Source organism: Solanum lycopersicum, chromosome 5 (genome assembly GCF_036512215.1).
Source record: "Solanum lycopersicum chromosome 5, SLM_r2.1".
In the NCBI taxonomy this organism is placed as follows: Eukaryota; Viridiplantae; Streptophyta; class Magnoliopsida; order Solanales; family Solanaceae; genus Solanum; species Solanum lycopersicum.
In genome coordinates this window covers 454981-576876 of record NC_090804.1, presented here as the reverse complement: position 1 = coordinate 576876, position 121896 = coordinate 454981, and the positions used below count along the sequence as shown (strand labels likewise).

The window sequence follows — 121896 nt, the reverse complement described above, 5'->3', positions numbered from 1 at the left end:
AAAGTCCATGGACAAAAGCACACGAAAATTGATATAATCTGTCTTTGTCTACTTTGGGCTCGTCTGAACTTGAAAATGCACCATGTTTTCCCTGCGGGACAAACTCGTTCCATTTCTAAGGTCTTAACGGATGTCCATGAAATATTTCGGCCATTTTGTTTTGGGATTTCTAGATTAAAAAATTACATGGACTATGGTACGCGAAAAATCGATAAAATCTGCCTTTGTCTGCTTTGGGGCTCGTTTGAACATGAAAATGCATCATTTTATCGTGCGGGACGAACTGGTTTCATTTCTAAGGTCTTAACAGACGTCCATTAAAAATTTCAGCCATTTTGTAACTGAATTTCAGGATTAAAAAAAATCATGGGTTATAGCACAGGAAAATCTATAAAATATGTCTTTACCTGCTTTGGGACTCATTTGAACATGAAAATGCAAAATTTTTCCTACAGACGAACTAGTTCCATTTCTAAAGTCTTAACGGACGTCCATGAAATTTTTTGGCAATTTTGTGTCGGAATTTCTGGAAAAAAAAATATTTCATGGTCTATTGCACACAAAAATTAGTAAAATCTGGCTTTGCCTACTTTAGGGCTCGTTTGCACTTGAAAATACACCATGATTTCCCCCTGGACGAATTGGTTCCATTTCTAACGTCTTAACGGACGTCCATGAAAAATATCGGTAATTTTATTTTGGGATTTTCCGGAACAAAATTTCATGGGTTATAGCACATGAAAATTGATAAATCTGCTTTTGCCTGCTTTGGGGTTCGTTTGAACTAGAAAATGCACCATTTTTTCCCGCGGGACGAACTATTTTCATTTCTAAGGTCTTAACGGACGTCCATGGAAGATTGCGGCCATTTTGTTTTAGGATTTATGGATAAAAAAATCTATGGTCTATAGCACATGAAAATCAGTAAAATTTGTCTTTACCTTATTTGGAGCTCGTTTGAACTTGAAAATGCACCGTCTTCCCCCGCGGGGACGAACTTGTTCCATTTGTATGGTCTTGACGGACGTACATGAAAAATTTCGATCATTTTGTTTTTGGATTTCCGGATAAAAAATCATTTGGCTATATCACACGAAAATTGGTAAAATCTGCCTTTGCCTGCTTTAGAGCTCGTTTGAACTTGAAAATGCAACATTGTTTCACGCTCGATGAATTGGTTTCTTTTTTAATGTCTTAATGGACGTCCATGAAAAATTTAGGCCATTTTGTTTTTGAATTTTCAGATAAAAAAATTCTATGGGCTATTGGACATGAAAATCGGTGAAATTTGTCTTTGCCTGCTATATGGAAAAATTGATCAGGTTCTTAACCGTCTATTTTTTTTATTGTTCTTATTTAATTTAGTGGCTTTCTTGTTTTGTACTTTTTAGTTTACAAGCTCACTAGATGGATTCTATTTTTTGAATTTTTTTTAGGTCAGTCAATATGACGAGGATTGTCCAGCTCTGCCATGTCTTGAAATGGAAGGTTTCTCAGGTGTGATGATTTAGTGTCACCTCAAGGAAGTTAAGTTAAAAGGTTTTCTAGTCACAAAGGTCGGGATGCAGCTTATCAAGTTGTTTTTTAGGCAAGTCACCTGTTTTGGTTCGAATGCTGATTAAGGCTTATATATATAATGATAATCTAGGGCAATTATCTAAGTCTCATTCCAAAACAAACAGTTTCCTTGCTTTAGTAAATGCATTTTGCCGTTCATCACCTAAAGCACAAGTAGTATTTGATATTACGCAGAATTCAAATTGTCGCTTATCTTTGTACGAATGATAATTAAGGCCTATATAAATAGTTTGGTTGCTGCAGTAAATGATTTCTGCGTGCATCACCTAAAGTAGAAGTAGTCTTTGAGATCGAGTATGGTATTACTACTAGCTCTATGTTATTTACTTGAATAACAATTTTCTTTTGTTATTCATTCTGTTTTTCATTCCATAATGTGTTGCAGTATACTGATGCAAATTTCTGTTTCAATTGAACTTTTGTTACTCATTCTCTTTTTATAAATTCCTTATTTATGGGCAGTGGAAAACACTTTCATATGAGGCGATACGTCTCAATTAGAAGAATCAACATTCATTACAGAGCTGGCGTTTCTCTTTGTATGGAAATGGAGAAACTGCTTGAATGCCTAGTCTTATCCATCACTTGTTATTTCTTATTTGTTGTTTGTCTTTCAACGTGTCATGAGTTTGAATCGGTGTATCTTTTAGAAAGGCCAACTACAGTAACAGACCACAATGATAGTAAATTCCCTTATAATATGAACTGCAATACATTGTTGTATGCATAGAGTAGTGTTTGCTGAGTGTCAAAGGACGTAATCTATGGCTGCAGTTATTCGTTTCAAATTTATCGTCACGAAAAGGATTCCAAGAAAAGCACATACCAGTAACAATACAGCGTATGACTGAAGCAGCAATACTACAATCTGTAGCTGCAGTTATTTGTTTTCAACTTTTCTTAGTCAAGTTTCCTTGTTCAGCTAAAATCAAGGTCAGGATAAAAAATGTCACGATGAATTGTAGCCAAAATCCAAGAACCCAATCTCCTTTTGCATTCCTGAAGACTCCAACAATATCTCCCAGTGCAATGTTTAAGTTGACTGCTCTATCAATATTCAACATGTAGTACTAGTTATTTGCAAGAGGCTTCCATTTTACATAACTTGGGCACAAGGTCCATTTCTTTTTGCGTCACACTGCTAGATATCTAAAATTCATGGCATGTTGGTAGATAAATAATTTCTAAATCAACATGAATAAGCTTATTTTAAAAAATAAAATAAAATATGGTTCAAGCTTTCCAGATTAAGCAGAGAGCATAGGAAACTATTATGTAAATAGGAACATGATTGTTAGCATGAATGGAGTTGTTACTCGTACTATTGAGCCTTCTAGGCTACTAAACGTACCGTTGGATCATCGGATGATTGACTTAAACTGTTAATGAGAGAAGCAATGCTCAATTCAGACCATATATCATGCAATAAAAAGGATATATTTGACAGATCTCAATTAGTAGTTTGAAATCAATAATATGAGAGGGTGTACATATCAGGTTGAATACATGGATCATTCCAAAAAGTTGATTGTATACACCTTCTGTACACATTTATTTTCAGATAACTGATCATTGATTTTGCAATGTGAATGCATTTATTGGGGAACAAACAGGATTGGGAAATTCAACAAAAAAGTCTTTTCAAGAACTCAAATACAGTGCCCATTGGCTTTCTTTCAACTTTAAAACTGTTCGCTGCTACTAGCAAGACAACTATTTATAGACCCCACAATTCATGTTGAAGCAAATAACAAATTTTGTAAGTAAAATATTTCAGAGAAAAATTAAGTATGAGTCCACGTACTAGAAGCAAGTCAGCTAGAGATCTGACCAAGTCTATTATTTCTGAATTACCGATTGGTGCACTACATAGAATACTAGAACTTATGCCCATCAAATATGCTGCAAGATCTAGCATCTTATCAAAACATTGGAGACAGTTATGGTCTACACAGCCTAATCTTGTGTTCGATCCTATGTTTTTTCAGCATGTATCTAATACTGAGGATTCTGCTGCAAGCATAATTCATAAAATTCTCATGAAACATACTGGAGATATTCTGGGATTCCATCTCATCTCCGATGCAGACACTTTAACACAGTCCGATGTGGATAAATTCATCATTTTTGCCTCGAATCATGGTATCCAAAAGCTCACTCTAGAAATGGCCAATGATGAAAAATATGTGTTACCTGATAGCATATTTACTTGTGCAACGTTGACACATTTGAAGCTCTCAATGTGCACCTTTAATCTTCCGGATGGTACCCGATTTCCCAATCTTATTAGCCTTCAGTTAGAACATTCTAAAATTGCCGGTCATCGAGGATTCGAAAACAAACTTAATTTGCCAATTCTCGAGACTTTGGAGTTGAGATTTTGTGTTGATGTTCATTCTGTTTCTTTGGTTTGTCCAAAACTTGAGAACTTGTCTATCATTAGCAGCTATACAATTACATTTCGATGTTTTTTTCTGAACCCAATCTTTAGTATCATTAAGCACCTCTGCTTGAATGGAACTTCCCTGGAGGTAAGATAATAACGATACTTTGTTTTTTATTCATAGATGCTCTTACTAACACTCAATTAACATCTACTTTTTTTTGTCATTGGTTGTTTCAGAAACTTCGCTCGGCGTATGTGGAAGACAAGCTTCGCCAACCACTAAAATTGCAAAGCCTGAAAATATGTAACTTTAAGATTTCAGTTGAAAGTATTGCTTGTGCAGTTTGCCTGCTTAGGAGTTCTCCCAACCTTTACAAAATCGAAATAGACAAAGTTGCTAAGGTAAAACATATCATGCCTAATAAGGACAGTTCTATGTATACACATCTTTGTATATATATTTGAAATCTTAAGAACTTCTGGTAATGTATATTGACTATCATGACACTTTTTCTTCAGGTTGATGAGACATTGAATCAGAAAAGGGAACTGTTATCTTACTTATCAATGAAAAAAAAATGTGTGGATGAAGCTCTGAGATTGATTCAAACATTGAGGTTGCGGAAATTCAAGGGATCAAGAATTGAAATGTGCTTAATAAGAGTCATATTTTCTCATTCTCCAAACCTAGAGAGGATGATCATTGAACAGTGCGGGGAATTAGGAAATACTACAAACTATAAGGAAAAATTGAGGGAACAGTTACGCTCCATTACTCGAGCATCACCAAAAGCGATAGTCGTATTTGCTTTGTCATAGTTAAACTGAATTGGAAGTTGATCATTTGTTCTACAAAATGTACTTAATTTTTATATGTTTGATATTGTCCCTTTAATAGTTGTATTTGCTTTGTCATATGTAAGATGTTCCATTGTGGATGATAAAAGTTTGTATTCAATATTGCTAAATTGCGCAAATGTTGGAAGCCATAAAGTTAAAAGTTGAAATACCATTTTACATCCACACCAAATTAAAATATTAAAAATATATACTTAATTAATTTGTATGTTTTGAATGGTGCTTACATGATTAACAGAATGAGGAGGTGTGCTTCTTTGAATTTGCTAAACAAGCCTGAAGTGGTACATTCTTTTATTCTTTTCATCAATTTCTTAAAGAGGTGAAGGGACTATTTCTACTAGATAAGTGGCAACTTCCTAGCATAAGGAGAAAAGATATGACAACTGTAAATTTTTTTTGTTAGTTGAACCAGTGTATTTTGCTTATAGTATGAAAGTCTATGTCATCTTAGTTTTTCTATAGATTGTTTAGTTTATCCTCGTTGTTCTCTATAAGAGTTTAGGTCCATGTACCCCTCTGCTTTTGTAACTCTGTGGATATTATAGACATGGTAGGGGTCAAGCCTAACCCCCCACACCGTTAAAGTGATGACTTAAAAATAAAAAAAAAACAATCAACAACTGTAGTATACTAAATATAGACAGGCAGCAAAGTGTACAAATTAAACAGCCAATTAAGAGGGCCACCATTTGGCTCGCTTAGTTCGAAGGAACATTCCTAAACTTCACAAAGAACTATACTTGATTGTCAATAGTTCTCAAATTATGTAACAGAGAAAGATAGTCTACTTTTTTCACTAATCTTGAAGTTTCAGGTAAGGCTCAATTCCTTCGGCAGATCAGAAACTGATCACTCCTCACTCTTTTCCGCAGGAGACTTAACGTCACCATCCACAGCAGCCACTGCACACGCATGAGAAGTGCTTCCACTTGATGCATCCCCCTGCCTATAACTGTTGTCTATTGGTGGTGGATACACATAATAACCATTGTGATTAGCCATTGAAAAATTAGGAGGCAGGTGATTGGGCATGAGGCTGTAGCCTGAAGATGGATTAACCGTTGGGCGCTTCAACGGAAAATGATCTACTCTCAGGGATCCACGCTCACCACCATCAAGCTCACGATAACGCTGCAAGTACAAAGTCAAGGGTTCAACGTAATCATCAAAACCAAGTGAGTTCATGGCCCAAAGCAAGTCTTCAGCGGTGATTGTCTTGCGCTTCTCAAGCTTGCAACGATCGTTAGCTTCGCCTGTTACAAAGCTTATGAACTCAGAGACACATTCTTGGATGACCAGTTTGGATTCATCAGCTATCTTGGCATTGGGAGGAAGGATCTTGCGCATGTTTCTGACCACGTTGGCTATTGGCATAAATCGGTCTTGCTCCCGGATGGTGCATTCAGAATCTTCTTCACTGGCAGCAATTTCCTGGTTGAGATGAGAAGGCAGTTCCACGCTTCTCTCCATATCTTAATTTCACACAAGAACAAAGCATCAGAGTGAAATGGAAAAGAATAGTAGTATATATATAATCAAAATATTCATCTAACTTCATCACAACTAGCTATGCTTTTGTAGTCCAAATGTCCAATTAAACATTATTAAATCACATTTACTACTACTTAACTTTTCAAGTACTGAAGCATTACAGAACTAATGGAGCGCGTATATATATTTTTCACTAATTATTAGCTGGATACGAGAGTAGTACTACTGAAAGACGGCACTATGAATTGTGGATAATGTTCATGTGAACACCAAAAGCACATTATTTCAACAAAAGAGATGGCTGGTGTGAATACAGACTAATTAAAGTAACACAAAATGCTTCATGTATAATTTTAGTCATCTATCTTATTTTGTCTGATCTTCAACTAACTCTGGCATTTATCAAACCATCCAAAATTCTCTTCTGTACAAAAGACTTTTTATTTTACCATCAATGTGATATAGGAATAAGACAAAATTGTATTGTAACGGACACTACACTACCCACTGTTTTTTTATAAACCATATTTGTATTCTTAGTTGTTCTTAAAGTTATATACACCGCTTCTTGATCTTTGGATGAAGAAATGACAGCTAGATTTTAATTAACTTCTTAAAATGCCTATTTGTTCTGATGATAAATTTGTTGTGTATTTTAATTTTATGGCAGAAATAGAGAGCAATAAAAATAAAACTTGTCTAATTTATGGAATACAACTTGCTGGTTTTCAAACTTGCTAGCTTTAGACAATTTCTTTCTCACTCTCTTGTTATCAATTGCTTTCCACTTGTTCCCCTATTGCCTTAAAAGTTCCAAAATGAAAACAAAAATGGCTGTGTCGATCACCATTACCATGAATTGATCTATTGATCTTTGATATACAAACAACTAGCTTTGAAAATACATAAATGGAAAAACAAATGCATATAACTTCCCTAGATAATTAAAGACGGATGTTTTGTAGATGAAAATACAACAAGCTAAGAAATGTATACAAGTTGCAGCTCTCCATTTAAAGAAGATAATGAAAAATTTAGAAGAATAAATGAAAATTATTACCTCTCCTGAAAAAAAAAATGGATCCTTTTTGCTATCTTTTTGGGGGCTAGTACTGTGTGTGCTTCAACATTTATAAAGCTTCACAAATTTTTGATATATAATTTCACAGGTGGTGTGTGAAAGAGTTATGTGTATGCAATTTGTAGCTCTACCTTGTGAAGGCAGAGAAGAGAGACTTTTCTTAATAGAGGCTCGGCTCGAGTAAGCATTCAAAACCAAATATACAAAAACAGATGCAAAGTTTCATGAATGTTCCATGGAAAAGGAGAATGCATTTGTAAAAGTAAAAGAGAAGTTAGGTAGCATACCAGAGGAAGGGGAACGAGCAAGGGTTGGTTGCGGGGATCTGCGATAGTTATAAAATCCTCCATTTCCTGAACCAACATTATTATTATTAGCCATCTCTCTTTATCTCTCTATACAGATATGTATCTCTCACTAAATATATAAAGGAAGTGTCACTTGGCAAGTGATATTTATAGCTACTTTAAGAGAATTGGGGGGTAGGGGGGGGGGGGAGACATAGCAGTAGGGTGTAATGAATGAGGTGAAGGTATTCGCCCTGATATATAGGCTTTCACAGTTGGACAAATGAGCAATGACCAAAACGACATAGGCATATACTACTACTTCCTCCACCCTAAAATAAGTATAAGTTTAGCTCATTTAGCATCCATTAAGGAAAATAATAAATAGAAGGTATAGTTTATTATGTTACCATTATTTATTAGATGATTTTTTAGAATTGAATACTATTAAGGAGTAGTTCTTTAATACGAGAGTGTATACAATTTTTTTTTTGAATTCCTACGATATCTTGGGAAAAAATATTTTTGGCTAAGCGATACTTATTTTGGGATAGAGGGAGTATATATGTGTTACTTAGCGTTTAATTTTCAGCCATTCGGCTATTCAAAACCCCAAAACAATTAAAACCCCGAATATGTCAGAATAGCAACTTTGTAACCATTTGTGAAATTTACCAACATAATGCAAACTTTTTCACCCACAACAGAACATCTACATATGACAAAGAAGATCTTCCTATAAATGGGACAACATCAAACACATAAATAAGTAAATTTTGTGGCAACCTCCAATTCAGTTTAAATATGACATCAGCACACTTGAAAAAGAAGTCGTATGTAATACGCAACTGCGAAAACAGGTTGTAAATGCAGCTTAGCAGTTCCCTCAAATTTTCCTTAATTTGTCGCGCTGTTCAATAATCATCCTCACAAGTTTTGGAGAATGAGAAAAGAGGACTCTTATTAAGTACATTCCAGTACTTGGTCCCTTGAATTTCCGCAACCTCACAAATCTCATAGCTTCATTCACACGGTCCTTTTCCATTGTTAAGTAAGATAACAGTTCCGTTCTCTGACTCAATGTCTCATCAATCTGAAGACAAAGTCTCTTAATAGTCGACCTGCATTACCAAAGTTAAAGATATTAAGTGTAACAATAGAACTGTCCTTATTAGGTATGGTATGTCTTACCTTTGCAACCTCATCTATTTCATTTTCGTTAAAATTAGGAGAAGTCATTAGCAGGCAAACTACGCAAGAAAATAATTTTAACAGAAATCATAAATTCACAAATTTTAAGGCAGTTTTAGTGACTGGTGAGACCTGTCTGGCACATCAACCGACCAATGTTTCTGAAAAAAAAGATGTCAAAAAAAATGAAATTATGGAGTGTTGGTTACAACAGCTACGAAAATAAAACAAGGCAACCTAATTTTCTTGCCTCTAGAGATGTTCCCTTCAAGCAAAGATGCTTAATGATTCTAAAGATTGGGTTGACATTAAAACACTCAAATGTAATTCTACAGCAGCCAAGGATAGACAAGTTCTCAATTATTGGAGAAACCAAATAATGGAATCAATATCAACACAAAAATCTCAACTCCAAAGTCTCGAGCATTAACTGATTAACTGTTCTTTTAATCCTACAGTACAGACTATTACAGAATCCTCTAACTGAAGACTAACATGATTGGGGAATCGAGTACCAAAAGACAACTTAAATATACACCTCGATAGCTTCAAATACGTCAATGTTTCACGAGTAAATGTTCTACCAGGCAATACATATTTTTCATCATTGTCCATATCTAGATTAAGCTTCTAGATACCATGATTGGAGACGAAACTGTCTATTCCAGAGAGAATTTTATGAGTTATGCTAGCAGCAGAATCCTCGGTATAAGATACGTACTAAAAAAATGGGGGATCAAACACAAGATTAGGTTGTGCAGACCATAATAGCCTCCAATGTTTTGATAGGATTCTAGCTCTTGCAGCGTATTTGATAGGCATTAGCTCTAGAGCTCTATGTAGTATGTCAGTTGGTAATTCAGAAACAATAGATAAGGGTCAACTATATGATCCGTCACTAAATCTTTTTTCTTTGATCTTCGAAATTTGGGGATCGTCACTACATTTCACTGACTATGAAAAGTTGAAAACAAATAATTGCAGCCATAAGATTGTAGTAAATCTGCTTTCGTCATATCCTACATTGTTACAGTGATGTGCTTTTTAAACGTCAATAAGTTTGAATAAATAAAGGGTATAATGTTACTGGACTTATGTAGAAGTTGGTAATAGACCCTCTAATATAGTTATTAACAGTAAGCCTGTGTGCACCTGCGTTAATTCTTTAAAAGAGTTGATCGGGATGAAGGACCAGTCGTATATGCTCTTCACTCGTGGAAGATCAAGAAATAGGATCCATCTCTATTACCAACATTTTAGAATTCATATTCATAAGTTGACAATGGATAGGAGAAGCACTAACTCAACTCTACAGGTCAAAGCAATATCATACATCTTGGTGCTATACCGACCTTTTAATAATTCATATTCTCAAGTTGACAACAAATATGAGCAACAAAAACTCAAGTCTGCAGGTCAAAGCAATAACATCCATCTCGGAGATATAACGACTTTTCAGAATTCATATTTTCATGATATAGCAACTCTTGAAAAACTCGCTCCATCAGGGCCGGTCACATAAACAACGTTAGTACAACCATCACTACCAGACTCAACCTCAAACTCAGCTATATGTCGCCATCAAATAGGCTACGGAAACACTTAGATCAGATACCAGACTAGTGAATGAAGAGATTGCCACTAAGCCACTTGACAGTTTCCTTAGCCCTTTGTCCACTCTCACCCGCTATTCTCATCACTAACAAACAGAAACCCTAAAACCCCATTGTGTGTTCCCTTTGGAAAGTCACCGTCACAAGAAACTAATTTGTTATAGCCATTGCTCATTTTACTTATATTAGATTGTTTTCTTGTAACGATGATTATTCCAAAGGAAACACACAAAGGGTCTTTAGAGTTTCCATTTTTAATGAGAATGGCGGGTGAGATTGGACAGAGGCTAAGGGAACCATCAAGTGGCTTAGTGACAATCTCTTCCTTCACTAGTCTGGTATCAGATCTAAGTGTTTCCGCTGCCATTTTGATGGTGACATATAGTTGAGTTTGAGGTTGAGTCTGGTAGCGATGGCCGTACTAAGGTTGTTGATGTGACCGGCCCTGATGGAGTGAGTTTCTTAGGAGTTGCTACAACATGAGAATGTGAATTTTAGTAGGTCGGTATATCACCAAGATTCATGTTATTCCCTTACCTGCAGACTTGAGTTGCTGCTACTCATATCTCCAGTCAACTTGAGAATATGAATTATGAAAGCCCGCTATATCACGAATTATGATGGAATATAATAGCTTTGACCTGCAGACTTGAGTCAGAGTTGCTCCTATATATTGTCAACTTAAGAATATGAAGGTTGGTACCGAGATGGATGATTTTCTTGATTTTACACTGGTGGAGAGTTATATGATTGATTCCTCACCCCAATCAATTCTTCAAACGAATTGATTCTGGTGCATATATGCTAAATGTTAATATCTATATTATAGCATCTGCTACAAACTGCCACATTAGTCCAGTGACCAATATACTCTATTTAAATGCACATATATGACAGGATTCTTATCTACTCCAGTATCAATAGATCGTAACTAATCCTCATTCCCCAGCCTTGTGTATTTCTTGAAGGAGTGCACTTACCTTCAATTGTGTGTACACTCTGAAACAACACTTACTAGTAGGCATCACCGTCCTCGGCTATCAAAGATCATCATCTTCCTTAGCTATGGAACATTACTGAATTTCTATCACCAGACTATGCCAAGTGGAATAGCTAGTGTAGTATCAGTACAAACAACACATACTAGTAGGCATCATTGGTCGACCCGAACCTACTACATAATAGAAGTAGACATTCAAAAGGGAACATACAATATGAAAGTCACAACATCCCAAGTCCCTATCCACATGCTCTCACCATCCTAGGTATAATACCCATAAACTAGTACACTTTGAACTCAACCTTCTACCTCATACCACTGTCAACTCTAATATTTAAGCGTTCGACCCTCTTGTCATTCTATGGCTTCCCAAGTCTACATATTAGGTCACTATAATGTCAAATCATAGTCTAACCCTTCTATCACAAGTATTTAAATATTATATCAGCCAATACATATTTTTAATCATTGGCCATATCTAGATTGAGCTCTAAATACCATGATTTGAGACGAAAAATGTCTATCCCAGAGAGAATTTTATGAACAATGCTAGTAGTAGAATCCTCAGTATAAGATACGTACTTAAAAAAACAGGGGATCAAACACAAGATTAGGTTCTGTAGACCATAACAACCTCCAATGTTATGATAAGATTCTAGCTCTTGCAGCATATTTGATGGGCATTAGCTCTCGGACTCTATGTAGTATGTCAGTTGGTAATTCAGAAACAATAGATAAGGGTCAACTATATGATCCGTCACTAAATTTTTTTCTTTGATCTTCAAAATTTGGGGATCGTCACTACATTTCACTGACTATGAAAAGTTGAAAACAAATAATTGCAGCCATAAGATTGTAGTAAATCTGCTTTCGTCATATCCTACATTATTACAGTGATGTGCTTTTTAAACGTCAATGAGTTTGAATAAATAAAGGGTATAATGTTACTGGACTTATGTAGAAGTTGGTAATAGACCCTCTAATATAGTTATTAACAGTAAGCCTGTGTGCACCTGCGTTAATTCTTTAAAAGAGTTGATCGGGATGAAGGACCAGTCGTATATGCTCTTCACTGGTGGAAGATCAAGAAATAGGATCCATCTCTATTACCAACATTTTAGAATTCATATTCATAAGTTGACAATGGATAGGAGAAGCACTAACTCAACTCTACAGGTCAAAGCAATATCATACATCTTGGTGCTATACCGACCTTTTAATAATTCATATTCTCAAGTTGACAACAAATATGAGCAGCAAAAACTCAAGTCTGCAGGTCAAAGCAATAACATCCATCCTCGTGATATAACAACTTTTCAGAATTCATATTTTCATGATATAGCAACTCTTGAAAAACTCGCTCCATCAGGGCCGGTCACATAAATAACCTTAGTACAACCATCACTACCAGACTCAACCTCAAACTCAGCTATATGTCGCCATCAAATAGGCTATGGAAACACTTAGATCTGATACCAGACTAGTGAATGAAGAGATTGCCACTAAGACACTTGATAGTTTCCTTAGCTTGTCCACTCTCACCCGCCATTCTCATCACTAACAAACAGAAACCCTAAAACCCCATTGTGTGTTCTCTTTGGAAAGTCACCGTCACAAGAAACTAATTTGATATAGCCATTGCTCATTTTACTTATATTAGATTGTTTACTTGTAACGATGATTATTCCAAAGGAAACACACAAAGGGTCTTTAGAGTTTCCATTTTTAATGAGAATGGCGGGTGAGACTGGACAGAGGCTAAGGGAACCGTCAAGTGGCTTAGTGACAATCTCTTCCTTCACTATTCTGGTATCAGATCTAAGTGTTTCCGTTGCCATTTTGATGGTGACATATAGTTGAGTTTGAGGTTGAGTCTGGTAGCGATGGCCGTACTAAGGTTGTTGATGTGACCGGCCCTGATGGAGCGAGTTTCTTAGGAGTTGCCACAACATGACAATGTGAATTCTAGAAGGTCGGTATATCACCGAGATGGATATTATTGCCTTACCTGCAGACTTGAGTTGTTGCTGCTGTCAACTTGAGAATATGAATTATGAAAGCCTGCTGTATCACGAATTACGATGGATGATAATTGCTTTGACCTGCAGACTTGAGTCAGAGTTGCTCCTATCTATTGTCAACTTTAGAATATGGATTATTAAAGGTCGATACGGGATAGATGCTTTTCTTGATCTTACACAGGCGGAGAGAATATATGACTGATTCCTCATCCCAATCAATTCTTCTAACAAATTAATTCTGGTGCAAATATGTTTAATGTTAATATCTATATTAGAGCATCTGTTACAAACTGCTACATCAGTCTAGTGACCAATATACTCTTTATTTAAATGCACTTATGTGACAGGATTCTTAACTACTCCGGTATCACTAGCTCACAACTACTCCTCATTCTCCAGCCTTGTGTAGTTCTTGAAGGAGTGCACTTACCTTCAATTGTATGTACACTCTGAAACAACACTTACTAGTTGACATCATCCTTCTCAGCCATCAAAGATCATTATCTTCCTTAGCTATGGAACATAACTGAATTCCTATCACCAGACTATGCCAAGTGACATAACAAGAGTAGTATCAGTACAAACAATGCATACTAGTAGGCATTAACGGTCGACCCGAACCTACTACATAATAGAAGTACACATTCCGAAGGGAACAGTTCATGAAACTAGCACCTTAGACAAACTCATCCATCTCGACTCACATCCCCATTATTATATAAGTTCTAAAAATACTAGGCAACCATAACCAGTCCCAACACTTAAACCATGCATTAGACCCTTGTCATTTGCCTAACTTAACAACCACCACATTTTAATAAACCGACAACATCATGATAAATATAACCACAATTTACAAACACCTAAATAATTCAGTCCCCATAAACTCAATCCAGTGGTTAAAACAATTATAATCACAAGTATAACATAGTTCAGACTCCTATTCCACACCTTGAATTCATATGCACGATCTGCAATACCATAAACGCATGCCAATCACATGTAACAACAATCACAAATACATAGACTCTCAGTCACAACATCTTGAAATCGACCAATACCTGGAATCATTTAATGCATGAAACATGTCACATTTGAGCACAAATGCAAATACATGGTCCTCCCATGGAACCATAACACATATTTGGTCGTCTCTGTGATAACCCATTTTAACTTGCGTTAAATAGTGTACAACATATTGGTGATTCCTAAATTAATTAACTTAAGGAAGTACCACCTAATTATTTTTAAGGTAAATTAGGACAACTAAATATTTAGCTAACGTAATGCTAAAATTGAATCCAACTAAATGGTCTACTTAATTTATGTGATTCTAGGTAAGGGTTCTTGTTATCATAAAGAAGAAATTAAGCATCCTTTAAGATTCGTTAAAAATGATTACTGACCAAACTAAGGTTAATTATTAAAACTATAAATTGAGTTCTAGGAAATTAATCAAAGAATTACGTTGGAAAAACACGTCAATCTTAAAAAATAAAGACTTAAAAGAAGATCTGTTGCAACTAAAAATAAAGAATCATTGCTATAGAACTCTTATTTTTGTTTCGAAAGAAATCCAAGTAGCAAAAACATGAGTACGACCAACTCCTAGATAATTTAACTTGGACATTGCCATATCTGAAGAAAATTTCAAATGATCTTCGCATGAAAGAGATAAAAGCGACCTTTTAAGAAAATGATTTCAAACTCTATTTAAAATGTTCACAAGTCAAGTTATATACAATTAGATTTAAAAACGACTCAAAAAGAAACTAAGACAGATAAGCTAATATAATCTTCAAAAATATTCACTGAAATAATACTAATTACCCCCCTCTAAAGGCCAGTGTCTTAGATGGATAAGATAATATAAGGTAAACAAAAATCACGTGAGAAAAAAATGATTAATTTACCTTAAAGCGAGCTAACAATGATCAGGTCGCTCCTTCTTCTCCCTTATTTTTTATTGCTTCATCAACTCAGATGCTTTTCAAGAGGGGATGAACTGAATGAGGAGATAGACGCGGATTCCAAATGTAGCAACAATATAGATTCTCACAAAGAGACTTCTCGTGGCAGCAACAGTCTTTTATAAAGACTATTTTCTCCTGTTCATGCAAATAAAGAGAGTAAGAAGAGATAACTAATACAATTTAACTTTATACAATGTCAAGTAAATAAAAAATAGAGACAAATAAAATCATTCGACGAATACACTTTCCAAAACATTAAATGCTGAACGAGAGACACGTCTTGCAACTGACTACTTTGAACAGAACTCAAAATTGATTTAGATTATAACATCTTTCTTAAGCATACGACAAACTCAAATCTCATCATATTTAAGGTATAACTTCCTAAAGGTTAAAGTGAAAACTTAAGCATGATCCTTCAAATTTTATATATGCCATTACTTCAAACATAGAAGAAACTTATACATATAACTCCAATACACTGAGGAAAGGAAACCCTTTTATTTTCAAGCTTTATTTCTATATTAATTTTTTTCCATCTGAGCGCCTATTTATTCTTTTTTTAGGGTGTATAAAACCTCTCTGATTGAGGCATCTATCTTATTCCGTTGACGCAATTGGAAGATCAAGATTTCTTCCTGCCGCTCAATTGAGATCAAATCTGGCTTTAGCAAGAACAACTGTAATTAAATAAAAAATGGAAAGACTTCACTTCAACTCAATAAATGACGTCAACTCCGTAAGTGGTTAGGCAAAATATATCACCGAAAGGAGAGGTGATAAGGAAGCCTAGCCATTTCACCTACCTGAGTAATAAAGTGGAAACTCCCCTCATAATCGATTAAAAGGAAAGCCACATAGTCCACATCTTTCAGTACTGCATCACATTTATCGGGGTTGAATCCCATTTCTTGAGCAATCGTCTTCGCTCGTTGGTAAAACGCCTTGATGCATGTGGCTAGTTTGTTGGGGGTGTTCACCTTTCACATTCCCAAGTCGTTGGAGAAGGTGGGGTTGCGGCTGCATTGGATCTTGAATAGCCTAAAAGAGGAGAAGGTAGGGTTGCGGCTGCGTTGGATCTTGAATAGCCTAAAAGAGGAGAAGGTAGGGTTGCGGCTGCATTGGATCTTGAATAGCCTGAAAGAGGAGAAGGTAGGGTTGCAGCAGCATTGGATCTTGAATAGCCTGAAAGAGGAGAAGGTAGGGTTGCGGCTGCATTGGATCTTGAATAGCCTGAAAGAGGAGAAGGTAGGGTTGCGGCTGCATTGGATCTTGAATAGCCTGAAAGAGGAGAAGGTAGGGTTGCGGCTGCATTGGATCTTGAATAGCCTGAAAGAGGAGAAGGTAGGGTTGCGGCTGCATTGGATCTTGAATAGCCTAAAAGAGGAGAAGGTAGGGTTGCGGCTGCATTGGATCTTGAATAGCCTAAAAGAGGAGAAGATAGGGTTGCGGCTACATTGGGTCTTGAAACCCTATAGATATAAAATGGGGGGGGGGGGTATTTAAGGTATTTTCACGAAGTTATGTGAATTAAAGTTTTGGGCTTGAGTTAGTTGATTTGGGCTCATTTTGAGAGTATAATAATGGATTGTTGATGTGTTAAGAGATTCAATTGGACGTAAGATATGAGCTAGTTTTTTTATTGATAGTCTTTTACTTCTTTAAACTATTTTTTTGATCTTCTAATTTAATAACTAGAGTAATATATGACTAATACATAAAAATAAAGTACTAACATTTCAATTTTTTGTTAATGATATAAAAAAAAATATATATTGATGTATATCTAATTTGATAATACAGTAAAAAGTTTAAAAGATAGCTTTGTTATTATTATTTATGCAAAAAAATGTAGCGACGATAACAACAATAACACCAACAACAACAACGGCAACGACAACAACGATGACAACAATAAAATGACAACAACAACAAAAACAACACAACTACCAACAATAGAAGCAGCAGCAACAACATCACTACCATCACCAACAACAAGTGGTAAAGTGTATGTGTTGATAAATTTGCAAGGACTCAGACTTTTCAACTTTTCCAAGGTTCTTCTATGACTGCCCTCCTATGAACCATGAAACGCTCGTACAACATGCACCAACAACTCTTCCGTATTTTTCCTTTCCAACTCAACTTACCAACTTTCGAGGTGTTAAAATAACTCATTTGAAAAGAATTTTTAATTTGGCCCTATTTAATCTTAATTTCAACTCAAACTCTTTATTTATATTGGGTTAATATATATTCCCATATTAAGTATGAATTATAATCTATTTTATATGGATTTATCTATGCATATGTATCTTATTTTTTAATAACTTGAGTTGAAATTCAAATACTGGTTATAAAAATAAATAGCAATATGTTAAAAATATTGAGATTAAGCGGGTCAAATTAGATGGTCATTACCTAATTAATTTTTTAGCCCATTTGAGCTTAAAGTAAATTTGGGCAGGTCATGACCCAATCCAATTTCTAGCACTCATTTGTGTGTATCCCGCTGTTGCGGTTGCGCTATAGCGATCTGTTTCCTGCTATAACGGCCTCAACTTTTCAGCACAGATAGTCTTTGGTAAAACGGTCACAACTTTTTTGTCTGGACACCAAATGAAGCACAGTTGACGACGGTGAAAAAAAGACTCATAGACCAGACCTTTAATTTGACAGTTGATGGAACATCTTATTCATTATAGACTGAGAGATATATATGGTCTTTTGAAGTTTACCTTAGTTTAAACTTAAGCATGAAACTAAACACTTTCAACTTAACTTTGTGATAGGGGCATTGTACGGCCTTAATTCATAACTAATGCACTCCCATATTAAGGAATTGTTTCCAACATTGTGACGAATCAGATTCGTATATCTTCATCGTAGATATTTTCAGTAACGACAGAATAGGTAATTACATTAACAAAACAATATATATATATATATATATATATATAGGTCAGGAAATAGTATGTACTTAAAGGTTTGTTTTACTTCATGAATATTGAGTAGGCGTTTTGTCCAAATGGGAAATTCTATGCAATTATTTCTTACCTATTGTGAAAACAACACAAAAACTCGTTAAAAATGAAACAACACCTACAATGCTCAAAGAAAACTAGGAAAATAAGAAGTATAATTTTGCGAGATAAACCACTCACGTGTCACTGTCACACAAAATGAAAAGACAATAAAATGTATTTTTGGGGAAAAATCATATAATCGATGGATAAGGCGTAGCTTTTACAAAGAAGACCACTGATAAACTGTAGTAGTCTACTTACGATCTATTCTACAACTTATAAAGGTTACAAGGCATATGAAAAGGCTGAAAACTATAGTTTTACTGAAAGTTTTTAAAAGGGATCATAATTAAAGCTCAATTAATTTTGTGGAAGATGAAAATGATCCAACTTAGTAGAACATATTTTTGGAAGGAGGGTAAAAAAGTCAATAAACTTTTGATGTGAATAATTATATTTTAACTTTTGATTTTGTGGCTTCTTATAATATGACATTTACTATTATATAAAATTTATATAGATCTAACTACTCTACTTGATAATAAGGTACGTAGTACCTTTATTTTGTTGCGTCCTACCAAGTTTGTCTCTTGAGTCCATGTAACTTAAAGAAATTAGGCAAGAATAAAGTAATATTAAATAGTTTTAAAAAATTCACAAGTGAAAAGTTTCATTACACTTTTATTTCAAATATAAATAACCAAAAAAAAATAAAATAATGAGTAATGAATTGGTACTATAAATATAAGCTTTATTGTGAATGGTTTTTTATGTTTTTGTACATTGAAATTTTATGAAACTCTCTTGTTTGGTTAGCATGAGGGCCATGACAAAACAATGCAAACTATATATTTAAAAATTCAATGTCATTTCCACAATATTGTGTGATCCCTTTTGTCTATTTTACCTTTTAAAGAAAATAAAACAAACCTAAATTCATGTATTGAAGCTTATTCAAATTGACTTGGAGAAACAAATGAACTTTCCTTCCTTTTGTAACCACAAATGTTTCCTCAAGTGATATAACTATCAATTAAAGTATCTTTCCAATTAACTACTTTGTGATACAAGCATAAAATAAAGAGTGAAGATCAATGTGCAACACACGTTTCACGAAAATTAATTCAATATTAGAAGTGAAACGCCCCAAGTAAAATGTTGAAAAGGATGATTTTGCTGTGTTCTGTTTTTGCAAACTTGAGATGGCAAAATAGTCTGTCCTAGCAAAGCGTTCATCTTGCTAACAGTTGCGCTGTGTAATATAATGTAATATAGATTAGGCTTGTTGCAACTCTATTAGTCCATTTGATGCTTGAGTCCTTTTTCACTACATATACACAAGAATGGAAAACTTGGTGTTTGATTGCTTTCAAGGATTTTGCATCACAATTTACATGCAATCATCAACTGAATATTCAAAATAGACAGGTAGAGAAATATTCAAACAGCCAATTGGAGGGGCCACCGTTTGGCTCATTTAGTTCGAAAGATGCATTACTAAACTTGGCAAATTTAAAACTATCCTAGATTGCCAATAGGTCGCAAATTAGAAAACAGAGAAAAGATAGTCTAATTACTTAATACAAAAGACACATTTTTCACTTAGATAGTCTAATTACTTAATACAAAAGACACATTTTTCACTTAGATAGTCTAATTACTTAATACAAAAGACACATTTTTCACTTAGTTCCTTCAGCAGAGTAACTGATCACTCCTTACCCTCCTCCGCAGGAGACTCAATGTCACTATCCACTGAAGCCACTGCACACTGAGAAGTGCTTCCATTTGATGCATCCCCCTGCATATCATTGTTATCCATTGGCGGTGGAGACACAAAGTAACCATGGTCATGAGCCATTTGTTGCTTCACCAACAAAGTCTCCCCTCTCAGGGATTCACTCTCACCACCATCAAACTCACGATATTGATTCAAGTACAAAGTCAAGGGTTCAATGTAGTCATCAAAACCAACCTTGCTCATGGCCCAAAGAATGTCTTCAGGGGTGACGGTCTTGCGCTGCTCACTCTGGCAACGATCGTTAGCTTCCAATGTTGTGAAGCTTATGAACTCAGAGACACATTCTTGTATGGTCTGTTTGGAGCCATCGGATATTTTGGCATGGGAAGGAAGGATCCTGCGCATGATTCTGACCACGTTTGCTATTGGCATGAATTGGTCTTGCTCTCGAGTGATGCATTCAGTAATTGCCTGGTTGAGATGAGCAGGCATTCCCATGCTTCTCTCCATATCTTAGTTCCACACAACAAGATCAGAGTGAAATGAAAAAGAAGTGTAGAATATATACATGTATCATCAAATATTGGTCTAATTTCATCACAACTAGCTAGGCTTTTGTAGTCTAATTAAACATTATTAAATCACATTTGCTATCGACTAACTTTTCAAGTGTTGAAGCAATTACAGAACAAATGGCATGCGTATACACATGTTTCACTAATATTTAGCTGGATATGAGAGTAATACTACTGTAAGACGGCACTATGAAATGTGGACAATATTTACATAAACACCAAAAGCATATATTATTTCGACAAAAGAGTTACATACTAATTAAAGTAATATAAAACGCTTTATATATAGTTTTCAGCATCTATCTTATGTTGTCTGATCTTCAACTAACTCTGGCATTTATCGAACCATCCAAATTCGCCCCTGATCAAAAGCCTTTTTACTGTACCATCAATGTGATATAGGAATTCGACAAAATTGCATCGTAACGGACACTACACTACCTACTGTTTTCATATAATCTATATAGAACTAGCTGTTCTTAAAGTTATATCCAATGCCGCTTAATCTTTGGATAAAGAAATTCTTGTTAGATTTTAATTAACTTCTTAAAATGCCTATATGTTCTGATGATAAATTGTGTTCTGTATTTTAATTTTATGGCAAAAGCAGAGAGTAATAAAAATTAAATTTGTCTAATTTGTGTAATACAACTTGCTGGTTTTCAAACTTGCTAGCTTTAGTCGGTTACTTTCAAATAAAACCTGGTTTTCTCTTAAAAGTTCCAAAAGAAAACAAGAAACGTGTCGATCACCATTACCATGAATTGATCTATTGATCTTTGATAAATAACTAGCTCTGTAGATTTATATATGGAAAAAATTATGCATATATAGTCCCTAGATAATTAAAGTCGGGTGTATAGTAGATGAAGATACACCAAGCTAAGAAACGTACAAAAGTTGGAGCTCTTCATCTAAAGAAAATAACGAAAAATTCAGAAGAATGACTGAAGATTATAAGATCTCCTAAAATTTCACAAGTGTTGTCGGAAAGAGTGATTTAGAAAATAATGAAAAGTTCAGAAGAATGACTGAAAATTATAAGATCTCCTAAAATTTCACAAGTGTTGTCGAAAAGAGTGATCTGTATGAACTGTGCCCCTACCTTGTGAAGGTAGAGAAACTGATGCTAGGCTCGAGTAAGTAAATCAAAATTAAATATATTAAACAAAAACAAAGTTTCATGAATGTTCCATGGAGAAGGAAAATGCATTTGCAAAAGTAAAAGAGAAGCTAGGTAGCATACCAGAGGAAGGGGAACGGGCAGGGGTTGGTTGTGGGGATCTGCGATAGCTATGAAATCCTCCATTTCCTGAACCAACATGATTACCATTAGTCATCTCTCTTTCTCTCTCTCTACAAATATGTATCTCTCTCTAAATATATGAAGTAAGTGGCTCTTGGCAAGTGATATTTATAGCCGACTTTAAGAGAAAGGGGGGACACATAGCAGCAGGAAGTAGTGAACGAGGTGTTGGTATTCGCCCGGATAAATAGGCTTTCAAGATGGACAGATGAGCATTAACCAAAAACGACATTACTATATACCACTACTTCTTCCATCCCAAGTGTTACTTTAGCTCATTTGACGTCAATTAAGGAAAATAATAAATTGAAGTATAATTTATTACGTTACCTTTAATTATTTGATGTTTTTTGATGAGCAATATTAAAAAGTACTTCTTTAATACAAGAGTATACTTGGAAAAACATACTAGTTTTAGTCCTGAATTCCTACAATATTTTGGGAAAATTTATTTTGGTTAAAGTGCCACTTATTTTCGGGCAGAAGGAGTATACGTTACTTATTATTTAATTTTCAACCATTTGGCCATTACCCTTTTACGTTTCTTATTTCTCAACAATTTATAGTTCCAATCCTATTCAAACCGGCCCCATTCATTCAAATTCAAAAAAAAGTTATTTCGAGTGACACGTTATCCAGAGTATGTAGATTTACCCACGTCAGTTGTGGATAGTGATGACAAATGGGCGAATTGGTTCTAGTTTGGGAGGATTGAAGATAGATTGGATCGAGACTTGGATATCTTTGTATGAGGGGAAAAGGGTCTGATATACCCCTCAACTTTGTCATTTGGAGCTGATATATCCCTCGTTATAAAAGTGGCTCATATATGCCCTTACCGTTATACAAACGGCTCACATATACCCCTGCCGTTATAAAATGGCTCACATATACCCTTCATTTAACGGAAGTTAAAAAATTAGTTTTAAATTTATATTTATTATTTCTAATTTTTTTAAAAAAATTATTTAGGGGTATATATGATTCTTCTATCAAAGTACAAGGTATATTTTAATTTTTTTCATACATAAATTATTTTTTGACTTCTTTTGTTATAATTATTTGAATTTCTTATTCTTATTTTGTTTTTTCTTTCATTCCTTCATTTAAAGAATAAAAAATTAAACTATTTTTTTTTGTGTGTATTGTAATTTAATTTCGTATTCGAAGAAAAATTTTGGTCATCTACAATAAGTTTTACAAGAATATTAGTGAAACATAAATAAATTTGATTATCAAAATATAATTATAAATTAGTCATTGAAACAAAAAAAATTCAAAAAATATATATTTGACGAGGATTAAATTTACTCATATGAGATTATATTTTTTAGAAAAAAAATAATAAAAATTTAGATTAAAATTATTATTTTTTTCATTTCCGTTAGAGGAAAAGGGTATATGTGAGCCATTTATTTACAAGTAGGGGTATATATGAGCCACTTTCATAACAAGGGTATATCAGCTCTAAATGACAAAGTTGAAGGGTATATCGGACCCTTTTCCCTTGTATGAGCTTGGAGAATCCTTGACTCATCAATTTCCTTTTGAAGTTAAGTTCACCCTTCTTCTTTTTAAAATTACTTTATAATTGTAGGTAATTCGATCACAAGTGCTATTTGATTTCACAAATTATAAGTGAAATTAACTCACTAGTATTAATCAATGTACCAAGTTGATGTAACGAGATTTTAGTTGATTTAAGTATAGTAAGAAAGGAATAGCAACAATATACTGCAGAATCCTTCTTACCAAGAAAAACCACACATTTAAGTGATCATAAAACCCCTGAAAATGTCTGAATAGCAACTTTATAACCATTTATGAAATTTAGCAATATTGAATGCAAACTTTCATCATCCACAATGGAATATCGTACATATGAAAAACCAAATCCATCTATAAATGGAACAAAAACGAACACAACATAATAAATTTTGTATAGCAACTCCGGATCAGTTTAAATATGACATCAACACACTTAGAAAATGAAGTTGCACGTAATACGCCACTGGGAAAACAGGTTGTACATGCAGCTTAGCAGTTCCCTTTTTCCTTAAAGTTTGTGGCATTGCTTAATTTCTCGCACTGTTCAAAGATCATTCTCTAAGGTTTTGGAGAATGAGTAAAGAGGGCTCTTATTTAGTACATTTCAGTACTTGATCCCTTGAATATTTTAACCTCACTGTATCAATCTCAGAGCATCATTCACACGGTCTTTATCCATTGAAAAGTAAGAAAACAGTTCCGTGTTCTGACTCAATGTTTCATCAATCTGAAGAAAAAGTTTCTTAATAGTCGAACTACATATCCAACAGTTTGTATCATTATCAAAACAGAGGTTCAACAACAAGATGTTGAATGGCACTCCAATAGAGGAAATATATCAAGTGTTCATTATTTGGACATGTTTCCATATTAGGAATGTCAAAGGTAAACTTGGTAATTGGTCCTGTAAGAAGAGCAAAGAGGTGACAGAGACTGATATTAATTCCTCTGTTGTTTTCCAAAGTGTTTGATCAAATATGCTCAATTAGAAATATCATAATCAAGACAAGTAGCACTTGTTCATTTTATTTAGCACTTCCACCACACACAAACATACACATAGACATACACTTAAACATACACATACACTTAAACATACACATACACTTACACTTACACTTACACTTACACTTACACATACACACATATAAGTAAACAGCCAATTGAAGGGGACCCAATTGGCTAACTTAGTTCGATTCCTAAACTTTCTTTATTGCTTATAAAGCTTCAACAACAGCTTAATACCTTCAATATATTGAGAAATTGATCACTCCTTATCCTCCTCCATAGGTGACTCAACGTCAGTATCCACTGAAGCCCCTGCACACTGAGAAGTGCTTGCCCTCCCCTGCATGTCACCATTTCCCATTGGTGGTGGATACACAAAGTGGTGATGAGCCATAGGAAAATTAGAGGGAACGTTATAGGATGTGATATTAGAGCTTGAAGCTGTATCAACCATTGGACGCTTCAACAAAGACTCCCTCGTAAGGGATCCACACTCGCCTCCATCATCCTCACTATTTGGAGGAAAGTTGTAAGGCAAGGGTTCAATGTAGTCATCAAACCCAAACTTGTTAATGACCCAATCCATGTCTTCCACAGTGATTGTGTTCCGCTGCTCACGCTGGCAATGCGCGTTGGCTTCATATGTTACAAAGCATATGAACTCAGACATACAATGGTAAATGGTCCGCTTGGCGTCATCGGATATCTTGACATGGGAAGGATGGGTGCTCTGCATGATTCTGGCCACGTTTGGAATGACTTGGTCTTGCTCCTGACTAATGATTTCAACAACTTCCTGGTTGAGATGTGCAGGCAGTTCCAGGCTCATCTCCGTATCTTAATTTCACACAACAAAAAAGCACCAGAGTGAAATTAAAAGAAGTGTGGTCTATATCATCAAAATATTTGTCTAATTTCATCACATATAGCTACGCTTTTATCGTCTAATGAATCATTATTAAGTAACATTTGCTATTACCTACCCAAGTATTGAAGAAATTACAAAATGGCATATACAGAAATATATGTTTCACTAATTATTAGCTGGATATGAGAAGCATACTGTAAGACGGCACTATTAATTTTAGACATTTCTCATGTGAACACCAAAAACATATATCATATATTATTATAAGCATGAAGCTCAAAACTTAAAAGTTGAATTACCATTTTGTCCCTCTAATAAATTAAAACTTATATAATTTATATATAATATTTTGCCCTTTTACTAAATTAAGATTTAATTTATTATTTAATTAAATATAAATATTTTAATTACACAATGATATATATATATCTATTTAATTTTCATAAGTATTTAAAGTTAGGAAGAAAGTTTAAATTTATTCAGTCAATAACTTTTAATTAGAAAAACAATGATAAGATTCCTAAAGTCTTTCTATTACTCCTATTTATTCATGCATCACTTAATTACTGAAGTTGAAAGGTTTTTTCAGTTTTAAATTTTGAAGGCACTACTTAACTTACATTAATTACAATGAATATTGTAAATGAAAAGATCACTCTTTTGAACTTTCGTATGTTACTTCACTCTTTTTAATTAACTTGAATTATTTTCATCTTCCACATATTATTGAAATGTATAAATATTTAACACATAGAGAAAGAAAATAACAACAGAAATCAAGAACACTCAAAAGCACAAGAATTCATATTCTAACCCTTTTTTCGAAAATTTTCTTGGTCTTCTCTATTGCATGAAACTATATGATGACACAGTATGGTTCTAATACATTTGAGAATACAAACTGAGAAAAGTAAACATATAACGCTTCACATTTAGTTTTCATCATTTATCTTACTTTGTCTAATCTTCAACTAACTCTCGCATATATCCAAACTTGCCTCGGATCAGAAGGCTTTTTCTATTATTATAATCGTGATATAGGAATAAGATAAAATTTTCTTGTAACGGACAATTTAGGCAATTTATATGCCATAATTAAAGCCTCTAATTTATGTAATATAGCTAGCTGATTTTCAAACTTGCTAACGTTAGACGGTTTGTTTCTTCCTCTCTCTTTTTAATACTCTTTTTAGAGGAGAGACACGCGTAAAAAACGGTAGAGAGGACATACACAAGATTGCATGCATATTGCCACTTGTTTCCATTTTTTTCTTTTAAGTTCCAAAAGAAAACCAGAAATGCCGTGTCGATCACCACTACCATGAGTTGATCTTCATCTTTGATATACAAATAGCTAGCTTTGAATCTTCATCTTTGATATACAAACAGCTAGCTTTGCAAATATATGTATGGGAAAAAATGCATATATGGTCCCTAGCTAAGTACAGACGAACATAGAGCAAGCCAAGAAATCTACACGAGTGCAGCTCTCCATTTTTATGATCTTCCAAGACTCAACAGAGCTAAAGAAGAAAATGAAAAATTCAGAGGAATTAATAAAATTAACTTTCGTGAAAGAAACTGTGTGCGCTTCAGCATATACAAAGCTTCATGAATATTCAACAACAACGAGGACATGCCTAGTAATCAGTATATATAATTCCATAAATAGAATCTGAAAGTGCGATGTGTACATAGCCTTTCCCCTACTTACCTTGTGAGATTGATTTTAATAGAAACGCTCGGCTTTAGTAAGCCTATCAAATATAAAAAATCATATGAACATTCCAACCATACATATATATAGAGAGAGAGAGAAAGAAATCACTTTTAAATAGTAAAAGAGAAGAGAGGTAGCATACCAGGGGAAGGGGGATCTGCAGGAGTTGGTTGTGGAGATCTGCCATAGCTATGAAATCCTCCATTTCCTGAACCACCAAGATGATTACCATTATCCATCTTACTCTCTCTCTTTCTCTCTACAATTATCTTTCTCTCTCTTTATATAGTAGGTGTTCTTGGATAGTAATGTCCGCATATATATAAGAGAAGGGGGGATATGTGGCTAACTGGACGGAGTGAACCAGAAAAAGGTATTCGCGGAGATAAATATGATTTCACAGTTGGGAAAATGAGTATTGTCTAGAAATGACATAATTATATACTACTACTTCCTCTGTCCCAAAATAAGTGCTATTTTAGCTCATTTCTCATCCATTAAGGAATAAAATAAATTGAAGTTGTAGTTTTCTAAGTTTTCTCTCTATTTATATGATGAATTTGAAATTTGAGCACTATTTAGAAGTAGTGGCTCTTTGAGATAAGAATATATGTAGTTGAATTCTTCCAACGACACTTGTTTTGGGACAATTTTTTGTGCTAAAGTGACATAACTAACAGAATTCACATCAGAAAACTTTGATTTCACTAGAAGAGCTGTAACTACCTCATATGATAGTGAATTGGTCTGATTCTTTTTCGTGAATGTTTATGGACCTACTCGTTTAATCAAGACTCAATTTCGTGCTTATTTGCTTAGTAAAATATTATTTTTGCTCAATAAATAATTATTTCATATTCCGCAATAAAAGTTCAATCTTGACGTAGCTAAAATACACAAAATTTTACTGTTGATCAGTCCTATAATTCATGCTCAAACTTTCAGAAGTTTCGTAATAATATTCCATTTTTAAAACTAATAATCAAACTTTTAGTTAACCCAATTTGCTGAAACAATGTCAAAACATCCAAAAAGCTTAAAAGCTCCCCAGAACTCATCTGGAACCTCCCAAACACAAACCAAATATGCTATTAGTGTGAAAATGATATTTCGAACTAAATGAAATCATCAAAACACCCAAACAAGTTTACCTTAACCCAATGTTTTTTTCTCAAAATTAACCTTAACTTAAGAATTTCCAAATTTCAAATAAGGACATGAAATTCATTCAAGTATAATATATATCACCCACCGGGCTTAGTGGAATCATCAAAACTTAAAAATGACCATTCTAACCTCAAAAAATTGCTAAAGTTTGGCCTTTAACTTTTTCCGCTTCTCGTCTAATGGCTCAAAATCAAACCAAAAGCCTTGGGACCCAAACCAAAAGTACATCTAGACCAAAAAACATATTATGGAGTTAACGGAACTGTCGGAATTTTACTCCGAGCTTGCTATCACCAAAGTTGACTTTCGTCAACTCTCTTATGCTTTCAACTTTCAAAACACAAAACCCATTTCAAAACTCATCTAATACCTCAGAACCTGAAAAATAGTCCTACTAACCCGAAGTCACATACCGGAGCTGATGAAACTGACAAAATTCCATTTTGATACTCCAAATGTTGATTGTAGTCAACCATTTCAAATTTAAAACCTTCAAAACCCATTTCTTTTTTCAAAACTCCCAACTTTTCACTCTGGTTCAAAAAATGACTAATTGCAATTTTCAGGGTAAAATGGTAATTTTCTAGAAATTTTCAAATATGACGTTTAGGGTCATTACACTTGCAACACAATACAAGTGGAAAATCTTCCACAGGTGAAGAAGACAGGGTATATTAGCTTAAAAAAGTTTTCTATGGTCTTAAACAAGCTCCAAAAGCTTAGTACAGTAGGCTGTATTCATTTGACATAATACATAAATATAACCTCTAACTTGACTTCAGCGGACAACTATGCTTAGACAGCCACATAGGACTCAAGGTTTCTGCGAAAGTCTAAATGAGCCTACTATGTTCTTCAAAGCCCAAATTTGATGGGATGTGGATTGTGATATCAGTTTATGTTGATTATCTGATGATAACTCTTGCGGTTCAAGAAGTTAAAAGATTTTGAGATATCTGATCCAGAAGCGAAGAATTTTCTCCTCGGTATGGAGATTTCTCAATTTTGTGAAGGATTTTTCTTGTCCCAAAAGATGTATGCCTCAAATCTGCTTAAAAGAATCAAGCTTGGCAAGTGCGAATCTTTTGCAACACCAATTCTTGTGAATGAAAAATTGATGAAGGATGACGGTGAAGAGCGGAAGATCCAATAGTTTATTGAATCTTATTGGAAACCTATTGTATCTGACAACTTCTAGGATAGACAATGTTTGATGTCAGATTGTTATCGTAATATATGCAAAGTCCAAGCAATAAGCATTTTGGAGCCGCTAAAAGGGTGTTAAGGTACATCAGAGGGAAAATTGAAAATAGAATTAGGTATAGAAGTGTGGAGAATGAAAATCTCTTTGGCTACTTAGATAGTTATTGGGGTGGATGTTTGGATGATTACAAAAGCACATTCCCTTACTTTTTTTTGCTCGGTTCATCATTTTTTCTTAGAGTACAAAGAAGCAAGATATTGTAGCTCAATATACAACAAAAATTGAATATGCTACAAATCTAGGAATTTGGTTGAGAAAGATCTCGTCTGAAAAATAGAAGGCAGTTTGTATTGGTTACCAAACAGAGGTTTAACAAGAAGATGTTGAATGGCACTCCTATAGAGGAAATATATCAAGTGTTAGTTATTTGGACATTTTTCTAGATTATGAATAACAAGAGTAAACTTGGTAATTGGTCCTGTAAGAAGAGCAAAGAGATGGCAGAGACTGGTACCAATTCCTCTGTTGTTTTCTGAAAGTGTTTGATCAAATATGCTCAATTAGAAATATCATAATCGAGACAAGTAGCACTTGTTCATTTTATTTGGCACTTCCACAACACACAAACATACACACAGACATACACATACTCGTACACTTACACATACACTTACACACATAAGTAAACAGTCAATTGAGAGGGCCCCAATTGGCTAGCTTAGTTCGAAACATACATTCCTAAACTTCGCAAATTAAAAACTATTCCTAAACTTTATTTATTGCTTATAAAGCTTCAACAACAGCTTAATACATTCAATATATTGAGAAATTGATCACTCCTTATCCTCCTCCATAGGAGACTCAACGTCAGTATCCACTGAAGCCCCTGCACACTGAGAAGTGCTTGCCTCCCCCTGCATATCACCATTTCCCATTGGTGGTGGATACACAAAGTGGTGATGAGCCATAGGAAAATTAGGGGGAACGTTATAGGGTGTGATATTGGAGCTTGAAGCTGTATCAACCATTGGACGCTTCAACAAAGACTCCCTCATAAGGGATCCACACGCGCCTCCATCATCCTCACTGTTTGGAGGAAAGTAGTAAGGCAAGGGTTCAATGTAGTCATCAAACCCAAACTTGTTAATGACCCAATCCACGTCTTCCACAGTGATTGTGTTCCGCTGCTCACGCTGGCAATGCGCGTTGGCTTCGTATGTTACAAAGCATATGAACTCAGACATACAATGGTACATGGTCCGCTTGGCGTCATCGGATATCTTGACATGGGAAGGATGGGTGCTCTGCATGATTCTGGCCACGTTTGGAATGACTTGGTCTTGCTCCTGACTGATGATTTCAACAACTTCCTGGTTGAGATGTGCAGGCAGTTCCAGGCTCATCTCCGTATCTTAATTTCACACAACAAAAAGGCACCAGAGTGAAATTAAAAGAAGTGTGGTCTATATCATCAAAATATTTGTCTAATTTCATCACATCTAGCTACGCTTTTATCGTCTAATGAATCATTATTAAGTAACATTTGCTATTACCTACCCAAGTATTGAAGAAATTACAAAATGGCATATACAGAAATATATGTTTCACTAATTATTAGCTGGATATGAGAATCGTACTGTAAGACGGCACTATTACTTTTAGACATTTTTCATGTGAACACCAAAAACATGTATTATATAATCAGTGAGAATACAAACTGAGAAAAGTAAACATATAACGCTTCACATTTAGTTTTCATCGTTTATCTTACTTTGTCTAATCTTCAACTAACTCTCGCATATATCCAAACTTGCCTCGGATCAGAAGGATTTTTCTATTATTATAATCGTGATATAGGAATAAGATAAAATTTTCTTGTAACGGACAATTTAGGCAATTTATATGCCATAATTAAAGCCCCTAATTTATGTAATATAGCTAGCTGATTTTCAAACTTGCTAACGTTAGACGGTTTATTTCTTCCTCTCTCTTTTTAATACTCTTTTTAGAGGAGAGACACGCGTAAAAAACGGTAGAGAGGACATACACAAGATTGCATGCATATCGCCACTTGTTTCCATTTTTTTCTTTAAGTTCCAAAAGAAAACCAGAAATGCCGTGTCGATCACCACTACCATGAGTTGATCTTCATCTTTGATATACAAACAGCTAGCTTTGCAAATATATGTATGGGAAAAAATGCATATATGGTCCCTAGCTAATTACAGACGAACATGGAGCAAGCCAAGAAATCTACACGAGTGCAACTCTCCATTTTTATTATCTTCCAAGACTCAACAGAGCTAAAGAAGAAAATGAAAAATTCAGAGGAATTAATAAAATTAACTTTCGTGAAAAAAACTGTGCGCGCTTCAGCATATACAAAGCTTCATGAATATTCAACAACAACGAGGACATGCCCAGTAATCAGTATATATAATTTCATAAATAGAATCTGAAAGTGCGATGTGTATATAGCCTTTCCCCTACTTACCTTGTGAGATTGATTTTAATAGAAACGTTCGGCTTTAGTAAGCATATCAAATATAAAAAATCATATGAACATTCCAACCATACATATATATATAGAGAGAGAAAGAAATCACTTGTAAATAGTAAAAGAGAAGATAGGTAGCATACCAGGGGAAGGGGGATCTGCAGGGGTTGGTTGTGGAGATCTGCCATAGCTATGAAATCCTCCATTTCCTGAACCACCAACATGATTACCATTATCCATCTTACTCTCTCTCTCTATCTCTCTCTACAATTATCTTTCTCTCTCTTTGTATAGTAGGTGGTTCTTGGATAGTGATGTCCCCATATATATAGCAACAAAATATAAGAGAAGAGGGGATATGTGGCTAACAGGACGGAGTGAACCAGAAAAAGATATTCGCTGAGATAAATATGATTTCACAGTTGGGAAAATGAGTATTGTCTAGAAACGACATAATTATATACAACTACTTCCTCTGTTCCAAAATAAGTGCTATTTTCGCTCATCCATTAAGGAAAAAAATAAATTGAAGTTGTAGTTTTCTAAGTTTTCTCTATATTTATTTGATGTTTTTGAAAATTGAGCACTATTTAGAAGTAGTAGCTCTTTGATATAAGAATATATATAGTTGAATTTTTCCGACGACACATGTTATGGGACAATTTTTTGTGCTAAAGTGACATTACTAACAGTAATTAGTTTTGCCTTTAGTTAATACATTCTGCAATTGACAACTATGCCACAGGAATTACTCTATTCTGAGCTCTAGAGTCCCCAATATGCACAAACACCAAATAAAGACAGCATAAAATCTTTAATAGGTTGCATCAGAATTCACATCAGAAAACTTTGATTTCACTAGAAGAGCTGTAACTTCCCCATATGATAGCGAATCGCTCTGATTCTTTTTCGTACATGTTTACGGACCTACTCGTTTAATCAAGACTCAATTTCGTGCTTATTTGCTCAGTAAAATATTATTTTTGCTCAATGAATAATTATTTCATATTCCGCAATAGAAGTCCAATCTTGACGTAGCTAAAATAGACCAAATTTTACTGTTGATCAGTCCTGTAATTCATGCTCAAACTTTCAGAAGTTTCGTAATAATATTCCATTTTTAAAACTAATAATCAAACTTTTAGCTAACCCAATTTGCTGAAACAATGTCGAAGCATCCAAAAAGCTTAAAAGCTCACCAAAACTCATCTGGAACCTCCCAAACACAAACCAAATATGCTTTTAGAGTGAAAATGATATTTCGACCTAAATGAAATCATCAAAACACCCAAACAAGGTCACCTTAACCCGATGTTTGCCCAAAATCAACCTTAAGAATTTCCATATTTCAAATAAGGACATGAAATTCATTCATGTAGACAATATATCACCCACCGGGCTTAGTATAATCATCAAAACTTAAAACTAACCATTCTAACCTCAAAAATTTACTAAAGTTTGGCCTTCAACTTTTTCCACATCTCGTCTAACGGCTCAAAATCAAACCGAAAGCCTTGGGACCCAAACCAAAAGTACATCTAGACCAAAAAACATATTATGGAGTTAAACGGAACTGTCGGAATTTTACTCCGAGCTTGCTATCACCAAAGTTGACTTTCGTCAACTCTCTTATGCTTTCAACTTTCAAAACAAAACCCATTTCAAAACTCATCTAAATACCTCAGAACCTGAGCAATAGTCCTACTAACCCAAAGTCACATTCCAGAGCTGATGAAACTGACAAAATTCCATTTCAATACTCCAAATGTTGATTAAAGTCAACTATTTCAAATTTAAAACCTTCAAAACCCATTTCTTTTTTCAAAACTCCCAACTTTTCACTCTGGTTCAAAAAATGACTAATTGCAATTTTCAGGGTAAAATGGTAATTTTCTAGAAAATTCCAAATATGACGTTTAGGGTCATTACACTTGCAACACAATACAAGTGGAAAATCTTCCACAGGTGAAGAAGACAGGGTATATTAGCTTTAAAAAGTTTTCTATGATCTTAAACAAGCTCCAAAAGCTTGGTATACTAGGTTGTATTCATTTGACATAATACATAAACATGACCTCTAACTTGACTTCAGCGGACAACTATGCTTAGACAGCCACATAGGACTCAAGGTTTCTGCAAAAGTCAAAATGAGCCTACTATGTTCTTCAAAGCGCAAATTTGATGGGATGTGGACTGTGATATCAGTTTATGTTGATTATCTGATGATAACTCTTGCGGTTCAAGAAGTTAAAAGATTTTGAGATATCTGATCCCGAAGAGAAGAAGTTTCTCCTCGGAATGGAGATTTCTCAATTTTGTGAAGAAATTTTCTTGTCCCAAAAGATGTATGCCTCGAATCTGCTTAAAAGAATCAAGCTTGGCAAGTGCGATTCTTTTGCAACACCAGTTTTTGTGAATGAAAAATTGATGAAGGATGACGGTGAAGAGCGGAAGATCCAATAATTTATTGAATCTTATTGGAAACCTATTGTATCTGACAACTTCTAGGATAGACATAATGTTTGATGTCAGTTTGTTATTCTAATATATGCAAAGTCCCAGCAATAAGCATTTCGGAGACGCTAAAAGGGTGTTAAGGTACATCAGAGGGAAAATTGAAAATAGAATTAGGTATAGAAGTGTGGAGAATGAAAATCTCTTTGGCTACTTTGATAGTTATTGGGGTGGATGTTTGGATGATTACAAAAGCACATTCCCTTACTTTTTTTTGCTCGGTTCATCATTTTTTCTTAGAGTACAAAAAAGCAAGATATTGTAGCTCAATATACAGCAAAAACTTAATATGCAACAAATCTAGGAATTTGGTTGAGAAAGATGTAGTCTGAAAAGTAGAAGGCAGTTTGTATTGGAAATCAAACAGAGGTTTAACAAGAAGATGTTGAATGAAAATCCTATAGAGGAAATATATCAAGTGGTCATTATTTGGACATGTTTCCAGATTATGAATAACAAGAGTAAACTTGGTAATTGATCCGGTAAGAAGAGCAAATAGATGGCAGAGACTGGTATCAATTCCTCTGTTGTTTTCCGAAAGTGTTTGATCAAATATGCTCAATTAGAAATATCATAATCAGGACAAGTAGCACTTGTTCATTTTATTTAGCACTTCCACCACACACAAACATACACATACACATACACATACTCATACACTTACACATACACATACACATACACATACACTTACACACATAAGTAAACAGCCAATTGAAGGAGCCCCAATTGGCTAGCTTAGTTCGAAACATACATTCCTTAACTTCGCAAATTAAAAACTATTCCTAAACTTTATTTATTGCTTATAAAGCTTCAACAACAGCTTAATAACTTCAATAGATCGATAAATTGTTCACTCCTTATCCTCCTCCATAGGAGACTCAACGTCAGTATCCACTGAAACCCCTGCATACTGAGAAGTGCTTGCCTCCCCCTGCATATCACCATTTCCCATTGGTGGTGGATACACAAAGTGGTGATGAGCCATAGGAAAATTAGGAGGAACGCTATAGGGTGTGATATTGGAGCTTGAAGCTGTATCAACCATTGGACACTTCAACAAAGACTCCCTTGTAAGAGATCCACACTCGCCACCATCATCCTCACTATTTGGAGGAAAGTAGTAAGGCAAGGGTTCAATGTAGTCATCAAACCCAAACTTGTTAATGACCCAATCCACGTCTTCAACAGTGATTGTGTTCCGCTGCTCACGCTGGCAATGCGTGTTGGCTTCGTATGTTACAAAGCATATGAACTCAGACATACAATGGTACATGGTCCGTTTGGCGTCATCGGATATCTTGACATGGGAAGGATGGGTGCTATGCATGATTCTGGCCACGTTTGGTATGACTTCGTCTTGCTCCTGACTGATGATTTCATCAACTTCCTGGTTGAGATGTGCAGGCAGTTCCAGGCTCATCTCCACATCTTAATTTCATACAACAAAAAAGCACCAGAGTGAAATTAAAAGAAGTGTGGTCTATATCATCAAAATATTTGTCTAATTTCATCACATCTATACCTTTTATCGTCTAATGAATCATTATTAAGTAACATTTGCTATTACCTACCCAAGTATTGAAGAAATTACAAAACGGCACACATAAATATATAGTTCACTAATTATTAGCTGGATATGAGAGTCGTACTGTAAGACGGCACTATGAATTTTGGACATTATTAATGTGAACTCCAAAAACATATATTATATAATCAGTGTGAATAAAGACCGAGAAAAGTAACATATAAAACACTTCATATTTAGTTTTCAGCATCTATCTTACTTTGTCTAATCTTCAACGACTAACTCTCGCATATATCCAAACTTGCCTCGAATCAGAAGGCTTTTTCTTTTACCATAACCGTGAAATCGGAATAAGATACAATTTTCATGTAACTGACAATTTAGGCAATTTTTATGTCATAATTAAAGCCTTTAATTTATGTAATATAGCTAACTGATTTTCAAACTTGCTAGCGTTAGACGGTTTGTTTCTTCCTCTCTCTTTTTAATATTTTTTTTAGAGGTGAGTCACGCGTAAAAAGCGGTGGAGAGGACATAAACAAGATTGCATGCATGCCACTTGTTTCCATTTTTTTCTTTCAAGTTCCAAAAGAAAACCAGAAATGCCGTGTCGATCACCATTACCATGAATTGATCTTCATCTTTGATAGCTTTGCAAATATATGTATGGGAAAAAATGCAAATATGGTCCCTAGCTAATTAAAGACGGACATAGAGCAAGCCAAGAAATGTACATGAGCTGCAGCTCTCCTTTTTTATTATCTTCCAAACTCAACAGAGCTGAAGAAGAAGATGAAAAATTCAGAGGAATTAATAAAAATTATTAACTAGCAGCCCAAATTAACTGTGTGCACAAAGCTTCATGAATATTCAACAACAACGAGGATGTGTCCAGTAATCAGTATATATAATTCCCTAAATAAATCTGGAAGTGCGATATGTACATAGCCTTTCCCCTACTTACCTTGTGAGATTGATTTTAATAGAAACGCTCGGCTTCAGTAAGCATATCAAATATAAAAAATCATATGAACATTCCAACCATACATATATATATAGAGAGAGAGAGAGAAATCACTTGTAAATAGTAAAAGAGAAGATAGGTAACATACCAGAGGAAGGGGGATCTGCAGGGGTTGGTTGTGGAGATCTGCGATAGCTATGAAATCCTCCATTTCCTGAACCACCATCCATCTCTTTCTCTCTCTAATATTTCCTTTCTCTCTCTCTATTTGTATAGTGTGTAGCTATTGGCAATACTAAGTGCTGATATATATAGCTACAAAGTTTAAGAGATAGGGGGACATGTGGCACCAGGGCGGAGTGAACGAGACGAAGGTATTCACTATTTGGAAAACGAGCATTGACCGGAGACGACATACTATATACTATTACTTTCTTTGTTCCAAAATAAGTGTTACTTTAGCTCATTTCTCGCCTATTGAGGAAAATAATAGCTTGAAGGTATAGTTTACTAAGTTACCTCTATTTATTACATGTTTTTTTTATAATTGAGCTCTATTAAGAATTGATAGCTCTTTAATATAAGAGTACAATTGAATTTCTCAAACTTATTTGTTGCTGAAGTGACACATATTTTGGAATGAAGGGAATTCATATCAATTATAGTTTAATTAAGCTTTTGGGTCATCTCCCTTTAAGTTTTCTCGTTTTTCAACAATTTATAGTTCTAATCCTATTTAAAGTATCCCCATTCATTCAAAACCCTGTTAATGTTGTACATTTTGATTAAAAATTCACCTTAAAATACACAATTTATCAAACTTTAACTTTACCTTCGAAAACCCCAAATTTTCAAGCTTATAAGCGATTAATATGATAGAAACTAATTAATAAATCAACAAAATTTATGCCAAAATCAATTTACTCATAACATAAACATCCTAATTATAATTTTTTTCATCAAAATCAATGAAACCCAAATTCTTCTCTAAGAAATTCACAGATGAGGAAAGAAAATAAGATCAAAAAATCATGAAAGAATGCTAAAATGAGGATCGAATACTAACTCTTATATTAGATCGAGAAGAATGCCACAAAAATCACTCCATTCTAAGCTCTAGAACTTTCAATATGCTCAAAATACCAAAAATGAAATGCTAAAAGCTTTTGAGATGTGTGATCTAGGAGAGAATAAGTTTTTCCTAGGAATGGAGATTCCTCAATTTTTTGAAGTAATTTTCTTTTTCCAAAAGAGGTATGCCTTGAACGGTACAAAATTGTTCAAGCTTGACAAGCGCAAACCTGTTGCAACTCTACTTGATGTGAATAAAAGAAAATGATGAAGGATGATGGCGAAGAAAGGGCAGATCCAATACTTCATAGAAGTCTTATTGGAAGGATATTGTATCTGAATGCTTCTAGGCTAGACATAATGTTTGATGTCAATTTGTTATTTAGATATATGAAAAGTTCCAACACTAAGCATTTTGGAGCTGTTAAAAGGGTGTTAAGGTGCAATAGAGGGGGAATTGATTATGGAATTCGGTATAGAAGTGTGGAGAATGGAGACCTTCTTGGATACTCGGATAGTTAATGGAGTGGACTCATTTAGGTTTGGTTCAGAATTTTCTTGGAGCACAAAGAAACAAGGTATTGCAGCTAAATCTTCAGCTGAAGCCAGCTATGTGGCTGCCTGATATGATACAAATCAAGGGATCTTGTTTGAATGACAAATATCAAGTCCTCTGTTGTTTCTTAAAATTGTTTGATCAAGTTTGAAGCGTGGAAGTCTATATCTCCATTCTTTCTATATGATGCTTGTCCTCACAATATCATGTAAAGGCAACTTCGTTAGAATGTCATTGATCTCACTATCGAAAAGGTTGCTATGTACATCTGGGGAGGTTTAGGTTGTGTTTTTTCATTTGAAGGCATAAATTAAATGATTGGCAACAAGAATCTGCACAAAATGAATAATAAAACAGCAAGGAATATAACTACCGGGATATTCAAGAAGTGAAACAGAGGGAAGAGAATAAAAAAAGTGAAACAGAATGTTGATATGACCAATTTTTTCATAGCACAAGGGCAAATATAACATACACATACACAAACACATACAAACATAAGTAAATAGCCACCATTCGCCTCACTTAGTTCGGAAAACACATTCCTAAACTTTGCAAATTAAGAACTATCCTAGATTAGGTAACATAGAAAAGATAGTCTAATTTCTTCATTGCTCATGAAGCTTGAACAACTTAACACCTTCAGTAGAGAAATTGATCACTTCTTACCATCCTCCATAGGAAACTCAACATCATCATCCATTGCACACTGAGAAGTGCTTCCAATTTGATGCATCCCCCTGAATATCACCATTCCCCATTGGTGGTGGATACGCCAAGCGGTGATGAGCCATAGGAAAATTAGGATGCTGGTGATAGGGCGTGATGTTGCAGCTTGAAGTTGAATTAACCATTGGACGCTTCAACAAAGACTCCAGGGATCCACACTCGCCACCATCATCCTCACCATAACGAGGAAAGTACAAAGGCAAGGGTTCAATGTAGTCATCAAAACCAAACTTGTTAATGCACGTCTTTATCAGTGATTGTGTTCCACTGCTCACGCTTGCAATGAGCGTTGGCTTCATATGTTACAAAGCATATGAACTCAGAGATACAATGGTACATGGTCCGTTTGGCATCGTCGGATATCTTGACATGGGGACAATGGGTGCTATGCATGATTCTGGCCACGTTTGGTATGACTTGATCTTGCTCCAGAAAGATGATTTCAACAACTTCCTGGTTGAGATGTGCAGGCAGTTCCAGGCTCATCTCCATATCTTAATTTCACACAACAAAAAAGCATCAGAGTGAAATTAAAAAAAAGTGTGGTCTATATCATCAAAATGTTCGTCTAATTTCATCACAACTAGCTATGTTTTTATTGTCTAATTAAACATTATGAAGTCACATTTTCTATTACTTACCCAAGTATTGAACAAATTACGAAGTTAATAGCACGCAAATATATGTCTCACTAATTATTAGCTGGATATGAGAGTCGTACTGTAAGACGGCACTATGAATTTTGGACAATATTCATGTGAACACCAAAGGCACATATTATTCAATACGATACGTGTGAATACACACTGAGTAAAGTAACATAAAACGCTTCACATTTAGTTTTCAGACTCTATCGTATTTTGTCTACTCTTCAACTAACTCTCGCATATATCCAAACTTTCCTCTGATCAAAAGGCTTTTCTTTTACCATAACCTTGATATAGGAATAAGATGAATTTAATTGTAACGGATACTACCCTGCTCACTGTTTTCATATTCTTTATCTGTAGTACCAGTTGTTCTTAATGTTATATGCTATCCTTCTTCAACTTTGGATAACTAAGTACTTTCTAGATTTTGATTAACTTCTTAAAATGCTTATTTGTTCTGATTTTTAATTTTATGGCTAAAGCAGATAGTAAAATAAATAAATTTACTCAAGTTAATTAGCTGAAACTTCTATATAAATACAGGAAGATCTCCTCAAATTGTAACAGACAATATAGGCAATTTTTATGCCATAATCAAAGCCTTTAATAAATGAAAGGGATCCCTAAATGAAATATAGCTAGCTGATTTTCAAATTTGCTAACGCTAGACTAGACGGCTTGTTTTTTTCGCTCTCTTTTTAATATTCTTTTTAGAGGAGAGACACGCGTAAAAAGCGGTAGAGAGGACATCCACAAGATTGCATGTATGCCACTTGTTTCCATTTTTTCTTTGAAGTTCCAAAAGAGAACCAGAAATGCCGTGTCGATCACTATTACCATGAATTGATCAATTGATCTTCCATCTTTGATATACAAACAGCTAGCTTTGCAAATATATATATGGAAGAAAATGCATATATGGTCCATAGCTAATTAAAGACGGACGTAGAGCAAGCCAACAAATGTACACAAGTTGCAGCTCTCCATTTTTATTTCTTCCAAGGCTCAACAGAGATAAAGAAGAAAATGAAAAATTTCGAGGAATTAATGAAAATTAGTAGCTAGCAGCCCAAACTAACTGTGTGCACAAAGCTTCATGAATATTCAACAACAACAAGGACATGCCCAGTAATCAGTATATATAATTCCATAAATAGAATCTGAAAGTACGATGTGTACATAGCCTTTCCCCTACCTTGTGAGATAGATTTTAATAGAAACGCTCAGCTTTAGCTACGAAATTCTCCATTTCCTGAACCACCAACATGGTTACTATTATCCATCTCTCTCTCTACAAACATCTCCCTCTCTCTCTATGTATATAGTATGTGGCTATTGGCTAGTAACATGTCCCCATATATATAGCCACAAAATTTAAGAGAAAGGGGATACGTGGAACCAAGGCGGAGTGAACGAAAAAAAGGTATTCACTAGGATAAATATGATTTCACTATTGGGAAAATGAGCATTGACCGGAAACGACATAACTATATATTACTACTTCCTTTATCCAAAATAAGTATCTCTTTAGCTCATATTCATACTTATTAAGAAAAAGAACAAAATTGAAGTACAGTTTACTGTGTTAGCTCTATTTATTACATGTTTTTTTATAATTGAAAAAGCATACTAATTTTGGTCTAGAATTCCTACAAAGACACTTGTTTTAAAACAGTTTTTTTTTTGCTCGAGTGGCACTTATTTTGGGGGCGAAAGGAGTATTAATATTTAAAAAATTAGTATGCATGTTTCGACTATACTTTTATATTAAAGAGCTACTACTTTTAAAATAGTGCTCAACTATGAAAAAGAACCATCTACATAAACAACTTAGTGAACTATACCTTCAATTTTTTATTTTCTTTAATGGGCGTGAAATGAGATAAACTGATAGTTATTTTTGGACAGAAGAAGTATTAGGATATAGTTATAATTCGTTTCCGGTCAATACTTCTTTTCCCAATCATATCTACCCCAGTGAACAACTTCTTTTCGCTTACTCCGCCCTGGTGCCACGTGTCCTCCCTTGCTCTTAAATTTTGTAGCAACATACATGGACACTTATTACTTGTCAAGAACCACATACTATATATATATGTGTGTGTATAGAGAGATTAAGAGAGATTTGTAGAGAGAGTGAGATGGATAATTGTAAACATAGGAGGAAATGCACCCAAGAAGCTGGTGAATGCCATGTTATTGTTGCTCAGCTCACTCACCTTGAAGAACTGAAGAAAAAACTTATGTCTGTGCCATCACAGAATTTCTTTTTGTCATTCATATGACATAATAGAAAAGACTTAGACACATATCATTATATATTATTTAAAGTGGAAGCTTCTAACCTCGGTTAGATTATCATTTGTTATACCTCATTTTAACCATGTCAAAATAATGTACAACATATTAGTGATTGCTAAACTAATTAAATGACTAAATGAGTCGCCACCTAATTATTTATGGCAAATTACGACACCTGAAATTGATTAAAGACATTGTCTAAAAGTTAAACTTCATTTTTTAAGGTCTACTAAACATAAAATTCTAAGTAAGAATTCAACTAATCTAAAACAAAGGTATTAAGAATCCTTTAAGATTCATTAAAAATGGTTAACCGGCCAAACTTAATTAATTAAGTGTCAAAAAATGTGAAAGCTAAATGTCAAGTAACTTTAAATTCATTGATTGAAAAACAATTCTTTATGAAAAATTGTCTTATTGAAAAGGTGTGGAAGTAAAATATTTTGTAAACACTAAACTAGTTTATTGGATAACAAATGATGACTTGAATCCATTTGAATGTAATAAGAGACAGGAATATTATCAAAATTTGAAGCATTGGAAGTAGTAAAAGAAGATCTACTGAACTTAACTAAATTTAGAGGGAAAAGTTCAAGACTTGAATAAATTCAAGAACTGACAAGTTAAAGAATAAATTTTATAATAAAATATGTAAAGCTAAACTAAAAAAAAGAGTTGGGAAGTAAACGTTGTGGTTTATTTTTGACAAAAGTATTTGAAAGGAAAGTGAGCAACTACAAGAAAATTTTGACGAGGAACATTTCTAACTTAACTATGTTGATTTCTCAAGTTTAAAATAATAAAGGTCTTCTTTTATGCAATAAAACGAAGTATTCGTGGTTCGTGTATGAGGTCAAAGAAAATTCGTATTTATCAGGGAACACACAACATAGATAAAAACATTAATCACATCAACACAAGTAAAATAAAACAGAGAAAAATGAGGTAATTAATATTTAGGACAAAGTAAGTAGTAGTATATATATAGTTGTGTCGCTTCAGGTCAATACTCACCTATCCCCGTGCATACCTTTATCTTGTTCACTCCGCGCTGGTCCCACATGTCCCCCGCTCTTAAATTTTGTAGCAATATATATGGACACTAATTACTTGACAAGAACCATATACTATACTTAGAAGTGTGATGTGTATAGTATGCGGCTCTTGGAAAGTAATAAGTTCCTAATAAAAAATTTAAGAGAAAGGGGGGACATGTGGCACTAGGACGGAGTGAACAAGAAGAAGGTATTCAACAGGATAAATATATATAATTTCACAAATGGAAAAATGAGCATTGACTGAAAACAACATAACTACATATTACTACTTCTTCCGTTCCAAAATAGTATCATTTTAGCTCATTTCACACTCAATAAGGAAAATAATGAATTGAAGGGATAGTTCACTAAGCGTCCGTTATTTATTAGATTTTTTATATATATATAATTGAGCACTATTAAGAAGTAGCAGTTCTTTAATGCTAGATCTCATAGCCATCAAATATGCTGCAAGAGCTAACATCTTATAAAAAATTGGATGCAGTTACGGTCTACACAACCTAACATGTGCTTGATCCTTGAGTTTTTTTCAGTATGTATCTAACATTGAGGATTCTGCTTCTAACATAATCCGTAAAATTCTCATGAAACAAAGTGGACCTATATATACTGGGATTTCATCTTATCTCCAAGACAGATACTTAAGCACACTCAGATCATTCAACAATTAACAGTTCCGTAGGATCAATTAACACTACTCTTACTATGCCAATACTTGAGACTTTGGAGTTGAAATATTGTGGTGATGTTAATCTTGTTGATATTGTTTCTCCAAGGGTTGTGAACTTTAAGTGCTCTTATGTGAACCCAATATTTGATAGGATTAAGCACCTTTGCTTGTGAACTATCTGGTAGAATTTTTGACTTTAAGATTTCTGCTAGTGCACTTTGCATATTGTGTGGTATGTGTGTGTTGTGTATAGTATATATATCAGAACTTCATTGGGATTTCTGACGTCTTCATAATCTTCAACAAAATATAAAATAGTGAAATTTGACGGGGGAGGGGTCGAGTCTTGGTTTGTGGAAGATTAGAATGAGATTGTCCTTGGTGTTACAAGGGTTATGGAAAGCAATTGAGGAGGCTTGTTTGAGCGGGTAGGGGGTCGGGGTCTAGTCTTAGTTTGTGGAAGATTAGAATGAAATAGTTGTATAACACAAGTGCAATAGTGAGGCATACCGAGATACTTGCACTTGACCTCACCTAAGACTCGAGACCCAAATATTAATAAGAAATTTCACTCCGAATCACAATATAACATTTCTAGTACTTCGATACAATTTAAGTGGTTCCTTATCGGACCTAAACTCCTAGATCTAGGTTCATTTTTAAAGCACATTTCCCCTTTCTTTTCCCATTTCACTTCCATTCCTCTATTTTAGATCAAGCACCCATAATTTATTTGATGAAAAAATTAATCACACACAGTAATAAACAGATATATATATATATATATAAAACCAAAAAAAATAAAAAAAAATGGGATGCTTTTATACAACTTACAAGTGAAACTTTGCAACTCTCTTAAAACACCTTTTTTCTTTTAGGGCTTAAATTTGATGGAAGACCACCCTCCTGCAACTAATATAACAAATAAATTTTTCTTTTAGGGGATTGCACAAAAATTATATAAGAAAAACTCAAATTAGAGTAAAGCTCACCTTGTTAAAGCAATCCAAAGATAAAACTATGTTGATTAATGGAAGTTCACAAGAATGGACGGTTTTATTTTTATAAATAAAGTTTACTACTGACTAGCTTAGGCTTTTCTTACATATTAAGAAAAGAAATTACGTAATTGATGAATTAATTGGTATTTGTTGGAACACAACTACTTTTTTTTACTTAACAAGGTTGTTCAATTTTGTCTATATCACATCAAAAGTTGTCTTATTAAAATTGGCTGATAAATATGATGTGTCATTTTATTTTAGTCCACATGAACTTATCTCCTCAATCCATTAATAATTCAAAAAAATAGGAGTATATAAATTCTTTTTGAACTTGATAGTCAAACTTATTTTAGCACTTTGATCGTACATATATTTATTTTACCCTAAACATTTTTTAAGTGAATTAAATATCATTCTATTTTACACATACTTCATGTCATTGATATATTTTATTTTTTTAATAATTTGTTCATGATTGTTCTAATTTCTTATTTTATGTATTTATATATAATTTTTAACTAGACATACAAAAATTAAAGACTAAAGTGTTCATTTTGAACTTCATAATGCATTGATAGAGATTTATATGAGCAACGTAATAATCTTGAAAGTTGAATATTCATATAATGTTTATGTAGTTGTATTTCGTTAATGAATTAACTTTTATTTGAATTGTCCTTTAATATGTATGTTATATATTATTTTCTTGCAATTTATGTTACTTAAAAATTTAGAATAAAATATAATTTAGAGTAAAAAAATGTTACTGGTAGTTTTATCAAGAACATTATTACATTGACATTTATATGACTTATTAAACATTGCTAAGTATGATCCCAAATTATAGCAATGATCTAATTCATTTACATAAATTTACTGAGTTTTATTTATAAAATGTATGTGGCAACGAGCTAATTTGTGGTGAAGTGGTTTGTTTGTTGCTATTTTTTAGGAGTCAAATTAGTTATTTATTTCCTAGTCTTTAGGCCACAGGAGAATTAGTGGAGTAAGTTTAGATTAGAATAATTAGGAGTAATAAACGGATTATATTAGTAGTTAGTTTTATCTATTTAAGAGAGCACTTCCACTTGTTTCTATCAATGTCACTAGAAGAGAGATGTAATCCTCTGATAGATGAGTGATATTTCATTCATAAATAGCCTCCTACTTTGATTTTTGACTTGCTTCTATTTGGTGCCTATACACATTTTATCATACATTCTTGAGTTTCATATCACAGAGTATGGAAAATGTTAATCAGAACCAAAACAATCTGCGCAGATGTTAATCAGAACCAAAACAATCTGCGCAGTTACTGATTCATCCAGAAGATGAACAAATATTCATTTCTTTTTCTCTTTTCTCAGTAACATATCCATCATATCACAAAGTATCCGAAATGTGAATCAGAACAAAAACAATCACCATGATTATTGCTTCACCCAAAAAGTGAAAAAATATTCATGTCCTTTTCTCTTTTCTCGGCAACATATCCATCGTATCACAAAGTATGTGAAATGTTAATCATAACTAAAAAATCACCGCGGTTACTACTTGATCCAAAAGGTGAACAAATATTCATTTCTTTTTCTCTTTTCTCAGCAACATATCCATCATATCACAAAGTATCCGAAATGTGAATCAGAACAAAACAATCACCATGATTACTGCTTCACCCAAAAAGTGAAAAAATATTCATGTCCTTTTCTCTTTTCTCGGCAACATATACATCGTATCACAAAGTATTTGAAATGTTAATCATAACTAAAAAATCACCGCGGTTACTACTTGATACAAAAGGTGAACAAATATTCATTTCTTTTTCTCTTTTCTCAAATATATCCATCATATCACAAAGTATCCGAAATGTTAATCAGAACAAAAACAATCACCATGATTACTAAAGGTGAAAAAATATTTATGTCCTTTTCTCTTTTCTCAGTAACGTATCCACAGTATCACAAAGTATGTGAAATGTTAAGCAGAACAAAAACAATCACCATGATTACTGCTTCATCCAAAAGGTGAAAAAATATTCATGTCCTTTTCTCTTTTCTCAGTAACATATCCACAGTATCACAAAGTATGTGAAATGTTAAGTAGAACTAAAACAATCACCATGATTATTGCATCATCCAAAAGGTGAAAAAATATTCATGTGCTTTTCTCTTTTCTCAGCAACATATCCACCGTATCACAAAGTATGTGAAATGTTAATCAGCACCAAAACAATTACCATGATTACTGCTTCATCCAAAAGGTGAAAAAATATTCATGTGCTTTTCTCTTTTCTCAGCAACATATCCACCGTATCACAAAGTATGTGAAATGTTAAGCAGAACTAAAACAATCACCATGATTACTGCTTCATCCAAAAGGTGAAAAAATATTCATGTCCTTTTCTCTTTTCTCAGCAACATATCCACCGTATCACAAAGTATGTGAAATGTTAAGCAGAACTAAAACAATCACCATGATTACTGCTTCATCCAAAAGGTGAAAAAATATTCATGTCCTTTTCTCTTTTCTCGACAACATATCCACCGTATCACAAAGTATGTGAAATGTTAATCAGAACTAAAACATCACCGCGGTTACTGCTTGATCCAAAAGGTGAACAAATATTCATGTCCTTATCTCTTTTCTTTGCAATATATCGATGGTATCACAAAGTATGTGAAATGTTAATCAGAACCAAAATAACATTCAACTTGGGTATGATCAAGTGCGAGTTGATGAAGTTGGTAGTAGACCAAAGAGATATGAGCCACAATAGTGGAACTAGAAAGAATACTTGCTTTTCAAAGACATGTGAACAAATATTCAGGTCCTTTTCTCTCTTCTCAACAATATATCTACCATATCACAAAGTATGTGGAATGTTTATCAGACCGAGACCACATTCAACTTGGGTATGATCAAGTGCGAGTTGATGAAGTTGATAGTAGACCAAAGAGATATGAGCCACGACAGTGGAACTAGAAAGAATACCTCTGTTTTTGAAAGACATGTGAACAAATACTCATGTCCTTTTCTCATTTCTCAACAACATATCTACAATATCACAAAGTATGTGGAATGTTTATCAGACCGAGACAACATTCAACTTGGGTATGATCAAGTGTGAGTTGATGAAGTTGATAGTAGACCAAAGAGATATGAGCAACGATAGTGGAACTAGAAAGAATACCTCTATTTTTTATAGACATGTGAACAAATATTCATGTACTTTGCTCTTTTTTCAGCAACATATCTACCATATCACAAAGTATGTGGAATGTTTATCAGACCAAGACAACATTCAACTTGGTTATGATCAAGTGCGATTTGATGAAGTTGATAGTAGGCCAAAGAGATATGAGCCACGACGGTGGAACTAGAAAGAATACCTCTGTTTTTTATAGACATGTGAACAAATATTCATGTTCGTTTCTCTTTTCTCAGCAACATACCTACCATATCACAAAGTATGTGGAATGTTTATCAGACCGAGGCAACATTAAACTTGGGTATGATCAAGTGCGAGTTGATGAAGTTGATAGTAGACCAAAGAGATATGATCCACGACGGTGGAACTAGAAAGAATACCTCTGTTTTTGAAAGACATTTGAACAAATATTCATGTCCTTTTCTCTTTTCTCAGCAACATATCTACCATATCACAAAGTATGTGGAATGTTTATCAGACCGAGACAACATTCAACTTTGGTATGATCAAGTGCGAGTTGATGAAGTTGATAGTAGGACCAAAGAGATATGAGCTACAACGGTAGAACAAGAAAGAATACATCTGTTTTTTATAGACATGTGAACAAATATTCATATCCTTTTCTCTTTTCTCAACAACATATCTACCATATCACAAAGTATGTGGAATATTTATCAGACCGAGACAATATTCAACTTGGGTATGATCAAGTGCGAGTTGATGAAGTTGATAGTAGACCAAAGAGATATGAGCTACAACGGTAGAACAAGAAAGAATACCTCTGTTTTTTATAGACATGTGAACAAATATTCATGTCCTTTTCTCTTTTCTCAACAACATATCTACCATATCACAAAGTATGTGGAATGTTTATCAGACCGAGACAACATTCAACTTGGGTATGATCAAGTGCGAGTTGATGAAGTTGATAGTAGACCAAAGAGATATGAGCCACGATAGTGGAACTAGAAAGAATACCTCTGTTTTTGATAGGCATGTGAACAAATATTAATGTCCTTTGCTCTTTTTTCAGCAACATATCTACCATATCACAAAGTATGTGGAATGTTTATCAGTCCGAGACAACATTCAACTTGGGTATGATCAAGTGCGAGTTTATGAAGTTGATAGTAGACGAAAGAGATATGAGCCACGACGGTGAAACTAGAAAGAATACCATTGTTTTTGATAGACATGTGAACAAATATTCATGTCCTAATCTCTTTTTTCAACAACATATCTACCATATCACAAAGTATGTGGAATGTTTATCAGACCAAGACAACATTCAACTTGGGTATGGTCAAGTGCGAGTTGATGAAGTTGATAGTAGACCAAAGAGATATGAGCCACGACAGTGGAACTAGAAAAAACCTCTGTTTTTTAAAGACATGTCAACAAATATTCATGTCCGTTTCTCTTTTGTCAACAATATATCTACCATATCACAAGGTATGTGGAATGTTTATCAGACCGAGACAACATTCAACTTGGGCATGATCAAGTGCGAGTTGATGAAGTTGATAGTAGACCAAAGAGATATGAGCCACGACAGTGGAACTAGAAAGAATACCTCTGTTTTTGATAGACATGTGAACAAATATTCATGTCCTTTTCTCTTTTCTCAACAACATATCTACCATATCACAAAGTATGTGGAATGTTTATCAGACCGAGACAACATTCAACTTTGGTATGATCAAGTGCGAGTTGATGAAGTTGATAGTAGACCAAAGAGATATGAGCTACAACGGTATAACAAGAAAGAATACCTCTGTTTTTGATAGACATGTGAACAAATATTCATGTCCTTTTCTCTTTTCTCAACAACATATCTACCATATCACAAAGTATGTGGAATGTTTATCAGACCAAGACAACATTCAACTTGGGTATGATCAAGTGCGAGTTGATGAAGTTGATAGTAGACCAAAGAGATATGAGCCACGATAGTGGAACTAGAAAGAATACCTCTGTTTTTTATAGACATGTGAACAAATATTCATGTCCTTTGCTCTTTTTACAGCAACATATCTACCATATCACAAAGTTGTGGAATGTTTATCAGACCGAGACAACACTCAGCTTGGGTTTGATCAAGTGCGAGTTGATGAAGTTTATAGTAGACCAAAGAGATATGAGCCACGATATTGTAACTAGAAAGAGTACCTTTGTTGTTTAAAGATATGTGAATAAATATTCATGTCTTTTTTCTCTTTTCTCAGCAAAATATCGATGGTACCACAAAGTATGTGAATGTTAATCAGAACCAAAACAACATTTAGCTTGGGTATGATCAAGTGCGAGTTGATGAAGTTGATAATAAACCAAATAGGTATGAGCCAAGACTGTGGCAGTTGAAAGGATACCTCTTTTTTTGAAAGACACAATGTGCGACGATAAAAGAGGAACCATAAAAGATCAGTGTCCCAGTTCTGTGTTAGCCTGATGGGATTTGTGTGCTCATAAGTGTGATGGATTGACTGTTCAGAAGAAATCACAGCATATTTGTGAGGTAAACATGCCTCCTTCACCAAGTTTTTGCATGACTTCCATGAATTTGGCATGAAGATCCACCGTCCATTTTGTGCATGCCCCTTCACCTAACGGTCTTATTAATAGCATTGTTGTGCCTTTTTTCTTCGTTAATCTCATTTGTTATTTGTATACCTCTCTACGAACTTACAAAAGCAACAAAATCCATCTCAAATTTCATTCTTATACACAACACATATCCCAACAAACTACTGGAATCCCAAATACAGGCCACAAGCAGTAATTGGAATATTTAGTATCAATCTCAAACTCTCACATGGTAGTTCAAAAGATCGAGAGAGGATTTTCTCACAATAAGATGCTAGCATAGATGCAAAACATGGAATTATTAGCCTCTTGTTTTGATTTTTTACTTCCTGAGTTTTCTTGTAGATTGAAACATTTAATTACTTTATAGACAATGGAAATCATTTCAATGTGGATATGAAAAGACACAAACTACGCGTACAAGAGGAAAAATAAAGTTCCATACAACTAGCAAGAGGAAGAAGAGTCAATCTCAAGAAAAATGTTTTTTCTTTGGAAACAGAATAATTCATCTATCATTTATCCCGGGGAAGCAACATGTTCAAGTGTTTGGTGAATGTCTCAGCTTTCTTGAAGTCCTGAGTTAGATAAAAGACAAGACTAACTAAAGATATAGTGATTCTTTTATTTAGATAAATTTTTCCGTCTCATGCGTATTATGATTAGTGAGGTTAGATTGACGCCTTCCATTGCACTGTTTTACTCATTTTATCAATATTTGAAATCAGTCTTACTCATGTGTTCTCATTATAACATACACTTTGCTTGGCGGTAGCCGGTATGCATTCCTCTTTTGGTTGCAATTTGTTGGATGCAGAGCAAGGTGTTTAGTATTCTCATATTATACATACAAATTCAGCATAATGCCGGTTGTATTATTCTTTGTTGAACCAATAACTAATACACTAGAGTTATCATTCTGTTAAAATTCATCACATGAAAGATAAAATGGATTTGTCCATCTTAACCAACTCCCAAATAAATTGCAGCAAACTTAATACCATAGTTATGAACATGTATGAAATGAATCGTAGACATTTAACATTGAATACTGAAATTGAGATTTACACAGATGCAAGAACAGTAAAGGAAGTTAGGAACTTTGTATTAGTATTTGTTATCTTTCTGATGTTTATATAAAAGAACTATTATATATGAATTTGGTTTTATTAGTGAATCATCGAGGCTGAAAGAACTCAAAACTATCCACAACATGATAAAGAGGAAATAAGTCAGGTACAAAACAATATTAATAACAGGTGGAAACACATCGCTTATTCAATATCTATATATCATACACATATTCTCAATCTGTAAGCAAACAAATCACTAAAATCAGTTGCAGAATACTATAATTGATACCACCAGTAGTCCAACTAATACAGCCTTCTTGTTCTTTCCAACTGCTTCAGCTGATAAAACTCCTTAAAAACTGTAAAGAAAATTGGAAGAATTAATCTTGTAATTGAGGAGTGGTTAAAACAAAAGTATAGTCATTCTTCCATGGCACACTAATACTATTTATTGTTGCTTATTCTTTTACTCCTAGTGCGTATTAAGTGAATTTAATATAAGAAGCTAATTAATTTGGGGTGTGGGACTAAAACGTATCCATGATCTGCGTGAGTCGAGAGCAACTATTAGCACATTTAGACTTCAGTTTTAATCGACCACATACCTGATAATCAGTTCGAGACAAAGTACAAGAGCATTGTTGATCTACTTGTGGATGGAGACCTGGAAATCAGAATTTCCTATCTCATCAACTTGCATATTCTTGATCTCCAAGGCTGACTCAGCGAGTGATTCTTCCTTACATGACTTTATCGCAATGGACTTTAGAGACGTCATGTATCCAAAGCAAGAAGGGATCATCCTAAGATATTGACATCTTCTTAACACCAAATGCTCAAGGTATGGGAAAGCATCATCCGAAACATCCCATACAGAAAAAGAAAGATCTTGCAGTTTCAAGAATTTGAGGTGAGGGAAATGCTCATCGGTCACTTTCCATACTTGGGAACTAATGGAAACGTTTAGCAGTTTGAGTACCACAAGTCGGGGGAGGATTGCAACCTGATCAAGTCGATATACGCAACCATTGGATAGTGTTAATTTCTTGAGATTTGGTGGCAAGTTCAGCTCAGTGACCCATGTCCCCGAACGACCCCAAGAAAACTTGAGCATTTCAAGATTGTTAAATGCAGGGAAAAAGCCATGACATGACAAAACTTCACATCTCAGTTTTTGAAGATTTGGTGTATTTGCAAAGATCCTGTCTGCATCCTCCACACAAGAAAACCATGTAGAGGAAAGAGTTCTCAGTCCATCCATTTCTCGGTGAGCATTGTTTATATTGAAAATAGCACGGTTGTATACATGCAAATGTTGCAACTTGACCATCTTCCAAATGGTGTCTGGTAAAGTTACTCGTCCTCCAAGTCCTTTAATTATTAAAGTTTCAAGGTTCCAAAGATTGTCCGAGAATGTCAATGAAGAATCTTCAGCAACTTTAACAGCAACATATCTCAAGCAGGTTAAAGCTTCTGGGAAAGAATCAATTACAGTAAATTCTAAATCTAGCACCCACAGGAACTTGAAACTGTTAAAAGTGTGTGATGCATAGCGTATTGAAGATAATCCAATTTTTCTTCCCTTCATCAAGTGGAAAGATTGTACTTCTGAATAAATCGAACTCCATTCTGCAAGATTATCAACTTGAAATTGAAGGCATACGCGTCGTTGAATGCTATGCTTCTGATAGGAAGTAGAAGAAAGATTCATATTAGCATTGTCCCTGTTAATAGAGAAATTAATATGATCAGAATACATTTAGAAAAAAAAAATTGATTCAACAAATTAAAATTTTAGATTGTATTACCCGTCTATGCATTGTAGAAAGTTCTCCACCTTGGCTTTCTTTTTACAAAACTCAAGCAACAAGTCATGAATGCGACATGTCTTGGTCTTACCATCGGAACTTTTCTTGGAAACCATCACAAGGTTTCTTCCTATAAGGTTCTTTAAGTAATTTTCTGCTATATCTTCGGAAAGCTTCTCTGTATGAGTTCTTACCAAACCTTCTGCTGTCCACAACCATGTTAACTTTGATACCTTTATCTCTTCATCTTCCGAAAGTACTCCAAAATACAAAAAGCAAGGTTTCAAATGAAATGGTAAATCTTGGTAACTAAGATTTATTATATCCTCTGACTTAGCCTGGATATGTGGACCTAAATTTATTGCAACTTGTTCCCAACAATGTTCCTCCTTCTCCATCGTTTCGAGAATACCTGCTACCAGGACAACTGAAAGAGGTAGCCCACCACACTTTTGTGCTATCTTTTGGCCAACATCTTCTAAGACTACAGGGCAACATTTTTCATTGAACACTTTATTCTTCAATAGCATCCAACTTTCTTCTAGAGTAAATTTTCGAAGAAAATGAGGATCACTAACGAGTTTAGCATGGTAGGCAACATGATCATGGCGAGTTGTCAGGATAAGTCTACTTCCATTATTGGCATCATAGAAGCATGGCATTAGTTCATCACATGCAGTAGTTTCCCAGACATCATCAATGAGGATAAGGTACCTCTGACCAAATAGAAGTTTACGCAACTTATCTGCTAATTCATTCTCTGGTAGTTTATCACTGATAACTATATCCTTCTTAACACTCCGAAGAATGGTTAGTAACAAGTCTTTACGTGTATATACTTGAGATACACAACATTGTGCACGGACATCAAAATGAGATACAACAAACTGATCAAGAAATAGCTTGTTAGCGAGAGTTGTCTTACCCAATCCGGCCATTCCAACAATTGAGATAAGATCCAATTCTGATGATCCTCTGATTAGCTTCCCCTTTAGTGTTTGCACTACCTCATCAAAACCCACCATTTCTTCTCTTGTACTTGTAATCCGAGCAAGTTGTGACGTATGAGCACTGACAACATCTGTGGTAGTATGCAATACCAAGTCAGCAACTTTCTTTTCATCACGATTCTTCATTACCTCCTTCATGAGTAGTGTAATCTCCTCTATGATGTCTCCAATCCAGAGAACAAGGCACCACTGAGGGATTTCATTATTTATGCAGCTGACAACCAAATGATACACCTCATATGCTATAGCAATCGCCTGCATTGAAAAATACTGGAACGATCCATTGTGATGCTTCTGAAAGTGCTCCAATTGCTGCTGAATTGTCCAAAGTTGGCTCTTTATAGAAGAAAGTGAGTCTGAATAGAGGATTAGATACTCCTTCAGGTGGTCTAAAATGATATCAATAGATCCCAGTCCATCAATCTTAGGTAATTTGGAGTGAAATGACTTCCGAGTGATGAGGTAGATCAGTGCTTGTATACTCGGAATATCGCCTGAGAAATCAAGAACTGGTACTTGATTTGGATCCCCAACAGCCGTGGCTTCCTTCTCCTCCACGCTGTCATACAACGAGTAAACTAGAATCCCTGCATCAATAATTGCGGTATCAAGATCATTAAAGGCCTCTCTTGGTAGATTGATGAGATTGTCTCTCAAGAATTTGAGCATTGGCATTTGATCCTTGAAAATAACGGGTAGCACTTTCAAACGGTGTACGAGAGTCTCCACAAAGCCATATTTATAATCAGAAACATGCTCAGCTTCGATATTAGGATAGGATCCTGATTTTAGAGCTTGCAGGACATCAACATATATCTTGCGGACACATGGTTGAATAGGCTGAATCCTCTTCTGAAAGTCGGAAAATGAAGCATTCATTTTAGCTGAAGCCAAGTTTTTTTCTTTCCAATGGTTTGGTAAATTCAACCAAGCAATCATTGCTGCATGACCAGCCATAACTAAAACATGAGTCAAGAAAGTATGTTGGCTTTGAAGATCCGATTCATCCGAGCATATTCTATCTGAAATAAAGTAGACAAAATTTCTCAATAACTTTAACTCCTTTACAACCTCTTCCATTGGCTGTTTGCTTGAGTGAGGAACTAATTCAATATAAGGATGACAAATCTCTGATAAACCACTGAGATTCCTTACAACGGTATCAATGAATTTCTTTGCAAATTCAGGAGTAGCAACAATGGAGGAAAGTGGTAGTGCAGATGCTTCAGGGAAGGAGTATTTATCTCTGATTTCCAACTTCGTCTCACAAAAGTGTTCTTCCAACTGAAAGAACACGGATGCAACATCACCGGGATAGTTGATTCTTTTGACTTCAACTTCAGTATAAGAAAAGACGTCTTGAACTTTCTGTGTAGCATACCAACATAGAGTTGTGAAGCTCTGCAAACTGAGAAACATATCTAGGAATTTGAGATTCATATAAATGATCTCAATTAGATTCTTCGGTTCTTTATTTCTCGGGAGGCTGGAATCCCATTCATTGGCAAGATTTTCTAAATAAGAGAGGTCATAATCTTTCCCTATAGACAAATATTCATATGAAGAAGTAGAAGACATCAACTCTTTTTTTACAAGTTTCTGATCACACTTAGAAATTGTAACAATCTATGTCTAGACAGTTTTTCGAAATAATATTACAGATAAGGTGAAAAATATCTATGGCCAAACACACACCTATTCAATGTTGATTGCTACACTTTGAAAACATTCATAATTTCTTGGCAGGTATTGGGGTCTTAATTCTGGTGGTTAATAAGGATAGTTAATGTGGGTTGGTGTTGTTGATAAGACTCTTAAATGGGAGTAGTTCTTGTGGAGTCAAGTGTGCAACATTTTCTTAGGGATGTTGATGTAACAATACTTAGGCCATATACCAACAAGGGACGTACTAGTGGAGTGAGATGTACTCCTTCATCCTTAACCAGATGTTTCGGGTTCGAGTCAGTTGCCTTTGTTAGGAGGCGTGTTGGGAAAGACAAGGCACTAACAAAGAATGTCTGACAGGATAACAGCGGAAGAATACCCAAGTCTATACTTTCCCTTCTCGATTTGAACCAAGAGAAGACAAACAACCACAAGCAATATAATAGTAAGGCAGCAAGTAATTCAACCAAACAAATATAACAAGACAATAATAAACCAATCACACAAGACGCCAAGATTTACATGGAAAACCCTTCGATGTGAAGAGTAAAAAAACCACGGGACCAAAAGCTCCACTATAATCACCAAGAGTTACAATATTGTTCTCCAAAATTGGCCACAAAACAAGTGCCAAACAATGAGCAACAACAAAATAAGATTGCACCAAATCTAGAGAATTAAAGGAGCAAAATCACTAATTTCGCAGCTACTGTTCACGACAGCAAAACTGAAGCTGCAGGCCACCAAATCCAACTCTGTCAGTTCCTAATCAAAGATTGAGATGAATATAATATGTTGTCCAAAAATCAGCTCAATCGGACAAGAAACGAAGCGGGAATCGCAATTTAAAGTTGGCTGTTTGGGCTGAACTTCGACTGCGAAAAACTGCTCTTTTTCTCTCTTTTTGGCTGCTGAAAAAACTCTCTGTATGTCTGAAAATAAGACCCTAAATAGGTTTATATTTGCCTCATAAGAATGGGCCTATGGGCAAAAATGGGTTGGTCCAAATTGAATTTTTATTTATCCACATAGGAAGGGAAAAAAGACCCATAACCCAACAAGGCGGTGTCCCCCAAATGTGAGATTTTCCGATGCGAATCTGCATTTAGTCTGATTCTAATGTGATTAACGAAAACCGGATGAAAACAAAAAAAAACTAGGCGACAGTGCTTGATGTAAATGTTTTCATGCCTCAGTCAGCATAAATATTTCATTATCAGGAGTTCCTTATGCCAATACAGGAACAACTTCATCGACAGAGGATGGTCAGATCGAAGAATATTTTCTGTTGCCACCAGTTGAAGTCAATAACGGGTGAATTTCCCAGATTTTTCTGCCATATAGACTGTTGAATGCCATAGAGAATCAAGGTGAAGAAAGTAGGAACTGCTGATAATCCTGCTGATATGTTCACAAAGCCGGTTCCACAGAGCAAGTTTCAACACTGTTTGGACTTGCTCAACATCAGAAGCTGTTAATTGCCCTGCTGGGCAACTCTGAGGAAGAGGGGGAGGCCTGGCACTATCATAGTGCGTCTGAAGAATCTGTTCGGAGAATTCAAGTCAAGGTGGAGATTTGTTGAATGCCTTGAATCGGACCCACTACAAACAGAAAGGACGGGGGTCTCGCTGCCCGGTCAGCGAGTCGGGGGGTCCAGGGGGGCGACGCGCCCCCTGGCCTGGGGGTCCGGTGGGGCGGAGACGCCCCCGGCCCGACGGTATACAATGTTGTTGTATTGGGCCCTTAATTTTCTGTCAATTCTGTATGTTGGGCCCAAGCCTGTTAGGGCGTAGCTTAGCACTATATATATATAGACTCTATGGCAAACCCTATTTTGTAATTCTGTTTTTGCCTCTCCATAATAAAACTGCTCCCTCTCTTCCCATGGACGTAGCCAATTTATTGGTGAACCATGTAAATCTGTTGTCTTGTTTTTCGCGTTTATATATTTTCTCGAATTATCTCAAATTTCGCACAACAAATTGGTATCAGAGCCTCTCGGTTAATCGGTGTTCTTGGAGAATTCGAGATGTCTGCTTTGAACGTGAAAATCGACAAATTCACAGGGAGGAACAGTTTCAGTTTATGGCAGATCAAGATGCGGGCTTTGTTGAAACAGCAAGGCTTCTGGGCGCCGTTGTCGAAAGACAAGAACGCCGTCATTACTCCTGAGATGGCGATTCTGGAGGAAAAGGCGCACTCGACGATCATGCTGTGTCTCGCGGATGACGTCATCACGGAGGTCTCGGATGAAGAGACTGCTGCTGGTCTGTGGTTGAAGCTGGAGAGTTTGTACATGACAAAATCTCTAACCAACAAGCTGCTTCTGAAACAACGTCTATTCGGTTTACGAATGGCTGAAGGTACACAACTCAGGGAACACTTAGAGCAATTGAATACTTTGTTATTAGAATTGCGTAATATCGATGTGAAGATCGAGGATGAAGATGCTTCCCTGATTCTGTTAGTATCTCTCCCAATGTCGTTTGAGAATTTTGTTCAATCGTTCATTGTTGAGAAAGATACTGTGTCACTGGAAGAAGTCAGATCGGCCCTTCATAGCAGGGAATTACGGCATAAGGCTAACGGCACAAGTACGGACATACAGCCTTCCGGTCTGTTCACCAGTAGCGGAAAGGGAAGAAAAAACGGCGGAAAGAAAAATAAGCCGATGTCGAAGGGTGCAAAGTCGGATGATGTTTGTAATTACTGCAAGGAGAAGGGACATTGGAAATTTGATTGTCCGAAGAAGAAGAAGCAATCGGAAAAACAATCAGTGTTTGTTGTTGTTGCTGAAGAAGACACCAATTCTGAAGAAGATATTGCCCTAGTTGCGGATGAGCACACTCATCATTCAGATGTGTGGGTTCTCGATTCTGGGGCATCCTATCACATCTGTCCTAGGAGAGAGTGGTTCACGACTTATGAGCAGGTAGACGGAGGCAGCATCTCGATGGCCAACAGTTCTGTCTGCAAGGTGGTTGGGACAGGCTCGATCAAGATAAGGACACATGACGGTAGCTTCTGCACATTGAACGAGGTCAGGCACGTTCCATTGATGACGAAAAATCTGATATCTCTCAGTCTTTTGGACAGCAAGGGATTCAGCTGGTCGGGAAAAGATGGAGTCTTGCGGGTTTGGAAGGGTTCAAATTTGATTTTGAAAGGTGTCATGCGTGGTACTTTGTATTTTCTACAAGGTTCCACGGTTACAGGTTCAGCCCATGTTGCATCGTCAGAATTTCACCAGAAGAATATGACTAAGTTATGGCACATGAGACTTGGTCATATGGGTGAAAGAGGGATGCAAATTCTGTCAAAGGAGGATTTTCTTGCTGGTCATAAGGTTAAGAGCCTAGAGTTTTGTGAACATTGTGTTTTTGGAAAACTACATCGCAACAAGTTTCCAAAGGCCATTCATAGAACAAAAGGCACACTTGATTATATCCATTCTGATTGCTGGGGTCCATGCCGTGTTGAGTCTTTGGGAGGCTGCAGATTTTTTGTGTCCATTATTGATGACTACTCAAGGATGACTTGGGTGTACATGATGAAGCATAAAAGTAAAGCTTTCCAGAAGTTCAAGCAGTGGAAAATTTTGATGGAAAATCAAACAGGGAAGAAGATCAAGAGGTTGCGAACTGATAATGGGCTGGAATTCTGTTGGTCTGAATTTGATCAATTCTGTAAGGATGAAGGGATTGCTCGACATCGTACAATCAGAAATACACCACAGCAGAACGGTGTAGCTGAGCGGATGAATCAAACACTTCTGGAGAGAGCAAGGTGCATGCTCTCTAATGCTGGGCTAGATAGAAGATTCTGGGCAGAAGCGGTTAGTACAGCTTGCTACTTGATTAACCGCGGACCACATACAGGCATTCAGTGCAAGACACCTATGGAGATGTGGTTAGGAAAAGCTGCTGATTATTCAAATCTGAAAGCTTTTGGTTGTACGGCTTACTATCACGTCAGTGAAGGTAAGTTAGAACCAAGAGCTAAAAAGGGAGTATTTGTGGGCTACAGAGATGGAGTGAAAGGTTTTAGAATCTGGTCTCCAGCAGAAAAGAGGGTTATTATGAGCAGGAACGTTGTCTTTGATGAAAGTTCTCTGCTTAGAACCATTGTGAAGCCTACAACTACGTCAGAAACTGGGAGTCTTGACAAACAGGTGGAGTTTCAAGTCAATCAGAACGAGAGCGATTTAAAGGAACCTGAAGAGGAGGATCAAGAGCCACAGACAGAAACTGATATTCCAGAATCTATGCCATCAGATATCCATCAGAGTATAGCTCAAGATCGGCCAAGGAGGGTTGGAGTTCGGCCACCTACGAGGTATGGTTTTGAGGACATGGTGGGTTATGCACTGCAGGTTGCTGTAGAGGTAGATACATCTGAGCCGTCTACTTATAAAGAAGCCATTTTAAGTCCTGATTCTGAAAAATGGTTTGCTGCTATGGGAGATGAGATGGAGTCCCTACACAAGAATCAGACAAGGGATCTGGTCATACAGCCTTCGGGAAGAAAGATTATTACTTGCAAATGGGTTTTCAAGAAGAAGGAAGGGATATCATCAGCAGAAGGAGTCAAGTATAAAGCCAGGGTTGTTGCCAGAGGTTTCAACCAAAGAGAGGGAGTGGACTACAATGAGATCTTCTCACCAGTGGTCAGACATACTTCCATTCGAGTGTTACTAGTGATAGTTACACATCAGAATCTAGAGCTTGAACAACTTGATGTGAAGACAGCGTTTCTACATGGAGAGTTGGAGGAAGAGATATACATGACTCAACCAGATGGTTTCCAAGTTCCAGGGAAGGAAAATCACGTCTGCAAGTTGAAGAAGTCCTTATATGGACTTAAGCAGTCTCCAAGGCAGTGGTACAAAAGGTTTGACAGCTATATGGCGAAGTTGGGCTATACTCGGAGCTCATATGATTGTTGTGTCTACTACAATAGGCTCAAGGATGATTCGTTCATCTATCTGGTGCTTTATGTAGACGATATGCTGATAGCTGCAAAGAAGAAGTATGACATTCAGAAGCTGAGGGGTTTACTTAGTGCTGAGTTTGAGATGAAGGATCTGGGAGCTGCTCGGAAGATTCTAGGGATGGAGATCATTAGAGACAGAGAGAGAAGGAAACTTTTCTTGTCACAGAGAAGCTACATTCAGAAGGTCTTGGCGAGGTTTGGCATGTCTTCATCTAAGCCTATTGATACCCCCAGTGCTGCCAATATCCACCTCACTGCCATGTTCGCTCCACAGTCAGAAGAACAGAAGGAGTATATGTCACGAGTCCCTTATGCCAGTGCCGTAGGAAGTTTGATGTATGTTATGGTCTGTACAAGGCCAGATTTAGCACATGCAGTCAGTGTAGTGAGCAGATTCATGGGACAACCAGGGAGAGAACATTGGCAGGCTGTGAAGAGAATTTTCCGATACCTTAGAGGTACATCTGACGTTGGTCTCATTTATGGAGGTGATACTCAGTGCTTGGTTACTGGCTATTCTGATTCAGACTATGCTGGAGATGTTGACACAAGAAGATCGATGACTGGCTATGTGTTTACCCTTGGAGGATCTGTCGTCAGTTGGAAGGCAACTTTGCAACCTACAGTGACTTTGTCTACTACGGAAGCGGAGTACATGGCCTTGACAGAGGCTGCAAAAGAAGGGATTTGGTTGAAAGGGCTGGTTAGTGATCTTGGTCTGCATCATGATCAGGCCATGGTGTATTGTGACAATTAGAGCGCAATTTGTATAGCCAAGGATCAAGTCCATCATGAGAGAACCAAGCATATTGACGTAAGGTATCATTTTCTGAGAAGTGAGAAGAGAATCAAGGTGAAGAAAGTAGGAACTGCTGATAATCCTGCTGATATGTTCACAAAGCCGATTCCACAGAGCAAGTTTCAACACTGTTTGGACTTGCTCAACATCAGAAGCTGTTAATTGCCCTGCGGGGCAACTCTGAGGAAGAGGGGGAGGCCTGGCACTATCATAGTGCGTCTGAAGAATCTGTTCGGAGAATTCAAGTCAAGGTGGAGATTTGTTGAATGCCTTGAATCGGACCCGCTACAAACAGAAAGGACGGGGGTCTCGCTGCCCGGTCAGCGAGTCGGGGAGTCCAGGGGGGCGACGCGCCCCCTGGCCTGGGGGTCCGGTGGGGCGGAGACGCCCCCGGCCCGACGGTATACAATGTTGTTGTATTGGGCCCTTAATTTTCTGTCAATTCTGTATGTTGGGCCCAAGCCTGTTAGGGCGTAGCTTAGCACTATATATATATAGACTCTATGGCAAACCCTATTTTGTAATTCTGTTTTTGCCTCTCCATAATAAAACTGCTCCCTCTCTTCCCGTGGACGTAGCCAATTTATTGGTGAACCACGTAAATCTGTTGTCTTGTTTTTCGCGTTTATATATTTTCTCGTATTATCTCAAATTTCGCACAACATAGACATTGCTGGAGCAACCGTTGCTCCCAATGTTTGAAAACAGCAGTACCATTAATAAGACCGTTAGGCGAAGGACATGCACAAAATGGACGGGGGATCTTCATGGAAGCCGTGCAACAACTTGGTGAATGTATTAGAATTGAGGAGATTGCCAATCCACCTACCGAGGTGATAGTATCCAAGTAATGCTCAACTCGAGAAATTGAAAAACACAACTATAAAATGTATGAGTACATTAAAGTATGAAACATATTAAAATGATGTCCACTGTTATAAGTGTCATTATGGTTGTCTGTCATTTTTCCATTAAAATGATCAAGTTCAAGATTTTAGATCAAATCATTCAACCTTGCAAAGAAATCATTTGGTGTGTAGTGAATGTGGTTAAGTATACTTCTTGAAGTGGTTCGTTGAAAAATAACTTGACTATTATACAAGATTTCATCTCTCCTGTGGAACTGCTATTTTTTACTACGTATTTTGCTACTTTAATCATCTTTTAAAACGTGGAAGTTCTTGACTGATCATCACATACAACATATTTAATCTAACCACCACTCAATTAATAGAACTTGCCTTTAAGTTTACGCGACTCATCCTTATCACATGATAATAGTAAGGATTTCATCCTATAAGAAGAAAAAAAACTTGTTCTCGTTTTGACATAAGAAAAAAAAGCCCTTTTTAGTTTTGGACTCTAATTTATTTATAGTTGAGCCTCCGTCGATTTCAATATAACTGTGTTCAAACATAACATTTGACCCTTAATTAATGTTAAAAGATACGTGTTCTATGAGAATAAAATCCCCTATGTATAATGTGTATGTATACTATGAGAATATGTGTATAATATGTCTGCATTTTCTCCATTAAAATACTCAAATGTTCATCATGAATATTCACAAATATGTGTATAATACTTTAGAGAAATTATTAATCAACCAAATATTATTAGTGAGGTTTTATCGTATGAGCGCAAAATTAACAGTCCTCCTCATTATTATTATAGAGGGAAAAAATAATTTTTCGCTAAGTTTTATTTCTTTCTTTTCTCATCTTTTAAGGCTTAACATCTTCTTGTTTTTTTTATAAAAAAAAAAAACAGTATGAACATCCCTTGATTTGGTTCTTTATAAAAGTAAAAGACATAGAATTACTAGGAGCGTTTGAAGAATGTTAATTCATATATTTTCTTCTTTTATTTTCGAAATATACTTTAACTTCAATATGTATCAACAAAAACATTTTCTATATATTCCTCTTTTGAACATGGTTCTTGCTCTTTCATAAATGATTTGAAAAAAAAATTACAAGGCTGGTAAACTTGAAAAAAGGATGCTATGAAGAGTGAAAAAGGCTGTATGTTTCTTTCTCTTTTTTTTTTTGCTGTCTTCATTTTATCTAATTTTTATCTCTCTTATCTCCTTTTTGACCAATTCTTTTAAAAATAAATAAATAAAAATGCCCAAGGTTTTACCAAGGATTGTTTTGTTGAAAAAATACTTGTACTTTTAATATTTAGGTATGAGCTAAAGCTAAGCTGATATAAGGTTACCAACATGGGTTGTGACGTAGTGATGAAACTGTTCATCTTTAATTAAAATTTACGAATTTAAACTTCGAATATAAAAAAAATCTTGTTAATCCTTTGGAAAGAGGTGAGGTGGACAAAAGGTTTAATTTAATGAAGTGATTAATGATTTAACAACCATAATTAGTGATTTAATCATTGGAAGACAAAGGAACCCTACTCCAACTCTATCAAGATCATATCCTATAATTACTTTCCCAAAAGCCAAGGTATAAAGAAAAGAATCAAAGCAAAGAGTACTGTCCTAAATTACTCCCACCACTATATATATTTCTTTTTTCTCCATTTTTGCAAATTGAAAAAAAAAATCTACTTTAATTTATGTTGGTGGATTCATACCTACTTTTCCACATTTCACATTATGATGATTATTTTCTGCTTTTTATGCCACCAATGCTTATAACAAATATGACCACCTTCACTTTTATTCTCAAAATCATTAATATAAGATTGAAGACCAGATCATAAATAGTATACGGCGATTATTAACACATATCCTCCTCGATTTCAGCAACTTTGTTCTAATCTCAACTTCGTTTATTTTACATGTTCATTCGATATATTTTTAAAAATAATAATAATTGATATAGATATTTTATTATAATATTCTTATTAATTGATATTGAATTTTTTTAGAAATAAATCAGAAGTGAGTAATTGATATTAAGGATAAAACATATTTTCTCTTGATATACTAATTAAAGGAGAAGAAAAAGTGAAGATATATTTTTAATATGATGAATAAGTAAATCTCTTGATATACTAATTAAAAGAGAAGAAAAAGTGAAGATATAATTTTAAAATGATGAACAAGTAAAAGTGAACCGATAAAATACCATAATAATTATTTTATTTCAAATTATCTTTCTTTAAAATAATCTTTTCAAATTATTTGTCATTTAGAAGTTTAAAACAAAACTAATTATATATTTTTCCCATTGTATCCTTAAAAGTACTTTCTTCCTTCCATTTTTATTTGTCTGAGTATACAAACATAATTGTCCCAATTTTATTTTGTATTTATTTATCTTTATTATATGTACTATTTAGGGAAAAAACTCAAGTACCCCCAACCTATGCCCGAAATTCCAGAGACACACTTATACTATATTAAGGTCCTATTACCCCCTGAACTTATTTTATATGTAATTTTCTACCCCTTTTTAGCCTACGTGGCACTAGTTCGGAAAAAAAAGTCAACCATCGTTGTGCCCACAAGATAGTGTCACGTAAGCTAAAAAGGGGTAAAAAATTATTAATAAAATAAGTTCAGGGAGTAATAGGACCTTAGTATAGTATAAGTGTGTCTCTAAGATTTCGGGCATAGGTTGAGGGGTACTTAGGCATTATCCCTATTATTTATTCTCCAACATTTAAAAATTATAGTAATCAATAGAGATGATATTCTTACCAAAAAAATAATATTTTAAAATTATTCTTTTATTTATTATTTTGTAAGCAGCTAAGTCAAGCATAAACAAACAAAAATAAATGAAAAGAATAATTATTTTTAAAGAATATAAACAGCTTATATTGGAAAAGAGATCATATCTTAGGAATAAATAAAACTAAAAATAAGACAATCAAATTTATTTTAATTATTATAATATATTTTTAAAGGGGTGCGTGAAAGATGAAACGAAAATTTGAGCCAAAGGGAGTACAAAATATAATCTCTTGTTTTCGACACAAATCCCAATTAGATATCATTTTGCTTTTCCCCGTCCAAGTTATTTGACACAACTAAAGTTATACTTTAATTCATTATTTCCTATTATTTTGAGTACGTTTTCACACTTGTAGTATACATGTTTATTTACACTATCAATTGAGTTTACCCAAAATATATATAGCATGTAATTTTATTGTATATTATTAAGTCCAATATGATTAGGTATAAAGTAGAGTAATAATATGAAAAACATTTATTTATGCCATAATCATATTAATTATAACTTTAACTCCAAAGTTTTAAGGAACATGATGTAACGTGTGTTTAACCTTTCAGAAAAGGTGACAATGATGCTACACTTGTATACTTAGACCACTGTTGAAAAGTAGAAGATTGATGTACATTCATCATTCAGCATGTTGAAAATTTTTGAGACATCCAAAATAATTAGATGTGGGGAAAAAATGAAAGGAATTATCATGAAAATCAATGATAACAATAATAACTAACACGCATCAATAGGAGTTCTGATGGATTACTTCACTTTAAATTAGAGATTTTAAATTTCAAGTTTTATATAATTTAAGTGAAACTCTTATATATGTACTCCTAACATCGAGTGGAAAATCAAAATAAAAAAACCCATACTCATGTTTAAGCTTCTTTTCTCAGTTTTAGTAATAATGTTGATAGTAAATTTGGCTCATACCGTTTATATGTGTAAAGCAATGTATCGTTTTTCATATATCAATTTATATAACACAAATTGAATATGAAAAGTTAAATTTCTTAGTTTTGATTATAAATTTGCCTACAAGGTTTGAGTAGCTGAAGTGTGAATACCATCACGACTTAAATCGTGACATATCTTAAATTCATAAAATTCAAATTTCTAATTTTACGATTTTCGTTCAAATCATGAGAAGTTTATAATCTCACGATTAGTGTGTTAATCAACCTAGCAATATTGAAAAAGTACAATAAAATATATAACTAAACAAATTCAAGCATGTAAGGTTCTATACTGACTAAACTGACATAGCAGGATATTGATAGCAATCTCTCCTGCATCATAAGACATAATGCAGTATAATAAAACAATAAAATGTTTGATAAAAGAATAAAATAAAAACAATAAAGTGAAAGTAGCTGAATCATGTTGGAATAAGAGAGTAATTTTCATGGGGCCAAGTGAAAAATTCAACAAATTAGTGAAGTATTCAAAGGAATGAAAGCCAAAATGTTGCTTTCTCTAATAACAAAGCAAAAACAAAATTAAAATATACACCCTTCCTTCTTGCAGTAAAGGACAACAAGAATATCTTTAGTTGTCTCTCTTTAATAAAGAAAAAGTATCACTTTTTTTTTAATTCAAAAATCCCCTCAAACAAAACCAAGAATATATCTAACCCATTGGAATGCAATCATCCCACATGTATGATTTTTAATATACCTTCCGTTCCATTTTATATGAGTTACTTTGATTTAATACAAAATTTAGAAAAAAATAAAGGTTTTTGAAATTTATGACTTAACAAATCACTTCATAATTAAAGATAAAATGGATAGTTTAAAGTTAATTTGTTACTTAAGGTAAAAATGCGTCATTCTTGTTTAAACGAACTAAAAAGAAAGTAAGTCATATAAAATAAAACGGAGCGAGTAGTTGTTTCTCCTAAGTCTCTTAGTTCCCTTGTTTCACTCAAGAAACAAACTTTTTATATATATTGAAATATTCCCATATGTATTGTCTTAGCTAATAGCAATTGTTCTCCATCTCCCATTTGCTTCTCCAACATCTTCCTTTGGTTTCACTCAAAGAACACCAACCTTAGTCTTTAGTCGAACTACTGAACTCAATCACTTGTTATTTACTCTACAATTTTCTATCAAGGCTCGTCCTACGTCCTACCTACCCTAACATAATCGTCACGACCCAAAATTATCAAGAAAATGGATCAATTGCAACCACAACAACCAGTTCAAGTTTATCCTAACAATCCAAACAATTTCCCTAACCAACCAAACAATATGCCAATGACTCAATCCTCTTCTTCTCATAACTCATCCAATGGTTCATTTGTGAGTGTTTTTGTTGTCCTAGCTATTGTTTTTGTCATATCTGTTATTGCTTGTGTTGTGGGACGTTTATGTAGCAAGAAAAGCAATGGAGCTAATAAGGTGAAGAAAAGTAGTCATGGTCAACCACAAAAACAAAAAGAGGGAAAACATAATAATAATAATAAGCACAATGAGTTTCACAATAAAAGAGGAGGAGGGGATATAGAATTTGGATTTGATAAGAAAATTGCAAGTTCTAAAGTGGCTGCAGCACATGGAGATAATCATTATAAGGGGTCTAAGCCTCATAAGAATACTAATGGAGGAGTTAGATTTTCTGATAATCATATTGATTTCAAGCTTGGTCCATGAAAACTAGTTGTGTTCATAGAGGAACTCTCTCTATGTACTAATTACTTTGGTAGTAGTTTTAATTTTATTTTGTTAAATTTTTAAGTTTTTATTAACATGGAGGAAGGGGATAGAAAGGTAAAGGGATCGAGAATCGCAGATCGATTGTGTGAAAAACTTTCATCGATATCACCAGACTATATGCTATAAGGGTGATTACTCCTTTGTGTTTTTCTTTGTTGGTTAATTGTAGCTTTGGGCCTGCTTTTTATTTTATTTCTGTGCTTATGCCTAATGCAACATGATTGCTGTGATTGGGATTGTCAAAGTGTAGTATTTTCAGTTTATCATCAATTGGAATATATGGTTGGGTGGTTCAAGAAAATCCAGAGTTAGTTTTTTTTTTCCATTTCATTTGTTACTCTATGCCTAATCTCAGTGTCTCCAAAATGATCAATATTTACTGTATGCATATTTTGCAAACTAGATGGTCTAAAGGTATTAGACTTGCATTAAATATAACATTCGTCCATCTAGTTTTACAAACATGACCGAAGTATACATTATCTATATACTTTGGCTGTATATGCTATGTATAGTATGTATATATTATATATTTTTACACTAAAGTATACAAAGATAGTGTACATATTTTTTTAACTAGATGATCAAAGGCATTAATTCGACTGTAATCTTCTCAAATATTTATTTATATTTGTTATGTTCAAGTTAAATTTTTAGTTACTTGAGAACTTCAAAATTTGTCCTCGAAAATGATCAAACGAATAGACATTTTGAAACATCTAAGTTATATGATTTATTAGGTTCACAATATATATGATATATTTAAGAAAAAAAAGCATTTTTTATATTTTTAAAGCTCAAACACCCAGCCTTTAATAAGAAAAAAAAAGTCACCTATTCCGATAATTCTTTTGAATTTTGATGGTCAATTGGTCATGCATCTTCTATTGGAGATGCACATACTTTCAAATCTTAGGCACCAAATAGTCTCATTAGAATTATTTTGAATCTTTATATCAAAATACAAAGTTACGTCTTGAATAATAAATAATAATCAGGACAATAATCTAATTTCTTATATTCGTCATTATTAAACAAATTTTTTTACTTATTTATTCATATAAAAAATAAATCAAGCCTAAGAATGTATTGTTTATTCATATAAAAAAAAAACCAATCTAATTTCTTTCTTTTGTTGTTTATATACTTGGGGAAATTAGAGAAAATAACCATTTGGTCATCTTACATTTTTACTACTCAACTTCACCTGATTATCAATTTATTATCTCATATAATTTTATTAACCCTTGATCCCCACCCCTTTTCCCTCTTTCATGCGACTCTTTTAGGGTTCAATTTCTTCTTTGATATCTTTTATTATATATTATTACCCTTTTTTTTTATTTTAGTAAAATTTAACTACGAATTTAATTTGTCCATGAAGAAATTTAAAGAATACTTATTATGTTTTTTCATCTTTTTTTTGTTCATTTGATAATAAATTATATCTCTAGCTTATTTCTTTTGATTGTGTAATACCTATTTTCTCTCTCACAAAATAATTATTTTTATTATATTGTAAAAAGAAGAAAAAGGAAATATAAAGGTGTAAACTGTAAAAGATTAAAGAGGCTATGGTGAAAGGTAAAAATTGAAACATAAATTAGGGTGCAAAATGTAAAGAACCCGAAATACTCTTACGTAAGAAAAAAAAGGGAAAAATTGAAAGCGCCTGAAATCGGAGTGCCACCGGGAATCATAACAACGTTTCCGGTTCAAGCAGTTTGAGAAATCAGTTGCCGGAGAACGAACGGAGAGATTCATCGGAACCCTATACCGAAACAGTGAGTTTCCGGATCCACTCCTTATTAATGACGATTCACTACTTGTCTCAAAACGGTGACAGTATCTCTAGACTACAGTTGATAACTTATATTTCTGTCTTTCATATGATTTGAGCATAAAAAGCTTCATTTTTTCTTTGTGAACTATGCGTTCGCTCATTGCACTTCGTGGAAAATCAAATAATTCTAGCTCCATTTTGACTTGTGTAGATATGATGTCGAAATTCGTCGATGGTTTAGTATGTGGAGATTAAAAAGTGGAAGATGTTACATTGTATTTAAGTAGTGATAACAGTCATGAATTGCCTCAAAATATATGCTGTTGCTCTTCATTGATAAATTTGAATTCGTGTATTGTGAATTGGATGAAAAACTTGATATTGAGTGGAAGTCTCTGACTTTTTTCTTCGTAGTGTTAGACAATGGAACTGTTATGAACAAACTGTCAGGTTGTCTTTCTTGGGACACTTTGGAACTGTTTTGGTTTGATGGTTTCCATGGGCTGTACTGAAATATGATACGGAGATATTGAGAGAGGAAAGAAGGAGGAAATTGATTATGTTTTTGTATCAGTAGGAAAGCAGAGAATGAATCTCATTAACCTGAATGAAAATGAATATAAACAGTATAAGCTTATATTGTAGCTACACTAACCGACTTACTTGCTAATGCACGTAACCAACTAATGCTTTTTAACTACTCAATAACAAACTAACCAAATAATTAGTTACAGGCTGAACTTATTAAGTGACTCCACTGTTCTCTGGCTACAAGTTAGATCTGTAGATTTATAGGTACGTTCAATTAGAATCTTGATAGGTGGAATTCCTTCTTACTAAAAGGCATTCTTACATTATGATTACAAATAAAACAATTTATTTATGTACTCCCTCCATTCATTTTTAGCTGTCACGTGCAGCCTATTAATGCAAGGGTGAGGGGAATTTATTCCCTTGCCATATACCTTACAAGGTGTGCGGTACATAATGCCTTATAAGGCGTGGTACAAGGTGCCGTGATCCTCACGCCTTACAATAAAAGTTAAATGTCTTCCATTAATTTTTATTGTAAGGTATGGTGTCCCTCACGCGGCTACTCCTTTGGTTTCTTTTCATTTCTGTTGCCCTTCTGGAAATTTTGATTAAAAAAGGGTTGCCCTTTAGGCTCCGGACTCCTATTAAATCCTTTCATGACTATTGTGAGCAGAAAAGATGAGAGAGGATCCCCGTGTCTGAGACCCCTTTCAGAAAGAAAAAAAAACTTACATGTTCTCCATTCTCCAAAATAGAGATCTTGATAGTTTTGATACAAAAACTAACTAATTTCAGCCACCTCTCTCCAATTTACATGATTTCAATTAGCACAAATGATTAGTTGCTCATCATATCTTAGTCCGAGTCTCTTTACAGTCTGGGGAGATGGAATTCTTGTCTGTCATGCAATATAATAGAAAAAGTGAGAGAACTTCAAAACATTGTGTATTGACATATATGCTCACAACCTAGAGAAGTGTGAACCGTTATCATCTTTCATAAAGTCTGATCAATGTATATTTTCATTCATGTGCTTTAGTTTACTTTCATGATATTATTCCTTTTTCACGAAAATTGTCCAACTGTTTCTCTGATGGGTTAAATCTCTGTTGCATTAGGAGCCAAGTCATGCACCACTATACTAATTATGAAATGGTAGAGAATATCCACTTTCAGATTTAGCAAGGCAAAGCTAATGTATTATGAGTTCTGACCTTCAACATAATAACCTGTTCGATTATCTGATTTGCATAGATATGAAGGATATTATCTATGATGGTAAGATAAGGAGGAAGTTTTGTGTGGTACTATGGTTGAAGTTTGCTTTGGTTCAAGACATATAATCTCTCCTAAGTGTTTATGGACATTCTATCTCGTCTTCTAAGTGATTATGGTTACTCTATCTCTTCTCCTGAGTGTTTGTGGACATCCTTTGTTTTCTTTCACCTCATATTTTGGTCAAAGTACTGGTCATGTTTGAACAGATTCATTTTTTTTTTTTGTGAAATCATGCAATTCTATTGAAGTCGTACTAACAAAGTAGTGAAGTACTGATATATTTGAACAGAATGAAGAAAAATATTCACTTGTTTTTTTTCCTTCCTATATTTCCTTATTGTATCTAATTCTTGTGTACTATGTATAGATTTGCAGTGGCACCATGGCTAAATCCGGAGCAGATGAGAAGATTCTCAGCTACAACGATGTCGTTCTTCGGCGATCAGATTTGGACATTCTCAATGGTCCTTATTATCTCAATGACCGCATCATTGAGTTCTATTTTAGCTATCTCAGCTCACTCTTTCCATCTGACGACATATTACTGGTACCACCTTCTATTGCTTTCTGGATTAAAGAGTGTCCTGATCCTGAAAGCCTGAAGGATTTCATGGAACCACTTCATCTTTCTCGAAGGAAGTTGATTCTCTTACCTATAAACGATAATTCTGACGTGTGCATGGCTGAAGGTGGGAGTCATTGGAGCTTACTGGTTTTTGATAGAAACTCCAATGTATTTGTACATCATGACAGCAGTTCCGGGTGCATGAATGAGTATCATGCCAAACAAGTATACAAGGCTACTCTTCCCTATACATCATCCAATGCCACTTATAAAGAGTGTCCAAACATGCCAAAGCAAGTTAATGGTTATGATTGTGGCGTGTATGTCTTAGCTATTGCAAGAGTCATCTGTCAGTGGTATGCAAGCAGTGGAACTCAAGATGCAGATACTCTGTGGTTCTCCCATTTAGAACAGGTCAGTCCAAGTTCTGTTTCTGCGATGCGTAATGATATTCTGGTGCTAATAAAAGGTCTGATGGCTTCACCCAAGACTGTGGCGTAATGCTGAATGATGTGAGTGAAAACCGTGCGACAAGTTAAAAATTCAGCAGAGATCCAAAAAACGAGGTGAGGTTGAAATTCCAGCAGTGACAAATGTGAAGTTTGGTAGTTAGTTATCTCACAATTTTGTTGGAATTCAGGAAAGATTTGCTATTTCAAAAGAAAGCTAATGGGAAAAACTAGGAATATAGTATCTCCATTTTAATATAATAATATATTCATTGTTGAAAAGACAAAGTGGTGTAATCTATAGTAGATGAGACATCCTTGGTTTTGATCAAGCCTTGGTGCACCTTCTCCCTAATAAAGTGTCAATCTATCTCTATTTGCTTTGTTTGTTCATGAAATACAGGATTTCCAATGATTTTGATGTCTGCATTGCTGTCACAATAAACTAAAACTGCCCCTGTATCTTGATGTCAAGTTCTTTGATCAAATTTTTAACCCAAACAACATGTTGTCTTGTAGTGAAACATGTTATATATTAATCTTAAAACAGAACACACATGATGTTTCTCTCAAAATAAAAGTTTTAAGGTAAACATTTACATACATAAAGAGACAAAATACTGTATGATTGATGATCAAGAATTCCTACTTGAATTCAAACAATTCATATACAAACTGATTCAATCAAAAACTCTACTTAAAAGAAAAGGAAACAATAGCAAATACTACAAATCATTCCCAAGAATTGAACAACTTGTAAAATCACACTCTAAAGCTTGATCATCTTCATTAGGATACTGTCATCCAACTCATGATTATCATCAAAAACAAATACGCGCATACGAACGTATACGATGGTTTTTTATGATCTATTTCTCTATGTTGCTTCCTGTCCTGTTCCTGTTCTTGTTCTTGTTGTATAAGTTTCATCATCTCTTTGTAAAATTTCCAAGTAATCAAGATATGTATAACTTGAAAAAATATAGATGGAAGAAAAAATATTATCCTATCTAACCAAAAATGATGCCATGTCCTATGTGTGACATGTAAAGTAGGAATTGCCCATGCTACAACAATTATGCCAACCATTGTGGCTTTTCTTGCTTGTACATCTTTTATTTCTTCCATTTCCTCTACTTGCATATTATCACCAATTTTTTCCATTTTTTTTTTTGTAGGTTGATAATATAATGCCCTCTTTTCCCTCTTGTGAGTTTTCTTTTTTCAATTTCTTTATGGAGGGGGAAGGGAGTGAGGGCAAGAAGCAAGGAGGATGGGAGTTTTGTTTTTGATGTTGATGGAAATGAAAACTAAATTTGATAAAGAGAAAAAAAGATTTTTGATGGGGCTAAAAGAGATTGTTTTGGATGGTCAAGAGATAAATTCTCTCGTTCATTATTAGTTTTAATGTGATGGATAAGATGAAATTTCTCAATTTCTCTATTTTTAGTTTGTTAGATAACTTATTACTTGTTCCTCTTTATATATTTTTATTTATGTCTTTCTCATTTTGCTTTTAGAATTCAAATTTAAAAAAATGGTAGTGCTAACCATTAACTTCTTTATTTGGCATTAAAAAAATAAAACTTGAGGTACCTAATTAGGGTTAGGTGGGTTTTTCTAGAAGGTGTGAGAATTGCTTTAATCGATAAATCGAAAAAAAAATATTATTGAGTTATTGGGTTGTTAGTTTTTCAATTGTATGATTTTGGTTAATGCTTAAATCTATATCCCAACAAAATTATATCAAAATTACAATTTTACTCTTAATTATATTATAGTGACTTTAACATTCTACCAACTCTATTTTTTAAATTTTAGTATTACTTCAAGAGATCGAGATATAAACGATCTACTTTAATGCAAAATATTTTAACATTTTAAATAAATAATTGACAATTTCACCTTTTGATTATTTTTTTCCAATGTGGATATTATTCTCAGCATCAAATTGACAATTCTTACAATTTGATTTGAACACATGCAAATGGTACTATACATACGTTCTAAACAAGCACAGTTGTATAACTTACTGACCTTACAAATTCCCAATGATTCTTTCCAATAAAAGTTAAAAATGTGTAACAAAATATATAAAAACTAGAAACTAGAAAGAGAGAGAAAGTAAAACTTTGTACTATCTTCAAAAGAGAAGAATAATAGTAGAAAAAAATGGCATCTTTTATGTACAAATTATCAAGTACAAAAACAAACACACCTACTTTTTTTTATTCTTACTCCCCCTATGGCTTTTTCTAGCAAAAACATATTTGTGTTAGCTCTATTAGTCCCTAAATGTCCATTGTTAAGAGACAAAAATAGAATAAAATTAAAGTTACTTCAATTATTTGATTATATAAATAATCAAGATATATGTAACTTGAAAAGGACATGAATATGCCTTTTTTTTCCGAAAAAAAATAACATAGATGAGACATCAAACTTTTAACGGATGACATAGATAAAAAAAATTCAAAGTTCGAGTTAATATTTGAGCTTGTTTCCTAAATTATTTGATTATAGAGTTGACAAAATTTATATTTTAAGAGCAATTCACACCGTTTCAATTATTTGAAAAGGACAGAGTAATTTCATGACTTTGTTATAGTAATGCCTAAAATTAATAGGGATGTTTTAAGTGTCGATATCTTGTAGCTAGAGAATGAGACTACTTATTAGTTAATCAAAAGTCTCAACTTCGAGTGTTGAATATTAGAAAATCCCTAATAGAGAGTGTTTCGACCAAGTTAACACTATCCGACACGAGTCTAAATTAATCGAAACTATTTTTCAGTTGAAAATATTCTAAAAATGAGAATGCAACTGTGGAACTCTTAAGAGTCTTCGGTCAAACATTTACCCAAGGTACTATTCTGTCTATATGTTACAGAGAGGGTCCATCAGAAGCCTCTGACAAAGATTGTTGTGCTGATTATTGGATAGTGGATACCCCATCTCACATAAAAGAAAAAAAATTGGTTATAACTGTCGTTTGCTTAAGTAGAGAAAGCCATATTCCTGACTTGTCTTGTTTTTAGTATTCAAATTTCATGAAAATAACTCTGACTTACTATATTACTCATGGAAAAAGCATTAGAATGGTTAAGACCACTTGTTGATTCCAAAAATTGGGAATATTGTGTTGTTTGGAAGTTTGGTGATGACCCTTCAAGGTAAAAGTTTGATTTGTCATACTCGAGATGAGGGTCTTTTGGAAACAACTTATGTATCTTCACGAGTATTCACTTGTGGGATTTATGTTGGTTACAATTCATGATATCTAAAATGCATAGAGTTGTTTCTGGCTCTGTCCATTCTTGAAAATTGAAACCTTTTGTCCATATGGTGTTTGAGTGTTTGTGTGTGTGACTTATTATGTGTTTGTGGTGTTTAGGTTTATAGAATGGATGGGGTGTTGCTGTTCTGGTGCAAATGGAGTTGATGTCAATGTTAAGAGAGAAAATGGAGGGAAACAGACATTTAGTTCTCTGTGTAGAGATATTCAAGTGCAGCATCCTATTAGAACAAAGGCTTGTGAGGCTTTAGCTCATTTTCCTCATTCTATTTCTCTTTATTCAGGGTATGTTTCTGTTTCCCCTTTTTCGTAGATGTTGTGTTTTTGCTTTATCTAAAACAGTAGGTCTGCGTACACACCACTTGTGGGACTATATTGTGTATGTTGTTGTTGTACTCGAATTCGATTTATTTAAACATATATACTATAAGAAGGCATGACTTGGAGATGTGCGAAAACAGGATTCAGGCAGAGGTTGTAACATCAAATGAACCAAAGTGGATTAATCATGCTGAGATTTCCAATTCAAATTTGTCACATGTTAGTAAAACTCTGAAAGTTGAAGTCTTTACTGAGCTCTCAAGATTAATCTGAGAGATGTTTTAAATTGAATTCTTCAACTCGTTGCAGGAATTAAAGGGTACCCTCGTATTGATCCCCGTTGCTGGTGGATTGGTTGAGCTTTACAATTCAAAGATGGTAACAATCATTCTCTATTCGATTTTAAGTTGATGTGATATGTGAGATAATGTAGTTCTCTTTCTGATAATGTTAGATGAGTTGTTTTGTTAAAGTAGTAAATTGGCCATCAGTATGCACTAAAGTGAAAAACTTAACCATCTACTTTACATTAATTTGCATTGAACAGATATATAAAGATCAAAAGACGATTAATTTCATCATCAATCGGTTCAAACTTGGTTCAGAAGAAGCCAATAGTTCCGTAGCACAGAAAGAAGATCAAGTTCTTGATTTCTTTCCCTATGAGAAATCAAACTTCTGTGCTCCTCTCCTGCAATATGCCACAAGTTTTCCTTCAAGTGCACCTCATATTTCTCAAGTATCTGAGTCTAGTGCTAATCCCAGCATTCAAGGATCATCGACCGGTTCCATCCCTTCAAATGAACTTACATTGTGTCATTCACCTCCTGACCATTTATCGCGAAATGTACCATTAAGTCAATCTACTGAAGGGTATTTTGAGCACACAGAGCTTCAGTGCAGTGGAAACTTATCAAGAATGGAAGACACTATTTTTCCTTGGAAACAAGAAAACTATATAGTTGCAGGAGATATGTTCAGTATGGGTAAGAAAAGGCAAAAAGGACCTTATCAGTCGAAGAATCTTGTCACGGAGAGAAAACGAAGGAACAGAATCAAAGACGGTCTTTTTACACTTCGAGCTTTAGTTCCCAACATCACTAAGGTTGCTAATAAAGTTACTCATCTTATATTTTACGTCTATATCTCGTTCAAGGTTTTGATACTATCCTTGCTTGATTTCTTTCAGATGGACAAAGTCGCAATACTAGGAGACTCGATTGACTATATAAATGAACTGCAAGAAAAAGTGAAGTTATACAAAATTGAGCTCAACAAAATAGAAGCGGAAGTTACCAACAATGAGAGTACTCCTGAAATGGTCCTATCAGACATGACTGAAATGTCCAAAGTTACCGGACAAACAAATGAGAAAACACAAATTTCAGTTAATACAACTGATAGGACGAGAATGGAGGTGCTGGACGTTGCTTGGTTTCTTTCTGTTTCTTTCTATTGCTTTACAGGTGCCTTAGAGTCTCCTTGATATTTGGCATTGCAGGTGGAAGTGAATCAAATTGGTGCAAGAGAGTTCTTGTTGAAGGTCTCTGGATCACGTAAACCTGGTGGATTTACGCAGTTGATGGAGGCCATGAATTACTTAGGACTTGAGCTAGTAAATGTGAGTTGTACCACGTCTGGAGGGGAGATCGTGAGCGTTTACATAGTAGAGGTAAATTTCAATCTTTTCTTATGCTATAGTCTGTGTTAATATTTCAAAAACGTTGTTGTACTCATGTCATGTCGGATCCTCCAAAAAAATAAAAATAACATAACATTTGGAGGATCCAACATGAATGTTTTCCATGCTTTTTGACATCTACTTGCTTCTTGCAGGCAAATGTAGACAGATTTATTGATGCACAGAAACTGAGATCTTCACTAATTGAGCTAACAAGTTGAACACATATATCTTTTCTTGAGTCATATATTAACATTTTAGTTTGTCAATCATTTGACTTAGTTATTAGCTACTTAGCTTGCAGAGACCAATCAATTGACTATGTATAAAGATAGTGACTGATCTCAACTTGTTGTCAACTTATAAAATCTAGGATTTATGAGTCTTCGGTTGTCCAAAGAATCTCATGTTAATTTTAATCAATATTTTCACCTACCTTCACACTTAACCATCATTATTAATACGCCCTGTTCTAATTTATGTAACAATATTTGTTATGTTTACCAAATTGTCCCTTATTAAGTTAACTTTTCTTAATAATTAAGTGTTAAAGTCAGGCAAGGCAGTTAGGCTTCTAGTCAAATAAAAACCATCCAAAAGAAGACAAAGTTCTTGTTTGACAATTAAATTTCTTTTGACATTTAGGAAGACTTGATAACGTAAACTTAAACTAAACTTACTTTCGAAGTAATAAGCATGATTATTGAAAAGGATTAATTGTTCACGGGTAAGAAGTTGCATGCACATGATATTTTACGCTAAATTAAAAAGTGTGTTTATAAATTGAATAAAATACAAATACATACACAAGGAATATATCCCCTTTAATATAAATATATAATAATTTTTACATTATTATTATAAAGGAGTTGATCCCAAGGAATATAATAGCAACTTCTGATCCAGAACAATCATTCATCTCGTTTTTACTTGCGTTATCAAATACATTTAATCGTAACTAACTCAAATCTAACGAGTTAAACTGAAATTCATATTTTTGATTTTGTACATAAATTTAATTAAATTGTTTTCTCGATAAATAACTTCATCACTAAAATAGTTAATCTGTATTATAAGATATTTCAAACAATAACTTTGTAGAATTTTATAAGAAACAACGAACTTCAAAGTATATTTTCAAATTCAAATGAATCCCAAAGGAGATAAAGGCATATTTTATCGATTATTTTGTGATATAATTCATGATTTTTTTTAATCCAGAAATTCCGAAAAGAATGGTCGGAATTTTTCATGGACGTCCGTAACGACCTTTTTAATGGAACCAATTTGTCCCGACGGAAAATGATGCATTTTCAAGTTCAAACGAGTCCCAAAGCAAGCGAAGTCAGATTTTAGCAATTTTTGTGTGCTGCCTATGAATCTTTTTAGCCGGAAATCCCAAGACAAAATGACTGAAATTTTTTCATGGACGTCCGTAGGACCTTGAAAATGGAACCAATTCATCCCGCGAGGAAAAATGATGCATTATCAAGTTCAAACGAGCTTCAAAGCAGGCAAGAGCAAATTTTACTAATTTTCGTGTGTTATACTCCATGAATTTTTTTGATCTAGAAATCCCTAAACAAATTGGCCGAATATTTTCATGGACGTTCGCTAAGACCTTAGAAATTGAACCAGTTCATCCCAGGGAAAAAATGGTGCATTTTCAAGTTAAAACGAGCCCAAAGTACACAAAGGTAGATTTACTAATGTTCGTGTTCTATTGTCCATGAATTTGTTTTATCCAAAAATCCTGAAACAAAATGACGGAAATTTTTCATGTACGTTACTTAATACCTTAGAAATAGAACAAGTTCATCCCGCGGGAAAAAATGGTTATTTTCAAGTTTAAACGAGACTCAAAGAAGATAGAGGCATATTTTATCGATTTTCGTGTGTTATAGCCAATGATTTTTTTTATCCAGAGATTTCGAAATAAAATGATCGAAAATTTTCATGAACACCCGTTAAGACCTTAGAAATGAAACCAGTTCGTCTCGTGGGGGAAAATAATGCATGTTCAAGTTCAAACGAGCCCCAAAGCAGACAAAGATAAAATTTATCGATTTTCATGTGTTATAACCCATGGATAATTTTTTATTCGAAAATTTCGAAACAAAATGACTGAAATTTTCCATGGACATCTGTTAAGACCTTAAAAATGGAATCAGTTCGTCCCGCAGGAAAATTGGTGCATTTTGAAGTTCAAATGAGCTCCAAAGTAGGCAAAGACAGATTTTACCAATTTTCGTGTGTTATAAATTATGTATTTTTTTTATCAGGAAATCAAAAAACATAATGGCCAAATTTTTTTCATGGATGTCCGTTAAGACCTTAGAAATGGAACCAGTTCGTACCGCGGGAAAAAATGGTGCATTTTCAATTTCAAACGAGCCCCAAATTAGGCAAAGACAAATTTTACCAATTTTTATGTGCTATAGCCAATGAATTTTTTTATATTCAAAAATCCCTATATAAAATGGCCAAAATTTTTCATGGACGTCCGTTAAAACCTTATAAATGGAAACAGTTCGTTCCGCGGAGAAAAATGGTTCATTTTCAAGTTCAAACAAGCCCCAAAGTAGGCAAAGGTAGATTTATCAATTTTTGTGTGCTATAATTTGTGGATTTTTTTTCCGAAAATCACGAAATAAATGGACAAAATTTTTCATGGACGTCTGTTAAGACTTTAGAAATGGAATCAGTTTGTATCGAAAGGAAAAATGGTGCAATTTAAAGTTCAAATGAGCCCCAAAGTAGGCAAAGACATTTTTTTATCGATTTTTATGTACTATATAGACCGTGGATTTTATTTATCCAGAATTCACGGAATAAAATGACAGAAGTTTTTCATGGACGTCCGTTAAGATATTAGAAATGGAATCAGTTAAGAAAGCATGAAAAGACAGATTTTAACAATTTTCATGTGCTATAGCCAATGGTTTTTTTTCGAACCAAAAATCTCGAAACAAAATGAACGATATATTTCGTGGAAGTCTGTTAAAACCTTAGAAATGGAACCAGTTCGTAACACGGAGAAAAGTGGTGCATTTTAAAGATCAAACAAGCCTCAATACTGTCAAAGACATATTTTATCGATTTTCGTGAGCTATAATCCATAAATATTTTAATCCAAAAATCTCAAAACAAAACAATCGAATTTTTTCATTAAAGTCAGTTAAGAGCTTCAAAATTAAAAAAGTTTGTTCCGCGAGAAAAAATGGTGCATTTTCACGTTCAGACGAGCCCAAAAGTAGATAAAGAAAATTACCGATCTTCATTTGCCTTAACCCATGATTTTTTTATACGGAAATTTCAAAACTAAATAGCCAAATTTTTTTGTGGACGTCTATTAAGACCTTAGAAATGGAATCTGTTCATCCCGCAAGGAAAAATCATGCATTATCAAGTTCAAATGAGTCATAAAGCATGCAAAGATAGATTTTATCAATTTTTGTGTGCTATAACCCATGAATTTATTTTTATTGCGAAATCTTGAAACAAAATGGCCGAAAGTTTTCACGGACGTCATTAGAGAACTTAGAAATGAAACCAGTTCGTCCCACGGGGAAAAATTGCATTTCAAAGTTCAAACGAACCACAAAGTAGTCAAAGAAAGATTTTTTAAATTTTTGTATGCTATAGCCTATGAATTTTTTTTATCCGAAAATCTTGAAGCAAAATTGTTGAAATTTTTTATGGATGTCTGTTAATACCTTAGAAATGGAACGAGTTCGTCCCGCGAGGAAAAATGAAATATTTTTCAAGTTCAAACAAGCCCCCAAGTAGGCAAGACAATTTTTTTTATTTTCATTTGCTATAATCCATGGAGTTTTTTTATTTGAAAATTTTCAAACAAAATGACTGAAATTTTTCATAGATGTTCGCTTAGATATTAGAAATGTAACCAGTTCGTTATGCGGGAAAAAGTTGTGAATTTTGAAGTTCAAACGAACTCCAAAAAGTAGAAAAATACAGATTTTACTAATTTTCGTGGGCTATAACCTATTACTTTTTTATCTAGAAATTTCAAAATAAAATAACTAAAATTTTTAATGGACGTCCATTAAGACCTTAAAAATAGAAAAAGTTCATCCTGCGATGAAAAGTGATGCATATTTATGTTCAAACGAGCATCAAAGCATGGAGAAGCAGATTTTAACGATTTTTGTGTTCTATAGCCCATGATTTTTAAAACCAGAAATGTCAAAACAAGATTGATATTTTTCATTGACGTCAATTAAGACCTTAGAAATGAAACCAGTTCGTTATGAGGAAGAGAATGTTGCATTTTAAAGTTCAAACGAGCCCCAATACAAGCAAAGACATGTTTTATCGATTTTCGTATGCTATAGCCAATGATTTTTTTGATTCGGGAATTCCAAAACAAAATGGCCTAATTTTTTCATGAATGTCAGTTAAGATCTTAGAAATAAAAAAAGTTTTTCCCGCAGAAAAAATTGATGCATTTTCAAGTTTAAAATGAGTCTCAACGTAGGCAAAGAAAATTACCGATTTTGATTTTTTATAACCCATTGATTTTTTTATCTGGAAATCCCAAAACTAAATAGTTGAAATTTTTCATGGACGTACATTGAGACCTTAAAAATGGATCCAGTTCATCCCGCAGAGAAAAATCGATTTCAAACAAGTCATAAAGCATGCAAAGGTAGATTTTACCAATTTTCGTGTGTTATAGCCCATAAATTTATTTTGATCGTGAAATCTTGTAACAAAATAGCCAATTTTTTTCATGTACATCATTTGAGTACTTAGAAATGGAAACAATTTATCGTGGGGAAGAAATGGCATTTTAAAGTTCAAACAAACCCAAAAGTAGGAAAAGACAAATTTATCGATTTTAGTGTGATATAATTCATAGGTTTTTTTAATCCGAAAATGCCAAAACAAAATGACTTAAATTTTTCATGGACGTCTTTTAAGACCTTAGAAATGGAACCAATTTTCCCCGCAGCTAAAAATGGTGCATTTTCAAGTTTAAACGAGCCCCAAAGCAAGCAAAGGCGGAGTTTACAATTTTTCATGTGTTATAGTCATGAATTTTTTTATTTGGAAATCCCAAAACAAAATGACCGTAAATTTTCATGGACGTTTCTTAACACCTTAGAAATGGAACCAGTTCATACCGCACGAAAAATGGTGTAATTTTAAAGTTCAAACGATCCCCAAAGTTGACAAAGATTGATTTTCAATTTTTCATGTGCTATATCCAATGAATTTTTTTATTTGGAAATCCTAAAACAATATGGTCGTACATTTTCATCAAGTTCTTTAAGACCTTAGAAATGTAATCAGTTTACCCCATACGGAAAAATTGTGCATTTTCAAGTTTAAACGAGCCACAAAGCATTCAAAGGAAAATTTTTTCGATTTTCGTGTGTTATAGCCTATAAATTTTTTTAATCCAAAAATTTATAACAAAATGGCCAAGATATTATGTGGACATTCATTAAGACCTTAGAAATGGAACCAGTTCGTCCTAGGGATAAAAATGATGCATTTTCAAGTTCAAACGAGCCCAAAGCAGGCAAAGACATATTTTTTCAATTTTTATATGCTATAATACATGAATTTTTTTTATTCAAGTATTCCAAAACAAAATTGTTAAAAAATTTTATGGGTGTCTGTTAAGACATTAGAAATTGAACCAGTTCGTCATGGAGGAAAACATGGTGCATTTTTAAGTTCAAACGAACCCCAATGTAGGCAAATGCAAATTTTACTAATATTTGTGTGCTATAATCCATTGATTTTTTATACGGAAATACTGAAACAAAATAACCAAAAATTTTCATGGACGTCCATTAAGACCTTAAAAAAGAAAAAAGTTCGTCTCATGAAAAAAAGTGGTGTATATTCAAGTTCAAAACGAGTCTCAAAATATGCAAAAGCAAATTTTAACGATTTTCGTGTGCTATAGCCCATGAATTTTTTAAAAATAAAAAATTCCAAAATAAAATGGCCGATATTTTTTTATGAAAGTACGTTAAGAATTTAGAAATGTTTCAAGTTCGTCATGCGGAAAAAATGGTGCATTTTAAAGTTCAAACGAGCCCCAATGCACGTAAAGATATATCTTATCGATTTTCATGTGCTATATCCCAAGTTTTTTTTAATCTCAAAAACCCAAAACTAAATAGCTGAATTTTTTCGTGGACGTCCGTTAAGACCTTAGCAACACTTAGAAAAAATCACAATTTTTCAAAAAATTCATAATCTTTTCGATAAATCGCACCCCTTCAAAAAAACCTAACCTTTCAAAAAAGACACTAACTCCTAAAGAAATCCCAAACTCTGATTTTCTCTATTGATACTTTTTAAAACCAAACAATTATAATTATAGTTATCTATATTATACGTACTAGTTACTTGCTAACACGTAACTATTGAATTAATTCACAGGTTTCGTATCATGTGAACACGGAAAACGAACAATGTCGAGAAATTATAATTTGAAAAGTCAATTGGACAATCGAATAATATACTCCTAGCAAAATTAAAAACATGAAATTAAGAATTTAATTCGATTTTTCTCTTCCTTAACACAGACACATTCCTCTCTTTCCAGAAATACAAGTATTAAAAGTAAATAAAATCCTCCACTTCTTTTTATTATAAATTATTTCTTTACAACAAAAGTTGACAAAAACTTCTAAATCTGAGGTCAGATTTTTCTCCTTTTTCTCTCTCTTCTTTGTCTCCTTTTCTTACCTTTTTTGGCTTTCTTTTAAGTCTTGTAATAAATGGAATTATAACACTTTCTTAGAGCCTAAGTTTCTCCAACTATTTATCTATTGTCTTACTTACTTTTTAGATGAATCAATTTGGAGATCATAATGATCAAGTTTCCATGACAATAGATGATGAAAAAATGTTACTCTCTTTCGATTCCCAAGTCGAGTCTCCTAGTTCAACATATCATGATTCCTTGAGGTCAGAAGCGAATTCAAAATTTCGTTTCGTTAATTTCACTTGTACATTATCATCTGATACTCGATATTATAAATAATATTTTGATTCGATTATATCAGGTCGTTCAAGAAAAATGGGATGATCGAATTAGAGGAACGTAACAAAGAACATGATTTAATCAAGGCAGGTTTTCTTAGTGGAATGGGGCAATTAGGAAAGGAAGTTGAAGTTGTGGCTATACATAAGAATTCATGTTCAACTATATTAGGGCAAGCGAGGTTAGAAAGTTTTCGTATTTATTCCGAAGCAATGCGGAAGAAATGTGGTGGAAATGCTAATATTAAATATGCTTGGTTTGGTTCTTCCAAAGATGAAATTTGTAACATAATTTCACATGGATTTTCTACAATTACTGAACCAAAATCAGGAGAATGTTTTGGTATGGGTGTTCATCTTTATCCTGCAAATATCCATGGGTAAGCAATGATACATATATGTATAGTACTCTATTTCAATATATGTCACAGTTTTAATTTGTATTTTTTTTGGTGTTGAAGGGTATTATCGGCATTGGAAGATGAGAATGGATTAAGGCATATGTTACTTTGTAGAGTAATATTAGGAAATACAGAAATAATTGAGGCTTCATCCAAACAATTTCAGCCAACTTGTCAAGATTTTGACTCTGGGGTTGACAATTATCTGGCTCCTAAAACATACATTATTTGGCCTTCTTATATGAATTCTCATATTTTACCAAATTTTCTAGTAAGTTTTAGCTGTACTCCAAGTTACTTATTAGGTAAGCAATTCAATATTTATGACTTTGTTTTATATCATGTTAAGTAATTTGGGGCTGATTTGAATATAAATTATGCAGATATCAAATATTGCATAATTCTCTAACTAATCATGTATCAAATGATAGATCCCACATTTAATTAGTATATGAGAATATTCAAGAATGTAATATTATTATTTTGTTTATTTTTTAGGTGCTTCTTCGAAAATCAAGAAGGTTTCTCCAAAATCGAATTCTCGTATAAAGTTTCATGATTTATTGCGTGTGCTTTCCAAATATTTACATCCATCGAGAATGGTTTTGATCTCAAAATACTATGAAGATTTTCAGGTGAATTTTTTTTCTTAATTATCTAATTTTGTGTGATAAAATTTTTAATTTATTATTATTCTATGTGATTAATTATGTGATAATGTTTTAATGTATAGAAAAATAAGATCACAAAATTAGTACTCGTTCGAAAATTGAGGCGAATAGCTGGAGATACATCGTTAAGAGCTGTCATGAAATTGTATCCAAATACTACTATTTAAGGTACAGCTTCCTACCTATATATTATTTATAAACAACTTGGTGCATTTAATTAATGGGCCTTTAAACAACCATTTAAATAATTTTTCTTATTTTTATTTTTTCGAGATATTGTACGTTCGATTGCTTTTCTAATTTGATGATTTATATAATGTTTAGTTGTGAATCAGAGAAAAGAGCTTGTAAATTCCGTGAGAACGAAGGTGATTAAGTTGCTAGCGATATGATGATGACGGAGTTTATCAAAGTGTGAAAAGAAAATTTTCCCTTTGTTTTTCGACTACAACAAGTTTTTTATTTATGAAGTTGTATAGTATTTAAGTGATGTACCAATTGTATTAAACGAATAATATTATTTAATATTGAATTGTGATGTGACTTATTTGAGAACATACATTAGCTCATATTTTTATTGCTTAAAAATATTTAACATCTAGCTAGTTTCTTAATGCAATTTACTCGATAATAAAATTTGTATGAAATAAACAAAAATAAATTACATGTTGAATTTTGACGAAGGTTCATAAAAGGAACAAAAATGTTGGGAGGCCACGTTAAATGTTATAAAAGGAACAAAAAAGTCATCCTTTTCGATCCTTAACTTGACCAAAGACCATTTTGATAAGGTAATAATATTATGAATAAGTATTTTCTGAAAGTTCAATAGCATATATTGAGCCTTTCTCCCTAATAATATTAATACATATTTTTGTCAAGATGAATTCTCATTTTTTCACTAGAGTGACCAGGAACGATTCCTAGAATATCAACTATCGTCTATCCACGTATAACATTCTATCAACTATGACCTTTTTAAAACTCAAATTAGGTGTTGAATTGAACAAGTCAAAAAAAATGTATGAGAAAGATTAAATGTCCGCTGAACTTTGATAGACTGTCATATATAAATCTAATTAGGTTTTTTAAACTAAAAAAAAAAAAGTAAAATATACTCCTAACTTTAAAAAATAGTATCCATACTCTATATTATACTTTAAAGTTGTATATACTCTTACCGTCATATTTTTTAGCCGTATATATCTAAGCATGTGTTACATCTCATTTTTATTTGACTCGTGAAAATAAAAATAATTTAGATATTGACTCAACTAAAAATATTTTTTTAAAAAAACAGTGGTTGGGAAAAGAGAAAATAGAGAATGGAATAACAAGGTGTAAAATTGACTCCTCGTTGCTATTAAAATTTTTGACGTAAATAAAAATATGAAATATCAATACAACACACACAAAAAATATGAAAAACAGGGGTAAAAATGTAATTGAATTAGTCAAAATCAAATCATCGAAGACCTCACCTGCAAATTAACCGGTTAGAGAACGGCCACGCCGCAACTAAATTTGAATTAAATTGATTTTTCACTTCCTTAAACAGCCATATTTAAAATTCAAAAAACCATTTTTATCCTGACATATGTTATTTTTTTTTAAAAAAAGATAGAATAGATTTTCTATTTTTGGTCACCCTATCTAAAAGAAAATGCATTGTGTTTTTCTTATAGATTTTAAAAATTAACATCTTATAATAGTAAATAATTATCATACTCGAATCATTTTTATGATTTATTATAACGTATTAACTTTTTGGAGGAAGACTTTTATCATTTTTTTATATTAATATTTAAAATATAATATCGACATTTTTCTTAGTCAATAAAGACATTTTCCTTTTAGATTCATTTCCTAACAGTTCCATTAAATATGGAATTGCGTGGTTGATTACTAGCCTTTGCTACAAAAAAACAAATATAAATATCAATACATCACATCACAAAATTAAATGACTCAAAAAAAAATTATCTATGAAACAAAGGGTAGAAATGTAATTTGAAATGGTCTAAAATCAAATCATGAAGACCTCAACTACAAATTAACTGGTTTGAGAACGGCCACGCCCCATTCCTCTCTTCCACTCTTTTGTTGTCCTTTTTTTTCTTTTTTGGCGTTTGATATCTTTAAATTAATTTGATAAATATAGAATATCTAATATAATTTTATATTTACTATACAAAAATCTAAAATTTGTGATTAAAAGAAGAGCAGTGTTATTCATTGTACACAAATAATAAAATTAATGTTGACGAAATCTTAAGTTAGATATTTCACGAGGTTAGATATTTCTCCCTCTTCTCACCTTGTTTTTATTTTATTTTCTCATGTCTCATAAGTCATAATATATGTCCATTTCATAACACATTCTTATAGCCTAAGTCTCTCCAACTATTAATATAAATTCACTCTTATAATATCATATTGCTTGCTCTTAAAGATGGATCAACTTGGAAATGATGATCAAGTTTCCATGACAATAGAGAACCATGAAATGTTGTTCTCTTCTGATTCCGAAGTCGAGTCTCCTAGTCCAAGGACAAATTATCATTTCAGGTCAGAAGTGAATTCAGAATTTTAGTTTCTTTTTCAAGTTATTTTTCACGTATGTTACATTTGTTAGTACTGATTTAGGTCGTTGAAGAGCAATGAAGTAATGAAACTGGAAGAAGGTGACCAAGATCATGATTTGATTAAGGCAGGTTTTCTTAGTGGAATGGGACAATTGGGAAATGAAATTGAAGTTGTGGCTGTACATAAAAATTCATGTTCCACTATATTAGGGCAAGCGAGGTCAGAAAGTTTTCGTATTTATTCCGAAGCAATGCGGAAAAAATGTAGTGGAGATGCTAATATTAAATATGCTTGGTTTGGTTCTTCCAAAGATGAAATTTGTAATATTATTTCACATGGATTTTCAACAATTATGGAACCTAATTATGGGGATTGTTTTGGCAATGGTGTCCATCTTTATCCTGCAAATATCGATGGGTAAGAAATTAATCATTTTAGTAACTTATTGTTTCTTTGTTTCATCTTTCTATTTTTGAAAATTAATTATATATGTAACGACATTATTGTCATAATATCTGTCAAAATTAACATGTGTCATATTTCTTGAACATAACAACAGATCACACACCGCCACATAATATATAAATTGGGAAAAGTCAAACGTCCCTTTACATATCTTAAATAATTAGTGTTATACTTTTAATTTTAGTATGCCATTTTGCTTTCGCTTCAAATATGCCAATACTATTTACAATTCCTTTTTAAGTTCACTAGAAAATTCATGTTAAATATCAAATTTAGCTAATTTTATATTTTTTGACAGACTTATCGAAGAAATTCAAATGTAATTTCTAGAGAAGAAAATGATGATAAAATAAATGGGGTTAAACTAGTGGTTTTTAAAAAATGGTATATTTAATTGAATTGTGTGATTTTAAGCTTGAAGTGTATATATGATAAGTTATAATAAAAATGGTATATTTTAAACTAAAATATAACGATGTATATATTTAAACTATTTTCAACAACAGTGATATGATATATTTGATGTATATAAAATGAAACAAATATATCAAGAGTCCTGGACAAGTCATTGTTAACTCTTAAGTATCGAATTAGACATTTGATTACTTCAAATGTTTGAGATTAATTAATTAATTTCTTTGACTTTTTTGTTGGATTGAAGGGTATTTTCGGCAGTGGAAGATGAGAATGGATTAAGACATATGTTACTTTGCAGAGTAATATTAGGAAATACAGAAGTAATTGAGGCTTCATCCAAACAATTTCAACCAACTTGTCAAGATTTTGACTCCGGAGTTGACAATTATTTGGCTCCTAAAACATACATTATTTGGCCTTCTAATATGAATTCTCATATTTTACCAAATTTTCTAGTGAGTTTCAAGGGTCCATTATCATTAGGTAAGCAATTTAAGATGCATAATTTGGTTATTTTAAAATTATTATGCTGATGTAGACATTTAAGCTATTTATTTCTATTACCATTCATTTTTAGATATTATTTTTTCAATTTATTTTTATATTCTTTTATCTTCTAAAAAAAGAATAAAATCGATATAATATGATATATATAAAATATATCTTTATTGTTTTAACTTTTACTTGTCACATTGAAATTTGAATCTATTGAGAAAATTATTGTTGATGTGACTATAATATTATACTATCCCTTATGAATCGATGTTTAGTTCTAGGTCTTGAATTCTTTTTTGAAAATAAGCAACTAATGTCAAAGATAAAACATGAAAATAAATAATTGTCTTTCCTTTCCTTGTTGTGTTAAAGTTAAGAATCTATTTTGAAATAGTAGACAAGTAAAAGCGAACATATACAAAATTATATATTTTCTCTTTTACATGTTCCTTAAGAAATCATTGATAAGAAGGATAGCTTGCTAATTTATTCTTATAAAGCTTTTTTGGAACATCACAAACGTGTTTACACTATCAAAAAAGAATCAATTGTAACGATAAAACATGAAAATTTTAATTTATTTTATTTTGATTTTGTAAATAAACAAATAATTTAGGACAACAACTTATATATTCGAAAATAAATATAATTATTTTTAACGTACAGAGTTTCCTATTTTTCTAGGTACCTCTTTGAAAATCAAGATTCCATTGAAGCCTACACCACGTATAAAATTTTCAAATCTATTGCGTGTGCTTTCCAATTTTTTACATCCTTCAAGAATGGTTTTGATCACAAAGAAATATGAAGATTTTCAGGTACATATTTTTATTGTTTTTTTAAAAAAAATTGTGATTATAAAATTTATTACTGTAAAGTATAACAAGTATTTGATTACTGATTATATGAATTCTATAATTTATAGAAAAACAAGATCTCAAAAATGATATTTGTTCAGAAGTTGAGGCAAATAGCTGGAGATACATCACTACTTAAGAGTTGTCATGATATTGTATCCAAACATTAAGGTAGAGCAAGGGGTCTGACTCTGTATTTTCCTTATTTTTTTTTATTTAACTATTACTATTGTAATATTGTAAACTCTGTGATAACTATAGTCTATAGAGTATTTAGTTGAGCAAGTTAATTGATTATGGCAAACAACATAAATATCATTATTTAAGAATCTAATTATGTGTCTTTTCATAAATTTTGAAATTACAATTTGTGTCATATTTTGTCATACATGTATCTATGCTACATGCGGTTAAATTAAAAATAGGCATAATTTATTTCAGTTTTTAAGTAAATTCAAATGTATATGACTCTCTTCTTCGCCTCTCTCCTATTTTGCTCACTTCTCTCCCTATGTATTTGAAATGTATCTAATATTTTGAATACATGTATCGAATATGATTATCATGTATTTGGGATTCAAAACTTTTGCTCGCTCACCTTCCTCCTCGCTTGCTCCAATTCCTCCTATCTTCCTCGCCGTTGTCCCTATACATTTGTATATCAAAGTATATCTGATAGAAATAACATATGTATCGAGGTGTATTTGATTCGAAAAATTGATATGAATTTATTAAATAGTAAGACGGTATGTGATTATTTCAAACTATATGGAGAATTTATAAATGTGGTAGGAATATTAGTGTAATTAGATATTGGGAAACTTACATAAATATACTAAAATAAAAAAATATTTACCATTTATAGCAATAATATATTTTTTTCACTTGATCACTTTTAATTCATTTTTAATACAAGTTTAATACATATTACAAATAACAATTTATTATTCATATATAATACAAATTTTAATAATGGATAATACATTTATCGCACATTTTAATACACTTATAATACAATATGTCAAATTTTTACCAAACAAACATAATATATTTCAAAAAACAATTATAATTCATATATATTGCATACATAATTCACTTTTAATTCATATTGTAGATTTGACATGGCATTGTTATAAATGGTAATAAATAAAAAGTATTGCTAAAATCAGTAATTATTTATTAAAATGTACTAATTTATGTAATTTTTCCTTAGATATTTTCCTATTTTTTTCTTTTGTAATAGATAATGAATGGGCCCTTGAAGCTAATTGGGCCTTAATCCAAACAAGGGGAGTAGAATGCACTTAATATTTTAATTTTAATATTAAAATGCATAAACATTAACAATTTTGATTAATTAATATGTATATTACTTCATTAAATTACTCATGATAAGCTGTACTAATTTGATGTAAATACCCGGTATAGATAAGTTTTTACCATTATTGAAGATTGATTAAATAGAATCTATAGTTACTTGTATACATGATTTTGTGTGTATATATATATATATATATATAAAGCAGACAGAATAACAAGTACATATGTGTGCATAGATGCTAGCTCATGAGCAATTATATATAGAAATTATAGACAACTGAACATTTCTCATCTGAAACTAAATCTCATGGATTGGCTTATTAGTTTGTGTACAATGTATTTTGCTTATTTCTTAACATGTGAACAAGTGACAGATTTACATGTGAGAGATATTTTTTTTAATTTAATTGTTGTATGTTTAATTATTAAATTGATTTATGGTTCGTTAGTAATATTCAAAAAGAGGAAATTACAAGCTTAATAAGAAAAGAAAAAAAAAGTGTGTTCGTAAACCTCTAGATAGGAGATCGATAGGTTATATTAATAATTAATAATAAAAATAACACTACACACACATTTAAGATGTTAAATATCAAGTTATAAACAAACTTTTTAATAATAAACTACTTATAGCATATTATTATCAAGTTATAGCATATAAAAAAAAAATATTATTCTGATTAATTTTTTAAAATAATGATTAACTTATTTAAATAATTACATTTATTATTCAATTACCTTATTTAAGCCAATGTAGTTAATTAAATTTATTATTTTAAGTTACTTTTTTTAAACAAAACTCTTAATTAATGTAATTTAAATTAAATATTATATAGTTACCTTTTTTAAGATAACTACAAAATAGGGATTTTATCAATATCTAAAACACTTACAGTTTTATTTTTAAAAATGTAAAATGTTATCTAAAAAAAAAAAATTATATTCCCCAAATTTTTGTTCTTCCCCAAATCCTTTCAAAATCATTACCTTTGCACGTCTATCAAAATTATTCACCAAATTTCGCACGCCTAAATTTTTATTTTCACCAAAATTTCGCTCAAAATCGCTTCTCTCTTAACAGTCTTCTTCACGAATTCTCAAATATTTGCATTCAAATCTTCATTTTTAGCACTCTAATCTTCAACTCTTGCGCTAAACAAACCGTACAATGTCGAAAAGAGGCAATGAAACACCGAAAAAAATAGAAGATTGAATGATGAAGCAAGCTCAGACGATTTTCATGCTCCATCTTTCGAAATTTTATCACAAACACAATCTCAACCTTCATCCGTTAAAGTTAAATCTAGATCAGGGAAATCAAAAATAGAAAAAAAAAACATCCAAAGGAAAACGAGAAGAAGGGAAAAGGGAAAGAAAAGAAAAAAGTAGATGAATCTGAGAAAAGGACGAAAGAAAGAGGAAAGAAGAGGAAAGGAAAAGAAATCGAGGACTCATCAGATTCTGAATCTGGTTTCGTAGAAGAGTTGATAAAATCAAAATCCAAAAAACTAAGAGCCTCAATTTACAAGAAGAAGAAGAAACAGTTAAACCCAAAAAAAAGTTCAAAGGTTAGTAAAAGTTAATTTTTTAAAACTTTCTTATGTTCTCTTATTTATATTTTCCGTTACTTTGGTATAAAATAGTTAATACATAATTTTTGTGTATATAAATAATGTATAAATTGTGTATGATTCACTGTATGAAATTACAGATTTCTTCACATTACAATATCAATTGCTGAAACATGTATTTTTTATGTATGATTCACTGTATGAATTGTGTATGATTCACTGTATATATAAAATGTGTATGAATTGTGTATAAATTTTTTTGTATCAAGTTTTTTTATACAATTTTTTTTTCAATTTATATACAGTGATTGTGGTTTATACACATCTCTATTCGCCGAATACATGAGCAATGGTGTTTTTGATATATCACATATTGATATTGATTCAAAATATCATCGTCAAAGATATGCTACATTACTTTGGAATTATGGAAAATCAAAGAATGATGAAGGCGCAATCAGTGAAAGTGAAGTTACAAGCACAGTTGCTAGCAAGAAGGGTGGACCTCGAACTCATAAAGAACAAATTATGGACACCACCAATTATCCTACTCCAAAATTCCGTATCAGGAAGTAGAAATCTTCATGGCACAATGTACATTTTTTTGAATGAATTGTTTTTTTTTTAACTTATGAACAATTTATGTATTTTCTCAATTTTTTATTATGACTACTGATGGTTTTATATAAATTATTACTGGTTATTACTAAATGTGTCTCACTTTAACATATATGAACACTGTATGAATCATTTATGAAAATTATATGAATTATGAATGTCATATTAAAATTTGATATATAGTACATAGTAATGTTAAATTATTCCATAAATTTGTTTTGCATGAATACTATACACTTTCAAATACAAACAGAAACAGATATTAATTATATTACTGGTATAAATAATGTATGAAAAATGTATGAATTATATCATACAATTATACATTAATAAATGTGTATCACCTTCTTGCATACATTATTCATACCAGTAATATACATACAATTTGTTTCTGTTTGTATGTATATTACAGGTATGAATAATGTATGAAAACTGTATGAATTATAACATATTATAATTTAATATGTATAACATAAACATACATTATTTTCTTATATACAAGTATTGAATTTATATAAATGTATAAATCTTGTATGTAGTCTCCATTATGAATGCAATAACTGAATAAATGTTATATGATTATATGAATTATTATTGTTAAAATTTGTTAATATATGAACAGTTGTATATACAATGTATGACATTTGTATGAAAAGTAATATTATTCAATAAAAAATATTTTATAACAATGTAAATCCTCAAAAACACAGATTTAACAGTACGACATCATTGTTTTTGTACAGGATAATTTGAACAAGTCTTCCTATTGTGTCCAACCTGATGGCATCTATTGCATGTGTTTTTTGTCCTCTTGAATTTCACATCTGCGAACCCCTTCCACCGTTCAAGTTTGGGTCTTTCTGCTGCTCTTTTTGGACCAGGCGACATCAATTTAGGATCTGAAATATAACTTGGTATATCCCATGTACTCTCGCACGGGATAGGCTCGACAGGAATGACATAAGCATCTTTGAAATTCTTGAGACTATAAAAAGCAGAACAGAAATCTGCTTCATGTAACTTCTTGTACTGAAGAACAGCAATTGCATGACCACACGGTATCTCATAATGTTGAAATCTTCCGCAACTACACATCCTTGTTTTCAAATTTACTATGTATTTCTTTGCTCCTTCAGCTACAGCATGCAGATCAACAGTTGAAGGTATCACCTGTGAAAAAAAATAATTTATACATGCTGCAGATTAGTATGAATTAAAAATACAATACAGTGAAACACATACCCTCATATTGCACGACAAAGTAATACTTTTCTGTAGATAAATATCACATTTTTTTGTCAGATTAGATGTAGTCTTATCAGCCTCCTCATTATGCTTGTGAATCCACCTCTGAATTAAAATTACATTTAGTGCATCCCATAATAAAATTATAAATTTATTCATACATAATTAATACACACTTCATACACAATTTATATACAAGTCACTGTTTAACACACACTTCATACACTTTGTACAAAAATAATACACACTTCATACACAATTACTACACTGTTTATACACTATTGTAATTTAATACACAATTAATACATTGTTTATTACACACTTAATACCATTTTATACAAAATTAATACACAAATCATACACAATTTATACACTTTCATACTCAATTTATCCAATTTAATAAAAAAAAATATACAATTAATTCAAAATTTATACAGAAGTCATATATATATATATATATATATTACAAATCAATAGCAGCTACGTACAACTATAAAAATTGACTTTCATATATATTGTTCATACACTATTTATATACATTAAAATACAAAACGTATACATTATTAATACAAAATTCAGATATTGTTCTACTGTTTCAAAAACAAAAAATTTGCAAATTGATCAAAAACTGTAAACTTTTTAATTTTAACCAGTAATCACATTTAACATCATTCTTCGTTTTAATTACACATGAAAATACATTTAATATTAGAAAATATTTATTAGTGGAAACACTGAATAAATGTATCACAAAAAAATATATATCAATTGAACATATGCAATATAACATGGGAAAAAAAATACGACACATTAATAAAATATTAGAAAAAACTAACCTGATGAATTTCATTTGCCACCATGTTTAATTAAAATTGACACAAATTTCTCTATCAAATCAAATCTAAACTTTTTCAACCTTCAATTTTAATTGTTTTTCCAAAAAAAAGAACGATAAAATATGACAGAATTCGAATATATGAATATAGTTAAATTTCTGGGGGGGGGGGGGGGGGATGATACAAGTTTATGGAAAGAAGATAACAGAATACAATTTTTTAAGGATAAAAAATCAAAACTAATTATCATTAAAAACGGATTGAGATAATTAAGATGCATATCTATAATTAATATATTTTAAAATCCCTTAAAAGGTGCACATTTTGTTATCAGTTAAAAAACATTAACTACATTCACGGAAATTATCCAATTTTAATTAATCATTTTTTTTTCCGTCCTAATTTTACAGAATAAATATTAACAATATTTTAATTTAAATAAATGCTATAAGTTGATATATTAAATGTTATAGAATGAAAATCAAAATCTTATGCCATAACTTGAGAATATGACTACATAATATGCTATATACCTAATTTAACTCAATTGTATTATCTTGTTAATTATCATCATAACTCTAGATAGGAGGTCACATATATACGTTTAAAATATACTTTTAAATAGTGCAAGATGGTAAAAGGTCATTTTCAAAGTTTAAAATTATTATAACAACTTCAATTAAAATTCGAATATATTTCAGACACCCTTCTTTATTACTCGGCGAATACGTATATTTGTGTGTTGTTTGGGAGTAATAGTTTTGAACATTTTTCAAGATAAATATAACATAGAAGGGTAGAATAGTCCTTTCAGCTCAACACATTATTAAGCTACTATTATAAATGACTTATAACTATTATTACTTCAAGTATTATTTTTTAATAAGATTGAATATTAAAATTTCAAAGAATTCTCTCTTTGCAACAGTTTCCACTTTAGTGAACACCCCCACCATAAAGAGAATAATGGCATTGTTGTATTTAACATTAACTTCATAAGAAAATGAACAAATAATAATAATAATTAATAATCAAAGCATAATAAAAAAAAATTAACGAGGCTAAACATTATTATGGCTTAAGCATCTACTAATAATGAAAATAGAATCCAAAGTAGCTTTCAAGGAGGTCATTGTTTGAAAAATCAATGTAACCACCATCATAATTGTGGCGTTCTAATTAGTTTTGGATTATTGGATATGTTCGTTTATTTGTTTTCTAACATTTCTATAAATGACAAAATTAATGGTGTGTTTCTTAGTTAGCAAGAGATTATTAATTAGGGGACAATGAATAAAAGAATAAGTTTGAGAATATTTTATAACATGGAGCCGGTAACCTAAGTATTCCACTTAATTTTTTATTTCTTTTATTTGACGTTAGAAATTTAAAATAGACTAATTATATCTAATCGCTTATTATACAATTTTATTTGAAAATAATAATCTCAATATTATTTTCTTCGTTTCAAGACTAAAATTGATTAAATTTTTTAAAATGTATCTAGAATAAAAAAAAAATTATTTAAATAATTGGAAGAGATTCAACGGTCCATAATGGCAAAGTGTTTATAAATATTTTATCAGTAAATACCCATTTTCTGACTGGTCAATAAGTCAATGTCAAACTTGGGGTTCAGTGGCCATTATATTTGACTAGAGTAGCAAAAAATCACTCTTTTAGGCCCAGTACCATCCACCATTTTTTTAATATGATATATAATGATAGAATGAATGATATGTTATAGCTTTTAGATGTAGGATATTATTTTTATTAAAAAATATTTTATTTTTAATGTGAGATTTTCTATGGAAAATTTAAATTTTATTAAAATTAATATAAATTAATACCAAATACCAAGTGAAGTAACACAAAACCAATCTATACAAATAGGTAACTTAGCTTAAATCCATTTTTCTCACTACCAAAAAATTACTATTTTCCCACTAAATTTCCCATTAAAAAATGTGACTGAGTTGTTTTCATAGCTATTTCGATTGAATAGATCATATTGAAAAAAACATATGGTAATATCTTCATATTGAAAAATTAGGATGTAAATTTATTTGTCATCATGCATTTTCTTAAAGAATGGATTTGGTGAAAAATAAAACAAAAAAAAAAATCATGTTTTATAACATAAATATTTTATTGATTCGCGGTGAAAACTTGTGTTAATAGCTATGCTTGTTATTGCTTCTTTGATCAAAAGAGTAATGATGTTATTGTTTACCTAATTTAATTGACTATCTATGAGCCAAAAACTATTGAAGTTTCAGCAGCCTTTGGATTTGGCACTACTGCACTAGGTAATAATAAGTCTTCAAAGGTATTGAACTTTTGTTTATAGTAAAAAATTTTTATTAATTATATTTTTAGATGACTTTTATATACTGATTAATAATTTATAAGGAGAGAGTTAATGGATATTGAACAGACTTGAAAATGGAGAGAGTGAAGAAAAATTACTTCCCATTTTCTAGAGTTTCAGCTGAAATATTTTTTTATTTTCAAAATTAATCAATTAAGAAATTTGATTACATTCACATGAATTGGCTAAAACACTTAACTTTGCAATTGGATATTTTTCAAAGAAAAAAGAGTAGTGAGAATATATAATTTATTTTCTGTGATATTAGTTAGTTACATAATAGCCACAATTTAATACTACTACTACTAATAATATATATATATATATATATATATATTAAGTTTGGTAGGAAGGAAAATGTTTTTCACGAAGAAAATGTTTTTTTTGTCTTATTTATTTTGTGATGTTTGGTTAGTAAGAAGAAAATATTGTCTCAAGAGCATTTAGGTATTAATCTACACCAATACTACGATAACAGACCCAGACCCTCCACCGTTAACACCAACTATACCCTATACCAACCACAACTCGAGATCTGACTTCACCCCAACATCGTCCCAAGACATGACCTGAACCCTGACCATACCGTAACCCTAGCCATAGACTCGAAAACCAACCCTAGTAACAACCACAACCACGAACACGACCACAACCCAATGCCAACTCAGAACCTAACTTTAACCTTGATCTGGGCTTGAGATTAGAGACCTTTGACGTTGAGCCATGACCTAACCTTGACCCTAAATCAGGGTTGATCAAGTTTGAAGTTTGACTTATAGTCGGGAGTCGGGTCTTGGGTTGAAGAAAGGGTCGGGAGTCGAATTCTAGATAGAGATTCGGAGTTGACCCCTAGGTCAATATGAACCAGGTAGGGGTCAAGAGACAAGTCCCAACTTAGGGTTAAGAGTCAAGTCCCTAATCAGGTTTAGGATTCAAATCCTGGGACGGGAGCTAGAGTTATGTCTCAAGTCGGGGTCAATAGTCACGTCCCGAGTAAGGGTTGGGAGTTGGGTCCCAAATGGGTCATGTCTTGGGAGCCAGGTCAGGGCTAAGATTGTGGTTAGGGTGTGGTCTGGGGTCCTAAGCCAGGGTCAGGAGTTGAGTCCCAAATCGAGATAAGGAATCAGGTTAGGAAATGAGAGAGAAAGTTGGGTCACAGTTGGCTTCGGATTAAAATCAAGAGTCGGGTCGTAGTTTGTGGTCAAGAGTTTCGACCTCAAGTCCCAAGTCGTGTCCGTAGTAAGGGTTGGATGTTGAGTTTTCAGTTCCGAGTCAAGGTTGTGAATTAGTTTGCGACTTGGTGTTGAAAGTTTGGTCCAGGGTTTGCAAAGTTATTATTGTCATTAGTATTGTTTTTAATACAAATTGCTTAATAACTCATTCAATCCATTTTACTTTTGATATCTTCACACACCCTCTTTTAGAAATGTTAATGTGAAGATGAAGGTTGTTAGTCATTTTGTTAGTTAGTTAAATGTGTCAGAAAATTAGTTAGGAAGTTAGTTAGGAAGTTAGATGTTAGTTATAGTGTAGAATAAATGCTTTGTAATCTGTATATATACAAGTAGTTGCACAATGTAAAGGATATAGAATATGAAAATATAGAAAACACATTCTGCAGTTTTGCTTCTATTTCTTCTCCTTCTTTCTCGATTCTCCATAGCTGCAACCTCCATTGAAGAAGGTTGCAAGCTTTCTCAACATGGTATCAGAGCAGGGGATCTGTTAAGCCTCTCTCACTCGTTTTTCTTCTCTTTCTCTGTTCTTCTTCTGTATTCTGTTTGCTGTATTGAATCCCCCATCAATGGCGGAACGAATTGATCATAATCATCCCTTGTATGTACATCCATCAGACACTCCTAGAGCTGTTCTCATTTCTGTTCAGCTGAAAGGATCTGAAAATTATGACATATGGAAAAGGTCAATGACAATAGCATTACAGGCAAAGAGGAAGTTAGGCTTCATTACAGGTGCTTGCAAGAAGGATTCAGTACGTGAAGAACATCATGAAAACTGGGAGACTTGCAATGCACTGGTTCTTTCATGGATCATGAATACAGTCACACCTTCACTTCTTAGTGGAATTGTATATGCTTCGAATGCTTTTTTAGTATGGGAAGACTTGAAAGAAAGGTTTGATAAAGTCAATAGAATGAGGATCTATCAGTTGCATAAGGAGATCAATTCAATTAATCAAGGTACAAGCACTGTCTCTGAGTATTTTACAAAGCTGAAAGAACTATGTTTGAGTTTGATGCAGTAGTTCCTTCTCCTGATTGTGGTTGTGTTAGAGGTAAGGAGTATGTGGCACATCTTCAACAGCAACGGTTACTACAGTTTGTAGGAGGTTTAAATGATTCTTATGATCAAGCTAGGAGGCAGATTCTCATGAAATCTTCTGAGCCTTCTTTGAATCAAGCCTATGCTCTTGTTATTGAGGATGAATGTCAGAAAGGATCTAGCATAAACACTATGTCTCAATCGATTACTGGAGGTAATGATATCACTGCTTTATGGAGTGCTGGAGGGCCATCACAAAGCTATAAGAAATCACATAATGAACACTGGAATGAGAAGTGTGAATTTTGCAAAATTAAGGGTCATATCAAGGCAAACTGTTATAGACTCATTGGATATCCACCAAATTACAGAGGTAAGAAGAAAGAAGGTATTGCAGCAAATAGTTCTTCTATGGGTGAGGATTCATCTCACATCAAGGACAATTATGATCAGCATTTTGGTATTTCTTAGACTTGGAATCCATATGGTTATAATGGGAATAGAATGCCTCAATCTCCTTATGGTTATAATGAAAATGGACATGGATATACTGGTTATTCTCCACAATATATTCAAGGAGGTCAAGGACAAATGGGATAGCTGCTCACTCTGCAGGTAATATTAATTCTTTTCATGTTAGTAGTGAACATGACAGATGGATAGTAGATACAGGTGCCACAAACCATATGACTCCTAACTTAGGAATGTTACATGGAGATTATGAACAACAAGGTCAAAGTGTTCATTTGCCAAATGGCAGTAAAGTTAACATTTCTCATATAGGACAATGTCGATTGCCACAAGGAGTCATTCAAAATGTCCTACATGTTCCTGATTTTAAACTAAACCTGTTGTCAGTTCCCAAGATGACAAAGGAGTTGCAGTGTTGTATGGTTTTCTATCCTGACTTCTGTCTACTGCAAGATCTTCATACTGGGAAGGTGAGGGGGACTGGTAAAATAGAAGGAGGGCTGTATTTCTGGGATCATAAAGAGAAGACATGTGTTACTTCTGCAGCCTCAATAGGAACTCAAGCTGATCATGAGCTTTGGCATAGAAGGCTTGGTCATGTTCCAAGCAGAATACTTGAACAAATGTCTTTGGTTGATTCTAAAAACACTGTACTGTCATCTTGTCCTGTATGTCCTTTGGCAAAACAGACTAGACTTCCTTTTCAAAGAAGTGTAAGTAGGACAAATAATCCTTTTGATCTTATTCATGGAGATGTTTGGGGTCCTTACAGATTACCTACACATGATGGTAAAAGATTTTTTCTGACACTAGTTGATGATTGTAGTAGAATGACTTGGTTGTTTCTATTACACTTGAAAAGTGAAGTGAGTACTGTTATCCAAGATTTTTTGCATCTGATCAAGTCCCAGTTTAATGCATCTGTCAAGGTGTTTAGAAGTGACAATGGTACTGAATTCTTTAATGCACATTGTAGAGAAATTTTTAAAGCTGCTGGTATAATGCATCAAAGTTCATGTGTTCATACACCTCAACAAAATGGGGTAGTTGAGAGGCGACATAGGCAAATCCTAGAGGTTGCTAGAGCACTTCATTTTCAAGGTCATATACCTCTGAAGTTTCGGGGATTCTGTGTTCAAACTGCAGTATATCTTATCAATAGGATTCCTTCCACAGTCTTACATGGCAAGAGTCCTTTTGAAGTGTTCTTTGATAAAAGGCCCAATGTTCAACATTTGAGAGTCTTGGGGTGTCTTTGTTATGCAACTATAACTAGAGACTGTAGGGATAAGTTTGGTCCTAGAGCTGAACAGGCTGTTCATCTAGGCTATTCTAGCACACAAAAGGGCTATGTTTTGTACAGTCTTTCTCACAAACATTTCTTTGTTAGTCGAGATGTTACTTTCCATGAAAATATCTTTCATTTACAGTTACAAATTCTTCTTCTTCTTTATTTCCAAATGAAGCTGTTGTTCATACTGATGTTGTTGATGATTTCAATTGCCCAGTTTTAACCCCTATTGCAGAACCTATTACTACTCAGCCTTCTAGACACTCTAGTAGGGTAGTCAAACCTCCATCTTGGCTCCAAGATTTTGTTCATGCTCCTCTTCCTTCACACAATGTGTCTAGTTCCTCTTGTCAGTATCCTTTGTCTACTTATATGTCCTATGCCAATATTGCTATCCCTCATTATCACTCCATATGTGCTTACTCTTCCATCAAAGAGCCTACATCTTATGCTGAGGCTACATGTCATCCAGAGTGGGTACTTGCCATGCAACAAGAACTTCAGGCACTTGCAAACAACCATACATGGTGTCTTGTTGATTTACCTTCTTATAAGAGAGCTATTGGTTGCAAATGGGTGTATAAGGTGAAGTATAATGCTCTTGGAGAGGTTGAAAGATACAAGGCTCGACTTGTTGCTAAAGGTTACACACAAGAAGAGGGTTTGGACTATCAGGAAACCTTTTCTCCAGTGATTAAAATGGTCACAGTTAGAGTTGTCCTGTCTTTGGCTGCTATGAATGGTTGGAAACTTCATCAAATGGATGTGTTCAATGCATTTCTCCAAGGTGATCTAGAGGAAGATGTTTACATGCTTCAACCTCCTGGTTTTTCCAGTAAGGGGGAGTCAGCCAAAGTTTGTAAGATACAAAAGTCTCTCTATGGCCTTAAACAGGCATCCAGGCAATGGAACTTTAAGCTTTCAGAGGCCTTACTTAACTCTGGTTTTTCACAAAGCCATCATAATTACTCCCTATTTACCAAAGTTGAGGGATCTGATACTGTTCTAGTCCTTGTTTATGTGGATGATCTCTTGATCACAGGTTCTTCTTCCACTCTCATTTTGGACACTAAGAACCTGCTCAACCAACATTTCAAGATCAAGGATCTGGGGGAGATGAAGTACTTCCTTGGTCTTCAAATTGCCAGAAGTAGCACAGGTATTTCAGTTTGTCAAAGAAAGTTTTGCCTTGATTTGGTTTCAGATCTAGGACTCACAGGCTCAAAACCTGCCAGCACTCCATTAGAAGCAAATCACAAGCTTACCAGTGTGCTATATGATGAGAGTGTAGCTGCTAGCTCAGGAAAACCATTGAATGATGAGTTCTTAAAGGACCCTACTAGTTATCAAAAACTAATTGGGAAGTTACTTTATCTTACAATGACAAGACCTGACATTAGTTATGCAATACAAAACCTCAGCCAATTCATGCATTCGCCTAAGAAGTCACACATGGAAGCTGCATTAAGAGTGGTTAGATATTTGAAGAATGCACCTGGCTTAGGAATCATCTTGTCATCAGAAATTTCACATGCACTGAATGTTTATTGTGATGCTGATTGGGCTACTTGTCCCATGACAAGGAAATCAATTAGTGGCTTTGTTGTTAAACTAGGAGGTTCATTGATATCCTGGAAATCCAAGAAGCAAAATACCATATCGAGAAGCTCTGCAGAAGCAGAATACAGGAGCATGGCAAGTGCTACAGCAGAGGTGGTTTGGTTGGTTGGTTTGTTTGCAGAACTGAATTGGAAGTTAACATTGCCAGTGAAGCTGTTTTGTGATAGTAAGGCAGCCATACAAATAGCAGCCAATCCCATATATCATGAAAGAACGAAACACATTGAAATTGATTGTCACTTTATTAGAGAAAAGATACAAAAGGGAATTATACAAACAGAACATGTAAGAACAGACCATCAATTGGCAGATATTTTGACAAAAGGCCTTGGACTCACACAACATGATTTCTTGCTATCCAAGCTTGGAGTATTCAACTTGTTTCATACGACTAAGCTTGAGAGGGGGTGTGAAGATGAAGGTTGTTAGTCATTTTGTTAGTTAGTTAAATGTGTCAGAAAATTAATTAGGAAGTTAGTTAGGAAGTTAGATGTTAGTTACAGTGTAGAATAAATGCTTTGTAATCTGTATATATACAAGTAGTTGCACAATGTAAAGGATATAGAATATGAAAATATAGAAAACACATTCTGCAGTTTTGCTTCTATTTCTTCTCCTTCTTTCTCGATTCTCCATAGCTGCAACCTCCATTGAAGAAGGTTGCAAGCTTTCTCAACAGTTAACTAAAAGATAAATTACTAAATTTCTAATAACATAGTAATTAGAGGACTTTCTAAATCTACATTGGCCAATTCGTATTCACAAAGTATATGGTTGTTACACCAACAAAGTCCATCGTTGTTGGTGAATACAATTTCGACTTTTGCCCTTTTTCTTGACAAAAAAAAAAAGACTTCCCAAAGAAGTCAAGCTTTAATTAGTTAGCTCATTGACAAATGACTACCCACATTCTATTTTATTGTTTGTTTGTAACTGCTTTTTATTACATTACATATATATTTGGAATAAAAAATAAATGGAGATAGATATGCCGTGATGAAGAAGCACATTAACATATATATATATATATATACACCTCAAAAATAAATACAAAAAAATTGGAACTTGGTTATAGTGACATGAGGCAATACGTGTATTATTATTTAGATAGGTAAGGAATGATGTGTGAGTCCCAAACTACTTGTTTGATACGCCAAAGTTTAGATATTATTATTTGTAACATTTATCCTCTTTACTAATGACATCACCTATTTATAAGATGTATGGTTCATATGATTCTAGTTTGTATTATGTGATTTCATATAATAGAATTTTAATAGGGGAAAAAAATCATATTCTCCATTTTAACTTTCTTTATCAAACAAAATTTAATATTTGAAACCATAATCTATTCAAAAGAATCAATAAATTATTTTCTAAGTGATAGTATTATTTAGATGAGACCTTCACGAATAACATACAAATCGGAAAAGGCCTAGGCATTTTGCCATCACAATAAGGTACCAAAAGAAAACAATATTTTGGGTGCGAAAGATTTGGCTATTTTTCAGAATCTTAACGATGTAATTGACAATACACTCACCTCTTTAATATATATTTATATGTGATAGATTAATTCATTCATTATATCATTGATCACATCAACAATTTTGATCCCGATGTTATTGTTTATAATAAATTTTAAAGTGATAAAAAATTAAATTGCAAATATAATAATAAATAAAGTATGAAGAAATATAATTCTATTCATGAGAATTTGTGAGTACAAATTTGTTGATCTTGATCCACAAATTTGTGGAATTTGACATGTTTTTTAAGGGAATATAACATCCTTTATATAGACATGAATTAGGATTTAAGGTTTAGTGTTAAGTATACTCCAATAATCTTAATTAAAATTAAACATACTTTGTGGAGTCCCAACTAAAATTGAACACGTCTTGTAATCATAAAAATCTAGATATTAAAAAACTATACGAAAAGTACTATAAATGCAATATTTTTACATATCAATATGATGAAAAAATATATCATAAAATATTAATATTTTTTTTAAAGTTTAACTATAAAAAGAAAAACTATAACAATTAAAAACGAACAGGGATATTATTTAACAAAATTAGAAGTGCACGATACATTTGAAAAATCAAAAGTATATAGGGTGTATATATACCAAATATGAGGGGAGATTTTTTTTTTTTGGGAAGGTTAGCGAAATTTCATATATTTGAAGCTAATATATCTTGTGTTATAAAAGTTTTTTAATTATAAAATTTTGAATGCATTTTTTAATTGTGTAATACATTGCAAATGATACATTATTTAATTTAATAAAAAAAATATATTTAAAAGAGTGTATTCGAGAGGGATGTGATATTTTTATAATTTTTAAAAAATTTTAGGGACTAAGATATTTTAAGTGGTATATTTACGTAATTTTCCCTCCTTTTCCCCTCTCAAATCTATAATCTTAATATTATTATTTTTTGAATAAAACTAATAATATTAATACACCTTTTCATATGATTAAGTGCAAATCTCTACCTAATCACGGCAAGTCACCTAATATATAATATAATACTTAATAACCCTTTTCTTCTAGAAACAACAACGACTCCCCACACAATTACGAAATATACTCTTCTATGCGCACGATTGGACCATACAATAGTATTTTTGTCAATATCTCCTTTCTTTTCTTACCATAATACCATTCCATCGTTTTAAATTTTTTGTTCCACTTTTTAACAATTTTTAAATTTAATATATAACATGTTTAAAATAGATTTTTATCTTAAAATGATAAAATTAAAAGTATAATGATCTTTTCTAAATAAATTGTGTCAAAATTTCAATTTATTTAAATCTTAAATAAGATGATTTGGAGGCTATTGAGTAGAAAATTATATAACTACGTTCAGTGGATTCAAGTTTAGTAGGAGCTCGTTAGCTTTGTGTCTCTTGTAATATTAGTCATACACATTTTCTATTGCTTCATTTCTCTGAATGTTTTATACTGTTTTTCTTATTAATTAATTATTTTTCTCACGATTATAATTTTTTTATTTATTTATATTTTAATTTGCTACGTTTAAAAATGTTGAGAATCTTTCAAAATATGTTTTTGTCCCAAAAATAATAATGTGTGAAATTGAACATGTGTTTTGATTGATATAAAAATGTCAAAAAAGTCATATTCTCCACCGGCCCTCCCCTTTGTTGGTACCTCGAAACAAATAAAGACACATTTTCCCTAGCGTTAACGCGGAAACACCTTTTTTATTTATTCCTTTTTTCTATATATATCATCCTTATTTACTATTTCCTTTCACCTTCTATACTTTTTCCTTTTTCCACAAACTTAATTTTTTATTAAAAAGTATAATTTAAAATGTGATAATATATATTTAAGTTTATAAATAATCTCACTAATTATAAAAACAATATGTCTATATTTTTGAGTTTCATAAATTATTTGACTATCGAAGGGTCTTTGGTCAAGATGAACATTGACTACTAATGACGTATCAAGTTTGATCCATAATATTATTTTTATTTTAATTTATTTATTCATTTTTATTATATTTTAAAAGATTATCTATTACCTTCTAGATTTAATTCTAAAAAGTGTATACTTTTCATTAAAAATAAAATAAAAAATTAAATACATCAAGGGAGTATTATCTTTTGATAGGTTTGAAAAATATCGTATATTTTTTAACTTTATATTTTGGTCAAATCAAATGTTGCTCTATAATATAAAACGAAGCAACTATTCAAACCTCAACTATTATTTATTAAAAAATGAATGGTGTAATTATTATCTAAAAAGTTGATTGATTTTTTTCCCTTTGAGTATGATCTAGTCAAGTATAATATCTACATATTTTTTGTTATAATAATAATAAACATTATATAATATTTTAATTTTCAAATTTGGAAGCTATTAGGAAAGTAGTAGTAGTATTTATTTATATATAACATGAATAAACCAAACTTGGTACTACTACCAACCACCCAATATATAGATAGCCTCATTTATTTCAAACCCCCAATCCTCATCCTTCTTAAAAACTATATACTAAAAATATAAATATTCCTTCAAATTTTCAAAATTCTCTCTTTCTAATTTTCTTCAAAAATATATTATATTCAGATTTCTACAGTAAAATCAAATTTTGGGTTTTGGTTTTTTGAAGAAAATGGATTCTGAAACGTTAACAGATTCGTATAATGAAGAAATGATGGGAACATTAACCGGAGATTTTACAGAGCAGTTGAGTATGAAAGAACAGATAATCGAAGAAGATTATGAGGATGACGAGGAAGAGGAGGTTGAAGATGAAGAAGAAGAGTTCTCTTTCGCGTGTGGGATAGACGCGCCGCCGATAGCCGCGGATGAGGTGTTTTACAATGGTCAAATTCGACCTCTGTTTCCATTGTTTAATCAGAGTCTTCTTTTATCTGACGAAGAATTGGAAGCTTTGAAGGAACAATTACCGATCAGGCCACCGGTGAAGAAGATATTTATACAAACGGAAGACAACCCAATTCCGGCGAGTTCAAATTCGTTAACGGAGAGTGAAGAAATCGTCGGACCCTTTTGTGAATGGTCAAAAAATAAAGCAATTGAAGCAACATCGGACAATCCTGAGGTTTGTAAAAAGAGTAATTCAACCGGATTTTCAAAGTTATGGAGATTTAAAGACTTTCTTCACCGGAGTAACAGTGACGGAAGAGATACCTTTGTATTCTTAAACCCAACAACTCCGGCAGCGAAAGTAGAGGAAAAAATTGTTCGGACAGATGAAACGACAACGTCGGAGAAGAAAAAGAAGGAGATCTCCGGCGAAGTGAAAGTCATCGGAAAAGTAACGAAGAAGATGAAGAAGGTTGTGAAGAAGAGTGAAGGGGTTTTAGCTCATGAAGCTTATATGAAGAGTAAAGCTAAAGCTGAAGATCGCCGGCGATCGTATCTTCCTTATCGGCCGGAGCTCGTCGGATTTTTCACAAATGTGAACGGTGGATTAACGAAGAATGTGCACCCATTCTAAGTCAATTTTTTTAAATTTAATTAATTTTAATATTATAGTAATGTAATTTGCTTAGTCAATAATTAGATTTGCTTGATTTAGATCATGGCCTAAGGGATTATGAGGTATAAGTTGGCCTTTTTTCCCCTTGTATGATATGTAAAATCTTTAATTCATCATATAATTATGTACTTAGAGAATCCGATCTTTAGAAAACTTTTTCTATTTTTACGAGAAAATAATAATATTGTATATTTATATTTTTTTTAATTTTTATTAATAGGATTATATTGAATATGTTATTTGTTTTATTTTGCTATTACACCCTTTAATTGATGGCTGTTAATATTGAGTTATCACTACACTATATGACTTTATTCAATATACACAATTTCATTTTTCATTTATTTGCCTTTTGGTCTAGTTTTGTATTAGTTGTTCGTTGGGTAACATATACTAATACCAAGTGCACAAAAGTTATTATTAATGAAAGTGGGTATAAACAAAGAAATAAGAAAGGAAATATGTTTTCTTATCGCCTAAATTGAAAATTAAATTATTAAAAATTATTAATCGATAATAAATATTTTATTAATTTGGTTATAGACCTATATATGCTCAAGCACATAATAACATTAACAACAATAATAACATATTAATGTAATTGTATAAATGAAAATACGAAGAAAATATTATTTTTGATAAACACCTAGCTAAAAAAAATAAAACTAAAAGCAAGTTCAAAAAAATAAAGTGAAGAAACTATGACAAAGAAGTTTGAAAAAAGGTACAAAAACTACAAAATTATATGATAATTGATATACAAGAAATGATAAGTAGTAACAAAAATTGAAGTAAAAGAGAACTACAAGAGTAAACTACGACAAGACTACACTCTACTATATATTAACCTTTTATCCTAATTCGTGTCATACATAACTTTCTATTTAAGGTCATATAATCCATAAGTTGAAACCGCGACATCACCTATCTCATTATCTTTCACTAATACTTTTCCGACCTACCTCTACCTCTCATAAAATCATACTGTAACACATTGAACTTCCAAAATTTGGTTAATTTAAATTGTTTCACGTATGAAATTAGACCAAACTCAATGAATTTGATTTTGCCAAGTTTAAAGGTTAAATCTTTAGTGTGGAAAGAATATTGTATGTGAATTGAAGTCGTTAGAAACATCTAACACATGGTTGGTTGAAAGCTTCTCTATCAATTAAATTTTTGTATAAATTTATATTAGGCTCAACTTTAAACAAACATGTTTTTTTAAATATGAAGAGTTATATGGACCATAATATATAAATTAATGGTCTTCTCGTTTATTTTTCAACACATCTAACCATTTGTCATTCTAAATTTGAATCAAGAAGTTATAGTATTTTAGTGAAATTCTGTCAAACAATCACAGTCGAACTGAATTATAAATCTAAACCAAATGAAGATTGTTCCAAGTGAATTTACGATTCATTTCACGATTTGTATATCAGGTAAACGATATATATATCACATCTATATTTGGATTTTTTTTCCAGGTTTTATAAAAAAAAAACGTTATTTTAAATTTATATTCTAACTTTCACTTTTTGGTATACCCCTACAACCTCCAAGAGCTATTTTTTATCCTAAGAAAATGTAGGTTAAGTATTTTCCATAGTATTACAACATAAATTCAAGAATTTTTACGATATTTAAACATTCATCCTCCTATGTCTACTGGAATCATGAACTCAATTCTAAGGTTCAGACTTGATTTTGAGCAAGATCTACCACATGTCAAAAGGGATTATAATGTCTCACAAATCAAGGTAATCATATTCTCATGATTTTGTAAGTAATTCTAACGTATGATTATGTATCCTAACCAATAATTTATGCTCAAAAATCTATAATATTATTTGGGACTTTCCAGCGGAGATACAAATTTAATCAGACTTTATTGTATGTATAGAATACTGAATGAAAATAATAATAACTATGTTCTTAAACTATGTTTCCGCTTCTATCTAGACTAGATATATACTCATGGTCTTGCCATGTTATGAGTATGCTTCGGATGCCCGTCAGACCTGGGGTCTAGGATATAGGAGTGATATATTCATAATCGACCTCTTACACCTTCTCACTAGAATATCAACACATCTTCATATATTCAAATCATTTCAATCTTATTCTCATATTTTGTCCTTTACGTGAGTCAGTCTAACCTTATCTTCGTTATCATAACCTTTTTGATAAAAGAAATCCTTCTTTCTTAAATTTTATATTGAATCAAATTATGTCCAAGAAAAAAAGTGAGAAAGGAGTGTTGTACAAAACTGACCAAATTGATCATGATGACAATAATTTTGAAAAAAAGCTCATGCCAACCATGTCCTTGTCTAAAGCAAGTTTTGGGAATTTAATGTTTTTTTGGGTCTCATCACATCACACGAGCATTCTATGAAGTATCCTCCAACTTCCATCAGAAAAATTTTAACATGTAAAAGCACATGGGGCTGCTCATTACTATTCAAAAAACAAAGATATTATTCTTAACAAATAAATAATACTTTCAAAAAATTATAGGAGTAGAAAATATTAAAAGGACCATCGATGGAATCTAAAGTAGTTGCATTATAAGGACGGATATATTTATGTCGCTTTTACTTGTTATACTTTTACTTAGTATATTCAGTATTAATATAAATATTTTATCAAATTATTTCACATTATATAACGTTTTCAAGATGATTTAAAAAATAAATGTTTAACGTCGTAGATAAAATATGAAAAAAATATTTTTTTTTACTTGATATGTCAAAAGTGACAAATAAAAATATACAATGGAGGTATATGAATAAATAAATGATAGCTTTATTAATTTATGCCTTAAGAATTTTTGTCGAAACTTTGCAAATTTGTATAAAATTTCAATAAAGAATTAATTAAAAAAAAATATGAATTCTGTCTTGATATTTAAAAGTGACATATAATTAGACTGACAATCAATACGAGATAGTGAAAATAAAACTCTTAGGTTTCGTTAACTTCGTTAGATACTAAAGATAAGAAATAAATAATTTGAAAATAATTTTAGATTAATTTGTTCATGTATAATTAGATAAAATTACGAAATTTTATTTCGAAATTAATATTATTTTTATTTATATTAATTTACAAAATAACTTATTCTCGGAACATAGGGATGGGGGCATTTATATAGGGATATTAATTGGGCATACATGCTTGAGCCGACCATGCATGGTGAACAAAAATTAATTAGAACATCCGACAAAGCATTTATTAAGGTTTATTTTGGCTGCTAAAATATTTAGTTCAAGTTTGGAAGAAAAATTAAAAGTTGAGGTTAGAAAGGGATTTTCGAAAAATGAAAATTATTTGGATTTTGGGAGTGAAAATTTGAAAAAATATTCCTCAAAACTTAATTTTCAAATTCTCTAATAATTTCAAGTTTAAAGTTGAAATAATATTCTCTCAAAACTTAATTTTCAAATTTCATATTCTCTAGTAACTTTTAAGTTTAAAATTGAAATAATAAAATAAAATTAGAAAACAAACATTTAATTTTCAATATTATTTTAAAATATTTGAAATAAAATATATTGCTAATGGTTGTTGGAAGACAAGGTGATGACATTTATTTGTTTGGACATAGGAATTGAAGCATCAAACTATCTGTACAATAGACTCTCAGAAATTTTAAAGAGTTGCCCTATTCAATAAGGTACAATAATTGTGATATTATTTTGATACGATTAAAATTTTGAGAGTTAATAAAAAATATAATTTATTTTAAAAACTAATTAATTATTATAAAATAATATTCAAAATGCTTATAACTTGTATGTCGAAATTTATAATTGAAATTTTAAAAATTTAAAATAAATTAAAACAGAAAAAAGGAGATTTCGAAGGAGGTGAGATAAAAAAGAAGTTGCAGTATAAGTCCCTATGGAAGTTGCAGTGATCATTAATGGCACTCATGTTTTGTAGGTGTGTGTGTCTACATAAATTACTGCTCCTTTTAAAATGAGACCGTAAAAGTCAAATGAATAAGTTGCAAATCTGCTATCACGATTCCCCTTTGAACATGTTGCCAATCATGCCCATACAAATGTACTTATCCAGACGTTTTACGCTGTACGAGATATCTTAAATTTTATGATAAGAAGAAAATAAAAGTAAAAGTCTAAATTATTTTGCAAGTAAATTTTAGTAGATAACCTATAACATATTTCAAAAATATTATGATTTTATATGAAAAAAATATTAATAACTAATATTGAAAAAAAAGAAGCAAAAGATGTTTAAAAATAAAAATTAATCGCTCTATACTTACTTTTTTACATTCAGGATTCTACGTTTTTATGCTTAGAGCTTACGCACTATGGATCTACATTTTCAATTTGTAGCTCGAAGCGTTTTTCGTACGCTCCCCCCAAAAAAAGTTTTTGAAAACATTGAGTAATAATATATAATCTCTTTTGGTAGTTGATTTGTAGGTGAATTACACAAATACTAAGTTTTTATAAACAATATCATGTTGAATAGTATGTAGTTGGTTAGAAAATAAGATACTCATGTACAAAATTAATATGTTTGATTTGAAATTAGAAATGTGCATAATTAAAACAAGTATAAGTTAAAAAGTATTCAATATATATTTTGTATAGAACAAAAAGTGGAATTAACTAAACTCTATGTATTGACCTCTCATTCAGAACCTTCATTGGTCTTCTATAGCTACTATCTTTAAACAAAAATGTCAAAGGGATATCAAATCAACAAGAGTCGAGTAACAAGAAACGGTGGGAGTAGTTGTACAAGATTCATGGAGAATGTTTGTGATCCAAGAAGAGAAGACATGAAACAAGAGGTGCTGAACTAGTGTTAATAACATTTCTCACTTCATCACATGTCAAGGTTCTACAAATCTATTGCAGGACAAATACATATACATATAAATCTGAAATTTTGTTGCTTACTTAACTAGGAATAGAAACAACAGATTCTTTTGACATCCTCGTTAATTTTTGTACATATGCTAGTTGTTTCATAGGTCAACACCTTTTGACCTCATCATAAATTTTAAATGAGCTACTAACTCGCAATCTACAGTCTGTGGCGCCATTTTCATTTTCCTGCACATGCGTAGAGTTATGAATCCTATCGACTATGCAACTTGAACTCCTCTTGGCGGCTTGTTGCTCAACTAACTGAGGGGGCATGGAATCTGTACTTCCATCTTTGTAGTTCATGAAAGCTCCTAGGGCTCCAAGAAATCCCTCATGCCGCAAGAACATTGCTTTGGCCTCACCCTTCGACCTGCACGTAGTGCATTCTGTTAACTTGAATTCAGGAGAAATTACCTAGAGGAGTCAACAGTGATAAATTGTGAAACCATGTTTCAGAACTAGCTAGTGAGGTGAGTGCTCTTTCTTTTTTTAGAATAGTACTCATAGCTAGTGAGAACTATTTATCCCTTGCGTTAAAAGAGTGTGCCAATCGATTAATATATCGTACGAATTTCACACTAATTCATCACTAAAGAAACTAATGTTATTCAAAAGATCTCCTTTTGTAAGGATGGTGTCCAGACCAGCTTGTGCATACCTCACTACTTCCCACTAGCATGGGTGCCGGGTAGCTCTACTAACCAAGGCTTATATTCAGAAGAAAAATTATGGGAGCTATGATTGTAAGTAACTTGGTAATAAGGAAAATACCAATTATCTGACAATAAGTGGATATAGCAATTACCAGAAATCAACTGCAACGGAGATTGTGTCCATTGTATAAGCATGGTCGCGGATGAAGAATCCTCCCAAAAAGATCCGCTTGAGCCCAAAACGAAGAGCATTCAAGTATGCAATCTAACAAAGCAAAACCAATAGAAGAAAAAAAGTCAGCAACAATAAGAAAATGACTTCTTAACAATTTTAACAAATAAATTATAGCAAAAGAATGGAAGGAGAGGCCCTATATTTCTTCCATTTCGTGAGCGCTGGTTGCAAAGTCATACTTCTCAAGTTATTCAGGTGTTCATGTTTGCCATTCTTGTTCAGTCAAAGCATCACTTCGGAACAGAATATCTAACATACTAAACCATAGACCAACTTGGTGCCACTTATATAAAAATCAATTCATTTAATGAAGACTACTATAATGAAATGTTTCAAATAGGAAATGTAAATTCATTCAGGAACCAAAGTAGCAGATTCATGTCTATAACACCACCGGACAGTTTCTAGCAATGAAAAGACTAAAGACTAATGCAGAAGTTGTATTAGGTTTTAGTATCTTCCAACATATGATGTCATTTTAACAACAATATCCCATGTTACAATCAAATGTCCAAGAATATACAGAGTTACTGTCAGCATGAAATGAAAACGTGCAATACGAGGTATCCAATTAGTATCCGGTGGATTATCTATCTGCTCTTCTCCTGAGTTTTCTTTCAATCCCTCTTTGTATCCTTGTGAGAGGAGAGTAGTATGCAAAACAAATCTAATCGGAACAGTATTATTCATCATATGGAGAGAAATGAAATATTCTCAGTTAGGAAAGGCTACAGATACTGCTGAGAGAAACATCTTGACCCGCATAATTACCTGTCCGATGTTATTTGAGATCATCCTTAAGAGGGACCGGGCAATGTCTTCTGGTTTGTAGTCTTCGAGCTCTTTGTTTTCTGAGATCGCCTTACCGAAGCTAGACGCTATGGCTGTTGATGCAAGGCCAATCTGTCATAAATCACTAAATTCTTAATCACCCTGAATATGAAGATTTAGAAAAACTGAAAATATGGGAACTCGATTTGCAAAATTCATCAACTCCTATTATGATAGATTTCAATTACTCGGCCAACTTCCAACAGCAGAAACATAGGTACAATAGGGAACTGCTTGGTGGAGTTAATGAGTTCATCTATAACAACTGACAACTAAAAGGATTTGCTAATGGGGTATGGATAACCTCTAAGTATAATGGAGGGAGGATGAAATTAAGACATTTTGTATAGTAGAGGAATATTTTAGAGCCTTTTCCCTAATTTTAATGACTTTTCTCCAAATTCTCACCAACTAAAGGGGCGATGCATATCTCAAGCAATAGAAGAGAATTAGTCCCAATTTCGGTCTGGCATTGTTTGCAGCACCTTTTCAAAGTGAACATCATGACTGGGAACATTTCTTTCTGGGTCCTGGTGTCGACAAGGAATTGCGAAAATTTAGACAATTGGAAACAAGTTTGTGACCCCATCCATACTTTTGGGATGAAATGAGAATTTCTGTACACAAGAGGCCCAGTAAGTGTTTAGAGAATTAGCAAGACAAAATAAGACAAACAAATCCACTCAGGGGGGGTGCAATTTATCGATTCAGAGAAGGTAACACAAGAAGACATGAACTTGTAAATTGTAACAAGCTAGCCTTAAAATTCTCCTGCATAAAGGTCTTGCATTGGCAGAGCACATCCGGAGAAAAACAGAAAGTAGATTGGAGGAATGTGAACAAAAGGGAGATGCAGAAAGAAGAGAAAAAAAGGTTTAAGAGGGCGGTTGACTCAACTTATCATTTCTTTAATATTCACAATTCCAAGTGATGAAAGGCACAAGCAAAGTTCACTCTACTAGTGTCATCCCCTTTTTGCTTATGATCAAAAATGAATTTACTTTCACCTATCTTGATAAGAGAACCTTTACAGCCAAAACATAGTGGATTGAGGATGTGATGGGACACAAATTGGGAGTTGGGAAAGAAATTGCTCAACTTGGACTAAAGTTTGGACTTTGTAGACCATTTCCATTATTCATTTAGACTTTCTATATCCAAGATGTGACATAGTGGACCTGAGATAGTTTAAACTACAACAGATCCAAAAGAAAGAAAAGGTGTAAAAGAGCATAAAGAAAAACAAAGTACACATCAAAGTTTATACCTTTGAATAGTCCAATCCCCCGTAAATATCTCCAACGAGCATGTCTATCACTCTGTTATTTCCCAGATGGCTCAGTTCCAGCAACTCATCAAAACTGTAATAACGAACACATAAGAAAATTCAGCAGAAAGAGAAAACAATTAATGATATTGAAAATCGTTACTTATAATTGAAATGAAAGTAACCTTTGGCATTTAGTCAAAAGTTTCCCTAGTCCCAAGAAAGTGCCACCACCGACGCTAGTTCCACTAACTCTCTGAAATTTCCCATCTCCATCTACCTAAAAGGAATAAAAATAAAATATTGATATAACAAACAGCGAGTCAGCTATGAAGTACTAAAAATCACGGTGGCGTATGCAGAATTATTTGTGAGCAGTGTCAGCATTTAAAGAAGCGAAAAATGAACAAATCGAAGACCTATATTACTAGAACAGTTTTGATCGAGTTTTTAGTTCTAAAAAAATGTGTTAATGAAAACATCATCAGAAATATAATTCAAAGGAAATATTTTCCTCATTAACACATGAAAAATAACATAGTGGTTGTAGGTATTAACTTTTTGAATTTATAGATTGGATGCTAACACTATGCAGAAGATTAACTGCTTGTCCTGCACGAGATAATATAAGCAATAAGAATGCACCCACACGTTGAAAACAGTGAGAAGAAAGCTGTATGTTAGAAAATAGCACAACAGTATGAAGCTTATGGAATTTCATCTAAATCATGCGTGAAATAGGATAAGGAGAGCTTTGGTCAACTCCTTGCAGGTCCTAACCCTTGAAGATCAGTGTGAACAAGTGTTCACATCGAATTGAAGGAATCTAGGCTGTGAAGCTTACCTTTATCATGCTAACCCCAGACCCAATGTTGACAAGGAGGTAGGGATATAAATCATTCTGATCTATCTGCACATACTCCTTTTGACCTCCAATATATGTATAAACTTCATGATTGGCAGCCTGCTCAGAGAAAAAGAGAGGAATGGGGTCAAACAAACCTCTTTCTTTTAAAAATAAAATAAAATATTTTGTACTGAAATTAGAAAAGAGCACGAAATTTATCCAGTTGAGAAGGGTTTCTGTTGCCAATGTGGTCTTAGCCTCACTAGTTAGGCTTGAATCCTGGAGACTTCTTGGTCTCGTGGAAAAGAGTAAAAAAATTAACAGATTTTCTGGCCTTAAAAAGAGTACTTCATTTACCAGAAATTATCGAAATGTACCATACCAAGAAAGGGAAAATTACTCCATATGTTACTTCTACTCAATTCAGCTAAATACTGGACGGAGGAGAGAAAAGAGAAACCACTTCCATGGGAAATGTGCCTTTATCAATCTTTTACCGATCTTGAGGGTGCAGCATTCAATCAAGAAAGTAACACATAATCATGATAAATTAATAAAACAATAAACCCAGTAAATTAGGCTATACACACACAATCATTTCCCTAAGCAAGAATCTAATTTAGAGAAAACACATATGTATTCCTGAGACCACAAATACCTTCCAGGTACTTATTCAGTTTAAGCAAACCAAGCTGAAGATTGGCGGACAAAAGAAATATAAATTATTTTAAAAGGATTTCATGTGCCTGGACTTCAATATCTGAAGAAAATAGTACAAACCAAATACTGCTTTCTGCTATAAAAGAAAACCCACCTTAAGCAGAAAATTTGCTCCGGTAACAAGAGACTCCATTTCCTCTACCTTGTCCAGAGTTAGGCCAAGTTTTTCTTTGAATAGATCGGCAAACTTGAAAGCTCCACCACCTGTTGCCTGTTCAAGCATAAAACTCATCAAAAGGTTCCATGGGTCATATAAATTTAGCATTTCACCATATAAATTAGTTACAAATATTATGAGGAAAAATTCTACTACAGCTCTTCGGTGACCATGGGTGCTTTGACCCCCAAAAAGATATACTCCAGCCATTGGCAGAGGACATCTACAAGACCTGATAATGTGTTTTCAGAAAATTGTACTACATGCAAAGGTTTCTGTGCAATGCTTTAGCTCTAAGCTTGAAATCTTTTATGAATACTGTCTCTAGTGTATTTAGAACGTTTTACCGATCACACACTAATGCATACACTATTAACTCCGGCACATTAGTCTAATTACAATTCATTGAATTGTGGACATTCCAATTAAAAGTTGAACTACAGAGTACATTTTATTTATTTATTTCAGGTCATTACCACGTCCCCATGTAGCCTCTTCCTTCTTCTTTTGGGTTAGCAAAGCATGCGCATTATTTTGTTAATCTGCGTGAGACTCAAATTGAAGAACTCTACTTACTACCATATCAATTGACCTAAAGCACCTTATCTTACAGTTTAAATTATAAGAGAGAGCACTTATTTATTTATTTTGTTATGCATTTATTTATTCTAGAAGGAGAAATGCATACACTACTTATTCCACTTTATAAAAACTTAATTTTCAAGAAGTATTAAACTTTGAAAGTACAAACAACAAGAAGACTGCAGTGTGTAGCTTCCTCAGTACTTATCATTGAGTAGCTTCTCCAGCAAACCAGAATTGATCTGCTGGACTTCTAGGAGCTTGTTTCATCCCGCAATGGATACAAATATTGTTTCTTTCTGATGAAGTTTTTTAGGATATAAATTCCTCAAAAAACTATGTCTTGAGGAAAACCTCCTATAATCACCTAATTGAGCAAAGAAAAAGAAAAAGAGGTGGGAAACAGAACCAACATCTTTTGAAATAACTCCTTTACCTTAATCTTGATCTTGTCAACAGCGTGAGAATGATGACATTGAGCACCTGTAACATTGTAATATGTAAGATTTAGGAAGGTCATGATATAATACAACTTATTCAAAAGAAGTACAACAAACTGTGAGTATAAACTTTAATTAAACTGAGCATATGATTCCTACGGTGACCAGAGTACCTAAAAGCTTAACTGAAACTACATATAAACCATATTTCTGTCCGTACTAGACTGTTTGTACACTTTAAATACGCCAAGGTAATGAAAAAGGTGCTATTCTGTACACTTCACTTGCAAGAATTCAAATTCTTTCAATCATCCACACTTTAAAGTTTGTACAGATGTTTCTTGTGCCACGTTAACTTAGTGATAATTTAATATTGTTCTTCCACTATCACTAATAAAATATTTAAGTAAATTAACATCTTAAAGTCTATGCTAGTGTTAAAGCAACCGCTCAAGTGTAGATCCAGCTGATCTGTTTTCTTTTTCTTTCCAATTTCCTGCAACTCCTGAATTCTCTCACTGCTACTTACGAGCAAGAGTTTATTTCATGTCCTCTCTATTCTAGCTTTTTGACCATTGAGAGGCCATCTTTGTTCTCATTCTCTTAACTCTACTACACCTGGAGAAGAGCTATACTAGGAAAAGAATCCTTTCCCTGTGCCTCTATTACTTCACTTTGTAAAGATGAATAACCGGACAGAAAGAAACACAAATGAGCAGACATAAGATAAAAAATTTAAAACTCCGTGGCTAAAATTGAAAATTTTGTTCATGTGTATACTGTGAATTATGAGCTGCATTACAAAATCTGGGTGAACTAAATAAAAAAGGAAATCCGTTTCTTTTTTAAAAACAAAAGAAAGAGTGACAATCAGGATCAAGCTCAGCCACACATGTACATATTCCAAATGATGCTGACAGCTCCAATGAGTTAGATTTGCGTATAATCAAAGGTGAAACAATAAATTCTTCTTCACTTATCAAAATATATTAAGT

At 33.1% G+C, this 121896-nt stretch overlaps 15 protein-coding genes and 2 long non-coding RNA genes across 20 annotated transcripts in view; 8 read left to right on the top strand and 9 right to left on the bottom strand.

The window, feature by feature from the left end:
- Positions 1–3368: 3368 nt before the first annotated feature.
- LOC101247322 (F-box/LRR-repeat protein At3g26922-like) lies at positions 3369–4783 on the top strand. Its single transcript, XM_004239297.1, has 3 exons — positions 3369–4109; positions 4202–4366; positions 4484–4783. The coding sequence occupies exons 1-3, from the start codon at positions 3369–3371 to the stop codon at positions 4781–4783; spliced, it is 1206 nt and encodes a 401-aa protein (XP_004239345.1).
- Positions 4784–5458: 675 nt separating this feature from the next.
- On the bottom strand, positions 5459–7822 carry LOC101247020 (nuclear transcription factor Y subunit B-4-like). The gene is made up of 2 exons (XM_004239296.5): positions 7685–7822; positions 5459–6297 (listed from the first exon to the last, which is right to left on the bottom strand). The coding sequence occupies exons 1-2, from the start codon at positions 7776–7778 to the stop codon at positions 5675–5677; spliced, it is 717 nt and encodes a 238-aa protein (XP_004239344.1). The 5' UTR covers positions 7779–7822; the 3' UTR covers positions 5459–5674.
- A 12072-nt stretch (positions 7823–19894) lies between these two features.
- Positions 19895–22306, bottom strand: LOC101246718 (nuclear transcription factor Y subunit B-4-like). The gene is made up of 2 exons (XM_010322271.4): positions 22071–22306; positions 19895–20761 (listed from the first exon to the last, which is right to left on the bottom strand). The coding sequence occupies exons 1-2, from the start codon at positions 22162–22164 to the stop codon at positions 20220–20222; spliced, it is 636 nt and encodes a 211-aa protein (XP_010320573.1). The 5' UTR covers positions 22165–22306; the 3' UTR covers positions 19895–20219.
- Positions 22307–24670: 2364 nt separating this feature from the next.
- On the bottom strand, positions 24671–27826 carry LOC104647249 (nuclear transcription factor Y subunit B-6-like). Its single transcript, XM_010322270.4, has 2 exons — positions 27417–27826; positions 24671–25523 (listed from the first exon to the last, which is right to left on the bottom strand). Exons 1-2 carry the CDS (start codon positions 27511–27513, stop codon positions 24946–24948), a joined length of 675 nt encoding a protein of 224 aa, XP_010320572.1. The 5' UTR covers positions 27514–27826; the 3' UTR covers positions 24671–24945.
- A 2386-nt stretch (positions 27827–30212) lies between these two features.
- On the bottom strand, positions 30213–32685 carry LOC101246137 (nuclear transcription factor Y subunit B-6-like). Its single transcript, XM_004239294.5, has 2 exons — positions 32286–32685; positions 30213–31056 (listed from the first exon to the last, which is right to left on the bottom strand). Exons 1-2 carry the CDS (start codon positions 32380–32382, stop codon positions 30479–30481), a joined length of 675 nt encoding a protein of 224 aa, XP_004239342.1. The 5' UTR covers positions 32383–32685; the 3' UTR covers positions 30213–30478.
- Positions 32686–35276: 2591 nt separating this feature from the next.
- Positions 35277–37445, bottom strand: LOC138336999 (nuclear transcription factor Y subunit B-4-like). The gene is made up of 2 exons (XM_004239293.5): positions 37297–37445; positions 35277–36087 (listed from the first exon to the last, which is right to left on the bottom strand). Exons 1-2 carry the CDS (start codon positions 37376–37378, stop codon positions 35510–35512), a joined length of 660 nt encoding a protein of 219 aa, XP_004239341.1. The 5' UTR covers positions 37379–37445; the 3' UTR covers positions 35277–35509.
- A 1759-nt stretch (positions 37446–39204) lies between these two features.
- Positions 39205–45333, bottom strand: LOC101250114 (uncharacterized). Of its 2 annotated transcripts, XR_003246768.2 has the most exons (4): positions 45176–45333; positions 45018–45095; positions 41350–42401; positions 39205–39998 (listed from the first exon to the last, which is right to left on the bottom strand). It is a non-coding gene; the product is annotated as an uncharacterized lncRNA (long non-coding RNA). The 2 variants fall into 2 exon arrangements; XR_741319.3 differs by lacking the exon at positions 41350–42401.
- Positions 45334–46160: 827 nt separating this feature from the next.
- On the top strand, positions 46161–53180 carry LOC138348478 (uncharacterized). Its single transcript, XR_011221052.1, has 2 exons — positions 46161–50910; positions 51349–53180. It is a non-coding gene; the product is annotated as an uncharacterized lncRNA (long non-coding RNA).
- LOC101245844 (putative late blight resistance protein homolog R1B-16) lies at positions 52211–56726 on the bottom strand. Its single transcript, XM_010322268.4, has 3 exons — positions 53860–56726; positions 52657–53775; positions 52211–52410 (listed from the first exon to the last, which is right to left on the bottom strand). Exons 1-2 carry the CDS (start codon positions 56445–56447, stop codon positions 52698–52700), a joined length of 3666 nt encoding a protein of 1221 aa, XP_010320570.2. The 5' UTR covers positions 56448–56726; the 3' UTR covers positions 52211–52410; positions 52657–52697.
- Positions 56727–68002: 11276 nt separating this feature from the next.
- On the top strand, positions 68003–73734 carry LOC101249546 (NEDD8-specific protease 1). The gene is made up of 2 exons (XM_004238611.5): positions 68003–70533; positions 72712–73734. Exon 2 carries the CDS (start codon positions 72727–72729, stop codon positions 73408–73410), a length of 684 nt encoding a protein of 227 aa, XP_004238659.1. The 5' UTR covers positions 68003–70533; positions 72712–72726; the 3' UTR covers positions 73411–73734.
- Positions 73735–76194: 2460 nt separating this feature from the next.
- On the top strand, positions 76195–79103 carry LOC101245546 (transcription factor bHLH90). 2 transcript variants are annotated; one of them, XM_010322267.4, is made up of 8 exons: positions 76195–76531; positions 76753–76938; positions 77115–77193; positions 77284–77352; positions 77522–78079; positions 78164–78391; positions 78476–78646; positions 78811–79103. In XM_010322267.4, exons 1-8 carry the CDS (start codon positions 76440–76442, stop codon positions 78874–78876), a joined length of 1449 nt encoding a protein of 482 aa, XP_010320569.1. In that variant the 5' UTR covers positions 76195–76439; the 3' UTR covers positions 78877–79103. The 2 variants fall into 2 exon arrangements, with proteins under 2 accessions (XP_010320569.1, XP_019069319.1); XM_019213774.3 differs by having other exon boundaries at positions 76271–76531; positions 78164–78223.
- Positions 79104–85454: 6351 nt separating this feature from the next.
- On the top strand, positions 85455–87311 carry LOC101249263 (probable inactive poly [ADP-ribose] polymerase SRO2). The gene is made up of 6 exons (XM_019214078.3): positions 85455–85609; positions 85708–86064; positions 86146–86390; positions 86584–86720; positions 86819–86924; positions 87081–87311. Exons 1-5 carry the CDS (start codon positions 85491–85493, stop codon positions 86921–86923), a joined length of 963 nt encoding a protein of 320 aa, XP_019069623.1. The 5' UTR covers positions 85455–85490; the 3' UTR covers position 86924; positions 87081–87311.
- Positions 87312–88937: 1626 nt separating this feature from the next.
- Positions 88938–91910, top strand: LOC101248971 (probable inactive poly [ADP-ribose] polymerase SRO2). Of its 2 annotated transcripts, XM_010322266.4 has the most exons (6): positions 88938–89048; positions 89209–89324; positions 89403–89759; positions 90469–90707; positions 91404–91537; positions 91645–91910. In XM_010322266.4, exons 2-6 carry the CDS (start codon positions 89209–89211, stop codon positions 91744–91746), a joined length of 948 nt encoding a protein of 315 aa, XP_010320568.1. In that variant the 5' UTR covers positions 88938–89048; the 3' UTR covers positions 91747–91910. The 2 variants fall into 2 exon arrangements, with proteins under 2 accessions (XP_010320568.1, XP_004238657.1); XM_004238609.5 differs by lacking the exon at positions 88938–89048 and having other exon boundaries at positions 89114–89324.
- A 3901-nt stretch (positions 91911–95811) lies between these two features.
- On the bottom strand, positions 95812–97190 carry LOC138348447 (uncharacterized). The gene is made up of 2 exons (XM_069297636.1): positions 97167–97190; positions 95812–96255 (listed from the first exon to the last, which is right to left on the bottom strand). The coding sequence occupies exons 1-2, from the start codon at positions 97188–97190 to the stop codon at positions 95812–95814; spliced, it is 468 nt and encodes a 155-aa protein (XP_069153737.1).
- Positions 97191–101341: 4151 nt separating this feature from the next.
- Positions 101342–102288, top strand: LOC104647441 (uncharacterized). Its single transcript, XM_010322850.1, has 2 exons — positions 101342–101735; positions 101798–102288. The coding sequence occupies exons 1-2, from the start codon at positions 101342–101344 to the stop codon at positions 102286–102288; spliced, it is 885 nt and encodes a 294-aa protein (XP_010321152.1).
- A 6219-nt stretch (positions 102289–108507) lies between these two features.
- Positions 108508–110463, top strand: LOC101248673 (uncharacterized). Its single transcript, XM_004238608.5, has one exon. It carries the CDS (start codon positions 109363–109365, stop codon positions 110212–110214), a length of 852 nt encoding a protein of 283 aa, XP_004238656.1. The 5' UTR covers positions 108508–109362; the 3' UTR covers positions 110215–110463.
- Positions 110464–115099: 4636 nt separating this feature from the next.
- The window catches only part of LOC778322 (pantothenate kinase-like protein), an 8936-nt gene continuing 2139 nt past the window's right edge, over positions 115100–121896 (bottom strand). Inside the window, exons 3-10 of the mRNA NM_001247195.2 lie at positions 120898–120944; positions 119817–119933; positions 119000–119119; positions 118341–118435; positions 118156–118249; positions 116829–116960; positions 115975–116087; positions 115100–115539 (exon numbers count right to left, since the gene is read on the bottom strand). Coding sequence (NP_001234124.1) covers positions 115275–115539; positions 115975–116087; positions 116829–116960; positions 118156–118249; positions 118341–118435; positions 119000–119119; positions 119817–119933; positions 120898–120944 — 983 coding nt within the window. The 3' untranslated portion in view covers positions 115100–115274. The remainder of the gene's footprint in view (positions 115540–115974; positions 116088–116828; positions 116961–118155; positions 118250–118340; positions 118436–118999; positions 119120–119816; positions 119934–120897; positions 120945–121896) is intronic.

Excerpts from the sequence above, each read along its gene's own strand:
- LOC101247322 (XM_004239297.1), top strand. The coding sequence starts at position 3,369 with ATGAGTCCACGTACTAGAAGCAAGTCAGCTAGAGATCTGACCAAGTCT. Across the intron at positions 4,110-4,201 it reads TGAATGGAACTTCCCTGGAG|AAACTTCGCTCGGCGTATGT; the intron begins GTAAGATAATAA and ends TGGTTGTTTCAG. Across the intron at positions 4,367-4,483 it reads AAATAGACAAAGTTGCTAAG|GTTGATGAGACATTGAATCA; the intron begins GTAAAACATATC and ends CTTTTTCTTCAG.
- LOC101247020 (XM_004239296.5), bottom strand. The coding sequence starts at position 7,778 with ATGGCTAATAATAATAATGTTGGTTCAGGAAATGGAGGATTTTATAAC. Across the intron at positions 6,298-7,684 it reads TGCTCGTTCCCCTTCCTCTG|ATATGGAGAGAAGCGTGGAA; the intron begins GTATGCTACCTA and ends TGTGAAATTAAG.
- LOC101248673 (XM_004238608.5), top strand. The coding sequence starts at position 109,363 with ATGGATTCTGAAACGTTAACAGATTCGTATAATGAAGAAATGATGGGA.
- LOC101245844 (XM_010322268.4), bottom strand. The coding sequence starts at position 56,447 with ATGTCTTCTACTTCTTCATATGAATATTTGTCTATAGGGAAAGATTAT. Across the intron at positions 53,776-53,859 it reads TTTCTACAATGCATAGACGG|GGACAATGCTAATATGAATC; the intron begins GTAATACAATCT and ends CTCTATTAACAG.
- LOC101245546 (XM_010322267.4), top strand. The coding sequence starts at position 76,440 with ATGGAAAAAGCATTAGAATGGTTAAGACCACTTGTTGATTCCAAAAAT. Across the intron at positions 76,939-77,114 it reads TCTATTTCTCTTTATTCAGG|GATTCAGGCAGAGGTTGTAA; the intron begins GTATGTTTCTGT and ends GTGCGAAAACAG. Across the intron at positions 78,080-78,163 it reads TAGTTCCCAACATCACTAAG|ATGGACAAAGTCGCAATACT; the intron begins GTTGCTAATAAA and ends GATTTCTTTCAG.
- LOC138348447 (XM_069297636.1), bottom strand. The coding sequence starts at position 97,190 with ATGGTGGCAAATGAAATTCATCAG. Across the intron at positions 96,256-97,166 it reads TGGCAAATGAAATTCATCAG|GTGATACCTTCAACTGTTGA; the intron begins GTTAGTTTTTTC and ends TTTTTTTCACAG.
- LOC104647249 (XM_010322270.4), bottom strand. The coding sequence starts at position 27,513 with ATGGATAATGGTAATCATCTTGGTGGTTCAGGAAATGGAGGATTTCAT. Across the intron at positions 25,524-27,416 it reads TGCAGATCCCCCTTCCCCTG|ATACGGAGATGAGCCTGGAA; the intron begins GTATGCTACCTC and ends TGTGAAATTAAG.
- LOC138336999 (XM_004239293.5), bottom strand. The coding sequence starts at position 37,378 with ATGGATGGTGGTTCAGGAAATGGAGGATTTCATAGCTATCGCAGATCT. Across the intron at positions 36,088-37,296 it reads TGCAGATCCCCCTTCCTCTG|ATGTGGAGATGAGCCTGGAA; the intron begins GTATGTTACCTA and ends TATGAAATTAAG.
- LOC104647441 (XM_010322850.1), top strand. The coding sequence starts at position 101,342 with ATGGCGGAACGAATTGATCATAATCATCCCTTGTATGTACATCCATCA. Across the intron at positions 101,736-101,797 it reads GATCAATTCAATTAATCAAG|TAGTTCCTTCTCCTGATTGT; the intron begins GTACAAGCACTG and ends AGTTTGATGCAG.
- LOC101249263 (XM_019214078.3), top strand. The coding sequence starts at position 85,491 with ATGAATCAATTTGGAGATCATAATGATCAAGTTTCCATGACAATAGAT. Across the intron at positions 86,065-86,145 it reads TATCCTGCAAATATCCATGG|GGTATTATCGGCATTGGAAG; the intron begins GTAAGCAATGAT and ends TTGGTGTTGAAG. Across the intron at positions 86,391-86,583 it reads TACTCCAAGTTACTTATTAG|GTGCTTCTTCGAAAATCAAG; the intron begins GTAAGCAATTCA and ends TTTATTTTTTAG.
- LOC101246137 (XM_004239294.5), bottom strand. The coding sequence starts at position 32,382 with ATGGATAATGGTAATCATGTTGGTGGTTCAGGAAATGGAGGATTTCAT. Across the intron at positions 31,057-32,285 it reads TGCAGATCCCCCTTCCCCTG|ATACGGAGATGAGCCTGGAA; the intron begins GTATGCTACCTA and ends TGTGAAATTAAG.
- LOC101246718 (XM_010322271.4), bottom strand. The coding sequence starts at position 22,164 with ATGACTAATGGTAATCATGTTGGTTCAGGAAATGGAGGATTTCATAGC. Across the intron at positions 20,762-22,070 it reads TGCCCGTTCCCCTTCCTCTG|ATATGGAGAGAAGCATGGGA; the intron begins GTATGCTACCTA and ends TGTGGAACTAAG.
- LOC101249546 (XM_004238611.5), top strand. The coding sequence starts at position 72,727 with ATGGCTAAATCCGGAGCAGATGAGAAGATTCTCAGCTACAACGATGTC.
- LOC101248971 (XM_010322266.4), top strand. The coding sequence starts at position 89,209 with ATGGATCAACTTGGAAATGATGATCAAGTTTCCATGACAATAGAGAAC. Across the intron at positions 89,325-89,402 it reads AGGACAAATTATCATTTCAG|GTCGTTGAAGAGCAATGAAG; the intron begins GTCAGAAGTGAA and ends GTACTGATTTAG. Across the intron at positions 89,760-90,468 it reads TATCCTGCAAATATCGATGG|GGTATTTTCGGCAGTGGAAG; the intron begins GTAAGAAATTAA and ends GTTGGATTGAAG.